Below are 144179 nucleotides of genomic sequence, written 5' to 3'. Positions count from 1 at the left end.
CAAGACAATTTATCTCGAGATCGCATGGATGTATCTGAAAATTCAGGCCTACGGTCCTTTAGAGCAGAGAAAAAAAACTATTAAAGATGATATTTTTAAAGAAAGAAGAAGAAGAAGAAGAAAGAAAATATTTCACTTCATCTTTATAATGCCTGTAGGATATAAATTCAAGTCTATTTTTTTAGCTCCGTAACCGTAAACGACTCGCAATGTTGAACGGTAGAAGTTAACGCCGCGATTTGCCTTCTTACTAGAGAGAAAAAACTAAACTAATTCGTTGCTCTTAGTGGGAATCGAACTCACAACTGTTGGGTTCACAATGGGACGCCACCACGAAGGCCTCAAATTTAATAAATTTTATTTTATACTAGAAATATTAATAAAATGTTTAATAACATTAATTGTAAAAATGAAAGAAACTTATTTTCTCTTTGATATATTTTAATATTTGCCTAATGACCGTATATTATTTACTTGCATTTTAAAAATTGCTAAAATAAACAGCTTTACAGTCAATGCAGCGCGCGTCTGTGGAATAAAACTAACTTTGAAAAGCTTTTAGCTAAATTATTAACTTTACCAAATAGCTCTTTTTATTTATTAAGTATTTGTGAATATTTAATATAGTTTTCTTTTTTTTTAAGCTTCTCACTGTATCCAGCAGGATAGGCAGAGGGAAAATGGGAACCAAGTGTTACTCCTTCCCGTTCCTATTAAAACATTTTCAATTCCCAGTTTTTTATAGCCTTGATTTTTTTGGTTTTTTTTAGTTATACAGGATGGAATTGTCAGCACCACTTTAAATGAAACCACAGTTTTAACTACTCTATAAAAGCCTAATATAATTCAGAAAAAAAAATAATTCCCAAAAATGTAAAAGTTATTTTTTCAAACAAAAAAAATAATAAAATTATCGTTTTAAAATTAAACGCCATTTGTAAAGTATAACATAAACACGCACAAATTTACCTGTCAAAGCGGCAACGTATGGAAAAAATAGTAAAATAAAAAAAAAATCCTGCGTACAAACTGTTCATGTACCTTGATTAATTTCTTTAGTTCTGGGTTTGAAATATTTTACCCTATATGCAGTTTCAGTAAAAGAAGCGCTGCCTCTTCCATCCTGTATATAATTTTTCATCATACGATAAAGATGATAGAAGCCAGTTCAATTAGGTTATAGATAACGATAAGATTGTTTTGATACAATACGAAAATAATTTTGCCCCAACCTATTATTTCAAAAGTACAATTATTACTGTACTTTTAAAATATACAAAAATATTTTAATGACATAATAATTGAAACAATTCATACCAACAACGCTAAAAATTATAAATTACTAACAAAAAATACTTCAATTGAGTAACATGACATTTAAACAAAATTATTATTTTAATTCTAATGCTCCTATTTTTCATAATAATAAAAAAGCAAAAAGTATATGATTCCGGCCAGGATCGAACTGGCGGCCTTCTGCGTGTAAAGCAGATGTGATAACCACTACACCACGGAACCACTGTGATGATTAACTGAAATTAACACTCACAACATAATTTTAAAATATATTATCACAAAATGATAGTACAAGTGTCATTGACCCTGATAGAGCAATATAAATAAATATAGGCTAGTAACAATCTTGCTCTACTTGTAATGACGTCATCGTCACGTACGTACATGCTGACGTCATTGCGGCCATAACACTTTTTAAGGAGTACAATTTGACTTTTTTTTCTTAATTTATTAGGGAAACATATAGGTATATAGAATTAAAAAAATATTTATTATTAATTTATATATTTTTAACTTTACCTGTATAAACCCTCCTACCTACTTTGTTTGATTAAAATATAATTAAAAATAAAAAATATATAAAAATATCATTGTTATCGGTGTACTCCGCACACAGCAGCGTAGGCAGAGGGTACCTAGCGTTACGACACTCCGTTCTCTACTTTCCGCCGAATCTTTCGAGACATTGGAGGAGTGGCGAAACTCAACGCCGACCTTGGTGCCAGAGCAAAGACATGAAAATATTAATAGATAATTATTCATTCGAGAACCGAACCGAACCCAAAACCATCGCGTTGCAGTAATACCTTCATGTCCTTAATTTTACGTAAAAAAAAGTGTAAAATGTTTAAATATAAGACTTCAATTTAAAGTTAAATAAAAAATTCACTTAGTGTATGAATATAAAAATATGTTTAAAACTTTAAAATTCAACGCCATTTATGTTGTTAGCCTCTCTGTAGGTCGATATTTACATATTTTCTATATCCTCTTCTATACTTCTACTCTAGAATTCAACATCTACTAAGCTTCAACTAAAATAAATAATGTTTACTTACATTTTAGTTTAAGAACTTTCAACTCGAACTATTTAAACTTTAATGAAGCAACACGTTACGTCGCAACTTCAACTTTGAAATTTTAAATTAAAGATTATTATCTCGCTGAATTTCACTTCATTTTTGCAAAAATACTGAAAATATTTTTCTAAATGTGTACAAGTATAATCAGCTTAGCAAATATGCGACGTCTGTATTAATATTATGAAACTGAAGAATTTATATAGTTGAGCGCGCTAATCCCAGAAAATACTGGTTCAAAAAGATTTTTTTTTTGTATTGGAAAGTGAATTTATCTTAAAAGATATGCCCTCATTTTTAATACTTTTGTAAAATTTTAAAACAGGAAATCGCGTTTTCGGACATATATACATACGATTAAAACTGAAAAGCTCCTTTTTAGAAGTCGGTTAAAATATCAAAACCTTCTCCTAAATGTAACAAATACTATTTCGAAAACCGCATCAAACCCCAAAAAAATATTTATAGATTTTTTGTTTATATAACTATATTTTATTTATATAATCTGTTAAAAAACCTGTTTATATAAAAAAAGAATATTTGAAAACATCCTAAACCTGACATTTAAGGCAAACTGAATAAAGATCATTAACACACTCAACGCAGATGTGTTACTTCCCAAAGGGAAACCCTTTTTAAAAGTGTCCTATCGTAATTTATCGAGTGCCGCCTCCGAAGGTATAGCGCCCAAATCATTCCGACATTAGAGAAACTGATATTTATAAGGAGAAATTCCAATACTCACACGTCTGTCACGTTATGAGCAAAGATATTTTTTCAGTTTTATTTTTATCTTCATGTTTTATTTCTTGGGAGGTTGGTCAGAGAGCACGGAGAGCTAAACCCTAACTGCTCTGCATATCTACTTTGCCTCATCCAATGTCATCAACCTCTCATTATACAAACCTTGGCCAAAAGTGTGACTCTAAACACGACTGGTCGTGGGTTCGATCCCCAATCGAGGCAACGAAAACGTTCCGCCACTCAACACGCAATGCCTCCAGAATTCGACGAAAAGTGGGGAACGACGTGTCCTTACACCAGGTTCCTTCTGCCTACCCTGCGGTGTGTACTAAAACTGTATGATTATTATAAATCCGAATAACACTTACACTCTTACACACTTACACTTAGCCCGCAATTATCGTAATTATTTCATTAACAGTGCTCGAGGGTTTCATCTGTCACGCTCATTACCCGATAGTTGTCACGGCAATTTAGGCAATAACTGCGTTTTCCTAATTGAAACAACCACAACGTTTATTATATTTTAACATTTACATTAGTATTGGTGGTCAGTAGTGGCAGGGATACAAGCGACTCTGACTGGAATTGCTACAGGTTGTGGGTTCGATTCCCACTCGAGGAATAGAAATATTTAATATTTTCATTTCTTCGCTTTGGTTTCGAGAAGCGCGGCGTTGAGTTACGCTACTCAACACGCAATGCCTTGATAATTCTATGGAAATTGAGGAACGTAGTGTTGAACTCCTAGATTTTCTTGGCTCACCTATGTATCCGGGACACAGTGTGAAGCTGAAAAAAAGAAAACGACAACATTTAAAATATTTTCCTAGTGTGTGTGTTTGTATGTGTCATATAGATATCTTAATTATTTCCATTTGACCACACAAGCAAACCCGCAGCTATAAACTAGTTTGAATATAAAACTTAAATTCCTATTTAAGAACTACGCAAGCACGTCCTACATGCAACGCGACTGCCGCCAGAGCAGCGACAAGTAACTTTTAATGACATCTCAGACGCAAACAATCCCGCACTTCACTCACGTCTCGGCTTCACTCAGATCAACTTTTAATGAAATTAACACGCTTCATACTTAGTTTTGAAATTAAATAATTTACCTATGTGTTATAATGTTAGGTTAGGTTAGAGGCCGTAGTGGCACAATGGTAATCTCTAACAATGACGATTTTGGATTCGATTAACATTCGGGATAATAATTAGTTTTATTTTACTCGCTATGGCAATGTTTTGATGAAAGGGTGAAAACAGAACTATTGTTTTTAGTCTCACGCCTGCTTTATAGCAGGGTAGGCATAAAAACACACACATCACACTCTGTTCTCCACTTTCTGCCAAATGTCGAGTATTGCGTGTTGAGAAACGGCATTCAACGTGAACCTTGTTACCAGAGCGAGGAAAATAATCCATTCTCCCAAGAGGAAATCGAACCCAAAACAGTCGCACTGAAAATCACACACTTGTTGACTCCTACTTAGCCTCGACGTCCTCAAATCAAATTCGTTTTCTTTCTATTAAAAGGTATTGTAGAAATTACTACTCTTATCTAGTTTCATGAATCTAAATAGACTAATTGAGAATTAATTAATTAATTTATTTGTACTAAAAGTCTTCCGTGGAATGAAAGGAGCCGTTCCAATTGTATATTTAAAATTGAATTTCGAATTACTTTGTCTCGAATTGAATTGAGGCCGTGGAGGCGCGGGGGCCGGCAGCCGGGCCGTGACGACGGTTGTAACTTCGATCTTGTTCGATCCCCACTTGGGGCAGAAATTTAGGCGGAGAGTGGGGAATAAAGTGTCCTAACACTTGGTTTACTCTGCCTACTCTGTTATACGGATATAGCGTGAACTATGAAAGAATGTTAATCTGAGTAGGCTAAGATAGTAAATTGACTTAAAACTATGTTCTTTCACTCTATATGAAATAGGTGATAGGAAGAAAGATATACCTAGTTATGTACTCATAAATACTTAAACACATAACACCAATTCCTCGTAAAATGGGCGGATAGTGAGACACAGGAACGTTTTAACGGGAACGAAGTGTCTTAACATTATGTTCCCAGGTTCCCTCTGTCTATCCTGCTATGTGTGGGATACTATGTTTTTATCTAGCTATGTAAACATAAGCCTGAAGCTGTTATTTTAACTTTTTTATTTATTTATACAAATATAAAAAAAATACATAAAATGAATGACAACTTAGTAATAAGACCTTTCAAAATATTTCAAAGCTGTAATTGAAATAATTATTATACAATAGCAAAAGTTACAGCTCTTGAGTTTTAACTTACAATAAATTTCCTATAGCTAAAAGGGAAAAACCAGTGGGGGGGTCCGTGATTTATCTCGTTCTGTTCTGCTGACGACGTCTTCTTTACAACAATTATTTTCCGACGCGACGCGCTGCTAGCGGATATATGAGGGAGATTTATTATTCACCAGCTTTTGTCCATGGCTTGCGTTCATTGTCATTTATATGGAATGAGTTGTCATCAAAGTTACACAATATTATGAGGAATATTGCTGTGTTAGCTGTTTATTTCTCGTTTGTTAGAGAAATCTATTCGATTTGGTCTATTTTGATTGGAAATTTGACTATTTTTTAACCGACTTCTGTAAGAAAAGGAGGTTATCAATTCGACTGTATTTTTTTTTTCTTGTTTTTTTTTATCGAGCAAAGCTATAGAATATATTATTAAAATAATGTAAGTTGTTAAGATGTTACACATTGTACAGAGATTTAATTCTTGTCACATACAATAACTAGTAAAAGTTAGTACTAGAACACAGTTATTATATAAAATAAGAATAAATAAATCAGCTTTTCCCTATATCCTGCACACAGCACAGTGTAGGCAGAAAGAACGTAGTGTTAAAACACTCCGTTTCTCATTTGCTGCCGAATTCTGGAGGCATGGGGTGTGAAATGGCGGGACTCGATGCCGCGATTAGCCTCGACATTAGAGCGAAGAAATGAAAATAGTTAATTATTCCTTGTTAATTCAACCCGTAACCATCGTGCTTACAGTCAAAACGACGAATTCCTAATCAAATGACGAAAGCGTGACAAGTTTTACTTAACTATGAAAAACAGTACTCCATACAATAGCAGTACAAGGTCCCGCACTCGAGCGGTTGTCACGTCGACATACTATCTAATACTGACTACATACTATACTTCAACACTGGTACAAGGTCCCGCTCCGAAGCGGTTGTCACGTCGCCTCTATCTAATACTGACGTCAACGCACTTCGCATACTTGATGATCGCCAAATTACTGTACACGTACAACCAGTGTTTATTAAGTACCTACAATTTACATGTAATTACCACATTACTACTATATTAATATTTAAGAACAGTTTTGTCGACTGGTTATGGGTTCGACCCTCACTCGAGGGTATATAATATTTATTTAAATTTATATTTTTAAATCTTCTCTCTGATGTCGAGGCAAAACGTGGCCTTGAGTTCCCCTCAACTCAACAGGCAATGGCTCCACATTTCTGTGACCATTAGGTTCTCTCTGCCCACCCTGCTGTATGCGGGATTCAACGTGACACTATAAAAAATATAATTTACTTTATTCATAAGGTTACAAAGACATGACACAATAGTGCATGCAATACATATATCTGGCACCAAACATAAAGACGTATTCACAAAAATGTTGGCAAACTGCAGTACTGTCTCGTCCCATTAATCAGAGTTCAGGGTTCAGACCCACTGATGCCAGGTCGTTGAACATACTATCTCATATGAAATAACTCATTTTGTATATCTATTGCTGTTTTACTAAGAACTTGGCTTGCTATATTCATATTGAAGAAGAATCACAGTATGGGGCTGTTAACATGACGGTTTTGGGTTCAATTCTCGTTTGGGGGAATGTATTGTTTTCTTAAAGTCAACTCTTTTAGTAACGAGCATTTTTTATAGCAACGAAAAAAAAACGGTTTATATATAAGTAGCAAAATATAAACTTAAGTTATGTTTTTATTAAAGACGTACTAAAAATAGTACAATTATAATAACGTCCTTGATATACTCATATGTACTTAAAGAGTGTGATGCATGGAAATATATAAGACAGCTTTTAATGTATGAAGAAATGCATTTTCTTAATATTTTTCTTGGAACAATACATTGAATATGTAAGGGATGACTCGTAGTTCAATTGATACACGTAACTTATGATATCGCATATGAATACTTTAATAGATGAAAAAAAAATCTATTGTAGCTTTTCAGTATATTAAACTACGTAGTTTTGCATTTTTTATAAGAAAAATCGTAAAGTCTGCAATAATAAAAGACCTATTAATATAAGGTTGTTTTTCTTGCACTTTTGATAAGACAAAACTATGCTAAATTCTATCTTAGTAAACTAAGAATAACTACCAGAATAATTGAGGCCAGTCGTGGTACGGGCGGGGCACAAGCGTGTGACTGTGAACGCGAGAAGTTGCGGGTTCGATTTCCACATTTCTTCGCTCTGGTGTTGAGGCAAAGCGCAGATTTGAGTTTCGTCACTCAACACGTAATACCCCCAGAGTTCAGAAAAAAATGGAGAGTGGAGTTTGTTAATACTAGGCTCTCTCTGCCTTCCCTTCTCTCTCTTTCATATAAAAATTAAAATCTACAAAATATCATGTGTATATTTAAATAATTTCCAAGCTCGTCACAGTGACCCGTATAAGATACATCATACTATATTAATCCGCAATTCTCTCTCGGGACTTTAGCCTAAAATCCCTACTGTAGTGAATAGTCCATTTTACGAGTACATAGTCCACGGTGGCAGGTAGACTGACTTTTATAATGTCGACTTGTATAGTAAAGTTTTATATTATAGAGATATGTAGTATTGTTTAAGCATATCTTGTAATATTATTTAAAGTACGGCGTTAAATTCCGCCACTCAACACGCAATGTCTAATAAAATCGACGGAAATTGAGAAAAGAAGTGTCTTAACAATGAGGAGAGACTTTTGCCTGCTCTATTAGGCAGAAAAAGGCGTGTAGCTATAAAATAAAAATATTTCAAACATACGCAGATACCAAGCTAGACACAGGTAAGTTTGGGAGCCTAGTAATAGGACACCTCGTTCCCATTAAGACACTTCCGTTCCCCACTTTCTGCTGAATTCTGTAGGCATTGCGTGCTACGTACCGGAACTGAACGCCGCGGTGTGTCTCGTTACCGGAGTAAGCGAGGAAATAACAAAATATTAAACATTGCATTTCCTCGGATGGGCATCGAAGCCACAACCTGTCGCATCTATAGAGGCAAGCTGCGCCGCCAGTGGCCTAATATTTAATTGTAAAATACAACTATACATTTAAACTATTTCGACAAGTTTAATAAAAAAACAATATATTTAAACATTTACTATTATATTTAACATTCAAAGTAAAGAAATGCAAGTAAAAAAATATGAAAAAGCTTATCTCGTATAAACGGCGTGTAGCGAGGCGGTTAGCGGCGGTGGGATATGCACCAAAATATTTACTTTAGCAATGTACCGCATTCCGTACTGAAAGTGCTCTCGAAACTTATCTTGTTCAGAGCTGGCTTACAACTTATAAAATTTTACCTTTTGGATTTGAATCCTACTTTTGGAAAAGTATATACAGTAAAAATAAAAAAATAAATCAGCTTCACGCTGTATCCCGCACACAGCATGGTAGGTAGAGGGAACCTAGTGTTAGGACACTATGTTTCCCACTTTTTGGGATTTCTAAAAGCTTTGCGTGTTGAGTGGCAGAACTCAACCCCACGCTTAGCCTCGACACTAGAGCGAAGAAATGGAAATATGAACGTAAATAAATATTTCTCTTCGTCGAGTGGGGATCGAACCCACGACCGTCGTGTTGCAGTCACACCCTTATATAGTAAAGATATTTTTTTTAGATTTATTCTGTATTTTTCATGTAGCTGTGCAGGAAAAGGAATTATAGTATGGAGGTAGCCCGTTCGACTCTCAGTAGAGCTTTTTAGGATATTGCGTGTAGAGTTGCTTTTCTTTTGTGACCCAAACGAGGTGATCAAAATATTTTTTTATCACCTCGTTTTTAGCACACTGTGCCACTGTAGTGTATAACGGCATTATAAAATGTTATAAATATAGAATAATTCAATAGACTTACAGAATATATAGAAGTTCAGTTCAGTTCAGTTCTTTATTTATGGCGCTTCGAGCGTGCCAGTTGAGCACTAATCACTTCGCCAATGTCACGTTGTATGGAGAACACACAAAGGTACGGTATATAGAAGTTTATAGTAGTTTAGTTGATATAACGATGACAACAAAAAAAATTTACCAAACTACCGTCATATTTAAAATATATTTAAATAATTCCATCTAATTTAGCAGCACCATCCAGTAATAAATACCAATATTTAATTAGACGATTTTTTTTAAATAAAAATTCTCACAAAGCTCGGCTCGTGAAAGCACCTTTTACGTCAAACGCAGCTTTTGCATGAAAGCGCTGTCTATAATTAAAAGTCATGGGCGTTATTACGTTAAAATATTAATTGAACATTAACCAATAAGTTACTTGTTTTGTTGGCGATAAAGTTGAAAATTGCGTGAACATATTCTGCTTTCGTTATCTGAAAATATATGGAAATGAAAACATTGATGTATATGAAATAAGCTTTTTTAATTTATTTTATTAGAACTTTTAAGTCTGATATCGTTTCTGAGTTAATATGTGAAAAAATTAAACTTGTTCCGTTACTTTTCAGTGGCTCCCATGAGGAAAAATTGAGACCTTTAGAATTATATTGTAGGGTAACACTAAAAGAAATTTAAAAATTAATAAAAAATACATCTTTTTTTTACAATTATTCTATACTGCATAAATATGTATAAAAAAACATTTTTTAGTAATGAAATGTTATAATATTCTATATAGTGCCTCGTAAGGGATTGCTTTTAGGGTTCCGTACTTCAAAAGGGAAAAAAACTGAACCCTTATAAGATCTCTTTGATGTCTGTCTTTCCGGCTGTCAAGACAATTTATCTCGAGATCGTATGGAGGTATCGAGTCGAAATTTATATGAAGGTCCTTTAAAGCACAGACGTGAAGCTTTTAAGTCAGCGCAATCGAAAGTTACCAGAACTAATGCATTGTTTTTTCTGCATTTTGTAGGAAATTCACCGTATAATCGAAATTTTTAGGGTATTTCCCCTAGACCTACAATTATGAAATTTGGCATGAAAAAATGAATTATAAATACAAAGAAAAGAAAAAATCGAAAAAAGGACATTTTATAATACAGACAAAAACAACTTTTACAAAGCTATTAGTAGTTATCGTTGATCTACTATTCGGGATATTGGATGTATTTGCTTTACTCGCTCTAGTAATACGACAAGCCGCGGCGTTAATTACTGATACTTAATGTCTCGAAAACCTGGTCAGGCACCAGGAACAGAAAGGTCAGGCAACAGAAAGTCTTAACTCCCTCCCTCTATCTATCCTGCTTTTATTTTATTTTTATTTTTTTTATTTTATTTAATAGGAAGCCAACGTTGTATACAATAATAATTCAAATACTAAAAACAAAAACAATCTTACGCGAGTACGACATTAATTGTATACCCCACTTACAGGTTAACTTGACATGCATGAAATAAAAAAGAAAAACAACAGAAAACAAACACAATACAAATCATTCTACACTAACATTACTTACACATCATATATATGTAGAAGCATCAGAAGGGGCCTCAAAGCGGTCTTGGCTATCACTATTCATTTGTGGGCGTTGTAGCAACATAGATGTTTAAATAAAAGTCACACTTATATTCTACAATGTCTTATTACTCGTTTACATAACAGTTTTACAATAAATCTCACAAGATTAACAAAATTACAATAGATTAGAAGCCAATAGGTTAATTGGTGAACATCTCACGCCGTAGCTGTCAACCAATGACATCCGCTATATCTCGTGGCTACACCTACTACCCTATTCGGGGTTACCCGCTCCATTTTAAATATTCTTCTAATATAATCCATTACATAAATCAATTAAAATCGAAATGCAATAATTGCGAAATTATAATTAAAACTAATAAATACCAATAACTAGGCTCAAACGACGAATACATAGCAGCGCGCCGTCATATATATATAAAATATAATAATTTATATAAAGTATAATAAAAATAAAAAACTTATAAGTGCTATAAAAGAAACAGAACACAAAAATTTTACAATGATTTTACCTATTAAAAAACATAACTAATAATTTCAAGTTAATAATATAATTGCTTTATACGGGATACAGCGTGAAGCTAATTATTTTTCATTATAAATTTATAATTAATAAATTAAATTAAACTATTCAACTGGTTTGTTAGTGATTTAAACACAATATCGAGGTTGTTTGAGCCTATTTAATGTTAGTGTAAATGATCGCCAACACCGCACTCCGCGTGTCCGCTTTCATACAATAACAGTTAAATAATTAATTAGAACTAATTATTACATAGTTTCTAGTTTCATTATAACGCGTATTCGACGAAATAATGAAATTTAATTTTAAATTATCTAAATATTATTCATGATTTTGGTTAGTCATTTGCTCATGTAAATGGCATATTATAAAACCAAATATAAAATATAAAATAACACAATTCAGGATATTTCCATTAATTAATTTATTTCTAAAAAGATGAAAATTATCATGGCGCAATGGCACAAGCATGTAACTGTAGATAAGACGATTGTGGGTTCGATTACCACTTAGGGAAAAGTTATCAATATTTTCATTTCTTCGTTATGGCAACATGGCAAAGCATCTCATTGGGTTCCACCACTCAACACGTAAAGACAGGAACCGGAGTGCCTCAAAACCAGGTTCCTTCCGCCTACCCTGCTATATGCGGGAAGCTGAAAAAATTTTTAATCATGACTTAACTCTTTTATAATCAATTTTCCCATCACGTACTACGGTTACGTAGATATATGTACGTATAAGGTCATATCTTGGAGAAAGACACTAAAACGTTATGAGATATGAAAGTGTATTGCCTACTGCCTACACAGAAGTGGTGATTCGTCAAATATTACTTAGCGAAGGAGTTCATCGATCATCGCGCCTCAAGGGCGGCGGTATTTCATTTGGGGTGTCGCGATGTGTCGACTTAATATTTAAACCAAATATGAATATAGGTAAATAGAGATTTATGCGTGTAATAATTGTTAATTTTTGAACATTTTTTTTGTAGGTTTACGCTGTATCCCGCATATAATCCTGCTATTTGCAGGTAGATAGGGAACCTAGTTAAGGCTATGCGTGATTCAATTTTCACCCAATCCTCAAAACATTGCGTGTTGAGTCGTAGTAGGATACAATAGAATAGATTTGACCTACACCTAATTAACGTGTGAAAAAGGTAAGCGAAAAAAATTATAAGATATATTTATGTATAATTCCCTGTTATAACAACTTATAATGTTGATATACCAGAATACTACACTAGATAGACTACCTGAAACTTTAAACGCTTAAAATTTAAAATCAAAATCTTTATGTAAACAGATTTTTACAAGTCATTTTTAAATCGTCAAATAAATATAAGGCTTCCACTGACCACAGAACTCAGATAAACCACATGAAATGCTACCAAAATAAATATATTATTAAAAAAGGATATTTTTTTATTGAAAAATAAATTAATAATATGTATACAAAGTTTCATTAATATCGGCTTAATAGTTTTGTAGAAACGACATAATATAGAATAGACAATCATTCACTTGTTTTCGTGAAGTGCGCGCGTCTGTCGATGAAGTCTTGAAGTTATTTATTTTAATAGAAAAAGTTTGTTTTCACAATATACTCTTGCGAAATCAATCAAGTTCAGTTCGAACTATAACTTTTCTGTGCACGATTTTTCTTCGAATGAGAAACATGAAATGAATACGAAACTATCTATTTATTTATGTCTTAAAACGTAGATAAACTTAAATTCTAGAGATAGGTGGTAGGCGACCCTGGGGTGCAGATTGAGCTGATGCACTTATTCTGTATCTTTTTTTAGCTTTTCGCTATAGCAGGGTAGGAACCTGGGAACCTAGTGTAAAGACGACGTTTCCATTGAGATACTTCCATTCCAAATTTTCCCTCGAAGTCTGGAGGCAATGCATGTTGAGTGGCTGAGCTCAACGCCGCATTCTGTTTCTGTATGTCAATATATTATCAATAGTGTCAATATATTTATTATTACTATTATTATAAATTATTATAATTGAAAATTTATATCCATGTAAAATCTTCAATGATTGTTTTACGTATATTAAGAATCTTCGCGGACGTCGTTGCAATAACAAGGGATGTTCTGGGGATGCCAAAAATAGAAACAAGCGAGCGGATAAAGAAAAATTGTGACGATCTTGCCAAAATATTGTACCTCGATTTTAGCAATTTATGTTAAATTGTTTTTATAGTGCTGTTATTTTTACTTTATTCTCTTTTTTTATATATATTATACAATATAGAAAATAAACTAAATAAGTTAGTAGTACAAAAAAAAATGTACTACGAGCGACTTCATTTACTTCGTATTAACACTAAATTGTATCTTTACCTACCTACTATCTAGATACCTATAATACCTAGGTAGTATATACCTCCTAGATGGTAAGTACCTACTTCTAGAACGTTCTGTACATTTATATACATGTAAAACTTGTTCATGCGATATGAAAATTAAGAAAATATCATAATTTTAGCATCAAATCTAATAAAAAAACTATACAATTTTTTTCGTATTTTTACATATAAATATTCTATATTCCAATATATTTCAAAAGTGTTTTTGAAACTTTAAAAAAATATACGTTTGACCGACAGAATTTCAATTACTAGATAAACCGCTTTGAAAACTAAAAACACTGCATGTAAATGTAACGTCACGGTACAATGCGCTTCCATTTGATAGGAACTTGCATATACTAACTTTTGTACTGTGAAAGTTAGAAATATGGAAAATTATCAAACTATATTTTATCACCTTTTACATAGAAGTCCATATTAATTACTTGTTTTTATAATTTTATGCTTTATCGTATAAACGGAGGGAACCTAATATTAAAACACTCTGTTCTCTATCTACACAATTCTGAAAAACGCCGCGAACTCAACACAAAAGCGAAGAAATGAAAATACTTATGAAATATTTAATTACCTTGATCAAGAATCGAACTCACAACCTGTGGCGTTTACAGTCACACTTCGTGCCCATATTACCAAAACAGCGATAAACACTGTATAAACAGTTTTTGTCATCATTTGGTGCTTAATAATGCTCATACTCTACTACAGTAGTCGCGTACAGAAAGACTAGTCAATGAAATGTAATGGATTTACCGGCGTAGTGTTGTTACCGCTACTGCTATGTAGGCCGCCCACTGACACGGTTTTAACAGAATGGATGTACACTCTGAATGTTTTAAAGTAATCGAAAACTCAATTTACGATGTCATTTAAATAATTTCATTTTAATGTCTTTTTTTTTGTTTGTCTCAGATTTTTAATAACATGATAATGGGTTCGATTCCTATGCAGAATGGGGACTTTAATCCATCCATGGTTTACACAAATTGATAATGTGAGTTCTAGTGAACTGATTTATCTTGATATTATGGTTTATTTTGATTTTTAAGATTATTGCAAGTGACGCAGAGGGAACCTAGTGTTAAGACACTCCGTTCCACACAATAAACGATTTAAAATCGCAAAATTATCCACTTGCATTTAATTCACTTAGTCACTGTTTGATAAGATGATATATCACAACATATAGAAGAGACGTCCGGAGCAGAGCGAGCGCTGCCCGCTTCGTAACGAGGGTCGAGGAGATCAATTTATAACTCGATATCCTCCCACACTCGTCGTAGATAGATTTGTCTAGTCATATGTTATTACTAGCGGACGCGCGCAGCTTCGCTTGCTTATTTAGGGGTGAATTCTGATAAGCCATGAAACACATGTTTAGTGAAGTATTTTTAAGTCTCAATTTTAAATTTTATAAAAATCGGTGCCGATTTAAAAAAAAATCCATACAAACTTTCAACCCCTATTTTACCCCTTTAGGGCTAAAATTTTTCAAAATCGCTTCTTAGTGGATGTCCAGATTACGAAAGTAAACATCTGTCCAAATTTCACGTTTCTACGCACAGCGGTTACGGCTGTGCGTGCGTCTTACCTCAGTCAGTGAGGACAAGTCCTTTTATATATATAGATAGATTACTATTTTCTAATTTAAAGGCAGATATTAATATAAACTCTTAAGACAGTGTCAAGAGCGTAGACATGGCGCAGGGGCACAAGCGTGTGACTGTAAATTAATAAGTGATAGATTCGATTCCATTAAATATTTAATATTTTCATTTAAAATTTTGGCAACCAGCCAAAATTTGACGGAAGGAAGGCAAGTAGTTTTGATTCTTTAGTGCTACTCCAAGCAAGAAAACAGTTAAAGCGGCCAATAAATCGATATCATGTAAAAAGAAGATGGAGAAATAGATTCCCATTCGATTCATACCAGTAAATATATCTCGCAGTACTCTGACAGTCAACTCCAGAATAAAACAATATCTAATCTATGGAATGCTTTTGAACACCGTATATTGCTTTGGATATGTCCTGAATAATGGATTCCTTTTATTTTCGTCACAACTGACGTTGACTTTTATTTTGGCAACGCGAGATAGAACGAATTCTTTCCATAGATTTTTAATAAATGAGAAAAGTAAGATAAGTTTAAGTTTTATCTTAAGAAAACAACACTCCCGAGTTGAATTATTTTCATTTTCTCGCTGAACTTTCAACAAGAAATAGATCGGTGTTTAGTTCCGCTACTCAGTGCCTCAAGGTCTCGACCATTTTGCGGGAAGTGAGGATCGAAGTGTCTTAATACAAAGTTCCCTATTTATCCTGCAACATACGGGATACAGCGTGAAAAAAAAAACATTGAAATATCCCTATTTTTCATCTGTCAAACACAAAACATTTAATACAATGCTAGACTCATTTTATCTAATGATCTTTTCAAATGTACGACATTAGCAACAAGTAAAATTAGTGCATAACTAATATCTAAAATCTATAATTTTCATACAATAATGTAAAATGAACAAATAATTTAATTTATTTGGCAGCCAGATAGGTGCAGTACGGTCAACAAGTTGTGGCTTCCCTGAAGTTAACTTTAGAAGGCATCTTGTTACTTTTAAACATAAAACATAACTTCACAGTGGCCACGACATGTTAACCGTACTGTAGGCAGGTACTCGAACGCCACTGTCGATAACATGCAAATTAAACTGGAGATTAACTACGAATGTCGATGTACTGTAACAGTTACATCAGTCAAATGTATGAACGTTTGATAATCTATTTATTGGACTGTTTGATTCCAACTATGACAAATTATATGGAATATTCATAGATAATATCTCTATTATTATTAACTTAGTGACTCTATTTGAATTGTTTTAGTATTGTTAAATATTATAATTATTATTTAGAAGTGTCAGAAAACTAAGTTCCCAGGTTCTCTCTGCCTATCTTGCTATTTACAGATTGAAACACAAATACTTATACTTGCCCTTAATTATATGAAAATAATTACATAGCTTATGTACCTACTTTAAGAAATAATGAAATTATATAATAACCAATTTTTACAATAACGATCAAAACAAAAGAAAAGAAAATGAGCAAAACATTTGTTCTCTCAGCGTGTTCCTACAGTTACACTAAGCACACTAATATAGAAGTATTGTAGTATAGAAGTACTGTAGTATAGAAGTACTGTAGTATAGAAGTACTATAGTATAGTAATATAGTACAACCCACTCTAGTACACTGTAAGTAGTTCCACAGGCATATAATCCAGTTACACGTGACATCGTTGCCGCCGCGCTATAATTCAATCTAGTTGTGCTTGCTGCTTTTTTATACGTTTACTTCATTTAGGTCGGTATTTGTTAGTAAGGTTTAATTCTGCTTAAGATAAAACACTGTTATAGTTTTTTTTTTTCTTATTTATTAGTGATTAATTAGCATTTCCTGCTGCCAGATTGTAAACGCTACAGGTTGGGGGTTCGATTCCTAGTCGAGGAAGTGAAATATTTTATATTTTCATTTCCCACATTCTATTCGCTTTGTCATCAAAATTTGACGGAAAATGGCAAGCCGATTATCTTAGCACTAGATTCCCTCTGCGTACCCTGCTACATGAGGTAAACAGCATGAAGCTGAAACAAAATATTAAAGCAGTTCTAAACACGCACATTCCCTCACATAAAAATGACAAATGGAATTCCAGTAAGACAATAAACTTACGTTGTTCTGGTTATTGCATATTCCATGCCGCTCGAGTGCTCGCCCACTCTGAATGTTGTGAGAAATGATAAATTGAAAATACTACACGCTCTTTCCTCCTCCATAAGGAACACAGGTATGTGGAGAATGAGGCTTATAACTTTATTTTATAGACCTAATTTTGTAGCTGTTACTAGCATAATAAAAATATATTTTCAAATATAGACGTTGTATTCATTGTAATGAGTTTTCCAAAAATTCATATCAAAAGCTAAAAAAAGCATTTATTTTAATAATATTAAAAAATAAATAATATAATTAATTTGTTTTGTATAACATAATTATTTACAATAACCAACGTACCAAAGACTTTAAGTATAACGTCATTTATACAAAGCTAACAAGAGACCTCGTTGAGCGTTGAACAAACGTCCCGAAGGAAATTAGTACGATATTGTGTATCGCCCTTATCTGATGCAGCTCTGCCTCGTTGTGTGCCCCGTACTTAATAACTTAATATACTTCCCTAGACTTAACATGAGGCTTCGCCCGCTTGATGTGATAGTAATAAGTAAAAATTACTGTGATATGTTCTTAGTGGTTATTCTGGCTCTAAGTACAGTAGATTAGATCGAAATAAATATCCGCTGCTTGCCGAAGTTTTTTAATCGATCTATGTAACACGAATATAGTAACTAATATAGGTAATATTTATACCTTTACAAGCGGCCCGACCGCGGCTTCGCCTGCGTGAACTACGTTATTATTAATTTCTGTCTCCATGAGTACCTACGTCCTATAAGTGACATCCATGCAAAATTTGACACTCCTAGCATTTGTAGTAACGAAGTTTCATACAAACTTTCAACCCCAGAAACAACCCCTTAGAAGTCGAATATTGCAAATTCCCGTCTTAGCGAGCATCTACGTCCTATAAATAACTCCTATGCAAAATTTGAGATTCCTAGCACATGTAGTTTCTAAGATTTCGTGATGAGTGAATGACCTTTCGATTTTATATATATAGATATTTTCACACAATATAGAAAAACTGCATTAACATTTCATATACCTATGCATGAGATGAGTGTGCAGCTTACTTTGCAAAGATTGCGATCACATTCTCCCAGAAATACCAAGGTTTTCCGTAATACAGTCATAGCTTTTGGCAACGTTTGTTCTTATTCTTTCAAATTCTAACGTTAATCCAAAATAAACTTTATATCCAAAAGCAATAAGATTTAAAATTGTGAAAATCGTTATAATGCAGTATAGTGCATCTGAAAGAGGCTGTCAGGCAATCGTTTGTATCGTGTACGTAATCGCACCAACAATAGAGGATTTATGCGATCAGATTATAGTCGCGATGGCAATTCAAAGTGTACTGCTTGGAGCACTACGCTATATTTGGTATCGAAGCTTTATATTATAGTTATCTATAAACGAAATCTTAAGTGATACTTAAAATAGAAATGTATAATATATATTCTGATTTTAAACAATATATATGTTGAAGCCAGTCATTAGTGTTAATTTCCGCCACTTTACAGCCAAAACCTCTAAAGTTGGGCGGAAAGTATCTTAACACTAGGTTACCTCAGGTTCCCTCTGCCTACTTTACTATGTGTGGGATACAAGCGTGAAGCAGGATTAATTTCGATTTTATATTTGATTTATTCAATACATTTATTCCAATAATAAATAAAACAATATGAACCTCTTAATATGGATGTTTAATGAAAACGTCTATTATTCCATTAGACTCTCTTAAGGAACAAAAACCTATATCTGGTCACGGATATTCAGCTCGTATCATTAACTCAAGGCCAGTAGAGATGTAGAGACGTCGTCACGCTCAAGGCCGCGCTATCTTTACAGCGAACGGCCCCCAGTTATTATTTACGACCTCTCGGAAGTAGGCTGATGTATGGCGAAATAAATATTATACGAAACAATTCGTGTAAACAAGGCTGATTTGGAGATTTGTGTATTATTATTTGGTATTCTTATAGAATACTAGCGATCTGATCGGCTTCGCCCGCTCTAAGTTTTTGTTATAATTTATCTAAAAAAAATTTTCACATTAATTATGTGTACTCGTATGTTATTTTGGTGTATAAGCTATATTACTGTTAAATTTCATCTAAATCCGTTCAGTAGTTTATGCGTGAAAGCGGATAAGCAACCAACCACCCTCAAGAACTTTCACATTTATAATATTAGTATCATAATTATATATAGTATGAAGAAACTACCGAACTACTAATAAACGTTAAAACGATAAACAGACAAACAGACAAAAATTCCAAAAATGCTGGAAATGGATTACAGAAACTACTTTTCTATAGATTTATTATAAGTATAGATTAATTATTTTATTAAATTTATTTACTGATAATATGAACTGAAAACCTAATATTCCATATAATTCCATAGTAACTAACATAGCAGAGCTCGACACGCGTACTGGCACTGTTAGTACCAGTAAATAAATGTTTAGCTCTTCTCCAAAGAATAAAATTACAGCTCACTAGAGAAAGCGGAACTCGGAAAGCGCTGGAAACTTTCACAGGAAATAAAACATGCGCTTGAAATGAAGTGAACGAGGTCGTTCGTAATTGTGTTACCTAGATACGTATGTACATACATACATACTACTCGTACTCGTTTTAACTTGTATTATGAAAATTTTTATGTCGACAAAAGAATCTTTGTACGTAAAGTTTTATTTCCTTTCCTCTAAATGTTAGCCTCGCGTGTTGGAACTAACAAGTAGAGCATCGATTACACTGACAGACGTGCTTCTATTATATTATATTTATGTTTATAAGTTAGGTTTTTTATTATTATGATTTTTACTATTAGTTAATTAAAACTTAAATTAAATTAGGATACTTCTATATATTTTTAGGTTATAAAATTAAATATAAATAAAACTTAAATATTTCTGATAAAACGCTATTAATTAATTAAATAAAAAATAAAAACTAAAATTAATTGCTAACGAAATTTTGATTGGAGAACGGTAATATCATAATTCTTACGGAATGTATTAATAATAGGTTCCTAGGTTCCCTGTTACTACCCTGTTATACGCGGGATACAGCGTGAAATTAATAAAAATCAAAAAATGGCTGGTAATAACAAAATTTTGATATTTAAGCCTCCTACTCTATTATAGTAACAACAAAGTTTAAATAGGTGTTTAATAGCAGCTAGCAGCGTAAATGGTGACCGTACACGTACATACATACATACATATATTAGTAACGTGGGCGGCTTTTAGAGATCTGCGGTGGCTGCGGTGGCTCTACGCGCTACGTACGACCGCTACGCCGCTACACCGCTACGGCGCTACGCCGGGATGTGACGTAGCTCCTGCGGTTAAAATACATTTGAAAGTATCACGTTTTGTATACTGTAAATAAAGATTATTTAGGTTTTTAGTAGATTATTATTTTTTACATATAATAAATGCCAGAGTAAGCCTTTTTCCTTCAAATTTTATAATACTAACAGAACATAATTAGTAAACTTACTGTGTTCTTAACCGATTTTATTAATAAATTAATAAACATAACAGATATAGTAAGTTATTATCAAAATCAAAAATACAGATGAATCAACAAAAATAAGTTTTTTTTTTTATTTGCAGCTATCACCGTAGTAGCGCGAGCTAGCTCTGAATTATATATTAGCGTGACCGGGTGAAGGCGGGTGGGGACGGGCGAGGACGGGCGGGGGCGGGCAACGGCGGGTGAAGACGGGCTGAGGCGGGTGAGGGGCAGGGTCGTGTTTGCACGGTTAATTGTTCTGGGCGCCCCCGAGCGGGATACTTGCACGTAGTATTCACGTAAAGACAACCCGCGAGAGAGATATTACAATGCTATAATAATATAGTATAATGCGAAATAAATAGATTGCCAATATTTGAGATGTATTACCACTAGGTTTTTTGTTTTTGATAGAATAAGACGAACGTTGACGGGTAAAAAAAAATTGTAAAGGAATTTTGTGACATTATTATTTGTCCGATTTAGTTTAAAATTCAACAAAATTTATATTGAAGAAGATTAAAATTGCAGTATAGTAATACAAAAGGCGTGATTGAATCATTTTAATTTATTTTTTTATTTAGTGTTGATTTTTTTTTATTATATAAATCCTGTGGGATTAAAAACTACGAGTATATCGGAAAAATCATTCTGACTTCGAATTGATGACGAAAAATTCTACCGTCACCTCACACGAATTATTTACTGCCGTAGAAAGGTTTTACTATAAAAAATATTTATTGGATACAAAAACAATTTGTCTTATTTTTATAACTTCACGCTGTATCACGTAAGTAGCAGGATAGGCTGAGGGGCTGGGGACCGCTAATTACATTAGACACTTCCGTTCCCCCTTTTCTCTCACCTCAACGCCGAGCGAGAAAATACAAAAAAATATTAAATATTTTATTATCTCGAGTGGAAATCGAACCTACAACTCCTCACGCTTACAGACGCACGCATGCGCCCCTGAACGACTGGCTCGAACGGTAAAAACATTAATCTTCTACGTAAATATTTGTAGGTTTTTGTAAACAACAAACAGCAAAAACAAACAATCCTGACATTTCAGTCTTGAACTTGATTCATTTTTATTAATATTTAAATTAAATTATATAAAACTTAATAGAAAAATATAAATTTACCTAAACCAGAGCTAGCCGCGACCTCGTCTTAGTTATAACATGCCTTATCTCGTCGTGAGATGTCGTGTCTACAGACACTTGTGTAAGCCGACGAGACACTTTAAATGAAAATGCTGTGCATTCTGCTCAAATTGGAAGAAGTGATATTTAATATTGTAGACATTGCTTTTTTCTATTATGAATAATATCACAGTGTTAGCAATAACAGCGGAGAAATGGTACTAGTCCTCTCTTATCTTAGTACTATTAAGATATGTATTATATTTTTAAAATACCTCAGTATTTACTTATTTCAATTGTATTAGAAACTACCGTGAATCCCTGCATGCTATTTCCATATACGCCTATTGCTAGCTAGGCAGAAGGAACCTGGGAACCAAGTACTAAAACATTCCGTTTTTGAAAACATTGTGTGTTGAGTTGAGTCCGAATTCAACGTCGCGCTCTTGTATCGTTACCATATCAAAAGAAAAATAAAAAATTAATATTTAATTTCTTCTTGTGGAAATCGAACACACAACCGAATCTGTCACCTTTACAATCAAAAAGAAACTTTTAAAATCATCATTTGTTATTACCGGTATTTCTAACCTCTATTTATGAGAAATACCGGTAAATGCAATATATAATAGTAGAAGCACGATAAGCACAGCTAGACAGCCAGAGCTAGCTCTGAGCGCTGCGAGGTTATATTAGCGGGTCGTCTCTCGAGAGCAGTTAGCGCGATGCAAACAGTTTATACCTCTCGTTCTATATTTTGTTTGAAACGTTGCTTGTTTTGTGTTGGAAATTGTAATTTTGCGGTTTCATTAAAAACTGTGGGAATTAGCAAATTAGTTAATGTCAGTAGGTTCGGAGTTGGTGATCGTGAAGTCTTATTTGGAAGTCTCTTTTGAAATGTCTATTTGTAGCAGTAAATTTTGTGTGGAAACTCGAGTTAAGTTAGGATTACATGATCCATCCAACGGAATGTGTTGTTGTTTTTGTTCTTTGATTATGGTATTACAAACGTGACAAACTGAATGTACCCCCAAATCCTGACAGGTCAGTTTATATGCTTGTCAAGAATGTTATAATTAATATATTTTTGCCAGATAAAAACAAAAACTGAAAAATATTTTTGATGTACATATTATATTCATAATTAGCTTCACGCATTATCCCGCATAGAACAGGGTAGACAGAGGGAACTTACTATTAAGACATTCCGTCCCCCATTCTCACCAGAATTCTGGAGGCATTGCGTGTTGAGTATCAGAACTCAACACCACGCTCTGCCTTAACACCAGAGCGAAGAAATTAAATATAAAATTATTTTAAAATTACCCAATTATTCTAAAAACAGCAAATACTTGAACAACTTCACACTATCAATTGATGTTTAACCTGTCCAATATGATTAAATTGATCCTATTCCGTCTAAATTGTATTAGGCTGGTCCAATATTGAATCTAAGTAGTAATCTAATCTATTCATGGAACATCCATTTAAGCTCATGAGAGAGAGGAGAGGAGGAACTAACTAAAGTGGATGTCGGTATTGAAGAGCAATTAAACACCACTTTATCTGGCGAAATTGTGCTGATTGCTTCCATTCATACATACGAATATAACTCCAAGTTGCTTGGAAAATCTATATCTGACCGCAGCCGGAGAGATGGGGAGAATTTTTAGTAGTATTAATTTGGTCACGTTTGTCTATTTTAAGCTTATTTTATTCATTTTTGTAGTTATTCTATTCTATTTTGTTTGTTTGACGATATTTGTGAAAATCAATATTTATGTAATATATGTAGAACATAAATTACATAAATATTAATATATATCATTCAATTGAAGTTTATGTTTAGTTATTAATAAATGTTGATTTATTTTAGCCGGACCAAACATTAGCCGCCTACACTATGAAGTTTTATATAAACAACTAACAGATGAAAATAATACCTATACTACTTCAATATACTACTTGAATTATACTACTTAAGTTTAAAATAGAATAACTTTATTTTTTTATAACATTTTTTTAAATAGAGAGGTTGCCCATAAGAACTTTGAAGGATAAATATTTTCATTAATAAGATATTTTTAGTAATTTAACGGAGTACCAAACTCCGATAAACAGTACGTATCTTATTTTTAATAAAAAAATCAAATTTAAAATTCATCTCGTAAGTAAACAAACGGATTTACTAATTTTCCTAGAGAAAATTCCAGGTACACAAGACTATTGTCTCAACTCTGTGCTAGAAGTACGATCTACAAATATTGGATAGAATCTCTATCGCTCGAAACTGTTTGTGTCGGTCGCAGGTATCTACAAGCTATAGGCACTCTGAGGAGGCTTAGAATGAGACCTCTTTATTTCCTCTTAAAAAACACGATGACAATAAGTTATTATTTGTATACAAGTGTTTAAACTTTGCTTTGACTTACGTAAATATAGTACTTTATTTGGTTGCGCGGCGTTCAGTTCCGCCACTCAATACGTAATGTCTCGTAAATTAGGCGGAAAGTATCTTGATAATAGGTTCCCTCTACCTATCCTACTATTACAGAATAAAGCGCACTGCGGGATACCATTAATTTTATGACTTCATTTATTTCTTTTATTTTCAAATGAAGTTAGAAAAAAAATCTGCTGAGTTTTTATTTCTTTTATTGCGTCATCTGTTCGAAGTAATTCTGAACATGACCTTGGTCATTGAAATTGTGTTTATACGTACGTGTCTCAAAAAGACCCCACATTATGTGAATTGTAATATTTATATTTTAACGACCCTTAACATTTTTAAGTTAAAATAATAACAATTTATCACTCACTAGACGAGGGTTTTTATTCTAAAAAAAGACGTACTCAATTTTTATGAAACTCTTCAAAAGAATTTAAATTTTTGAGTCGGATTGACCCCACAAACCAATACTATAATCTAAAATAAATTAAGAATATAAATATTTATTTATTGCACCAAGGCACCCCACAAAAAAAAACACTTTCTTCAATTATAGAATCCCAAAAAACATATATTTTCCATTCATCATCATGCCCTCGTACACGTGATATACAGGGTGCACTGTAAACCCACTTATTATCGTTTGCGTTCCGAGACGAATATATGAATACATAGAGTATGATCTTGCACAACTCTCGTCTACAAGTGCTTACTCATGCAGAGCATTGTCTGAGCGCTGGGAAATATTTGGGTGACCTACTTTATTTAGCGCACCTCTGAGAACAAATCTGACTGGAATACTACACTAGTTGAGGTGGATTTTTGTTATGGAACCTGGTAGGTACCGGTAGTGCTGGAATGTCAAGTTATTTAAGAAGTATTTTTTTAGTATTAAGCCTTATCTTGCTTATTGTATAGTAGGAAGAGAACGTAGTGTAAAAACTCTCTGTTTTCCGCTTCCCAAATTCTAGATATTGTGTTTGGCGGAAAGAAAAAAAAGCAAGCCTAGTATTAAAACACTCCACTCCCCACTTTCCGCCGAATTTGCTTTGCCTCGACACCAGAGCGAAGAAAACGAAAATAGTGGCCTGGCCTGGCCTCTAGTTATATGGTGCTTTTAAAATGTTTAAATAATATATACTCTAGTATGTACATACATATATAATATAAAATGTTCTGAATACATAACATCAACATGTTAATAAAGGGGCGCTATAAATAGAACCTGACCTACTTGTTTCCCCCTTAATTTATAATAAAAACTAGGCAACCAAGTAACACTGCGTCTTGCAAAAAAATCTTACACACTTTGGTATAAATATCTCACCTTATTTTATAAAATCTTCTATGAGCTTTTAGAATATCCTTGGACGGCGTTAAGGTTAGACATTCTGAGAATATTATATTTTTTTTAGCTTCTCGCTGTATCCCGCATCCCGCAGAAAAAATGGGGCACTCAATTCGCAATCGCAATGAAAGTGGGGATCGAAATGTCTTAGGAATAAGTTGCCTATGCCTTTTCTTAATAAATAAAAAAAATCGACGGATATAATTAGTAAAAAATATAAAAATTGTTGCGAATCTATCAAAATATTGTAAGAAGTTTAAACAATTCCTCTGATTAAAGTATTTCCCCTGGTATTGTGCCGCGGTGGCGCCTGTCGCCGCGGACGGGCCTGGAGATGAACTTGGGGCTGATGAGCAATTGTAAGTAAACTCAATCAGAGACGAGCAAAGTGCGCGGGTGAAGGAAGAGGGCGGAGAGAGAGCGATAGGCGATTCATTAAGTTACACATATATTAACATACATTTTGTGTTTTTGCATTAGCATTATAGAAATTTAGAAATTCTCAGTACAAATATTAATCTTTTAACAATTTTGAAGGCTCTTAGAGTGTAAAATATTGAAGTAGTGTCTAGTGTTAAGGCACTCCGTCTCCCATTTTCGCCAAATTCTGGAATAATGGGTACTGGAGTCTGGCGTATTGAGTGGCGGAACTCAACGTCTCTCTATACCTTGATACCGTCTTAGTCATGATATACTCGTATCTTCAATGAATTTTGCATACATAAAGACCATATTCACATATAAAACTTCAAAAATATGTAAGTTGAATTTCATATAAAAATTTGTTAAACTAGTCACCACTACCCGGATCGTCGTTTAACAAGATTGATGGCGCCGGCGAAGGCGCAGCCCGCGGGCGCTCCATCGGACAGCATCGCCTTGAGAAATGACCCGCGAATATATTATCTGCCTTTATCCGGGGGACGGGAATTGATAGCCAGGGTGTGGGGATTTTAAAATGACAAGACTGATAGAGATAGATCCGGGGGGAGTCTTGTGTGTTGCTTGCTACATGTTATACATACATATGTGCTCTACATCATAAAATAAAGATAGAGATATTATGTTATTTTATTTATTTTTCCTTTTGTATGTGCTCATTACAGCATTCTCTTCAATTTCTTTACTAATATTGTGTTGGTTTATAACTCTTTAAATATTATACCATTATAGAAAATGGGGTAATTTCATTCCCCACTCCACACTCCACTCAACACGCAATGCCTCCAGAATTCGGCAGAAAGTGGGGAACGGAATATCTTAACACTAGGTTCCCTCTGCCTACCCTGTGTGTTGTGTGCGGGATACGACGTGAAGCTGATTTTTTTTTCATTTCAAACATTTTTGGCGATCCATGAGTGGCTTTAAGAAATTGTATAAATATTTGAACTAACTTCATATAAAACACAGCAAAATTAACGCTTAAATGCTCGTATCTTTTAATTCTGTTGACTTAGAAACTTGATTTCTTAAATATCTTGAGACAAATAGTTTTGACAGACGGACAAAAAAGTGACCGTAATAAGGGTTCCGTTACCTTTCGTGGTACGGAACCCTAAAAATATTACGTAACATAAGTGTGTGTATTTGTACTAATAATGTCGATATTATGGTAATGTTTGCGGAAGAGTCTCAGTGTGCCAGCCGCGGTTGCCAACGGGAGCAACGCCCGCGCCGCTATTACTTAAATAGCTACGCTACTTACAGGGTGTTGTAATGTTGTGTAATATCGTAGCAAAGATTACATAAATTATATTAAAAAAAAAATGAGTTTAATATAGTAATAGATATTAACGTAATTAATTTAAATTAGTAAATAAAAAAAAACAATAAACTAATTTTGTAGTGCTTACAAAATAAAATCAAGTAATAAATAATAATTTAATAAACCACTTTTTCTGAAGAATACGGTCATATTTCTTAGAAGAAGTATATTAGACAGAGAAAAATTTAAAAAAATTTTAGGTGCCTGTATAAAATTTAGCCATAAGTTATTCCTTAAAATTTATTGAAATGCATATAACAAGAGCTACATGCATTTTTAGACAAAAATAAAAAATATATAACGAACGAGTACATAAATTTTTCACTCTCTCATAATAAAGGCTGGCTCGGCTCGTTTGACGGCATTGGGGGTAAAGCACAGTGTTTGACAGCGCGTCAGTACACGTCAGTACAATCTCGTCATGTCAGTAGTGTTAGTAGGTCGCCTGCATCCGACCGAAACATCCATCGGCTTTGAACGATGCGTGTGCTGGTACTAGCCGCCTCTGTCAATTTGTGTATATAAAATTATTTTTTAGTCAGTTTAAAAAAATAATAAAAAACACTTTTTTATCTTGATTTTTTTTATAAAATTACACAAAAATATCAAAGAATAGCTTTAATCCGCCATTAGTGAAGTTAATTTGACTTATATCTTTTGACTTATACTAATGGATCATCACTTAAATATTTCTTTTAAATATTTCATCTTCTGGGATGGGAATCTAACCTACAACCGTCACGTTTACAGCCACAGGCTTACACCACTGCGCCGAGGACCTCTATCTAATTAGTTTTATTTCAATAAATAATAATTTATTAGGTAGTTATTTGCACATATTTACAATTACTTATGCATTCTTTCCCTAATGAATTCCTTCATTATTGTATTTTTTGAATTCCTTGATTATTAATGAAAGTATGTTAAGCTTTATAAAACGTAAAAACTGGTGTTAAGTTTAGAGAACTTTCGTTGCAAGCTCCAAATGTTTTGTCTTAACAAAATTTTACAAGCAGTTTAGAACTGTTAGTTGCGGGAGAAGGATAAAAGTTTAACAAACAACAAACAGAAACTGCGCTAAAATAATATTAGATACAAAGAATTTTTTTTTTAATATAATATATGACATATTACTATAATAATAATAGTAGGTAACAGAAATCTTAAAACTAGGTTTCTAGATTCCTTTTGCCAACCCTGCTATGTGCGTGATACAGCGTGAAAAAAAATATAAGTAATAAGCAAAATTTTAAGGGATATTATGCCTTCCAATAAGTTGTTTTAGAACTAAGCAAATCTTTTACAATAATCAATTTCTGTCACAGAGTCTAAAATATGTAGGTACCAACATAACTAAACGGCCATTGTATGGAAAACTTAAAAGGACTCTAAAACATTTTTTCATTTTTTTCAAAAAATATTTTTTTTCTAAATACAATAAATAGGTCGAGTCAGCTTAATTAGTTTAACAAATACTACATTCATGACAAATAATTAAGTAATACTTCAAACTATAATGTGAACTAACAATAAAAACGTAATTAGTGATATAGTGACATTGTAATCTAATAAAAATTAAATTAGCTTCACGCTGTATCCCGCACACAGGAGAGACAGAGGGGAAAATCTAGTGTTAAGACACTCTGTTTCTCATTTTCCGCCAAATTTTGGAGGCAGTGCGTGTTGAGTAGCGGAACTGTACGCCGCTCTCTCAAAAAGCGAAGAAATGGAAAAAAATAATAATGTAATAAATAAATAAATATTTCATTTCTGGAGTGAGGATCGAATCCACAACCAGTCGCGTTTATAGTCATTTGTGCCTCTACGCCGGCCTCATTACTCATTGTAATCTAATGAAGCAGTAATTTAGTGACGCAAGTACTACGAAGTTCTGAGTCCACGCTGACCGCTAAGGAGGTAATCGAGTGAGCGAAGCGAGTTGTCGCTCGAGGACAGAATTTACGACCGTCGGTATCTCGGCCACGGCTCTCTTAGAGCTCGGAACTTTTAACGACGTCCAACGAGCCTATTGACTTGTTTACTTTAGTTGGACCTTTTGTTTTGTACACTAAATTATTAGGTATTATTTATTAAATATCTTTGTTTTACGACAAGTGGTGTTTAAATTTAAATAATGGCTAAATTAGATTTTAAGCAATTGTAATTTTCTTTTGGATTAACATTGGTAACACGTAAATCCACACTTGTGCAACTCTTTCAAAAATCGCATTTCGAGGTGTATGAATATTATAATACAAACAAATATAATATTTTCTATTCTACTCTATATCTATATTATTACGATAATCTAATTAAGCGACAACAAGCCTTAACGACATAAAACCCCGTAACTAACGTAGTTTAGCGCCGGCATGCCATCGAGGGACGAGAGGGACCGAAAGTAATTTCACAGGCGGGCGGCGGACCCTGGCGCCGTGCCGACGTCGGACGGAGATTTTACACCAAATTACTTTCCTTGATAAATCCTTTGTGACGATAATAAACCAGCTTCACACTCATTGAGTTTTACGTCAAATATTTCTCGACATTTCGCGACGTCGATGTACTTTACACTATCGGAATAGCATACTTGAAATGAAATTGAAGCGATAAATAAAACATGTTATAGGTTTATTACGAGTAAGTATGTTTCTTTTTAAATAAAATAAAATACAGATTCACGCTGTATCCCGCATACAGAAGGGTAGACAGAAGGAACATAGTGTCAGGACACTCCGTCCACTTTTTATGAAGAAATGAAAATATTAACATATACTAATTCATTCCCACGAGTGGGGATTAAACCCATAACCGTCATGTTACAGTCACACCCTAGTGACGCTGAGCCATGACGGCCTCACCGCCGACTGTATTATACGTACGTACGATGTAACTATATTATACGTATTTTTTTTTTTTTTTTTAATCCAAGCAAATGATGTTATACATAGGACTAAACTAGTATTAACCTTTGTACTTGAAATAAATATATAAAATTCTTTATATATGTATGAAAGTATATCTTGCAAGGATAAATAGCTACAGGTGCAGCTGGAAATACCAGATTTTCCAAATTACTCAATTTAATAGACGCCCTCCTCCCCCCTCCCACGTCAGGAGGATTTATGCTCTACTCCTTTCTCAGCTCGTCGACGTGAACAACTTGATAAAAAAACAACTAGAGCTGCAAGCTTCGTGCACTTTGCAGCTCTTTTAACTTAAAACGCTGATCGTGGTTTTAAAATGTCCCACGTTTTCATAACTGTGGCTTGAATAAGAAATAATAGCTTGAATGTTATTTATTATGTTTATACTTTAAGTATAATGGCAGACATTATTATTTTTTTGTTTTTTTTTTTTTTTTTGTGGGGCACAAGCGTGTGACTTTAAGAAAAAAATTGATAATACACTCGGGGTAGTATATTATTCTTATTTTTTTCATTTTGCTCTGTTACGAAGGCTAAACCGCGGTGAGTTCCTCGAAGTTGGGAACGGAGGTCTTAACACTAGGTTTCCTCTGCTGACTCTGGTTAAATTTCAGATTAGGGTTCCGTACGCTTTAAGGCAAAAAGGAACTCTTATAGATCAATTTGTTGTCCATATGTCTGCTAAGAGCCTTTATCGTATTCGTATCTAGATATTACCTAAGGGAACCTTTTAAGTAAGGCATCATTGTCTTCAAGACTTAATAAACGTGAAAAGGAAACAATGGTTCAAATTACGTTTAATATTAGAGAGTGATTTTGTTAAAGCGGATATCTCATCTGAACGCGAACTAATTCAGTATTGTACATGACAAAGAGACGTTTAGTCGCTCACCGCGGGAGGTTTTAATTAAATTTTCATTATTTTCATATTCTATGTGGACTTGTGTCATACTAAAGCCCACTAAGTTCCTTTTAGTTAACACGTCGACTGTTTGAGGTATCATAGTGAATTTTTGAGAACTTTCAGCTGGTTGCGTTGAGGTCTTTTCGGCCTCATATATACATAGTTAATAAGTGAAGTATTTATGAGGTCGAATTCGACCTCAAGCCTTTGGAAATAATAACCCTATTACGATAGTTTACATCGTTTAACTTTGACTCGAGTCTTGCCTAACTTTGATTATTTGGGAAATTATTATAATTATGGTATCAAATGTATGTAATTACTTAATTATTCTATAGCTATGTTTGATTTGTGAGTTCGATCCTTGAACGTATGGCTTAATAGAGCACTTGGGCGGTTTCTAAGAGGCGCAGGTTCAAATCTCTCTATGGGAAAACGTAGTTTATGATTTCTAAAAAATATTTTTTAATTTTTAAGTATTATTATTAAGGATTAACATTTTAAAATTGTTTAAATTATTCTGCAGCTACAAAATAAATATGCTCTAATAGAAAATTAAAGGATATTTTAATTTTTCATTGGATTCGAATTAATCAAAAACGTATAGCTCAATTGGCTAGCGCGTTTGAAGGGTTGTCAAGAGGCGCGATTCTATTGTGGATATGGAATGACAAAGTCAAAATGTTTTTTTAATGGTAAATGCAAATACCACGTGTTAGGAAAAACCTACTACGTAATTAATTATCATATTTTTTACTATTTTAATCTAAATCAATGTGAATTTATGTTTTATACTTTAACAGTATACGCATGTGGGCTATGACATATGGGCTATGACATGGCACCGATTTTCTTGAGTCAAGACTTAATATTCAATTTATTATGTTGACATACGCTACAAAACAATAACTAAAAATGATAGCACCACTCCGTTCTTACTGAATTAATTTAGTGCACCTACGAGTACGTTGCATGTTTACAAATGTATGAATAACATGTTATGAATAACAAATCAAATTAAATCAGCTTCACGCTGTAATCCGCACGCAGCAGGGTAGGCAGAGGGAACCTAGTGCTAAGTCACTCCGTTTTCCACTTTCTGCCGAATTCTGGAGACATTGCGTGTTGTGTGGCAGAACTCAACGCCATGCTTTGCCTCGACACCAGAACGAGGAAATGGAAATACAAACGTAAATAAATATTTTACTTCCTCGAATGAGGATCAAATCCACAACCGTCGCGTTAAAGTCACACCAATGAGTCGCTGAGCTACGACGGTCTCGATAATGAAAAACATGTTGTGCAATCCCCTACACGTTTATTATTATTTTTTGGGTCTTATTAACTTTCCCTACATTAATTAAAGTGGTTCCGAACTAATGGCCGGTATAACCAAATCCTCCATAGACGTGTGAAATCGACAAACTCTCTAAATATGCTGATATCTCTGTCAATTGAATAGTTTGACTAAAACCAAACTCGAAGTAGTTCGTCTGTTGCGGTCCCACATGAGGAAGTCCAGTATTTACCAACTAAATAGAACGAGCGACACCGCAGCGTAGTGCTCCGGAATATTTAACTTAAACATGCGACGCGACGCTTGAATGAACTAATTAGAAGTCAGAACCAGATTCAGTTATAAAAAGGTTAAAAGCTAAAAAAGCTTAATGACTAAATACAACATTTTAATTAAAAATAATATATTTAATATTTTTGTTTTTACGTATTTGGGTATTTTCTGACTGTACTAACTCACTCGTGATGGTTATGGTGTCGATTGGTACTTGGAAATTGCATAAATTTAAGATATTCTAGTTTCGTCTAGTCTAGTTAGACCAATTAAGTACTATAAAGGTTTTTGTTTCAGGTCTTTCAATTAAAAGTCCTAACGTCTCAAAATGAGTAGAAAGTAAATAATAGTTTTGTGATCTATCACTACCTTTTACCATGACAGGTCGTCGGTTTCCACTCGAGGAAATGAAATATTTAATATTATTTTTTCCTTGCCCTGGTAACGACGCAAAGCAGGGCGATGAGTTCTACTACTAAAGACGAATTGCCTGCAGAATTCGGCGGAAAGATGGGAACAGAGGTGTCTTATCGAGAACGGAGTGTCGTATCATTAGGTCGGGCGTGATACAATGTAAAGATAAAAAAAATATATTATTTATTTTCCTATATGAAAAAGGTAGGATAAAAATTATGTGAATAATTAAAATATTTTGCCACAGTGCGCGGTCGCGGGTGGCATTCTGTTAATTTAATCAACCATCGATGTATGTATATTACTTTTCAATGGGCACAACGTCCAGTTACCGTTATCTCGGCCGGTAACTTATAATGGGGGAATTCGATTTGAATGGAAATCCAACTAAGCGATGAGGACTGGAGGACCACTGTGAGGTCATACGTGATGTGGTAGCCAACCTGAAATAACTGATTATATAGTTTTGTTCGTAATATTTTGTAATATTTAATTATTATGAGACCAGTCGTGGAGTAGGGACACCAGCGTGTGACTGGCTGACCAGAATTTGGCAGAAAATGGGGAGCGGAGTGTCTTAGCACTAGACTGCCTCTGCCTACCCTGCTATCTGCGGGATACAGCAGGAAAAACATTGCTTACAAAATGCTCATTACTTTTAAGAAAGTTATTAGTTAACTAACCCTTATTGCTGAATCGAGTAGTAATTAAAATTTATTATCACTATATTACTAATATACTAAAAAACCAACATTAACATCTATTTTATTGACTTTATTTCACATTCACATGTGACTTCTTTACATCCAAGCACAGTACTAGTAGTTAGAGAGTGGAGCGAGGTCGTTCGTGTAATGTCGCATCGGATATTAAACGCTGTAGCGATAAAGAAGTTTAGTGTAGAATAAACTTTTATCCTCTTTCAAATACTCGTAAGGAACAGTAACGCTGACTGCCGCGTCCGGGCTCCGAGCTGCTGCCCCATGACGAGGACGATGATTTCTACATTTTATACTTCGAAACTCACCGAGATCCGCAGTGAACATTTCAATATATAGAATTGTGTGAATGTTTTTAGTTTTGTTAAAAATGTTATTTTTTCATTAAAACATCTTACTCCATTAAAATGTTTTTTCACACAGCTTTTCGTATAATATAACTTGACTGGTAATTTTAAAATATTACAGTTTGTTTACTTATAAAAAAAGCAAATATCACAATAAAATTTACATAAATATATTTTTTTAAAATATAATAACAAATATATAACTTTATTGTACAGCACACACACATTTAGTTTAAAATAACCTATGAGATAATTATATCGTTGTAAGGACTCGTAGCATACGTCCATTTCCTTGCTCCATCGCGCCGAGATGGTAAATATAGCAATAATACCTGACTTCCGTTATCCACATCAAGACGCCCGCCTTGTTCTCAACGTAATGTAACGAGCTCAACGAGGAAACGTCTCATTATCGAGTGAACTTCATACTAGCGTGTAGTTCGAAGTAAACATAATTAACGGATAGATTTAGTTTTAGAATGTATGAGATAATCAATAAAATAATAATATATGAGAGTGAGGCCAGTCATGGCGCAGGAATACAGTGTGTAAAGGCGACTGGTTGTGGGTTCGATCCCTGGAATCTGATCCGGGGAACGGAGTAGGTTCCCTTTGCCTACCCTTCTATACGCGGGATACAAGCCTGAAGCAGCAAAAATAATAATTTGATGAATTATAACAATTCAAAAAAAAAACGTTATTTAATTTCGTCTCGATTTCGTCAAATTTCTTTATTATTTTCACGGTAAATTTGCTATAATACTACCTTTAAGTAAGTAAAGCGATCACATCGCGATATGCGAGGAGCTCTCCCTCCATAATCCCATCTAACTAAATCAAAGTAGTTCTCGTCCGTCGACCCGTAACACCCAGAACACCCAGAACTTACTATGTCTACTGAATTAATTACTCCATCACGAGTTTCCCTTTCACCATATTCTATATTATGGTAATATTTGAATATTAAAGATTATTGTTTTAATGTATAAATTATTTCAAATCCCATCTTAAAGAACTATCTTTTGTATTTTCTTATGAAATATTCATATAACTATCATCATCATTTATATTGGGGCCAGTCGTGGCGCAGTGCCAGAAGTGTGTGACTGTACTCGCAACTGGTTATGGATTCGATTCCCACTCGAGAATATGAAATATTTCGTATTTTCATTTCTTGGCTCTCGTGTCGAGGCGAAGCGCGGTGTTGACTTCTGTCACTCAACACGGAATGCACCCAGGATTCGGGGGAAAATGGGAAACGGAGTGTCTTAACACTAGGTTACCTACACTACTGTGTAGTGTATACAATGTGAAGCTGATAAATTATTTTGACTTTCATCGCAAACAACCATTTGTATTTTCTTATGAAATATTTATATAACATTAGTATTTAATGAAAGGCAACGTCGTTAAATAAAATGTTCGTAATAAAATATCCTTAACGTACCGTGCATTTATAAAATCGTTTCTTTTATAAAATACATTTTATTTAGGACGAAAAAAGGAAGCGATTGTTGTAATAATATATTAAAGCAGGTACTAAAGGTCGTTGAGTAGGAGGGACAAATACTCCCACGCGCGGGTCCTCTAAATTAGATGATATGTTCAAAAGGATATAAAACACAAAGATTTTTATTATTTTTAACTTTATGATGTACCTCGCATATAGCTGGGTAACCAAGGGAAACCTGGGAACATAATGTTAAGACACTCCGTTCCTATTAAGACACTTCCCTTCCCCACTTCTAAATAGCCGAATTCTGGAGGCATTGCCTGTTGATTGACGGCACTCAACGCTACTAAACATTTCAATGATATTAAGATATTTTTTTGGAAAGACATATTTATTTTGTAAATTATTTTAGACTAAAAACAGGATTAAGATTAACATAGAAAATATTCGTTATTTTAAGTAAAAAAAAGCGTGTGAAAATACAAAACGTCATATAAGATGGTTCGAGCAGATATCGTTTGAAGTCAAAAGAAGGCAATTCGAGTCAGTTCAAAGAAGAAGCTGGAATTCTAAAGCGGCGGTGAACAAACATTGTCGCTTACATTTGGGCGTCTCCTGTAATATGTATGTGAGGGACGGAATGGAGGAACGTTTTATTTGAAGGTTACCTTACTTTACCTTTTACGTTACCCGTTACCTATAGCGGGGTGCGAAGGTAGTTTAAAAGAGGGCTCAGATGTTTATGTACACTTCAGTATTCAATTAAACTTATCTGAATCAATAAAGTTAATATTAATTGTGGCGTCGATATTCTCCATTTAACACGCAAAGCCCCAAAAGTTTGGCGTAAAGGGGGGAACTAAGTGTGAAAACATTCGTATTTATATAGCCTGAATTAATGTGCAATTTATTTAATAAATTTTGTCTGTCTCTGAAATCTGTATTGAGCAAACTTGATTTTGGATTACGGAGGTCACAGGTTGTTTTTTTCTGATTGTCTGATTTGTATATTTTTTCTTATTAAATTAATTTTAAAATAGATTATAAACGAAATTCACATATTAAATTAAAAATGCTTAAAACAGCATTTCTAAAAAAAAATTCTAAAACATAAAAAAACTATGCAGTATAAGAGTGTTTAAAGCCAAGCATAATTCAGTTGCGACCGCGTCTAATTGGGGACCAAACGCCACCCCGAATCCGTTAATTGTGTTATCCTTTAAGATACGAGGAAGCCACTTTACGAATTTTCCTTTGAAATATTGTCTGCAAATCTGGTTACCAACAATAACTGGATAATTAAATGTCTGGTTTGAATTTCACAGTTTAGACAGTAATTATTATACGACAAGAAGTAAGGTAGCGACGTTTTTTAGTTGAGGAAGAAAGATGATTCAGATTTTAATATGATTTTAGTGTGACTATAAACGTGACGGTTTTCATTGGGGGAAATGTTTTTTTTTTATTTTTTTATTTCCTCGTTCTGGCAACAAGGCAGATGTCGGCGTTAAGTTCCGCTACTAAACACGTAGTCCCTCGAGAATCAGGAAACATGAAAACAATATTAAATAATTTTACACAAGCAGAAATAAACTAAGGCATCCTCATTTTCAATAGTCAATCAAATATAAAGTTCAATAGCCAATGAAATAGGTCCCGAATATTCATGCATATTTAGAATTTCTAAAACAATACATCGGTACTGACCGCCCGCCCAGCACCGCAATGCATATCAATTGCCATTATTGTTACACCGAAAGACATATTGAATATTGTACTATACTTTAGAATTTCAAACCGGAATTGTAAAAGAATTTTACGACTTAAATTTTCTTTGATATTTCAATTTCTTTTTTGTGAGAAAAGTTGAGATCTTATTGCAATATGCATACGTATGACGTCGATGAATAATAAATATTTCAATACAGACAGAATAGCCAGTTTTAGAAATAAATCAATTATTAATGATGATTTGAAGAATTGGAACGAAAGGCACGAGTACTTTCATTACGTAAAGGATTTCTACAAGAATCGGTGCGGTTTCGAGTAACCGCTACAATACTACGAAAACCTTGAAAATAATTAAGTAGTACGCCTTAGTGCATAAATGTTTAGTTAGTGCTGGCAAGTATCTCAGTATCAATATGTACAAGAAAATACTATAAATATTCAAGCCAGGGTGTGCCAAGAGCCAAGATAGATTATGAGTTCGATTTCTACTGGAGGAAATGAAGTATTTAATATTTTCATTTCTTGATGCAACGCGCGTAGTTGAGTTCGGCCACTCAACACGTAATGTCTCCAGAATTTGACAGAAATTGTGGATTAACACTAAGCTCCTTGCTGCAACCAGGATACACCCTGAAGCTGAATTAATGAAGGAAATACCATAAATGTATATACAATATAAACAAATAACAGTGTCGACCTACATATAGAAGCATGGAGTATAGAAAGAGTTAAAAAGAATAGAAATTGAAAAACCCACCAACATTGTAAGTTCAGCCCGTCTGTACATTTAAATGCTCAAATATCAAAGGCAATTATAAAACAATCTTCTGTCAGTACGAGTGTGTACGTACACAGTGTTTGATCAAAGCGAGCTGGACGCCGCCCCCACTCGTTTTATTCTGGAACCGCCACACTGCACCCACCAGCGAACCTTCGCGTATGTTTGCTTTAGAATTTTTATTTGCTAATACTGTTTTCAAATGGAAAATACAGTACGGTCGGTGAGTAGTGGCTACTCTGAATTTATTTTTTCACTTATTTATCGCAATGTACACTCGAGAAGACAATAATCAAAAGTAAAACAAATCTTTAAATCAAATCTGTGTAGGCATCTGCAGCTTCAGGGCTGTCAAGACTCGTTGACCGTACTATATGTACTCTCCAAAAATAAAAGATATGAACGCTCCCAAATATTTTGAATGTTAAACGGCGGGTTTGTGCCAGTGTAATCTGTGTGTGCATCAACAGAGCGAGTAACAATAGAGCGTAGATAAAAACTGTTCCAAGCTGAACTAATGCATTGACAAGTTAGCTTCACGCTGTAACCCGCACACAGCAGCATAGGCAAAGGGAACCTAGTATAAGGTTCGTTACCTCCTTTCCCCATTTTCTATCGAATTCTGAAGACATTGCGTGTTGAGTGGCAGAACTTACCGCCGCGCTTGGCTCGACACCAGAGCGAAGAAATATAAATACAAATTTAAATATGTATTAAATCTTCTCGAGTGGGGAACCGAACCCACAACCGGTCGTGTTAACACACACTTGTGCCCCTGCGCCAAGACTGGCCTGATGCATTAATACAGACATAAATCCCCGCATCAAATCCCGCGGCCCGCGTTACGTCGTATCCGTCATCCTCAAAGTTCCCACACGAGCCATAAATTGGGGTGAGCTTCGAGAAAAGCACCACTATTATTTAATTTAATAAGGCTCTGGCCCTCCCCTTCCTCCCTTGTCCTCCTCCTTTCCCTCCCCCCACGCCGGCAGCTCCTCAGCCGCCATAAATACTCTCGTAACACGTTCCTTGCATATCATCGTGTTATAACATCATAAAACTTACTTTATCGCTTTGTTTTTTAGATCAGAACTATTCACAGCTTCTGGATGTTAAAACTTTTGCTTGTTAACTTCACGCTGTATGTTTTACACAGTGAAGTAGATTAAACGTGATAGGTGGTGGGTTCGATTTCCAAGGAATTGAAATATTTTCATTTCTTCGCTCTGGTGTCGAGGTAAAGATCAGGATTTGAGGTCCATCACTAAACACAGTATGCCTCTCGAATTCGGCGGAAAATGAGGGACGGAGTGTCTTAACACTAGGTTCCCTCTGCCTAACTTGCTGTGTGCGGGATACAGCATGAACCTAGAAAAATGAAGATATATAAATAAAATAGTTACCAATTTTTAAATAAATTTCATCGTACAAAGTGCTACATTCTGAGCATCAGTCCGCTCGTCTTATTAGGAGTGGATGCCAAAAGTTGTCTGGCACCGTCACTGACGGCGAGTGCAGCGACACTTGCCATATAATAAAACTATGGAGAATAAACTGTAGGTATTCGATTTATATAGAAAATGAATTTTACTTATAACATATTTTAAGTAGAAAACTTGAATGTCCGTGGCGGTTGTGCATTCGATTCCGACTCAAAGAATGAATTATATTCGTTTTCGCATGTGTCCCATAGAAAAAAATTGTATATTTTTGTAGCAAAGATGACTCATATTCTTTAGAAATATATTATCAAACCAGAAAACAAACCACATACAAGAACATTACGATTTCAATTTACATTTCTGATACTGATAAGAGAGACAAAATGAAAATAAATCTTACCTACATAAAATCTGTTTTTTAAATATAATTTATTACAACAATAAATGTGTGGCCAATTGGGGCGTAGGGTAAGAAGCGTGTAACTGTAACCGCGACAGGTTGTGAGTTCGATTCCCAGTCGAGGAAATTAAATATTTAATATTTAATTACTTCGCTCTGGTGTCGAGGTAAAACGCGTCGTTGAGTCCCGCCATTCGGCAGATAATGGAGAGCGGAGTGATCACTACACGGCTTCTTTCTACCCTGCTACATGCGGGATACGGCGTGAAAGTAAATTCTTAGATAAATTTATTTTTATAGTGCTGTACTAAAGTAAAAAGAAAACATATAGTTTGTACAATGCACTTGCAGCAACCAGTCGTGGACAAACATGGCGGGGACTAAATAAACATTCTCCTCCAGGAACTCGACCTACGTATGTACTCTTAGTGTCAATAAGACATCCTCGTCGAAGTATAACAGCTCTTACAATAATTATACGTTAGTTATTTCTTTGTTTACCTAAAAACTTTTAAAGGATCTCTTTCTTGTTCGTCTGTCGAGACCATTTATCTCAAGAATTGCATGAGGTTGCAAAAGGAACCTAAGAACCTAATGTTAAAACACTCCGTTCTCATTACCCGACTGATATCTAATAAATAAATTATTTTAATTGTACTATCAATTTGTTTTTTTCACAGAATTTTGGTTTAATATTTGTGTCATATAAATACATAATAGCAAGTAAGATATTTCTACTTATTAAGAAGATAGTGTACGAGTTCCGTTTAGTTGAGAATAACATACATAAATCAGTGCAAAGCTACAGGCTACAGCAGATAAGGCGAGGACTGCCGTGATACATTGCTGAGCTCATAGCGGAATATGGAAATAATAATATTTCATGTTCGCGAAGAAATTACTTGAAGAATCTTAATAGGTCGTGGCGGAGCGAGGCAGAGTAGGACTGTAACTTTGTAGTTGTGGGTTGGATTCCCATTCGGGGGAATGAATTATTATTAATAAATAATAATTCATTCCCCCGAATGGAGAGTATTAATTCTAGATTCCCGCTACCTACCCGTAACACTCAGTTACCCACTTTCGTTGGAAGAAATGAAAATATTAATAAATAATAATTCATTCCCACGAATAGTAATCGAACTCACAACCTTTGCGCTTAAAGTCACACACTGTGCCATCCTCGACTTGACGGCCTCGAACCTCGAAGGATCTAGACAATGAATAATATAAGAATACAAAAACTACATACTAAAATAATACCATATAAGAATAAGTAACAAGAGCTAACCTACCAGTCGGTAGGTGGAGATTTCAGTTGACCTTCAAAAGTCAGTGTCAATATTACTAGAAATAGAGAAGGTCACGTACAATACACGTAAATTTCCCGAGGGCATGTATACGTGTAAAAGGATAGAGTACATTATATGAAGCGACAAGTATATTTCGTGATCTTAGAACTTAACGATCTGGTGTCTTTGACATGATGATGTGAGGATCAAACAAAAACGACGAACTTTTATCATAGTAGGGAGAACCTAAAATATTTTGAAGGTCTAACCAATCTGCGAGTGAATGATTAAGTATTTTGGAAGTATAAATGCCGTTCAATCGATGTCAGACGTAGCGGTCTTTGAACGGCTGAACTTCACCATCGAATGAAGTTGTTTGTCTTTTTGTTAATAAAAAGCTGTCAATTCTGAAAAATTACTTTTAAATTAAAATATATTGTAGAGTACATTTAAAGGTCCCTCTCATTTGCATCGCAGGAGGCAGGAAATGTTCTAATGGACTCCCCGCTCCCACCAACACGGAGAGAAAAATATAATAAAGACTCAAAGGCACTGTGAGTTTCATGTAAAATGAGAAAAGTAATTTATAATTTGCACATAGAAATCATTAAATAATTCACAAAAAAGAATATTAATATTTATTTTTAGATTCAATTTCTTTCAGCTTCAATGGACTCCACTGGATCCCGCAGATAGCAGGGAGCCTAGTGTTAAGACACTATGTTTCCCCTTTTCCTCCAAAATCTCTCCAGCCTCCTCATGCCTCCGCATTGCGAGTTGAGTGGCGGAATTCATCACCGCCCTTTGCCTCGGCACCAGAGTGAGCAAAGTGAAACTCGTCAATATTTAGTTTCTCGAGAGGGAATCGAACTCACAACCTGTCGCGTTTATACTAAAGCGCTTGTGCCCTTGCACCACTGACCTCAAATGAATATAAATATGAAAACAGAAATACATTAAAATTGTAAAAACAAATTGAGAAGCATTTAAGCTACGACTGCAGCGCACAAATAAGGCTTTATTTCAAAAACTACATTCCGACCGACATCAGCTCGGCATTGCGAATTTATATTTGGTAAAAGAAAACAGATTCTTTGATAATAAATAGTAAAGCGGGCTCTCGGTCGTAGGACAAAGCGGACCACGCTCTGTCTCGTGTGGTGCCCTCGTTTACGTATGGAACGCTGTTAGTGGCTGCGAATGTACAAAATCTGATGAAGAACGACCCCCGGCCGCGGGGAGGTGAACTCGGATAAAACTCGCATTCTGTTGCATACTATATGGAAATGGTTTATTTTACACAGATTTTAAAATAAAGGCCGAATTTTAGATGCTTGTTGTCTGGTTCCGTTAAGTATTCTTTTTTTTCAGGTTCACGTTGTCCCACATGTAGAGGGAAATCATTCCGATTCCCATTTTCCATTGAATACTGGAGGCATAACATTTGCCCGATAGAATCAAAAGATCTAATATGTAGTTAAGAGAGTATGTAGGCATTCTCTCTTAACTACATATTAGACTAATAGTCCTCAAAATTTCAGCTTTCATAAAATGACGTGGGTCTGGCGGCTCTGGGATCTTGGGCTGCTAGAGAGATGCTAACCAGACAAAAAATTGTAACAAGCATGGAAGAATTTCGACGTAGCTTGATAAGTCAAAGGGCTTGTACAGCTTCCTGGAGACGCGGGTTTTTTATACGTTTTATAAAATAAGTATTTTTTTCTCAAGTATGGAGTAACACTTAAAAATGTTAAAAATAGTTATCAATACATTTTAAAAACTAAAATTATTTTAGTTATAGCACTTATTATTGTTATTTCTTAAGTTTAAAGTTCATCTGCTCACGTAACTCAGCGAGGAAGGAAGGAAGCTATACCGCGAGGCTATCTGGAAATTTTACGAGCAACTAAAGAACGGGCGCGGTCGAGACTACGAGTACTTTGTTATTCCGCATGAAATACCTAAACATTGTGCTGCACTGCCAATATTATATTGAAGAATAATAAAATTATTATATTGGATTTTTTACGTAACTTAAGAAGCTAGTTAAATTCAAATTTAAAATATCCTTTATTGAAATAGTCTATTATAAGCACTTTTGAATCGGTTCGGAAGGCAGTTCTGCTGGGAGGAACCTGCAAGAAACTCAACATTATTAAATGCTGCAAAAACTTCTTTTTTTTTCTTACATATCTATATATATAAAATCGAAAGGTCACTCACTCATCACGAAATCTCAGAAACTACAAGTGCTAGGAATCTCAAAGTTTGCAGAGGAGTTACTTATAGGACGTGGGTGCTCGCTAAGGAATTTGCAATATTCGACTTCTAAGGGGTTGTTTTTGGGGTCGAAAGTTTGTATGAAACTTCGTTACTACAAATGCTAGGAGTCTCAAATTTTGTAATAATAGACGTCACTAGGACGTAGTCATGGAGACAGAAATTAATAATAACATAGTGCACGCGGGTTTAACCGTGAGCGGGCCGGTAGTATCTTATATGTATGCATAGACACCGATATGCTACAATTTTATTATAAGTATTTATATGCTATTTTAAAAAATCAAGAATCTTTAAATGCAAGTATAAAAATATATAAAACTGTATTTACGTCACTCTCGTGAAGAAAGCGTTTTTCTAATTTTTCGGTGGAGGTATTTCTGGATTTAATATTTATTTAAATTCTAGTTCCACCGCGTCGCCATGTTTTATTCATATCGGTGTTATAGATTCGTCAATATTAAAAAGAACATAATTCTGTGAAGACTTCTCTGTGATTTTTATTATGCTACTTAAAAAAGAGTTAATGACATTTTTTTATTATTTACCTTTTATCGTTACGCCTGTCTGGTATGTTTTTTGGAAAGTAGATGCATAGGATGAAGTTATTTATTTACATTTCCTCGCTCTGGTAACAAGACAAAACGCGGAGTTAAGTTCCGCCAATCAACACATACTGTCTCCGACATTGGGCGGTGCGAATGTGCTCGTAGTAGCCGATACTATAATAACCATGAATAGAAATATACTGTATGCGCGACCAGCTACAGATTTTTTTTTTTTTTATTTTTTTTTTATTATTTTTTTTTATTTTATTTTATTTTAGATACAAATTCTCGATCTCAAATACATCATAATTAAGGATTCACCTGTTAAAAAATAAACTATTTCAGTTAAAAATAAAATGGCACAATATTTAACGATATTACTTAGAGGAGTTATCTCGTAAACGAAATCACCACCCTTAAAATTTATATCTTTTACGAACTCGAAGCACATACATAAAACAAAATACATTATAACGAAAACTCCAATATTTAATACGAACACTATATTATACAAGGTAACCTTAATATATATTTGTATATATGAAATATATACATTCCAACGAAAGGGAACCAAATCCACAACCGTCGCGTTACAATCCTCATACTAATATAGATACAATTATAAAAGTACCTGCGTCCACCCTGGCAGTACACGCGCAGACCAATCTACGGCCGCGCTCGTAAACTGTCGTCTGGACATTGTTGTTGAAGAAATATTACGATATGAGCAGTTAACAAACTCACAAATTACTTTTTTTACATAAAAATTACATTTTTTGGGGGAAATTTCGCATTTGTGGCAGGCAGGTGTGGGAATTGTGTAATCACATTTTTTTACTCCAAAAGTCATATGTCTGTGAACTTAGCAGAGCATTGTCCAGCAGATCAAAAAAAAAATGGAGTTCTCTTCGCATGCACCTGAGTTCTATAGTTCCTGATAGGTTTTATAAATAGTTCTGTCGTTTTTACCCCTGAAAAAGTTATGTAAAAAAATGATCTGCTAACTTCCCTTGGCAGATCATTTTTTTGCAAATAAAAATCGGGGCGAGATCTGCACTCATAGGGATGAATAAAATAGTTCCTGATAATTTTTAACAATAGTTCTGTTAATTTCACGAAGAAAAAAATTTTTAAACAGAAAAAAAGAACGTTCGTTTCGAAAATAGTTCGAAAGGTAAAGTAATTTTTAAAATTAATAAAATGATACTCAGACGCGAGAACTCTTTATTTTACAATAGAATATAGGTAGTTCTACGACATTTAGCCTGAAAGAAAACCAGAACTCTGAAAAAACTGCCAGCAGAGCATAGTTGATTGTATGAAATATTGAAAAATGTCCATTTCAACTCTTCATATGATACAGTACTAAATAATTTTCTATTTTAATGTGCTCAGACACGGGAACTCTTTGATTTCTACTAGAATATGAGCAGTTCTATTATAAAAAGCTAACTACAAAACCAGAACTCCTGTAAAAATGCCAGCAGAGCATAGTAGAAAATTCGATTTGTTTAAAAATATCAAATTAACTGGTTGCGACGAAAAATATTTCTTAAAAATATTAATATCATTCTCAGAAGCGAGAACTCTTTATTTTACAATAGAATATAGGTAGTTCTACGATACCTAGCCTAAAAGAAAACTAGAACTCTGAAAAAACTGCCAGCAGAGCATAGTTGAACATACGAAGTATAGAAAAATGACATTTTTAACTCTACATATGTAAAAGTACTAAATTATTTTTTTGAAAGTGTTCAGATACGGGAACTCTTAAGTTTCTATTAGAATATGAGTTGTTCTATTATAAAATGCCAATTATAAAACCGGAACTCCTGTAAAAATGCCAGCAGAGCATAGTCGAAAATTCGATTTGTTGAAAAATATCAAATTAACTTGTTGCGACGAAAAATATTTCTTAAAAATATTAATATCATTCTCAGAAGCGAGAACTCTTTATTTTACAATAGAATACAAGTAGTTCTACGATACCTAGCCTGAAAGAAAACTAGAACTCTGAAAAAACTGCCAGCAGAGCATAGTTGAACATACGAAGTATAGAAAAATGACATTTTTAACTCTACATATGTAAAAGTACTAAATTATTTTTTTGAAAGTGTTCAGATACGGGAACTCTTAAGTTTCTATTAGAATATGAGTTGTTCTATTATAAAATGCCAATTATAAAACCGGAACTCCTGTAAAAATGCCAGCAGAACATATCTGATTATTCAATTTGTCGAAAAATATCACATTAACTTGTTGCGAAGAAAAATATTTATTAAAAATATTAATATCTTGCTCAGAAGCGAGAACTCTTCATTTTTCAATAGAATATAAGTAGTTCTACGATATTTAGCCTGAAAGAAAACCAGAACTCTGAAAAAACTGCCAGCAGAGCATAGTAGATTGTATGAAATATTGAAAAATGTCCATTTCAACTCTTCATATGTGAAAGTACTAAATAATTTTCTATTTTAATGTGCTCAGTCACGGGAACTCTTTGATTTCTAACAGAATATGAGTAGTTCTATTATAAAAAGCCAATTATAAAACTAGAACTCCTGTAAAAATGCCAGCAGAGCATACCTGATTATTCAATTTGTCGAAAAATATCACATTAACTTGTTGCGAAGAAAAATATTTTTTTAAAAATATTAATATCTTGCTCAGAAGCGAGAACTCTTCATTTTTCAATAGAATATAAGTAGTTCTACGATATTTAGCCTGAAAGAAAACCAGAACTCTGAAAAAACTGCCAGCAGAGCATAGTAGATTGTATGAAATATTGAAAAATGTCCATTTCAACTCTTCATATGTGAAAGTACTAAATAATTTTCTATTTTAATGTGCTCAGACTCGGGAACTCTTTGATTTCTAACAGAATATGAGTAGTTCTATTATAAAAAGCCAATTATAAAACTAGAACTCCTGTAAAAATGCCAGCAGAGCATACCTGATTATTCAATTTGTCGAAAAATATCACATTAACTTGTTGCGAAGAAAAATATTTTTTAAAAATATTAATATCTTGCTCAGAAGCGAGAACTCTTCATTTTTCAATAGAATATAAGTAGTTCTACGATATTTAGCCTGAATGAAAACCAGAACTCTGAAAAAAATATTTTGTACTTTTACATATGAAGAGTTAAATTTGTAATTTTTCTACATTTCATTTGTTCAACTATGCTCTGCTGGCAGTTATTTCAGAGTTCTAGTTTTTTTTCAGGCTAAATATCATAGAACTACCTGTATTCTTTTGTAAAATAAAGAGTTCTTGCTTCTGAGAATGATATTAATATTTTGAAGAAATATTTTTCGTCGCAACAAGTTAATTTGATATTTTTCAACAAATCGAATTTTCAACTATGCTCTGCTGACATTTTTACAGGAGTTCCGGTTTTATAATTGGCATTGTATAATAGAACAACTTATATTCTGTTAGAAATCCAAGAGTTCCCGCGTCTGAGCACATTAAAATAGAAAATTATTTAGTACTTTTAGATATGAAGAGTTAAAATGGACATTTTTCAATATTTCATACAATCAACTATGCTCTGCTGGCAGTTTTTTCAGAGTTCTGGTTTTCTTTCAGGCTAAATATCGTAGAACTACTTATATTCTATTGAAAAATGAAGAGTTCTCGCTTCTGAGCAAGATATTAATATTTTTAAAAAATATTTTTCTTCGCAACAAGTTAATGTGATATTTTTCGACAAATTGAATAATCAGATATGCTCTGCTGGCATTTTTACAGGAGTTCTAGTTGTATAATTGGCTTTTTATAATAGAACTACTCATATTCTGTTAGAAATCAAAGAGTTCCTGAGTCTGAGCACATTAAAATAGAAAATTATTTAGTACTTTCACATATGAAGATTTGAAATGGACATTTTTCAATATTTCATACAATCTACTATGCTCTGCTGGCAGTTTTTTCAGAGTTCTGGTTTTCTTTCAGGCTAAATGTCGTAGAACTACTTATATTCTATTGAAAAATGAAGAGTTCTCGCTTCTGAGCAAGATATTAATATTTTTAAAAAAATATTTTTCTTCGCAACAAGTTAATGTGATATTTTTCGACAAATTGAATAATCAGGTTTGCTCTGCTGGCATTTTTACAGGAGTTCTAGTTTTATAATTGGCTTTTTATAATAGAACTACTCATATTCTGTTAGAAATCCAAGAGTTCCCGTGACTGAGCACATTAAAATAGAAAATTATTTAGTACTTTCACATATGAAGAGTTGAAATGGACATTTTTCAATATTTCATACAAACAACTATGCTCTGCTGGCAGTTTTTTCAGTGTTCTGGTTTTCTTTCAGGCTAAATATCGTAGAACTACTTATATTCTATTGAAAAATGAAGAGTTCTCGCTTCTGAGCAAGATATTAATATTTTTAAAAAAATATTTTTCTTCGCAACAAGTTAATGTGATATTTTTCGACAAATTGAATAATCAGGTATGCTCTGCTGGCATTTTTACAGGAGTTCTAGTTTTATAATTGGCTTTTTATAATAGAACTACTCATATTCTGTTAGAAATCAAAGAGTTCCCGAGTCTGAGCACATTAAAATAGAAAATTATTTAGTACTTTCACATATGAAGAGTTGAAATGGACATTTTTCAATATTTCATACAAACAACTATGCTCTGCTGGCAGTTTTTTCAGAGTTCTGGTTTTCTTTCAGGCTAAATGTCGTAGAACTACTTATATTCTATTGAAAAATGAAGAGTTCTCGCTTCTGAGCAAGATATTAATATTTTTAAAAAAATATTTTTCTTCGCAACAAGTTAATGTGATATTTTTCGACAAATTGAATAATCAGGTATGCTCTGCTGGCATTTTTACAGGAGTTCTAGTTTTATAATTGGCTTTTTATAATAGAACTACTCATATTCTGTTAGAAATCAAAGAGTTCCCGAGTCTGAGCACATTAAAATAGAAAATTATTTAGTACTTTCACATATGAAGAGTTGAAATGGACATTTTTCAATATTTCATACAAACAACTATGCTCTGCTGGCAGTTTTTTCAGAGTTCTGGTTTTCTTTCAGGCTAAATGTCGTAGAACTACTTATATTCTATTGAAAAATGAAGAGTTCTCGCTTCTGAGCAAGATATTAATATTTTTAAAAAAATATTTTTCTTCGCAACAAGTTAATGTGATATTTTTCGACAAATTGAATAATCAGGTTTGCTCTGCTGGCATTTTTACAGGAGTTCTAGTTTTATAATTGGCTTTTTATAATAGAACTACTCATATTCTGTTAGAAATCCAAGAGTTCCCGTGACTGAGCACATTAAAATAGAAAATTATATAGTACTTTCACATATGAAGAGTTGAAATGGACATTTTTCAATATTTCATACAAACAACTATGCTCTGCTGGCAGTTTTTTCAGTGTTCTGGTTTTCTTTCAGGCTAAATATCGTAGAACTACTTATATTCTATTGAAAAATGAAGAGTTCTCGCTTCTGAGCAAGATATTAATATTTTTAATAAATATTTTTCTTCGCAACAAGTTAATGTGATATTTTTCGACAAATTGAATAATCAGATATGTTCTGCTGGCATTTTTACAGGAGTTCCGGTTTCATAATTGGCATTTTATAATAGAACAACTCATATTCTAATAGAAACTTAAGAGTTCCCGTATCTGAACACTTTCAAAAAAATAATTTAGTACTTTTACATATGTAGAGTTAAAAATGTCATTTTTCTATACTTCGTATGTTCAACTATGCTCTGCTGGCAGTTTTTTCAGAGTTCTAGTTTTCTTTCAGGCTAGGTATCGTAGAACTACTTATATTCTATTGTAAAATAAAGAGTTCTCGCTTCTGAGAATGATATTAATATTTTTAAGAAATATTTTTCGTCGCAACAAGTTAATTTGATATTTTTCAACAAATCGAATTTTCGACTATGCTCTGCTGGCATTTTTACAGGAGTTCCGGTTTTATAATTGGCATTTTATAATAGAACAACTCATATTCTAATAGAAACTTAAGAGTTCCCGTATCTGAACACTTTCAAAAAAATAATTTAGTACTTTTACATATGTAGAGTTAAAAATGTCATTTTTCTATACTTCGTATGTTCAACTATGCTCTGCTGGCAGTTTTTTCAGAGTTCTAGTTTTCTTTTAGGCTAGGTATCGTAGAACTACCTATATTCTATTGTAAAATAAAGAGTTCTCGCTTCTGAGAATGATATTAATATTTTTAAGAAATATTTTTCCTCGCAACAAGTTAATTTGATATTTTTCAACAAATCGAATTTTCGACTATGCTCTGCTGGCATTTTTACAGGAGTTCCGGTTTTATAATTGGCATTTTATAATAGAACAACTCATATTCTAATAGAAACTTAAGAGTTCCCGTATCTGAACACTTTCAAAAAAATAATTTAGTACTTTTACATATGTAGAGTTAAAAATGTCATTTTTCTATACTTCGTATGTTCAACTATGCTCTGCTGGCAGTTTTTTCAGAGTTCTAGTTTTCTTTTAGGCTAGGTATCGTAGAACTACCTATATTCTATTGTAAAATAAAGAGTTCTCGCTTCTGAGAATGATATTAATATTTTTAAGAAATATTTTTCGTCGCAACCAGTTAATTTGATATTTTTAAACAAATCGAATTTTCTACTATGCTCTGCTGGCATTTTTACAGGAGTTCTGGTTTTGTAGTTAGCTTTTTATAATAGAACTGCTCATATTCTAGTAGAAATCAAAGAGTTCCCGTGTCTGAGCACATTAAAATAGAAAATTATTTAGTACTGTATCATATGAAGAGTTGAAATGGACATTTTTCAATATTTCATACAATCAACTATGCTCTGCTGGCAGTTTTTTCAGAGTTCTGGTTTTCTTTCAGGCTAAATGTCGTAGAACTACCTATATTCTATTGTAAAATAAAGAGTTCTCGCGTCTGAGTATCATTTTATTAATTTTAAAAATTACTTTACCTTTCGAACTATTTTCGAAACGAACGTTCTTTTTTTCTGTTTAAAAATTTTTTTCTTCGTGAAATTAACAGAACTATTGTTAAAAATTATCAGGAACTATTTTATTCATCCCTATGAGTGCAGATCTCGCCCCGATTTTTATTTGCAAAAAAATGATCTGCCAAGGGAAGTTAGCAGATCATTTTTTTACATAACTTTTTCAGGGGTAAAAACGACAGAACTATTTGTAAAACCTATCAGGAACTATAGAACTCAGGTGCATGCGAAGAGAACTCCATTTTTTTTTTGATCTGCTGGACAATGCTCTGCTAAGTTCACAGACATAAAAGTCATCCTATCGTACTTGTGAGGATGGACGTTTGTTCCACTTCCACGCAAAACTACTAAACGGATTTGGATTAAACTTTAAAGTAATATAGCTTATACAGCAAAATAACACATAGACTATAATTAACGTGAAGATTCTGTATAATTTAGCTATAATATAACAATAAGCTAAAACGGGCGAAGCCGCACGGAGATCCCTAAAAGTCACCATTTAGTAATATTTCCTTTGCCTATCATATATCGTCTAGCCTCAGCCTCTATCCTGGTGGAATACGCAGTGCGGAAAATGTGTACAGTGAAGCGTTGGGCACCGGAGATTATGTCCCGCATCCACCAGATAGACTGTCCTAAATGTGAAACATCGCCGTTCCTCACGCAAAATACCACTGTGATATACGGTCAGACATTGTATATGGAATTAATGGTTTAGTTCTCATAGCTAGAGACATTATAGGTTTTTTTTTTCGTTCAGCTTCACGCTCTATCCCGCATATTGCTATACAGAGAGAGCCTAGTGTAAAGACACTCCGTTCCGGACTTTCCGTCAATTTTTTGTCAAGTTTTACATATTAATAAATATGTAAAAGTTAATTCCCCCGAGTGGGAATCGAGCCCTACCTATACGTTTTCGGAAGCTTTGCAGAATCCAATAGTGAAAACCACATCTAAATCGGTTAAGCCGATTCTGAGATCAGCGATTACAAACGCACAGACAGACAGACAAAAAAATTAAAAATCATTGTTTTGGATTCTATTAAGTTCATAAAGGTTCCCTATAACATTTTTTTAAAATAAAACATCTAAATATAAAGGGTTAAATATCTTCTTAGAACAGACACCGACTCTCTTACGATTTTATTATAAGTATAGATAAGATATATATAAGCCTGTCATATAGGAAAATTGCTATTTTTATATTTCATTATTATTATAATATTTATTAACATTATTTAAGAAACACAAACTACAATGTTGCACATAGTAAATACACAGCTTTGCTTAAATCATTTTATTATTTCTAAAACTTAAATTATATTTATCTATATTCTACTTGATAGAGGCTGCGGCGACGACGGTAACTAATTAGAACATGGTACTAGTTCTAGGGAGGTCTGCAGGTGTTGAACAGTACACAGGTGAAAGAGACAAGTTTGCTTGGTCGACGTACTCTTAAATGGACCTAAAGGTCTTAGTGCTTCTCCTTTTCGCTTCATTAAAGGTGGCTTCAGCCTGAAAATGTGTTCAGCGTTTGAAGTTTATCAGCTTTTTTCTAATTATTGATCTTTTTTATCCAAGGTCCTTAATTATAATAGTCTAAAAATATTTTCAATCCAAACTCCAACATTTTCACACGAAAACAATCGTAGCCATTTCTGACTAAAGAAAATTTTATTAACAAATAAAATCCACCATCGCGTCGATCGCGCGGCGTCGGACGAACGTGATCCAGCACGATTTCAATTTAAAAGCGCGGAGTTTTATATTTAAAGCGGAACGAAACGGAGAGCAGTGCGAGCCACTGTTGAATACTATAGGTGTTTTTACGACACGGCGTGACAGCGGGACGAGCCGTCACGCCGCTGCGCCGGGACCCCTGAACGTGCATGGACTTGAAGAGATCTGTACTAATCGTTGATCAACTTGAAGATGGTACATCAAACTATCTATGTAAATGTATTAGCGTGACTTCAATATATTCGCGTCACGTTAACGCTATAGGCAACATCACCCGAATCTCGCTCCTACAGGGCTAAAATTTAAATTGTTATAATCAGGTTGTGGGTTCGATTCCCACTCGAAGTAATGAAATATTTAATATTTTTATTTCTTCTCTCTTATTTGCATATGAAATTTTGTATGTACGCTAATTTACACAAAAAAAATCACTCTGGTAACGACCCAAGGCGTGACATTGAGCTTCGCCACTCTTAATGGGAACGGACTTCCATGATGTTAATTATTTATAGTAGTGTAGGACTTAACATTAGATTTCTAGGTTCCCTATGCCTACTTTTCTATGTGCGGAGTAAAGCGTGAAGAGAAATTCATATTAATTTATATTTTCTATTGTCTGTGGCGCTACTGCCTACTCTATACACATATACTTGTCTCTGTAAATTACATCACAATTTTTTCCAATATACCTACGCTAATATTTATTTTCTATTCTTCAGTACATTATAGTTTCCCACATAAGCTAAATAAATTAATTATACTTATCAAATTCTTATTATACGCTACTTCTAGTTCTAGTTCTTCTAGCAGCAAGCATCAGCTTGAAATAAAGTAAGTAAATAAGAGGTCTGATTGCAATGTCTTTCAAATGTCATAGCTGGGAATATTGGGAACGGCATAAGGAACTATTTGTGAATCCGTTCCAAATCAATACCTGAGATTACGGGAAATAAATTCTTTCGGGAATACCAAATCTATCGAGTCCATTAAGACAGTAATGTTTAAAGTTACACTATATTATACACCTATATATCAAAATAATAATAAAATCGTATGAAAATATCGAAGATGTGTCGCCATTTGAGCTAAATTATTTCACAGATAACTGCGGCCCGCAGGCTAACAATGCGCAAAGAAAACGACGCCCCGCGCGTCTCTAAACATCCCGGGACGACTTTAGCACAGCTGACTGACTGTACAAATAAATTCTTGTTTAACTGTATTTTTATTTACTTTTTTTACATTCAGGCAAATACAATAAACTTAGTGGCAAAACACTCCGATTTCGAGACAGTAATTAATTCATATTGAGATATAACAATAGAATACCTGTAATTTACTAAAAATGTTTCCTGATATTGTAAGCAGGTACAATTTCATCAGTGCCGTGCGTGCTTCTGTCTTACGAATATAACGGATTAATACGAGATTACCTCTCATCATATATCCATTTAAAACTAATTACCCCCCACTCCCACAAGTCACACAACTTCAGGTAACTGCGATGTATTAGCTAGGGCTTACCTATATTCCTACATATATAATAGGGATAACGGGAATCGATACAGCTGGAGCGCTGTACGTGTGTGGTCTGACTAAAAATATCCACTTTGGTTTAGGGTATTTTTATATTTTTTGTTCACAAAGGTAGTAGTTTCAAGGTAACAAATAAAAATAATAAGAAAATTCTATTTACATAATTATATTGATATCAATTAGAAAAAATGTTTTGTATTATTGCTTTTTAAAAAATAATAAATGTTTTTTTTAATGTCTTCTTTTTTAAAATAAGGAATTTAACTGAATCATAATAATGTGTTCGAGACATCGCCCGCAACTTCGTGTTCATAGATTTATTGATCCTCGCCACAATATCCACTTCAGTATCATGTAATTTTGGTCGTAAAACGTAACATACTGTCTTCTGTTTCCGTAGGAGTTTATCCTCTTTTAGAAATCACACTCCCTAAGAACTGTACACTACCTGTATCTTTCCCTGGGGAGTGTAGAAGATTAGTAGGGCGAATTACTTACAATTCTTAGGAAGTTAAATGCTTTAATATATAGGTAGACAGAAGGAACCTAGGAAAAGACACTCCGTTCCCGATTTTTCTTTGAATTCACCACTGTGCTTTGCCTCGACACCAGAGCGAAGAAATGAAAATATCATATATTTAATTTCCTTTACAGTCACACGCTTGAGCCACTGAGCTACGATTGGTTTCGTAGAACATATTTATTCTGATCAAATTTCAACTTTATTTTTATTTAATATTAAATTATTTATTTTGCGTATTAAAAAAAAATATTTCAACATATTTTATTATCACCTTCATCATCCCTATAGTTCCACTCATAAGTTGAAACTATATCAAAACTTCCTAATAAATTGTATTGCAACAAACATTATATATATTTGGTAATTCGAGCATTCAATAACTTTAGGGAATAGAGGATTTGGTTGCAGTGTACAGTGTCTGCTAGTGTCACGGTGTCGCAGTGTCGCGGTGTCAGTGTACTCGGGTGACTGGCGGCGACTCGTGTGCTAGAGCCGTCGTTTAATACAATTGTGCCGGCGGGCGTTATTGCATTAGAGCGCGCGTTGTGTCGTGATCTAATTAGAGAGATGTGCTGCTTGTACCTACTTGTTACGCTCACGTGGATTACTCGTGTTTTTTATTAACTAAGTATATGTTCCTGTTTTATTATATAATATTATATTATAGGATTTAATGTTATATTTTATTTATAGTACTGGATATGGTCAAAACATTTCGCTGTCACTTGTTAATACTAACACCAAATTTGTCTACATTGTGAAAGCTTAAGTATTTTTTTTTGCATCACGCTATATCTGTGTAGGCAGAGATCACCTGGAAACCTAGTGTTAAGACACTATGTTTCTATTAAGACAATTCTGTTTACCATTTTCCACCTAATTCCGGAGGCATGCGTGTTGAGTGGTAGAACTCAACGCCGCGCTTTGAGGCAAACCTCGACAGAAGAGTGAAAAATGAAAATTAGTACCACAAGTAGAAATCGAACCCACAACTTGTAACACGCGTATTTCCCAGCACCACGACTGGCCTCAAAAAAAACTAATTATCTTACAAATCTCCCTACAAATTTCAAGGGAGAAAAGTTGAGAAGTTAAGAGTTCAAATGTACATATTGTGAAAAAAATATTAGCTGTGCCAAGTACACCATTCAACACACATACGTATAGTAAAGCGTATAGTGTAGCCTGTAGTGCGTCGTCTCGGTCTCGCCGCATACACTTAACCCGCCGCTCAAGCTGCAAGGGCTGGCATTCTTTTGTCTCCACCCTGGTTGTTTGTCTTGCAAATATCCTTATGATCCTTGTCCCGTATTCCCTCGAGTGTAATTGTAGGGAATATAACAAAAAAAAACGTAAAAATATAGTTTTTATAAACTGTTCCGTAGTTTCACATGTTCATTTGTTCATAAATGATTTTATGTTAATACTAGCGTCCCGCTCGCGGTTTCACCCGCGTGAACTATGTTATTATTAATTTCTGTCTCCATGACTACGTCCTAGTGACGTCTATGCAAAATTTGAGACTCCTAGCAATTGTAGTAACGAAATTTCATACAAACTTTCGACCCCAAAAACAACCCCTTAGAAATAGAATATTGCGAATTCCCGTCTTAGCGAGCACCTACGTCCTATAAGTAACTCCTATGCAAAATTTGAGATTTCTAGCACATGTAGTTTCTGAGATTTCGTGATGAGTGAGTGACCTTTCGATTTTATATATATAGATTTGTATTTGTAATAGATGAGTATGAGTTTTTTAGTGAATTGTAGTGAGAAACGGGTGAACGTGTTAGTGGTGGAACTCAACGCTGCGCTTTGCCTCTACACTTAAGCGAAGAAATGAAAATATTAAATATTTAATCTTCTCTAGTAAGAATCGAACCCATAACTTGACGCACTTTTGCCCCTGCGCTACGACATATAAGGGCTAGATTAGAAATTCATCGAATAATTTATGTGTATCCACGCGCAAGTGACCACCGGCTTTATGTTGCGAACCAAAAACTTTTAGCTACATTTTAAGAACGAATTTCAATAGCATATCTGGCAATCACGAGAGCACGAGATTTTTAGAAAGAGAAGAACGTGCGATTATAACCGCTACTAGTTGTGGATTCGATTCCCACTCGAGCAAATGGAATATTTAATATAATAATGTTCTAATTACTTCGCTATTATAAAGAGGTAAAGCGCGGCGTAGAGTTCCGCCATTCAACACGTAATGCCTTCAGAATTCGGTGGAAAGTGAGAAACGGTTTAACAGTAGGTTCCCTGTGCCTACTCTGCGGGATGTGCTCTTGTATTCCTATACAAGCTGAAGCTAAATAAACCCAAAAGTTAAACTCAAAAAACAACAAAACAATTGATCAATAGCTCGTGAAATGTAATTTAACGTTAGTTAAAATGAAAATAACTATTTTGAGTAAAGACTTTCTGGGTATTTTTAACCAAAATTGAGCTCGAAATACATTAAAATCCGTCGAGACCAAGACTTTTATTTAAAAATTTATCCCGACTCGTGTTCCTCCCTCTGATAATAATTACTCTCACACTCGCTAACATTTTAATAAATTTATTCGCCGATATAATGGAACTAAAGCGGGAACCTAAACAGTAAGTTACCTACTAAAAAGACAAACAGCAGGGTAGGCAGAGGGAACCTAGTATTAAGACACTCCGTTCCCCAATCCGCCGAATTCAGGAGCCACTGCGTGTTGAAAGGCGGAACTCAACGCCGCACTTTGCCTCGACACCAGAGAGAGAGATCAAATCCACAACCAGTCTGGCCTATTATACACTTGCTAACATTTCAACTGAAAACAGAGGTGTCTTACCTAAACACTAAGTTAACTACAAATAAAACAAATGAAATTTAGATGTTTGTATAATCTAAAACTCATATGTACATAGAAGCAGTCACGCCTCACATGTTATCAGCGGAGCCATATCTCGTACAGTTCAGGCAAGTTTTAATGATACTAGTTCGGCAGTTCGCGAGGTGGTGGAACTTTGTGTCGACAGCTGTGGAATATCTCTCTTCAATACAAACTTGCCACCTTACGTTACGTAGCTAGGTATCTACTTTGCTAACGACGCTAGCTGCTTTACTATCAAATCATGCAAACTGATATACGCGAAAAGAAATTCAGAACTGTATTTAAATTTAATAAACGAAATATTTACTTTTATAAATTTTCATGTAAATTTATTCATTTCTGATATATACGATAAGAAATGGAGAAAAGCATATTATGCTTTATAATCTCAAAAGTTACTTTTCTACTTTTTCTTGCATTGGTAGAAAGAAGGCAATAATATATGACTCTATATCTCTTTATTTTATTATTTAAAAATATTTTCTGATATTAAGTAGATCAATCAAAGTTTACATATGTAATTAGACAAAGTGTAGAAAACTATTTTCTAAATGGGAGTGGAGTATCGTCTTCTGGCCGTTACACTAAGTACAGTGTTTTTGTCATATTAAATATTTAATCCAATAATTAAAATGTTTTAATTTTGACAGTACAAAAGGAAAAGGTTGAAGCAAAGCGCGGCGTTAAGTTCCGCCAATCGACGAAATGCTTCTAAAAAATCTACGTAAAGTGCAAAGTGGAGTGTTTTAACTCTACGCTCTCTTTGCCTGCTGCAGCGTGATACAGCAGGATACAGCGTGATGACAGTGAAAAACAACAAGTATTATTCTTGTTTAAAATTAATAATTTCATAGTATATCAAATGTTCGTAGCTGTACCCGTATTTCGCGGAATCAGTGTGTACGTGGTGGACTAACGCCCTCCGCCGCTGGTACTCCTGCAGGTAGAAATCTACCTCATAAATACGAGGAACCCGCTGAGTTTGGAACTCCGCGCGTGTTGCGACTTCCAACGCGGTAGCAGTTCTCATTCGTATACTTTATGAGCTAGGGAACAAGAGAATTACTCTTAAATTATGTCCGTACTTCATATTGTTCATTTTTGTATTATTTACCTTATATGATAACCAAGCACGGTGCTACCTGCTGAAAGGTTATTCATGATTTTCTGGTTGTGGATTCGATTTTTGTTCGGGAAAATTAAATATTAAATAGTTTTATTTCCTCAAGTGGCGACCTGTCGTATAATTAGGTTCCCTTTACCTCCCCTAGAATATTCAAGATACAACTTGAACCTATAAATTTACGTATAAACCTAATATCATGATAGAAATACTTAAGAGACTCATCTAATATAAGCAACGTGAACTCGCCCGTGTCGATGGTAGAGCTGGGGATAAATCTAAGTTCCCGCTGTTGGTAAACTTCTGTAATCGCTTCCTTGACTCCACATAATCCCCCAGGAGTTTAATTGTAGCCCCACGGACTCCACTGACTCCTAATTACTTGCTATAGATATTTAGTAATTGAAACATGCTTAAAGTCCTCTTAAGTAAGTGAGTTGTTGAGTACCTACCGACCTGTAATCTACTGAAGCTTTCACTATTTTATTTCTTTTTGTTTCACGCTTCACGCTGTATCCCGCATGTGGCAGGGTAGAACGAACCTAAATTGAAGAGACTCCGTTACACTTTCCACTGAATTTTTCGAGGCATTAGATTTTTTGAACTCTCGACGTCGCTACCTTAGTCCATTGAAAGGCTGTAATTACTGCAATTAGCTGAAACTCGATTAGCGATAAGGCATCGATTAGTAATTATAGGAAATTACGGTTTTTTGCACCAAATTACTATGCCGACGTTCACTGAACATATTTTAGGTTTTGTATTAAATAAATAAAATAAAAGAAAATTAAAAACCTTTTGTTTCTTCCTTAGTAAATTTAATTTAGTTAGTTATTCTTTTTTATTACTTACATATTATATAGAAAAAAAGTTTCAGTATAAAACCATCAGTAAATTGCAACACATTTTTAGGTTTTTTTAAATTTATCACTCAGTGTGGTCAGTTTATTTAAAAAATACTATTTAAACTTAATTAACTATTTAAAAATTACTATGCAAAAAATTAACTAACTCAATAATATTCTTTAAACAATACTATTATGCTTTACATAGAAATATATTCAGCTTCATGCTGTATTTCCTACACAGCAGGGTAGGCAGAGGAAAGTTAGGGTTAAGTTCTCCACTTTCCGCCAAAGCATTCCGTGTCGAGTGGCAGAATTCAACACAGCACTTAGCCTTATTACCAGAGCGAAAAAAATAAAATATTAATAAATAATAACTCATTCCCACAAACGAAAATCGAACTCACAACCTTCGCAATTACAGTCCCACGGTAGGAATACGTAATAAGTAAAAATCTATCCGCAAAGTCGAGCTAGCTCGTAACATACCTGTAGTAGGTAGCTGGTATACTGTACAGGTATGTATGTAGGTATAGGTATTGTATAAAGGCGGTCACCCGTCCTTAATACCCATTAATTAGTCAGCTCAGTGAGTACCGCACGGTGCTGTCTACGCGAGCACTTTTCAATACCGCTACCCTTATTAATAAGTCTGCTACAATGTCTACTTATCTATGGAAGTTCTTAAGAAAATAATTGTGAAAAGGAAATAATTTCAGTATTTTAGAAGCAATATTGATAGTCTGTAGCAATTGCTTTTGGAAACTTGGATCATTTATTATAATAGCTATATTTATATTATAGTTTTACCCATTCAAGGCAATGAAATATTTATTTAAATTTATATTTTAATTTCTTTTCTCAGATCTGTGGAGTGTCTTCCGTCCTCCGTGTCCTACTTTCCATCGAATTCTGAAAGCATTGTATGTTGAATGGCGGTTTTCCTCAAGTGGGAATCAAACATGTCGCCCTTAAGACTAGCCTTAATTATTTCACAAAATACTAAAACCATTTCTATGAAATATTTATAAAACAATTAGCGAATACTAAATCTACCAGTTCAATATAATATTTAAGTACCGGTATTTATGTCAGAGTTCCGTCGTGCCTCGGCGGATGAATGGAACAACGGAGTGAATAGTTAGCTCGAGCTCGGGCACGGCGCTCTAACTCTCCTAACTTTTAACGAACTACTTCTCCGTCACAATTATTGGCTTATTTGAAAGTTATGAAAACATAATTTAACTATTATTTATATTTTATTAGCTGCAATTAACTCGTTTATCAATTATTTAATTTTGTACATAGTTTTGAGAATAATGGATAAAAAAATTTACTTTGACTAGCGAGGATGTCACGGTGAGAAAAAGACTACAAAATTTTTATTTTATTGTGAGATTTTAATTGATTTATATATGTATACTTTTTGGGTCAACAGACCCAATTATTCAATTGAATACAGTCAAAAGCATTAGATACAACGTTTAAGAAGTGCGTCGTGAATAGGTAAGCTAATTCAGTTTGGTAAATTTGAAATACGACAAATTTGTAACAAGATTAGGGCCGAGCAAAGCTTTTAATTAAATTGTGATCCTTTTCATATTGGCCGGCCCCTAATTGTTGCCGTCCGCTCGCGCCGCGTCGGTTGTCACCGGTTGCCGCTATACCGGTTGTCTACTAACCATGTTTCCTAACTTTATTTAAAATATATGACACATGTTTCAGATAACATTTTAGAAATAAAAACATTTTATCGTCGGTTTTTTTTTGTTTTCTTTCCGCTTAGATTGCAGTTTTCCCGTTAGTTAATAAAAAAATCAAATATCCAGAACGTTTTATTAACTAACGGATTTTTACTAATACTTTTTTATTTTGCCGCATACCCATAGGTTGACTGGAAAAATCTCTTTTAGAGATAAATTTACCAGTTGCCAACAATTTTACATTTTTTTATATTTCTTACTATGCAAATTGCAATAATCTCTATATACAGGGTGTCCCAGGAGTCAACGATAAAACGAAAACAGGTGATAGACCAAGTCGTGACAGTTATGAGAAAAATATAAAAAAAAATCTGTGTCATCTATTTTTCATATTATATTGATTTAAAAAAAATCGGAAAAACCGACACCCTGTGATGGTTTTTCAAGTCCTAAGACTACAAATATTACTCTTTTTTCATTTTTTTTCTGTAATGTAATCATGAGTAACCCTTCTATGAATTACGGTTTAAAATTGAAACATACCTGCATCGGTTTTCAATAAAATGCCGTGTTTTTGCCAAACATTAAATTCAAAATATTTAGTACACCCAACTTTAACCGATTGTACTATAAAAAAAATGTACTACACTGTTTTTGCAAGTAACTTTAAAAGTTGGCGCATTTAATCTGGATTCCGAAATGGTACGATACTTGCTGGATTACTTCTTTGTTGAAGAGAGAAAAATCGAAATACACGATAATCGGGATGACGTTCAACGTTTTGGTATCTTTTCCGATACATTCTAGCTGCAGCATTAGCATTACATAAGCACTCTCCATGAATGAAATGCATATTGGCAATGTATCAAAGACCGAGTATATGGTTTGCGAGATCGCGGACTCGAGCACTATCCTTATAAGTCGAAAAAGTTCAGGTATCTTAGATCCGTCATGCACGAGTCAGGAGGCATCGATCATGATCTCCATGGTCGGATAAGCGTTGCCTGGGCTAAGTGGCGGGAGGTCACTGGTGTGGTCTGTGATCGCAGGATACCGTCCAAACCTTTTCCGACTTAGGGGCTGGCCCAGGACTTATAAGGATAGTGCTCGAGTCCGGGCTCTCATAGGCCATATACTCGGTCTTTGACACATTGTCAATATGCATTTCATTCATGGAGAATGGTTATGTAATGCTAATGCTGCAGCTAGAATGTTACGGAAAAGATACCAAAATGTTGAACGTCATCCCGATTATCGTGTATTTCGATTTTTCTCTCTTCAACAAAGAAGTAATCCAGCAAGTATCGTACCATTTCGGAATCCAGATTAAATGCGCCAACTTTTAAAGTTACTTGCAAAAACAGTGTAGTACATTTTTTTTATAGTACAGTCGGTTAAAGTTGGGTGTACTAAATATTTTGAATTTAATGTTTGGCAAAAACACGGCATTTTATTGAAAACCGATGCAGGTATGTTTCAATTTTAAACCGTAATTCATAGAAGGGTTACTCATGATTACATTACAGAAAAAAAAATGAAAAAAGAGTAATATTTGTAGTCTTAGGACTTGAAAAACCATCACAGGGTGTCGGTTTTTCCGATTTTTTTTAAATCAATATAATATGAAAAATAGATGACACAGATTTTTTTTTATATTTTTCTCATAACTGTCACGACTTGGTCTATCACCTGTTTTCGTTTTATCGTTGACTCCTGGGACACCCTGTATATATATATAAAATCGAAAGGTCACTCACTCATCTCGAAACCTCAGAAACTACAAGTGCTACGAATCTGAAATTTTGCATAGGAGTTACTTATAGGACAAAGGTGCTCACAAGACGGGAATTTGCAATATTCGACTTCTAAGTGGTTGTTCCTGGGGTCGAAAGATTGTATGAAACTTCGTTACTACAAATGCTAGAAGTCTCAAATTTTACATAGACGTCACTAGGACGTAGTCATGGAGACAGCATTTAATAATAACATAGTTCACGCGGGTGTAACCGCGAGCGGGCCGCTAGTAGTATATATACGTAACATATATAAAAGTATATATATATGCTGTGCCTTAATCTGTAAGCAGGCCCAACGTTATCACCGACAGCAACCTGCCCCTTTTTCCTTTAAACGTGAAATGAGAACAATAAAGCATTTTTTCAAACTTTTTTTCAAGAAAAAATAATGGGTGACATTTTGCGTTCAGTGGAGAACCGAAACATGCCCGGGTCGAGTCTGTGCGATTATAATAGCGAGCTGCCCGCCGCCAGCCATTTCTTATCTAGAACGTCTTTTAATTTAACCTGTGCTTGTTCAACTTTGCGCGCTTTCTTTTGTCTGGAAATAAGGTTTGTGAAGCTAAAACATTTACTATTTCCTGACAGAAGCTGCTATTAAACAATATTTTAAGATCTTTAGATGTTAAAAGACAATTCTTCTTGTATTTAAGATTTGAACGTAATTTTTTTTGGGCTATTTTATCTTGTGTTGTTTTATGTGGGCTATTTTATAAGGAACAGCTACTAAAAAAATATTTTTATATATTTAGTTGTTAAGAGACAATTCTTCTTGTATTTCAGATTTGAACGCAGAAATTTTTTTGGACTATTTCAACTTGTTTTTTATTTGGACTTATTTAAAAGTATTTTAGGTCGGTTCGTTAAATGTTCACGAGTGAGCGCGCCGGGCCGCCTCTGTCACACAAATAAGGTGCCGGCGCTGTTAAGTCGCAATATCCGCCAAATAATCACTTCTACAACTTTGTACTACAAAGTGCCGTCTCGTATGCGCAACGACCAGCGTCTATTGGACATGATGCGAGAAAAGGAAGATTTATTAACGAGGTTTAGTTGAATTAAATAAATTATGGACTTGTTTGGTAAAATTTTGGTAAAGAGGCAAAACGCAGCGTTGAGATCCGCCACTTAACATGCCAGAATTCGGCAAAAAGTGGGGGACGGAGTGTCTTAACACTAAATACCCTCTGCCTACCCTGCTGTATGCGGTATAATAATAATAATAATAATAACTCTTTATTGTACACCCAAGAAAAGACACAAAAAATACAATAACATTATATAAATGTACAAAAGGCGGCCTTATTGCTTAATAGCAATTTCTGCCAGGCAACCTTAAGGCAGAGGACATAGCAAATTAAGATAGGGGTAGGGTGCAAAAAAAAATATAATTAAGGGTATAAAATAAATAAGAATATATTTACCATAAATAACACATACAAAGCATACGTAAATAAATATAGCCGTATCAATATATATACATACAAATACATACACATATACATATAAACTACATACATACATAGATAAAGATAAGAACTAAATGGTAAGAATAAAATGTGTAATGGCAGAGAGAAAAAAAAAAAGAAAAAGAACCTAAGTCTTAAAGTGACATAAAGTGTAACTTTAAACGACGCTTGAAGGTTAGAAATGTTTTGGCATTTCTGACCACTAAAGGAAGGGCGTTCCACAACCTACACGCTGTTACAGTAAATGAACTGCTGTAGAAGGAAGAAGTGTGAGAAGGTATTTTGAGGATAAGATTACGTTCAGAGCGAAGAGAGCGAGAATGTGTCTCGCCCAAAAACTCAAAACGTTCTTTAAGGTAAGGAGGCGAAATTGGATTGAACAGAATACAGTAAAGAAGATGAAGGATGTGAGTATTCCTGCGAAGGCGGATAGGGAGCCACTTGAGTTTTTTACGGAAATCAGAGATGTGATCAAATTTGCGTAGGCCAAATATGAACCGAATACATAAATTTTGAATACGCTCAAGTTTATTTAATTGCTCCTCTCTTAAGTCAAGATAGCAAGTGTCAGCATAATCAAGAATCGGTAGAAGGAGAGTATTTGCTAACGAAATCTTAGTAAGTATAGGAAGAAAATTACGCAAACGTCTAAGAGAACCTAAGGATGCAAATATCTTTCTGCTAACCTCACTTACCTGTGAATCCCAAGACATATTATTATCCAGAGTGATACCAAGATCTTTTACAGTTTTGCTGAATGGTATAATGTCACTATTAATAAGTACGGGTGGTAAAGTCGATACATCTATTTTTGAAATAAGTTTTGAACTACCAATTAAAATCAGTTGAGTTTTTTTTGAGTTAAGATGTAGACCAAATGACTTACTCCAAGAAGATATACTCTCCAAGCTATTGTTAATGTCCTTGATTGCGGTGGGTAAGTCCGATATATTAGCTTGATTGTATATCTGCAAATCGTCTGCATATAAATGGTAGAGAGAAGAAATAGTATCAGAAATAGTATTAATAAACATAGAAAATAGCAAAGGAGACAACACGCCACCCTGCGGAACACCAGCAACGACAGGAGTCCAATCAGAGTACGAATCTTGTATTCGCAAACGTTGCCGACGTCCGTACAGGTATTCACGAAGCCAGTTAATTGCATCAGGAGATATGTTAAGTGACTTTAAAGTAGCCAGCATGATATCAAAGTCAACGGAGCCAAAGGCATTGCTGAAGTCCAGCAACGCCAAGACTGTGACTTGTTGCCTATCCATGCCAGAACGAATGTCATCAGTAATTTTTACTAATGCCGTTGTCGTACTATGACCAGGACGGAAACCGGATTGCAAAGGGTTCATAAGGTTACGTTGGTAAAGGAACTGAGTGAGTTGGGTCTGAATTAAGCGCTCAAGGACTTTGGATAGGAAAGGAAGAATAGAAATAGGACGGTAATCAGAGAAATCAACAGGATTAGGTTTTTTGGGTAAAGGAATTATTTGTGCATCTTTCCATATTGAAGGAAATTGCTTTGAGCATATAGAGTGATTAAATATACATGTAATTACAGGTAATAAGATATCGAGGATGAGACTGATCATTTTGCGACTAATGCCGTCAGCACCGACAGCATCAGATTTAGTGGCTAAAATTGTCTTCTTAACATCACTTTCTGCAAATAAACTAAAGAAAAAACTAGGAACACCTGGAGTGGATAAAGCATTAAGATGGTTAATAGTAGATAATTTTGTTGCGTTATTAATAACACAGGAAGAAGAGAAATGTCTATTAAGTTCATTTAAATTGATATTCTTGGGATTTATAAATTGTTTCGCTTTTCCAACTCCGATAGATTTTAAAAAATTCCAAACTTTATATGAGTCTTTTTCCTCTATTACAGATTTGTGTATATGGCGTCGTTGGTTATCTCTACACATCATATTACAGCGGTTGCGAGCTTTATTGTAATTTTGCCGATTGGTATCATTAGGATTTTCTTTGAATTTCATTTTAGCAGTATTCTTTTTATGTTGCAGCTTTTTAATTTTGTCTGTTAGCCAAGGAGCAGGATAATGTTTTATTCGTACGGGACGCAATGGAGCATGATGATCATATAATTTTAATATGTGCGAATTGAAAAGAGCCAGCTGATCATCAGCTTCAGTACAGATTAGTACACTCGACCAATCGATTGCAGCCGCGTCCTCACGCAAGCAATTTAAATCTATACCACCAAAATTACGTTGCAGAAGGATTCTTGATTTAGCTTTAGGGGGCCTAATTTTATAAGATAAATATATGAGATCATGGTAAGAGAATGCTAAGGCAGGATATTGGCCATGTTTTTCAACATGGTCAATAGAAGAAACAATCATAAGATCAAGTAATGAGGGAACGCAGTTAGGGAAGTTATGAGTAGCGGATAGGGGGAGTAGATGTAAGTTAGCACCATCGACTATAGATTTTAAGCGGGACGAACGATGATTTTTCTTCAACATACAAGTATTAAAGTCGCCCATTATAATAGTGTGATCGTAGGAAGGTTTATAGTTTTCTAGCAGGGTTTCAAATGATAAAAAGTAATCGACCGCAAGGTTAGGGTTATAGTAAACACCAAGAAGAATCTTAGTATGAGTAAAGCAGACTTCAATAAGGAGATGTTCTGGACCAGAGCTTGGGTCACTTTTGGAAAAGTCTACTAAGCTATAAGGAATGTGTGTGCGTAGATAAATGGCAACGCCACCTCCTACTCGACCTATACGATCGTTACGGATCAAATGAAACCCGGGTAGTAAATAAGAAGCCGAAGGGAGGCATGGTTTTAACCATGTCTCTGATACTAGAATAGCATGTACATTATTATTGTTGAAAGAAGATAAGAAATCTGGGAAGTGTGCAGGAATACTTTGCGAGTTCAAATGAATAATGTTAAAATTTTTCAGTACGTCTGAGAAATTTGAATCTAATGTTTCACTTAGCGTGGGGATACTTAGAAAGCTGTCATTACTGCTTAATCCATCAGAAATAGCCGAAAAGGAAAGGAAAGAATCGTTGGAAGTATTAATGTTGATTGCCATTATAAGTATGAGGGAAATATATAAATAATAAATAAGTTATATAAAATAAATAAATAAATATAAATAAATAATAAATAACAAAATATGAATAAAAATAAAATAAGATAAAAATAATAATAATTAAAAAAAAAAAATACAAATGTAAAAAGTATAACGATAACCCGTTTTAGCTTCTAAATTTGCTAAACCACCCGCTAGTTGGAAAGAGAAACCAAGAAAGAAAAATAAAAACAAAACAAATAAAAAAAGTAAAAATTAAATAAAAACAATATAAACATTTCCATGTGTACCATGAACACAAAGAAATATGATTAGTAAGAACAAAACTTATATATAAAAAAAAATACTTAATAAATAATTTAAAAAATAAATAAATAAAAATAATGTATGACAGAAAAAAAAAACAAGCACAATTATAAATTAATGACTATTACAAAAGAAGAAATATAATAAAAAAATAAACACTAATGAGAAAATTCTTATTATACTAAAATATATATATAAAATTCTTATTATTATGGTATACAGTGTGAAGCTGATTTATTTGATTTTAAAATGAAGGTATAGTCTAATTTCCCTATACTGTCTTTTGTATTTGTTAGTAAAAAAGTTCGTAGCTACGTACACGCTACACGCTACACGTATACGTGTATTATGATAAGCGTGCTACGAACCGGCTACGAGGTAGCGCTACGAAGCAGCTTCAGTCGCTGATGTTCATTTTCTAGGTATCCTCCTTATAATAAATCAGAAGAAAATATACATCTTGTTTTTAAACGATTTCATTAAATTCTATTAGTTAATTTATATATCTATTTACTAATTGAAATTCGTTATTTTTGAAATAGTAGCATAGCTACGAGTACCTTCAATTTATTACTATTTTTAAAGAAAGTTTATTTTTGTATATATTTCTTTTTATATATATTTTATTTTTCTTGAGTTTAGCAAAGGCGTTAAGCCGTTTTTGAAATCGGTTAAAATTTAAAAATAAAAATTTTAAGATCTTCATCAGCCCTTCAAGTAATTTATATTGTTGTTCAGTTCATTTATTAATCGTTACATAATATATACCAGTTAATATGTGCAAGTATAAAGACACTACCATTAGAAGTTGAGGAATTCTTTATATCACTTTAGCTTCTCCTTAGCTAACAATTGTCCTCTAACCCCTAATCGTTGAGAAATTGAGTTTTCTATCTTCATCATCATCTATATGAAACATATGATAAGTGCCAACAAAAAAAAATAGTTAACGAATATAAAAAATAAAAAAAATCTTAAAATTGAATATGCTAGCAAGACCTCTCTGATGTGCAAGTAGGAGAGAGCTCACTGTACAAACAACACAATGTGGATGCGGCGTGTGTTGAATATTCAAGCGAGGAGCGCGGCCACGCGTGTCAAGTTCACCTCGCGCCCTCCCCGCCCTCTCCGCCCTCTCTGCCCTCTCCTCCCTCTCCGCCCTCGCTGCCTCGACAGCCGCTCTCTCGACACTGCTTCATGACTCTCGACTGGATTATTACTGTTTCATCGGACACGGTTCCTATTGACCTTCGTTATTTTTAAAATTTTAATTTAGAGCGAACACGTTTTTTTATTATCTACCTACTTTTTATTTTTATTCATTATATGACCTTGCAAAGAAACAAATTTCCTTTAACTATATTGAACCATAACTACTAAACGTATAAGAGGCCGTTATAGCTCAGTGACACAAGCGTGTGACTGTAAACGCTACGGTTGTAGGTTCCCACTTAGAGGAATGAACAGGTATTTATTAATATTTTCATTTTCTCGCTCCAGTAGCAAAGGCAATGCGCGGGGTTAAATTCCGCCACTCGACATGGAATGCCTCATCTGGTGGAACGTAAATTAACAAGTATGTATTGTATTGTAAATAAATCCAATACAACCAAAGTTGGTGAGGGTATGAGGTCGAAGACGGGCGAGGGCGGGCGAGGGCGGAGGGCGAGGGCTGTTTACGCGCCACCGGAACTTCGCAACGCCGCTCGCCACCGTTAATTGAATTTATTGTTCGATGTACCTTTCATATGGAAATCAGGACATGCACGATTGTAAATTGTACATCATATCTAAAGGATTTACATCATAAAGAAGTACGTACGTATACGTAACATATAAATATATATTAGTCAAACTGTTAACCCTCTTTTTGCTTAGTTATAGTCGGGTAAATAAATAGTTATTTACCCGTTTTTTTTTTATAAAAAAAATAACAAAAAATAACTCTTGCTAAGACCAATGGTTCAAACTCCAATAGCTATGTTTATATATTTAAAACACTTTATCTATATGTTATTTTCTGTTTCATACTACAATTTATACTTATTAATCATTTCGTTTATAAACGACTTTATTATAAGTATAGATTTTCATTTTCTCGCTTTAGTAACAAGGCAAAGCGCGGTGTTGAGTGCCACCACTCGACATGCCTATATAATTCAGCGCGGAAAATTAGAGGTGAGCGTCTTATCACAAGGTTCCCAGGTTCCCTCTGTCTACCCAGCTATGTGCGAAATAGCAATAATAGCAATAACATGGTGAAGCTAAAAAAAAATGCAATCTTTAACTTGAAAATGTAATACGATATTTTATAAAATAAATTGAAATTGAATTGCCCACGTTCGAGTCGAAAGAGTCAGACATCGACGCGTATTCTCAATTTTCCAGCGAGCAACAACAGCGAGTCTCCGGAGAGACGCTCAGCATACATTTTCTCACAGACGCGGTCATCGTAACCCGCAGGTTCCCACCCTCTCCCCTCCCCCGCACCCGCGCCGCACACACCCCGCGCGCCCCTTCTCCACCTCCACGCCGCCTCCCACCAGCTCCGAGCCCCGACAAACCTTGTAATTACGATAACAACTTGCAAACTCCCAAAGTTCAACACTTTCTAAATAAACATTCATTTTTAAGATTTACGCTTTCCGCTACAAAAGAAATACAAATTAATCTCAACCAAGCCGTAAATTTTTTACTAAACTTTTAAAAGAATAATTAAAAATTATTTTATTATTCCAAAATTAATACGAAAATGTTTCCCACCGTGTTTCCCACCTGTGGGGCACACTCAGTTTTTTCCAATTTTTCTCGTATTAGTGATGAGGTTAAAAAATACAAAATAAAAGTCAATTTAATTGTAATCTATTTAATTTATATATTAGCGATCCATAACTTAGAGAAACGAGGGACGGGATAGCTTATTAAAACATTATAGAATATACACATCAAAAACAATAACAACCAAATCAAAATCCTCACCTGCACAAGCGCGCCGAGCGAGCGCCGCGCGGCGCCCCCACGGGCGCCGGGAACCTCTCTGTACACTTATTTACACTATATATACTTATGTGACACTTTGTATAGTTTTTTAATTATTCGATATATAAAGTAAAATACAGGAAAGAACAGGATCGCCATCGTTTTAAGTAATTCGAATATGCTAAGATAATTTCGTCGGCAGTGACGTTTTCGAAAATTGGCAATCTCGAGCGTGAACACGTGAGGCGAACGATCACAATTACTCTCTCACCGGACCGACACATTCTCCTATTAAATTCGACTATAGACGAGGAGCGTCCGCGCGCACTGCACCGCGAGCCCGGCGCTCCGTCACACCGTGGTCTCGCGGTCCACGTGGATGTACTCGACGGAGCGCTCGCGGCGTCAGGAGGAGGCGGCGGACGAGGCGCGTGATGCGTCGTACAGCAGCTCCTCCGTGAGGCGCCGGCCCGCCGCCAGCGCGCCCAGCAGCCGCTTGGCGCGCCTCCGCCGCCGCCGCACCGCCAGCGCCGCCAGCAGCACCAGCGCAGCCACCGCGCCAGCTGCGCCAGCCGCGCCCGCCGCCGCCGGCGCTCCCAATGCCGCCAGCAGCCGCGCGCCCGCGCCGCACGCACCCGCCTCGTCGCCACCGCCCGGGCAATCCTCACCGCCGTCGCACCACAGCGCGCCCGCCATGCATGCGCCCAACGACACACACTCGTGCGCGCACGCGGACCCGTTGCCCAGCGCGCCCACCGCGCCCGCCGCGCGCCACACCTCCATCCACGAGAACCGCGCCGCGCCCGCCTCGCGCGCCGCCCACACCACTAGCAGCGCCGCCTCGCGCCCGGCGCCGCGCGCCCACCACTCCTCTGTGAACACTTGCACCGCACGGGACTCCTCTCCTCCCGGACATACCGCCTTCACGAGCCTAAACAATTATGAATAACTCTTACTTAATAAATTATCTTCTCTTGATTAGTTAAATACTTGAAAAAGTCATGGAATTTCTTGCAAATAATCAATAGTAAGTATGGTTTCATAGAAATTATTATGCGTCCTTTCCCTAACACATTAGCTCCAATTTGCTACACCCGAGCATTTATCTCTTGCGCTAAACTCTGCCGGCCAAAAAGCTAAAGCTAAAGACGGATGATAATCAAAATTTCCTTATGGAATAATCAGCTCGCGACATTCTGTCATGCGGACTTAATATTGTCATTACTATTTATTAGTAGTATTTACAACCTACCTCGATGAGTGAGCTTCGTAGACTAGAATCCTGTTTACAGTGTGACACAGCGGTGCATCAGAGGTCGGAGCGGACGCCGGCAGCTCTTCACCCCATATTCGCAGAAATACAGAGCGGTTACCGCGAGCTTGTAGCAAGAAAGGAGTCTCGCCACATTCTGACATTTTGTTGCCACTAAATTGAGTAGAAGGTTATGTCAATTATATGAACATCCAAATGAATCTTGCTGATTTAACCCACATTATAAATAGGAAGCTTACCTGTACGGGTACACAAGATGAACGCGATGTCCGGGAGGTGGCAGACGTCGACGTCCGGCACAGTTGTTAGAGGCGTGTGCACGACTCCATTCACCGTGAAAATGGACATGACGGTGATCTTCGCTGGGAGCCAGCGTGACCGCTACTAGTTCAAGTTCCAAAGCAGGTCCACCAGACGACATCGTCAAAGGAGCGCTAGTGTTGTCACATACACATCCTACTGGTACCTACAAATGTGGGAGGTCAGTTAAAATTGACAGTACGAGTATAAAACAATGTAAGTATCAATATTGTTTATTGTTTTTTTTTATTATTTAGCTAGAAATATAATTTTGTGCTGTTTAGTTTGTATTTAAGTCTGTACATACAGCTAGAAATAGTTTTTAAAGTCAATGTTTGTTTTCTTCACAATTTTATCAGAATATAAATCTTACCCTATAACCGGGCCAAGGCGATTCATAAATTCGTAAATGTGGCACACGTAAGGGAGTTTCATCATCATCAAAATCAAGCGGTGCCTCACTGGGATGTTGGTCGAGAGGGTCAACAGGGTCGGGAACACACGCGGTGCGTCCTGTGAGCGGGTCGAGGCGGGTGGCACATCGCGGCTCTCGACCGAACGCTGCACCCAACAGGCGAAGCTCAATACGTGCACTCTCTACTTGCAGGCGATACACGCAGCGCAGTCGTCGCGCACCCCCGCGGCCGAACCACAATGCATTGCGAGGAGAAGAAAATATTCCGGGTGTCGTCAGCCTCCGGGCGCACTCCGCCGGCTCCACTCGTACACGAGTTTCTGATATTGGTAGGAGGGCACCTTCGAGCCTCGCGTCAATAAATTCGTAATGCATTGAAAATGCAAGTGGATGAGTGGCAGTGCCGGGTAGTGTAGTAGCAGCGAGAGAAAGTAACGGTGCTGCCGAGACGTAGCCGTCCGGAGGTGCGCAGGGACGCGGTGACCGGGTCGCATTGGCCAGAGCCGCCCGGGCACATAGGGAAGGCGTGGAGTCGCAGTAGCGCCCTAAAAGGGCAGCAGCTTCGTCTGCACCACCGCCGTCCCATATGCGGAGCTCTACGGCACAGGCCCCGCTTGCGCCAGCTGCTCTCACAAAATCAGGCAACTGGCGCGGTATCGCCGTGATTGCCACTTCCTCCTCACGTTCGTTACTTTCGGAACGTCGAGCCTCCACTAACGAATATTGCGTAAAACTTGAGAAGTACATCCACACTAAATCACCTAAGAAAACAAAAAACATTAAAGATTACTACTAAGCTTAGTAAAGAGCTTTAAACAATTGTCAATATTTTTTAAAAGAGACTTACCAGGGCGTCCGTGAAAAGTCCAAGTACAGGTGGTGTTTGGAGGTAGCGTATGAGTAGGCGCGTGCAATCGACCTCGGCGACCTCTCACATTTACAGTTGTTACGTTGAATTCTTCTTCAGAAGATGAAGCTTTTACGTGAAACTCGCAGCGACGTGCTTCTCTATGAGCAATTATAGGTAACTTATATAAAGGTACTACCTATTTATTACAAATTTCTTTATTTTTTTTAACTTATAACGCACACTTTTATATTTTTCACTTATTATATGACTTACCTTGCGTAATCCAATGAGTCTGAATCAGCAAATATGACGTCGACATCTAGCTCGAACCCTCTCAGAGGTGCATGAGGCGTGGTGGCTCGTGGCGGTGCACTAAATGGCGAGGAGTGGAAGGCTACAAGCATCTCGGGTCCGCGTGAGGTGACGGGAGGCAGCCAGTCCCCACCGCAGTACTCCACCAGCACGGGGTCATCGGTGGACGCACCATCGTAAAAGATGAGACGGTCCCGTTCGCCAGTGCACTCCCGCCACGCACGCACTGCACGACCTGTTTTATTTAAGCTGCAACCACACTTACATATATATAGAAGTGTTCTGAATTTGCAAAGGAAATCGAAGCAATCCCATCACATTAGGTTCAAAAAGCTCGAAAACCCTATTCATATTTATAGGTGATAGATATTTCGGACCGCATCGTGGCACATTGGCAGCTTCCGACTGTAAATACGCTGGTTATGGATTCGATTTTGACTCAGAGATTCCTCTGAGTGAAAATATTAAAATATTTAATATTTTCATTTCCCCGCTCTGGTCCTCGCTCTCGCTCTGGTAAACTGCAAGTGAGGCGTTCAGTTCATTGAGTTCAAATATGCCATGCTTCGAGAATGCAACGGAAAGTGGAAAACGGAAGTATCTGAATGTCTGATGGGAGAGTCTTAACTTTAAGTTCCTTCTGCCTAACCTGCTACAAGCGAGATACAGCGTGAAGCTAAAAAAACGTATTCATAACCAAAATGCTTAGAGCAAAATATTCATTCAGCTGTTGTTTAGCTTAATAAATATTTTTATCTCATTTATCAAATGTTAAAACAAACAATATAAAGCATTACTGACCTTGCCATCGATATAGAGCGCTTTATTTGCATTTTGTGCGAGTACTCCTGACGCACAGAGATCATCGCATGTTTGCACGTGGGGATATCTTTCTGTCGTAAACTCCAATAGCACGTGACATTTCTATAGAATGAGAAAATGGTTATGGACATACCGTACGTAGTATATAAGTTCAAATTACTTTCTGTTAAACTTGGTTTGTCTTACCTCGGATACATGCCGGGGTAGTTGGGGCTCTGCAAGCGACATGATTTACGATGACACTCCTCGTAGGTACGCGTGCAGTAAGTGCCAGGCGACACCGCACCGCGCTCCAGTGGAGTTTCCAAAGCACCAAATCTATTCGAATTTTAGGAATATCACATTAGCATTCCAGCATTAGATGTAACATCAAACGTGTGTCTTGCTTATTTTGAATTTTAGTTGATTGAAACTGGAGTAAATAGCATATCATTGGTTTTCCAGAGCAGTAGGTAACTAAAAGTAGCTTCTGGACATAAGATGGCTATGAAATTCTCACCTCACAATGGCATCACGTTGAGCGAGGAACTTGTACCGTAAACGGAACCCGAAGGGTTCCCCGAGGCGCGCGCGGAACAGCTTGACGGAGACGGTGACTGTGGCGGTCTCGCTGTAGTAGAGCGCGACGCCCTCGGCCGCACCGCACCACGAGCCGCCCGTGAAGGGCCTGCCCAGCTCCGACAGCTGCATGTACCCGTCAGGACAGCCGTCCAGCGCGCCCGCCTCGTAGCGCCCCACGCGGAACTCGTCGAAGGCCAGCTGCACGAGGTCGCCGTGCGCGCCGCCGCCCGCCGTGAAGGTCAGGTGGCACAGAAAGGGCGCGCGCGGCGACCCACGCAGCGCCAGCGCGTACGCGACGCCCGCTCGCCCGTAGTACGTGCGGTTGCACACGGAGCAGCCCGGCGGCTCGTCGCTGCCGTCCGCGCACTGCGCCTCGCCGTCGCAATACGCGTCCAGGCGCACGCACGCGCCGCTGCGGCACGCGAACTCCGCCACGCCGCAGCCGCCGGCGGCGCCGCGCGCCCACAACCCCACGAGTGCCAGCACCGTCAGCGCCAGCAGGCCCCAGTGCTCTCTGCCGCCGGCCATGGCGCCCACGAGGTACCACACCGCGCGCACTACGCGAGATACATTTCGAACGTCCTAATCTTCCACTTCGTACACATTCTAATAACACACAACAACACTCATGTCAACAGTGCTATCGTGAGCCCCGAGTCAACGGTCGCGGTGTGCACATGTCTCGGGGCAGAGAGCGGTGCAGGTGCTGGCGACGCAGCAGCAGTCGGAGGTGGCCGCGGGAGCAGTCGTCGGCGCGCTCGTCGGCGGCATGGTCGGTGAGCGCGCGGAGTGCGGTCGCGCGGCGCGGGGCGACTGACGGACGGCGGCGCGGGCGGGCGGCGTGACGTAACGCCGCGGCACACTGCAGCGCGACCGCCGCCGCCGCTCGCCGCGCGGCACGCAGGCGCGGGCGGGCTAGCGGTCGGGGCGGGCGGGCGGCGGCGGCGGCAGAGAGCGCGCGCTGTCGCTGGTGGCGCCTAGCGCGCACGATTGATCGCAGGAGCCGCTCGGTGCGCCGACACCTTCACCGTCCGTAAAGAGCTCCCAAACCAATTGTTAAATACTAAGCTAATTGTTTTCCTGCCGCTTTGTGATTTCTGCTTACTTATATGAATAATAAGATTTTAATATCTAAAACCTAAAACCATTTTTGCGATTTACCTTACAAATACATATCAATATTTTTACGCAAAATAGAAGAATTAACAGTCGGGATTTTTCAACGAATTCGATCGTTCAAAACGCGTCCCAAAAAAATTAAAGTAGTTCCGATTTCCGACTATTAATCCTTCTGTCTGTCGATTATAAAAATATATTAATGTTTTTTTTTTAACTTAATGCTATGCTTTATCCTATATCCTGCACATGGCAGGGCAGATGGAACCTGGAAACCTAGTGTTAAGATTTCTTTCCCTTTCCCTAACCGTTACGTAGTTTCCGCCGAATTCTAGAGATGTACAATTATTATTATCTTTGTATAATACAGTAATAATTTTAAAAATATTTCCGTTGCAACAGCTGCTGCCATCTAGTCTTTCAATTACAATCTTTTCATAATAAATATTCAAAATTATTAATGTAATGTAACAATTATTCATTCTTCTGTTTTATTGTACATTGTTATTTCTTTATTTATAAGTATTAAAACTTTAAAATATAATATTAGTTGATACTTAAAGGACTGCCATCTGTCCACCGGTGATGTGTATAACATTACCGTACGATAAAACGTATGCTTAGTAAAATCTATGGTGCAGGTATTTCAGGGTTGCACACAGTACGACTTTGAATGTGTTTTTTAATTATAACAATATAGTACTATTTCTTTCATCTTTTATATATCTGATACATTATATTTTCTATAGAAGAGTAAATAGTATTTTTTTTATAATACAAATCCAAAGACAACATAAATAAAATTATTTAATGCCATCTAGTAACAACATGTGAAATTAGTGATCTTCAGTTCACGAGAGTAGAGCTGAGGTTTTATTTATGTATTTCTAGAAGTGAGGCCAGTCGTGGTGCAGGGGCTCAAAGTGGAACTGTACAATCGATTGGTTGTGGGTTCGATCCCCACTCGAGGAAATCAAATATTTATTTAAATTTATATTTACATTTCTTCTCTCTGGTGTCGAGGCAAAGCGTTGAGTTCCGCCCCTCAACACGTAATGCCTCCAGAATTCGACGGAAAGTGGGGAACAGAGTGTCTTAACACTACGTTCCCTCTGCCTACCCTGCTGTGTGTGGGATACAGCGTGAAGCTGATTGATTGAATAAGTCATTTATAAATTTTACTACAATGATTGTAAATAAAAAAAATACTAAAATAGTAACTAATTATATGATTTAGTATTAACATAATAAAATTGTCGGATATTAAATTTCCACAATTAACAAAATGAATTACAAAATGTTTGTCCATTGCACTTGCGATCACTAAAACAAAATTTTGCTAAACATTACAAGATCACATAATCCCCAAATTTAGAAAATCGATTATTTATCAGTCGATACATCATTGTTAAAATGTCAGAATCGATAACATATTCAGGAGCTAATAAAGTTAGATTAGATATATAGGGGAATTAATAAGGACGTGTTCATAATTATTATCTTTAAGTGTTCACACTCTCTTGACATGTTCCGAGTGGTGGAGTGGTCGTTGCTTCTGGTTGCGGTGGTCACGGTGGGTGCTCGCGTTGTAACAGACGATGATGACTTCCATCCAGAAGTCACTCCTCGCAATTTCATCCCAAGATCGAATGCAGCAGAAAATTCTGCACAGTATTGGATCGATGAGGCTCAAAAGTCTATCAAATCTCGTCGAAGCTTCATAAATTCTAAAGGAAAAGCTCGCAATGTTGTAATGTTTCTTGGAGATGGAATGTCTGTACCCACTCTGGCTGCTGCAAGAATATTACTTGGACAACGCAATAATCAAACTGGTGAAGAGACACAGCTTTCTTTCGAAAAGTTTCCTTCACTTGGGCTTGCAAAGGTAAACAAAATTATTTAATTCAAAATTTTCTTTCCCGCAAACAGCAGGGTAGACAGAGGGAACCAAGTGTCGATCTTAATGACGAAAGTTTATTGTCACTTTCAAATATTTCAATGGAGTACTATTTTCAGACGTACTGCGTTAACGCCCAGATACCAGACTCGGCGTGTACCGCTACAGCCTACTTATGCGGAGTGAAGGGCAACTCCGGCACCATCGGGGTGACCGCCGCCGTCCCGCGACGAGACTGCGCGGCCTCCTTGCAACCTGATAACACTGTCGAGTCTATTGCTTCGTGGGCACTCGCTGATGGACGTGATGCTGGTTAGTATGCGTATCTGGCTGATTCTATTGTGCTGAGTTCACAATATCAAAACCAGAAATATTGTATATTGATTGGAGGATACTTAATGCCGCGCTTTTCTTTATTAAATCGAAAAGATTAAAATAATTTTAAATGTAATCATTCATATGCTCTACTCATATGAATTTTCTTAAATGTATGGTTTAATTTAAAAAGATAACCAATCAAATGCCACAATGCAATAGTGCGATGTTTGAAGGTTCATTGCTTACTGATGACTGTCATATCTCGAATACAAATAGAATGAGGAGTACAGAATGTCTTGACACTATGCTGTCTCTCACCAGAGTTGCTATGTTCGAGGCAAACATGAAGCTAAAAAAAATATTTTTGCAGGTATAGTAACCACAACGCGTGTCACACACGCATCACCGGCGGGCGCTTACGCCAAGACATCCAGCAGGAGCTGGGAAAATGATGCTCTCATATTACAAGACTCACACGACCCACTACTGTGTAGAGATATTGCACATCAGCTGGTGCATCACGCTCCTGGAAACCAATTTAAGGTATTTAATTTAACTGATTTAAACAAAACAAACATCCTTAGAATATTTGAAATTTCAAATATTACCGTCTATAGAACCAAAAGCCGCACTTCGTCTAATATTTTAAGCATTTCTTTCTAAGAATATTTTTTAGTAATTAAATCAATTTTATGCATTTTGTTTAGGTGATTTTGGGTGGAGGCAGACGAGAATTTAGAAACACAACAGTAAGAGATGAAGAAAACACAGCTGGCACACGATCTGACGGCCGCGACCTCATAGAGGAGTGGCAACAAGACAAGAGTACGCGCAACGTATCATATAAATATATATGGAACCGCGAGCAATTGCATAATGTCAATATTAATGAAACTGAATATCTCCTGGGACTCTTCGAAGGAACTCATATGCAATACAATTTACAAGCAGATCCAACTACTGAGCCCACATTAACAGAACTCACAGAAACTGCTATTCGTATGTTGAGTAGAAATGAGAAGGGATTTTTCTTATTTGTGGAAGGTGGCAGGATAGATCATGGCCATCACGCGAACAGAGTTCACCTCGCATTGGATGAGACTATAGAGATGAGCTCAGCAATAGCGCGCGCGAAGGAACTACTCTCTGATGAAGACTCTTTAATAGTGGTGACAGCAGACCACGCACACGTCATGTCCTTCAACGGTTACACTCAACGCGGTGGAGACATATTGGGACCGTCCGACAGCCGCGACAGTCACAACCAGCCGTATATGACCGCTTCGTATACGAATGGTCCAGGGTTCAGAAGTCACGTTGATGGTCAACGCACAGATGTCACACAAGAATCAAATTATGGTAAAGGGATATTAAGCTATATTACATTAGAGATACTTACTCATTTTAGAAAATATTTAAATTAAAAGTTAAATTTAATCACCCATTAGGGAGCGTAGAATTATTTCTTTTTTGCTTTCATTTTATATGGAATTCTCTCAAAACTATTTATTGTCTTAGAATGCTCTAACTATGCGTTAATATATTTTTACAGGAATACTAAGATCAAAACTTAAAAAATATTACGTAAAATTTAAATATGGCTTAGATCATTAACTAAATTGGGACCAAAACCAACAATTAATTATAATTATACCATAAATAATATTATGTACCATCCCCAGGCACGGTGTCATTCCGAGCGCACGTAGACGTCCCCCTCGCGTCGGAGACGCACGGCGCTGACGATGTGGCGGTGTTCGCGTCCGGACCACACCACGCCATGTTCTCTGGACTCTACGAACAGAGCCAGATACCGCATCTCATGGCATATGCAGCTTGCATAGGACCTGGAATGCATGCCTGCAACAGTGCTAGTGCAATGCAATATACATTTATTGTTAGTTTTCTGGCTTTCGTCTTACAACTGTTGTTACGGTGAACTGATAATGAAAATCAATTTAATGATTAATTTAGTTATTTTATCAACTAATTAATACACGTGATAAAATAATAAATTAAGTGATTACGACATCTTGCCGATTCATGCAAATTGGTAACATATTTTTTTTTATTTCTCATTAAATAAAAAAAATTAAACAGTTGTTAGATAAAACAAAAAAACATATAATGATTTTTTTGAAGTGTTTAATCTAGTCTATAGAACCAAGAAAAAAACCATTTTTCTTGTACAAGAAAATGTATACAACAGATGTATTTTATTTTTTTACTTTTTTAAATTAATGTAATAATTTAAAAATGTATTTAGGAAAATCTACCTTGCAATAAACGAACTAATAAATTCTAGTTAATCTTCTTCTCGTTAATACTGAAATAAATAGGTGGCAACACAGATATCCGAACACAATTAACATATTTTATCGGAAACTTATCCGCCAGTCGTGAAAGGAGTCGTAAATTAGATTAATTTTGTAAATAACAATACGATGAGATTACTTAGATAATATAACTATGATAATATATATTGATTTATAATCTGTATAACAAATAATTATATTTTAAGTAAGATGTATTTTATTTATTCATTTTTTTAGCTTTAAGCTGTTTTCCACACACTGCAGAGTAGGTAGAAGGAACCTAGGAATCGAGTGATAAAACACTCCGTTCCTATTAAGACACTTGCCTTAACTGAAATTTGAAGGCATTGCATCTTGTGTAGCGAAACTCAACGCCGGGTTTTGCCTCATTACCAAAGCGAGGAAATAAAAATATGAAATATTTCATTTTTTTTAATAGGTACCACCCACCAGACCAGATAGGTCACACCTACTGCTTGAAAATAATTGAAAAAAAAAGAAACTTTGCTTTAAAATAAAATATGTTTTTTCTCAATTGGACTAATATCAATATTGATAATGACTATATAAATAATTTAATGCCTCTGAAAATCATAAACAAAAAACAAGTAGTGCTATACCTATATTTATGTAAAATAATAAATACCTATCGTTATCCAAGTGTAATCCAATATAGCCTTGAAATCTACGTAGTTACATTAAGTGCATATTTATACTGGCTTGTACCCGCTGCTTCCCCTCAGAGTTGTGTAAGCTACGTGCCAATTTGAGGTTAAGGAACCTAGTGTTAAGAAACTCTGTTCTCTAGGTGGAATTCTTGAGCTATTATGTGGTGAGTGGCGAAACTCAACGCCACGCTTTGCCTCGTTGCCAGAGCTAGTAAAATGAAAATATTAAATATTTAATTCTCCCAAAACCTCAATATAAGTAATTATCATATGATATATGGCCTACTTCGGTAAATGGACTATAAAATAGAACAAGAAAATTGAAATCGAACCAGTAAGTAGTTCCTGAGATACAACCAAACAACTCTTCTGCCTTAAAATATTAGTGTAGAATATACATACATACGTATGTAGATAATTGTAGGTTAGAGTAATTAATTCCTTAAATCTTATCAAACGATATTCCAAAGATCAACGGACATTCAATAAAAAGTGTTATCTTAATCCATCTAAGTGTTATAAATTAATATTGACGCTTTGGAAAAGAATATTATTATTTTAGTTTTCTAATAAACATGATTAAATAATCAGTTTTACCCTGTATCCCGAACACAGCAGGGAACTTAGTGTTAAGACACTCCCTTCCTCACACACACTTTGCCATTACGCCACGACTGGCCTCAACTCTAATAAACTTGCTTTCATTTATTTTTAACATTCATATTCTATAATACATGAACAAAAATAACTTCATCGAAAGAATCTTTTAAAATAATATAAAAAATCTTTAATTTTTTATTTTATAACAAGACATAATTTTATTACGCACATTCTATAGATAAGTAACTTAATACACGTTTCATCCAAATCTGCAACTAGATAAAGTATTATATTCATAAATACATGTAACAAACACGCTCTTAGCATTCGTGACAATGTGCTCGAAGCGGGTGTTGGCTTTCGTGACGGTTTTGCTGATAGGCACAGCCTCAGCGGCGTCCACAGCTGACCCTTACCATCCTGCTTCTCCGCTTGAACCAAGAATTCAAAAGTCCAAGCCTCTCCGAGCTTCATCCGCTGAGAACACCATAAACTATTGGTATCAAGATGCTCAGGCTGCGATCGATGAAAAAATTGACCAAGGCTTTGGAGGTGATGCACGTAAAGCTCGCAATGTGGTGATGTTCCTCGGTGATGGCATGTCCGTGCCAACGCTAGCGGCCGCGCGCACTCTGTTGGGACAGCGCAGTGGTCAGACCGGGGAGGAGGCGCAGCTTTCTTTTGAAGCTTTCCCTACGGCTGGACTTGCTAAGGTAAGTGACTTATTTTTTTTCACGCTGCTTACTTCACACTGTATTCCACACGTAGCAGGGTGCGCAGAGGTAACCTGGGTAAGTTCAGACACTTCCATTCTCTATTTAGCGTCGAATTCTGGAGACATTGTGTGTTGAGTATGGGAGTATCGCAGCTATAAATTTAAAAAATATAAAGAATCGTGAATTTAAAAATACATTATATTATACCTCACACAGACATACTGTGTAAATGCCCAAATCGCGGACTCGGCGTGCACCTCGACCGCCTACTTGACCGGTGTGAAGGCCAACTCCGGTACTATCGGAGTGACCGCGGAGGTGCCGCGCTGGAACTGCGAAGCTTCCGTACCCAAGAGCAGGCATACGGAATCGATTGCTGCATGGGCACTTGCTGATGGACGCGATGCTGGTTAGTATTTCCTATACTACACATATTTTTGTACACATATTTTACATATAAATTTTTCCAATTACATTTCAATTTTTAGATTCATTAATATATACACTATACAGTAATATGTTAGCAGAATCTCCTTTTGTGGATTAATATTGTGGAGGTGAAATTTCTTGCGTGAATCATATTTAAAAACATAATTAAAGTAAGTTTTCATTCTTTATTACTTCATTACTTCAGGTGTCGTAACAACAACTCGAGTAACCCACGCGTCGCCGGCCGGTGCGTACGCGCACGTCGCGAACCGTAACTGGGAGAACGACGCGGAAGTGCTAATTGACTCGGGGGATCCCAGCGTATGTCCAGACATAGCCCACCAGCTAGTCCATTCTTATCCTGGAAATCAATTTAAGGTAAGTTGTTGGGAATTCAATCGAATTAGGAAACTTAGGAAAACAAAAAGATGATTTTTTGTTTTATATTCTCTTAATAAAATAAATATTCTTCTCTTCTCTTAATTAAATAAATAATTCTCTTTCTAAAATAGCTTGAAATAAAAACTCCCTATAACATTTTTATTAATTTTATTTTGTCTTGTTTTTATTTATAGGTTATATTAGGAGGTGGTCGACGAGAATTTTTACCTGTCAATAATGTTGAAGACCCGGGCAAAAGAACAGATGGCAAAAATTTAATAGAAGAATGGAAAGCCGACAAAGCTGCTCGCAACGCTTCCTATCAATACATTCAAAACAAACAAGAACTTCTTCAAGTCAATGAAAATCTTCCCGATTATCTTTTAGGGTTGTTCGAATCGGATCACCTCAAATATCACTTGGAGAGCAATGTAACTAATGACCCTACTTTAGCAGATTTAACTGAAACAGCCATAAACATTTTAAAACGAAATGAAAATGGTTTCTTCTTGTTCGTCGAAGGGGGTCGCATCGATCATGCTCATCACGAAAATTTCGTGCACCTCGCACTAGACGAGACGATAGAAATGCACAAAGCTGTCGCTCGAGCTTCTGAACTTCTTTCTAAAGAGGATTCTCTGATCGTGGTGACCGCTGACCACGCTCATGTAATGGCATTTAATGGATATACCCAAAGAGGTGGAGATATCCTCGGCGTCTCGGACAGTAAGGACAGCAGCAGTGTTAACTACATGACTCTCTCGTATACAAACGGTCCTGGCTTCCGCCCGCAAGTTGACGGCGTGAGGCCGGATGTCTCTCAGGAGGCTAATTATCGTAAGTATTAGTTATATCTATTTATAATATTTTTTGTGATACTTAGTATGAAAAAAATGTCTTCCAACTAAAAGTTTGCTGTAATATTTTTTATTTAAAACCGATTCAATATTTCTTATATTTATACGTAAGAAATTTGAAACAAATAAATATTATTTCATTTACATTTGGAAAAGAAATAAGCGTTAAAAAATATTTATCAAAAACAACATGTTCATTTGACAAATCCTTCCACTCCATAGGGCAAACAAACTGGCGCGCCCATGTCGATGTACCACTTGGCTCAGAGACCCACGGCGGTGACGACGTGGCGGTATTCGCTTCCGGTCCCCATCATCAGATGTTCACCGGTCTTTATGAACAGAGCCACATTCCACACCGCATGGCATATGCAGCGTGCATCGGACCCGGGGCCCATGCATGCAACCATGCTGGACACTTAGAAAAACATTCGTTTATAATGATTGTGCCATTATTGTTTATGTTTAGACATTTATTAGGTTTTTGATAGGTTTTATTAGTTAAGTATTTATTTTTAAGTATTTATATTTATAAAATTAGTCAAAATCATTACAATATGTATATAGAAGTAGTGAACCAAGAAAATGATAGAGATCAAAGTACAGTTTTAACAAAAGAGGTATAAGATAAATAATGCAATTACCATTTCTATTTTTTTGTGAAAAGAAAACAACTAATAATAAATAACTGTGCTACTTGATACTATTTATATATGTAATATAAAAGATCTTGTCAAAAAAATTGTAACTTAGAAATTGTATTTAGTTATTGTAAATAAAATTATTTTTTAACTAAACAAGATTATTTATTTATTATATCAACGTTCCACCGACATCCTTCCTAAAATCTTGTAGAATAAGAATATTGTTCGCAGTTTTCAAATTAGTTAGTCTAAAAATCATTATTTTTACAATATTGATTTTTCTTACATAGATGTTTCCCCAGTTACTGTGTTCATTCAGTTCCGAGTATAAAAAGTCACATTATAATCTTTTAGTTAGAGAAATGTACACCAAATCAACTACATTTACCTACATATTATATTATACGCATACATTTATCAGTGGAGGCGCGGATTTAGACTACACGCAAAACTTTATCTATAGTCCCTTGATTATATGAAAAAAATTACCTAATATATAACCAGTAAGTACTTATGTTACATATTCTGATAAAGACAGCTAATAGATAATGTGTATTTCAATATAAACAACATACAATAGGCACGTATGTACGTATTTTTTTTATTAGATTAATAAAATAACAAACTGTCTTATTAATATTTATGCCATGTCTGGAAGCTAGTTTTGATTGTGAGTTCATTCTTCTAAAAAATTACAATACACAGTAATGTTTTTTAGCTAAATATGCCTTCAGGATTTCTTTTCAAATTTATATTTAGAGGCTTATTATTTTATTGATAATGGATTTCATTTATACGATTATATGAGACTCGTAAATGAACGGAAACGATAAAAATAATAAATAAGTAAATATACTAGTTTTGTTTAAATTATATACATACAATAAAATAAAGGTAGGTTAGATTAGATAATAGATTATGATCAGATTAGAGCATCCTCGCTTAAACCATGAAAGTATATCATATTACTAAAAATTTATTTTGAGTATAAACATCAGAACAACAGAGATAATTTTTCACCATAATAAAAGAAATATGTAAATCAATGAGCCGGCCAGTCGGTTGCACACGCGATTACTATGAGTTGGATCTCGTATGAGGAGACTTATAATAAAACTACTCGAAGCCCACAGCTTCGTTTGCATTGATTATAAAATGTTAGCACCGATTTCACTTTTCCTGTGATAGTACAGCTACACGCCGGATTCCAGCATTCTACACCACTAGTCTTGGCTGTTAGTGGTTTGTAATCAATAATATGTAGACTATTGTTATATATCCGGGTTGATAAAAGAAAACAGAAACACCTCGTAAGGTTTCTCCAACCGACACATACATATATATTATTAAATAAATAAAACATAAAAAGAAGAGGACATATTTTGATACTAGAAATAAATATGAAAAATATTTTTTATATTACTTTCAGATATTTTACACACGAAAAAAACATGCTACTATCATTACAATAAACAGTACCAGATAATCTTTCCTCCACGCGAGTCCCACGGCGGCCACAGCACTATCGATCCTCGATCCTATCGAATCCATATCATCTGTCTAAACTATTTACATGAGTTTTACGCGAAGATAAGATTTAGTTATTAAAGATATTAATCGCACAAATTGTTTTATAAGCTGTTGACAAGGAAATTGCTTACCATATTTGGATTACTTGATAAATAATAAAAAAATCAGTTCTACGCTCTATCCTGCACAAAGAAAGGTAGGCAGGGGGAACCTAATGTTCCCTAACCTAGTGAACCCTGCTCGTAGCGAGATACAGCGATTAGCGAGAAACTTAAAAAAACTCCTAAGTAAACCAGATTTTATTTCTTATTTATCAAAACTAGCAGAAACTTATTAAACTAATCAGATCAAAGATAACGATTGGACTTTACACGCATTTGATATACCTAAGCAAATTAATTAAATAACAAAGTATGAGATTATGAAATAAACCCAGATAATACGTCAAATAACAATGATATTAATAAATTTACAATAATTATTCCAAATTATCACGTATCTCCACATCTTCAACGCGAGCTTAAAACGTGAACTGCAAGATTATGAAATTATTTGATAGTTTACTACATACTTATAACTTATAATCATATGTTTTATTAAATATAATATAATTAATTTATATAAATAATAAATTAATTATATGATAAATTAATTTATCATTTTTTTTATGTTAAAATATTATAAATCAATGAAAACCGCGCGTCTGTCCATTCATTGTTACTTATAATTAAAATATTTATTAATTATTAATAAAGAAATAGTTGTTATTATGATTTTTGCGTGGATGATATAAAAATATATTTATATTTTTTTCCCATATTATTTATTTTTTGAGTTACACCTGTTTTACATCATTAAATATGTTTAATAATTAGAATAAAACATGACTAGCGCCATCTAGTGGTACGTTTAGTATTGTTAAAAGTTATTACTTTTGTAGAATAGTATTATAACAATTGTAAAAATATCTATATATATTTTAATAAAAAAAAATATTATTATTAAAATACAAACATATTTTAAAGAACTAAATATAATTTTATATTCTACAATTTAAATCAAATTGTATTTTTGAACGTATCAAGGTTGATCTGGCAACACTGTTACGCGGCCATGTTCTTTTTGCTTCTGACATTTACGTGATTCGCGTGTTTTACTAGGTTAGTTGTGTTTTATTTAATAAATAAGTGATATTAATGACAATTAGTACATTAAATTGGGTTTCTAACTAGTTGAATATATTTAATTTCAGTGTACAAAATGCAGAACGACGCCGGTGAATTTGTTGACTTGTACTGCCCGAGAAAATGGTGAGTACAACGTGTTAGGTTAGCTATGGTTAAAGCATATTTAAAAAAATGAATTCTTATACTGCCTGTATCTGAAAATAATTACAATCGCTTAGTTAGTTCATATATATCTGTAAATAATTACCATCGCTTAGTTACTAATAATAACAATATAATTTAGAATGCTTGTCAGTATTAATAAATACTAGATGAAACTATATAATATGACTCTGAAACTGTATAATATTACTCGTCCTTTAAAATTCAATCCCAAATTAACTTAAAATGCAAATATTATTACAATTTTACATATATGTAAAAAAAAAAACAAAAATACTACATAAATCATTAACAGCTTGTCCTCGTCCACTGCTGGACTTCGCCTCTTCTCTAACGCGCCAGTGAGTTTGATCTTCAGCACTGAATCCTAGTTGGATGCATTCATTTAGTAATAACAACTGATGACATAAATGTCAATTTTCCCCTTATAGTCATGTCAGACAATAATAAGTATTAAATCTACCTGCAGCTCGGCCAGCAACCGCCTCATCCATGCTAAGGACCATGCTTCCGTGCAGCTGGTGATTGCTGATGTGGACCCTGCAACTGGCCGTGCGGCTGACTCCAGCAAGATGTATGTGGTCTGCGGAGCCATCAGACGCATGGGAGAGTCCGACGACTGCATTGTTAGACTCACTAAGAAAGATGTAATATTGACTAAGTGAGTATACTTTGTTGATTTTATATGTTTCTTCTTAGGTCTGAACCATTATATGTTATATTGATAATAAATACTTATTTGAATATGTTCTTATGTTGTTACAAATAACAATAAAGCACGGGAAAAGGATACTATTAAATGTTAATTAAATTAATATTATAATAATTTTTATCAATATCTTATTTACCTTTACCATTTCATTCCTTTTAACTTCGACTTTATAACCTTTCCCATAATACTGCTATTTATGATTGTAAAAAGAACCTTGTGTCTAGATATTCTGCTCTCAGCTTTTCACCAAAGTTCTAGATAATGAGTGGTCTCGATCAATGCTTTTTTTTATCAATTTAGTATATAAAAAATGCAAAATGTTTATAAAAACTAAAATGTTGAATTTGTTTCAGGAACTACTGATGTAGTGGTGTAAGAAGCTTATTTTATAAGAAAAACAATAAAAAAAATTAAAAACTGTGTTTTGTTTTAATTTATTTTGCAGTTAATTACAATTTTAACATTTCATTTATAACAGTTTTTCAACATTCAGTCATTTGAAGTATCTGTAAATAAAAAGAGACTTAATAAAAATTGTAGCGGCAGACATAAAAGGTTGTGTAATTCTTAAATTTCATTAATGGTATGAAAAAAATTAAGAACTATTATTATACAAAGAAAAAGTAATTAAAATTACATAAAAAGTAATATTGAAACATCAATATTTAAATCTATTTTATTAAATATTTTTAAATTTTCTTTTTCACTAATTACAAAACAGAACTTTTGGACTCAATTAGTGGAGTGTGTTATTATTTGAAACATTTAATTTGAAATAACTTTTAACGTCCGTTTAATATAATACAAGTTATAATGACATAATTTATAAGAGTTCATATTCTCTTCTTTGAAAGAAATTAACATTCAAATTGAATAATAAAATGCAGTAAATATGTGATAGTTACGTATAAAGACCAATGATTTATATATGGAAAAAAAACTTAGAAATACTGACATTCAAGGCCGTCACGGTACACTGTCCGACTGTCAACACGACGGATGTGAGTTCGATCTCGTTCAATTAGTTTGAAAATAAAATATTATTTTTTTTACCATCTGTACCTAGACAAAGCGAGGCGATGGGTACCGCCACTGAACGCGCAATGTCTCGACAATTCGGCGCTGCGTGCTACGAAGTGTCTTAAAAATAAATTTCCTCTGCGTACCCTGCTATATGCAAGACAAAACTAACATTATCGTCGTCCGCCGCAGCCGGGGCGTCCACCGGGCGGCGGGCGGCATATAGTCTTCTTCTTGCAGGCGGCGGCCGACGCCCACCACGCCGCGCACCACCACACCCACCACAACATCCACCACTGCAATGCGTATCAAATATAAACCAATAGAAGAAATTTAGTTGCTCTAGGGTGTCTATGTTTACCTACTACATTTTTATGGGAAATTTTTGAACGTTTGATTTTTTCTGCGTCTTCTTGAATAACGAAAGAAAGAATAAACGCATGTTGATTAGTTTTTTTATTTTAAAAAATATACTAATTCTGAAAAACAATGTTGAGTTAATATTATGGCGACATAAAACAAACTAAATAAATACGACGGCACGTTAATAAATAATTAATAAACAAATATGATTGAACAACTTACCATCTTGTTTACTTCGGAATAATATTAGTATTTCAAATTGGGGATCACCAATACTTGGGCTTGCAGCCTCCAGGACAGCGAGGGGGGCGGCACGAAGACTTCCGCTTACAGGCGAGCGCGCTAGCCACCTACAAAGAATTATAGGAAATAGATGACCTTGTAAATATTACAAATTAGATAAATAGATAGTTTAATAATGAGGATAACTATTATTCAAACAATCAATCATAATTGTTTTAAGGTAATGACACCACTGCACACTGTACCCTAAGAATATGACTCCTTATAGACAATGGTTGTGGATTTGATTCTCACTCTGCTAACATTTTCATCGTTTGGTCATAGATTTATATTTGAAAAGCCAAATATCGAGTATTTTTCACTGCATTGTTGAGAGCACCGTTGAATGTGGAAAATTAAAGAAAATCACAGATTAAAATTTAATTGATATTGGTAACACTGTTAATTGATTACCTGGATTGCTTCCCTGTGTATTTTATATCTGGATAATGGCCAAGATTTGATTATTATTAGCTTAGGCAAAAAAAAAACACTTTTGTCTCCGTGGAACCTACTTCTGAAGTTAAAAGTACCTACGACATACCTGCAATAGAAGGCAAAGAAACCACCAAAGACCAAGATCTCTCTTCATATTTAACAAACGTCGTTCAGCGTATATTTCAGTTTGAGTTTGTTCGAACTACATGTTGTTTTTATTGTATTTATAATTAACGGTTAATTTTGTGGTTGACATTTTTGAAAATTTTTTGATAGGAATCTTCTTTTGTTCTTCTGTCAGCAGATTTTTTCAGAAGTTTTCTCTTCTGCCAGTTGCTGTAGAAGATAAAAAAAATATTGATTTTAAAATCAGTTGTACTTGAGGATATCTCAATAGAGAGGCCTACCTATATGAAAATTTCTAAAAAATGTTTAAAAAGTTGAGTAGGTAATCTGAAAAGATGCCTATAATTTTTATTTTTTATTTTCCCCGAACGTATTTTTTTTCCTTTACATTTATCAATCTTTTGTTAAATATACTAATTTTGAGGACGGCAAATTTACAGACTAACATGCACTCATTTTGTATTAAATGACAAATAAAATAAGCTTCTAACGTTTTTATTTACAATAAAACTATTCGACTTTTACTTTGTTTCAGGAATCACTGATGTAGTTTTAACTATTAAAAGCTACTTTCGCAAAAGTAACGTTATTTAGAAGTAGGTATATCATTATTAACAATCTAAATTAATTATTTTATATACATCTAAGGGTTATTTATTTTCAAAATAAAACAAATACACCATTTTTATTAAACGTTTAATACATAGTCAACGTAGAACATAATGATCAAGAACTAATTCCAAACAATTGTTGCTTCAAGAACCTCCCTACCACCCTCCAGTAGCCGCGGCAGAGGGCACAGATGGACATGCTTGTCTTGCTGTTAATCTTATCATCTCTGTTATCACCTCTGTTGCCACCGTTATCTTCACCTACATGTTTTGACGGTTGAGTGCTGTGTCGCTCGCTGCCGTGACGAGTCCTCGCGTGGAGAGTTTGAAGACGCTTGGCTTGAGCGTATAGCTGGAAAATTTAAAATGCTATGTCTATCTCTGTTCTAAATGTTTTTCTGTATAATTCTGTATTCTTCAGCGAGTTTCAATTGTTACAAATAAATACCTACGATTGTTAAATGAGTCATAGATAAAACGAATCAATAATTTTCATTCTCTTTTAAATTGCAATTTAATATTAAAATATCGGTTAACGGATAAGTGCGGACGTACGGATAATAATAAGCCTTTATTTCTATGACTTGATAATACAAAAAATACAAAATTAAAACTATAACAAATATATGTTCAAGACATAGCCCCTTTTCGGATATAGGCCTCCTCCAAATTTTTCCATACTGTTCTGTCTTGTGCCGTCTGTACCCATTCTTTTCCAGCAATTTTCTGAATGTCGTCTACCCATCGGTCTTTAGGTTTTCCTGATCTTCTTTTACCACTTGGGCCCTTCCATTACGAGTTCCGTAGCGAGTACGTATACCTATATTAATTATTATATGATTATGCATTTTCCGACTCACATGTAGAGGATCGTCGAGGTCGAAAGCTAAGGGCGCCCCGCCACCAGAGTCACTCCAATTATCCGCTATACTGAGAAAAAATAAGTTGAATTACTTAAGAATGTTCTTTAAAAACCGTATATTTCACGATATGAAACAATATTTTTAGAAATCGTATAAAAACTTAACGTAACAAGATTCGAACCCGAGCCTCTTCGATTCAATACTGATAGCTACCTTTTAATTTTATATTACGACATAAAACAGTATATTATTATTCATTCAGCTTCACGCTGTACCCCGCACACAGCAGGGTAGGCAAATGCACTGTTAACACACTCCGTTCCCCATTTTCCACCAAATTCTGGAGGCATTGCGTGTTGAGTTGCGAAACTCAACCCCGCTCTTTGCCTCGTCACCAGAACGAAGAACAGAAGATATATATTTAAATAAATATTTCATTTCCTCAATTGAGGATCGAACCCACAACCAGTCGCGAAGCAAATTTTAATTATATAAAAATACCTTCCTTCGCCATTTTGTTTCTCCAAAGGCTCAATGTTAACTCCAGGCGCGTGCGTCACCGCCAAATGCTTATTGTTTGAACACCGTCCTCTCTCTGAATGAAAACGATTACTCACTCGGCTCGAATGCATTACCTTAAGAAGAGTAAATATTAGTAAAAAAAAAAAAATTTAGATGTTTTAGTTCTCGTATAAAACAATATGACAAAATATAACTTTCCGTCCAGCAATGTTGTTTCAGCTTCACGTATCCCGCGTGTAGCAGAGTAGGCAGAGAGAGCTAGTGTTAACTCCGCCGAATTCTGGAGACATGTGTTGGGTGGCGTTACTCAACGCCGCGCTTTGTCTCTACACCAGAGCAAAGAAAATGAAAATATTAAATATTTCATTTCAATGGAAATCGAACCAACAACCAGTCACATTTACAGTCGCACACTTGTGGCGTTTGGCACCACGACTGGTGCATGAATAAATAAAAGGAATATTCAACGTATAGGTACATAGGCTTTGCTTAGTATCTATACCTGTATAACAGGTGTGTTAATCCGTTTCAAATCCTCAGTGGCAACTTTCTTATCACAGACAGACACAGACCCCGACGAGAGTGGTGGTCTTGCGGGAGCTCGCGCTGCCGGAGCCGGAGACGCTCGACGCGCCACGAACAGATGGTTCAGCTCGTCGAGCTTACCCATTATCAGATTGTAGGTTTTGCAGGATTCAGACTTTTAAGAAGATCTTAAGTTAATATTGATGATTGGTGTTATTATGGATTTGGATTGTGATATCTTTATTCGGTAAATGTTTAGGTACATTTAAAACTTCATATTTTAGTTTACTTTGTCTGATTGATTAGACAGCGTACGTTGTTAGGTTTCGCAATAACAAGCAAAGCAATGTCTTGAAAAAATATACAAACAGGAGGATATAGTTTCTGAGCAAATTGTTAATTTATGCCTACTCTGCATGACATAAGTGATGCTTAAAAATAATTATAATTTTCTTAAGATTTTCGGAAAAACTTGTTGCAAATAAAAAAGAAAATAGAGTTGCAAAATACAAACCCTATGTTTATCTTTCCGTCGTATATCCTGGAAACTGGAACTACTGGATGTGTTGTCACTAGAGTCCGACGTCGCCGGTCGACGTTTTCCTTTTTGGGGCAAATTCTTTGGAGCGCTAACTTTGGGATTCGTATTGCTATCATAATTTTCTACTTTATTCATATTTTGTGAAGGATAATTGAGTTTATGATCAACATTTAGGACTAATTGTGGCATATATCCGCTTGGTGTGTTCATAGCATCTTGTGCGTCATTTTGTATTACTTGCGGCTGTACTAGTTTTTCGCAAATGGCCGCCACTCGAGCGATCTGCTCCTGTTGTTCTCGCAGCGCTCTCTCGCACGATGCCCTGAAGTCACGCTCTGAGGAGTTGGATGTCGCCTTGCGACGAGACTCAGGATATTTGTCTACAATTCGTCTGAAAAACGTTACTTACTTATATAACTATTATAACAGTTCTAATAAAAGTTCTTTCCTTGTGATAAAATTTGGAACTCCTCATGAGTGACACATATAACTTGAAAAATCAGACAGTGAGGAATTGATTTAAATTATTTAACATTGTGTAACTTTATCTTTGACTAAAATGATGTGCTAAACTGTGCGTCCGAAAAATATTATTTAGGAATAAAATTTTTAAATTAATGGATTTCTCCACCAGCCATCCTTCAATTTAAAGAGAGAATGCAGATTCTGATCTTTTTACTTAATCTTGTTGTAAATGAATCTTTAAATACACATATAACATAAGAAACTCTATCAATTACTTAAATATGCTATGTCTAATAGGTAATAGTTCAACCTATGCAACTTGTGTGTCTTCCCATAAGTGTCCTCTGACAATCCCGAGTCGTGCGAGAACCGCTTGTTGTAGTGCTGCGCACGCGGGGTGTGGGTCTTTGGGGCGGATATGGAGGGGCGGCCGCTACTGGACGACGTGACCGACCCCCAGGGGACGAGGTCCGCCCCGCCCGCGTCCACTACCAGCCTCTCGCTGGTGTTGTAAAATTATTAAACTGTTATTGCGTATGTATTTATTATGATTACAATAAAATGAAAATGAAAGAGGTCAGTTGAGGTGCAGGAGCATAAGTGTGTAACTGTAAACGCGACTGGTTGACTCTACACGCAATGCCTCCAGAATTCAGCGAAAAATGGGGAACGGAGTGTCTTAACACAAAGTTCCCGCTGCTTACCCTGCTCTACTGCACGGAATATACCGTGAAACTGATTTTTAATTTTATAGTCTCTAAATAGTGATATATAAATAATGTACTTAGTATCTACCGTGTGTATGCGTGGTGGTGCGTGTGTCGCGAGGGCCGTACGGAGGCGCGCATGTAGCGGTCGAGGTCGATGATGTCGGCGCCCGCCACGCCTGGGCCCACTCTCGGCCCCGCACCCGCAGCCCCGCCCGCCACGCACGACGCGCTCGAGACCGACATCGCGTCTGTGCATACTTCGGATACTAAATAACTTCAATTTTTGCTTATTTTTCAAGAATTTTGACTAGTGTTGACATTAACTTGTTCAATGACATCCAGCTTATTCACAATAACATATTGTCATATTTTTTCTAAGGAAAATATTTTTCAAAAATAAATTTCCTGAAGAAACTTCCTAATTGCAGCAGAGGCGTAAAATTTCTGCAATATATAGTACCTACATATCACGCAGAACGGTTATTGTTCATGGACACCAGTCAAGCATGCCAAATTGTCTTACAAATTACAATAATAAAAAGAATAATGAATGATACTCTAATATTTATTAATAGAACTTAATATATCATTAAATTCTAATGATTCATACCTGTACAGTATTGGAAACCGTCCGGGAGGCCGCATCACTCACAACCTTGACAGAACCATGGTGACAGTACATTTGTCATTACAGAACAATGAAATAGTTTTTTTTTAAATGTCAATTATCTTTTTATTCCCTGACGTGGAACGGTGGACTATATGGCTGTAAGCGCCACGGTTGTGGGTTCTATTCCCACTCTTTGGAATTGAATGAATTAATAATTATTTTCATTTTCTCAGTCGATTGAGTAATGAGACAAAGCGCGTCGTTGAGTTTCGCCATTGAACAAGCAATGTCTCGTAAGTCCGGCGGTGCGTGAACAGAGTATCTTAACACTAGGTTCTACCTAGCCTGTCTAATACAACGTGAAGTTAAGAACGAATTTTATACTTTTGTGAGTTTAAAATATTGGCGAAAGCTCAACAGTACATGATTTATTAGATTCCTAAATATAAACATTATTTTTTCCAACTATACCATAGTTATTTTTTTGGTAACGTTTAATAACAAAGATGACAAAAATGTGCCTTGCTTTCTTTGATAAAAAATTATGGTTATTCTAAATTTTTCATTAATTTGTGATTAAAATTAAAAAAAACAAGGAATAATAATATGTACGCCTCTTTTTAATTTTCGCCATTTTTATTATAAAAGAAATCAAACCTTTTACCAATAATATTACACACAACCAATTAACATTTAGAATGGACCATATAAGAAAATATGATCGAAAATAAAACGACAATATTAGTGGCGGCAAGTTATTTTATTATTAATTTATTATTTATACATAATGCTAACAATTTGATGTTGTCTAAATATAGTGTAACGGACGAACACACAGAAAGACTCTTACATATTTATAAATAATAATATATGTATAATTCTTCAATATTGGATGTGTTCCCATTGTGCAAAAACAGCAGGCATTGAGACCTAATGTTAAGAAAATCCATTCTCCAGAGACCAAATTCGCGACATTACGAAACGTAACGCCACGATTTTACAAAGTGTTAAACTGTAAAAGATATAATAATGAAACAGAAGATTTCTGGATTTCTAATACTCTGAATATATTGTTTTATATATGTCATTATAAAAGAAAATAAAATATTAATTTGTTTTATAATAACAAAGTAGAATAATTATAATTTTAGGATTTTCATTGATATAACAATAAACATAACATTCCAGAAATAATTAATAAAATAATTTGAAAAGATCACATTTATTACTTTATATCTATTAATATTTTACACTATGGAATATATTAGCCGCTATTTTACTGAGGTAGTTGGCTTTCTCATAAAAAATTGAGTAAAAGCCTCTCTTTCTAATTTTAATCAATTCATATATCTATCTCACTCTTTCATTATACTTGAATATGAAAATTCTAAAAAATATAAAGAAGAGTAATAAAAACAATTTTAATTTATATATTATATTTTAGTTATATATGAAATTAAAATTAAAAATCTGTCTGTATGCTCGTCCGCGAAAATCTGCTAACTTATATTTAGATTGGACTACGACATTTGATCAGCGTTTAATAATAATTCATTGCAATAAAAAAGAATTAAAAAAGCATTACTATTTACTATGAGATTTTAAGGAGTTGTATGATCTATGATCTTTGCTTTTCCTGTATAAAAGAAAATAAAAAACATTACATACTAATTTAAAGTATAAACAATTTTTATAAGTACCGAAAAAAATCGTAATTCATACAATTAAATTTAATAAAAAGAGTAGAATTTTCAATTAATTAAAAATCATTTTATACAGGCTGATCTTAAAATATTATTTAAAAAAATCAATACAAATATTTACAAAATTAAAATATGATAATAATAATAACAATATGTTATATTTTATTTTATTATAATAGTTATTATAACAGGTATTTTATTGGTGCTACTTAATATATATAGCATAGCCTCAACTGATCACAAAATGGTCGATGAAACAAATGTTTGACGGATTATTGATTATATTTAAATAGACAGATCAATTTAATTATTATTTTTAAGTGTTATTCATACACCAGAGAAAGAAAAATAGTAAGAAATATATAAAAAAAGAGAACCATTTATGTTATATTTTATCTATACATTCATATCGTGCAAGGTCAAAATTCTTTAATTTTTATTATTACTTATTTGATTTAGACGTGATTACATTAATTAGAATTCTCAATAAATGACATTTTGTATAGAATTAGGAAGAAATTTTTTTCAAGTTATAAAAAAAATAAAAATATGTTCATATGTAGAGAATATGGTTCAGCTAATATAACTTAAAAAAAAACCATCATCAGATTAACCCCTCACATAATTAATAGTGAGGTTAATTTTAATAAAAATAAATAATCGAACATTTGTTAAATCGGCGTCAAACAAATTTCCTTCGAATTTAGCCTTTAATACATAATAAAGAAAGCTTATAATAGTCTGCACTTCACTTGTATAATGTATATATCACACTGTTGGCCCAATATTGGCCAAATTTCATTGGTCCAAGGTTCTTTATGAAGCTGTAACGGCCCAACACACTGCACTTACTGCAATTAAAATTTTACTATGTTTTTATTATATATAAGTATACAGTTAATTATTGTATGATAATGATTATTAATATTATTTACGAGCTATGAGTGTAATATATTTTTTGTGTTAAGTAACTGAACTCAAAAATTTTTATTTGACTCATTCAACTCAAATTTACATTTGAATGTATTTTGAATTTTAATTTCATACAATAATAATCACATTTAGCAAATTTATTTAAAAAAAGTTATGTTTAGTTTATATTTCATTACAAATTTTAACACATTTTATTTTAGAAATACTATTTTACAATTATTTGGTTAATTAATTGCAAGAGATTCTGCTTGTTTATCGCTATAAAGCAATAATTTAGATGCTTTTTTTTTAAATAAACACAATTGTTATTTTACTTATTATTATTTTTTGTATAGGGGTCAATCATCATTTAATTCATATGTATAGCATACTGTCTCTGGATAGTGTAAGGTCGATACTGGGTTCAGTTCTCGGCCTCAGCGTTATGTCACTGACTGTTTGCAAGCTCATCCATGCGACACCTGCAGTGAGACAAAAGAAAATTAGATACATAGCTTTTTTTAAAATAATATAATAGTAATTATATTTGATTATCTATTAAACAATTATTTCTATTCAAGTATACATTTTTGAGTATGTTACAAATTAAAATGAAATTTAATATTTCTTACTGCTTCACGGCGTATCCCGCAAATAACGGGGTGGGCAGAGAGAAACTAGTGATAAACATTTCGTTGCCGATCAATTTGCGAGACATTGCGTGTTGAGTGGCGGAGCTCAACGTCGCGCTTTTCAATATTATAGTTAAATATTCACATATTTTAAGACAGCCGTGGCTCAGGGGCACCAGCGTGTGACTGTAAACGCTACAGATACACTCGAGGAAATGAGTTAAGTCGTCGTGTCGTTAAGTTTCGCCACTCAACATGCAATGCCTCCAGAATTCGAAGTTTCTTAACATTAGGTTTCCAGGTTCCCTATGCTTATCCTGCTATAAAAAAATCAATTACCTGACGGCCATCTCCGCGACCTCAAGACTAGGGTAGTCGAGCTCCTTCACTAGACACAGCACTGCTGACAGTAGATTGGAGTTCTGGAATCCATTACACAATTATGATGTAACTTAATAAAATATAAACACTATAATAATGTACATAACAAATTCCACTTAATACTATGTCTAAGTAATCTACATCTTTAGTCTGAAAATGTATAATTATATTAGTATACACCGTATAACTCACCCTGGTGACGGGCCTGCGCGTGAAGCCCCTGTGCTCGGCCATCACGGCGGACGGCACCGCGCCACGCTCTCCCGCGCCACCGCCCCACTCCCTCTCGCCGCGGACCGAGTACGTCTCACTTCTGGAATTCATGTGATGTTTATTATTATATGATTCAGTGGATAGTTTACTGACGCTATTTTTTCTTGACTTTTTTAGCATCATGCTGTATCCGGCAAATAGCAGGGTACGCAGAGGAAACTTGGAAACTCGGTGTTAAGATACTCCGTGGCCATTAAGACATTACGTGTTGGATGGCGAAACTCAATGCCGCGCTTTGTCTAGTTACAAAAGCGAGAAAATGAAAATATTAAATATTTCATTCGGAGCCGCATGGAAATCGAACCCACAACCTGTCCTACTTACGGTCACACGCTTCTGTTCCTGCTTCAGAACACGATTCCTCGAGTGGACCCGATTCCCATTGATTCCTCGATCCCACGAAATGTTTAATATATTCCCTTCTTAACTCTGGTATCGTGGCAAACCGCAGCATTGAGTACCACCACTTAACACGCAATGCTTCCAGAATTCAACGGAAAATGAGGAAGACGGAATGTCTTATTCCTCTACCATCACGCTGTGTCCCGCATATACCAGGGATGGTAGAGGACGCTAAAAAAAATAATTAAACATATGTGCAACTAGCCTGTCCCCGCGGTCGCTGTAGTGGTCGTGCGGCGACGTGAGCGCGGCGTGCCCGCTGTGACGCCACTCGCCGTTGCCGCTGTACGCGTAGTCCTACACAAAAGAATTATATTGTAAAAGCATTGTTTCATAAAAGAAGTAAAGACTCGATGTAATCGAGTTATAGGTGCCATAAGTATAAACCTGTTTCTATTATTAATATTATGTACATCACCGATTTGGTAAAATCAATAATATTTTTCTTAACTTTATTATATATTTAAAATAAATATATAAATTTTTAATTTTTAAATTTATTTTTAAATTTTTAATTTTTTAAACATATTCAAAAATGTATTAAAATACTATTGTCGGTATATCATTTTATATTTTCTTTTTAATTAGTAAATAATACCTTGACGCTGTGAGCAGACACCGAGTGCCGCAACGAGGCCGCATCCGGCGACCGCGGACCCCCTCGAGGCTGAAAATTAGTATTATAAATAACTAAATTATATACATAATACTGACAGTAAATAAAAAAAACACAAAAAAAGGTTAAGTATTGCTTAAATTCAATATAATAAATACAGTTTCTTTCTTCCAAACCTAAGTAATAATATATATTTAATATTAAAACATGACAATGCTAAAATATATAGGATTTACATGCAAATGCTGTTATTGATGAAATCAAAACTTGCCACAAAAACAAAATACATACTCGTATGAAACACATAATATGGATGTACTGTAAATGAAGTTATTCTTTTTATACAGTGTCAGTTCCTATAAATTAATTAAATAAAGATAACATAGCATAATGTCTTAACATTTGGTTCCCAGGTTTTCTCTGCCTACCCTACTGTACAGTACTGTATGTGCAGGATACAGCGTGAAATTAATAAAAAATAAATATATTTTTTATTTCAAATGGAATGGGAAATAATCACACTTCCGAAAGGGAAATAATTAATTCTGCAACTCACACAGTGTCCCGAGTGTCTCATTTTAATTCTCCTTTATTATAGAAAAAGGGAATTAGATAATTTGAATTTGGGAAAGACATGAAACTGCCTTTTTATATACTGACGAATATATAATAGTAAGTCTCTCACTTCGTACTGGGATGTGCTCATCGCGGACACAGGGTTGAGCGCCGTGTGCTCGTAGCGGTCTTCGGGGTCAGGGGAGGCGCGACGAGGGGAAGCCGGACACTTTAACATCAAAGATTATACTATGAATAGTATTCGATAGTATTCCTGACTGGGGTAAATAGAAATGTAAAAAAGACTATTTTCACTTTGGTAACAAGACATTTGATAGCTAGTCTTTTTCTAGTCTTTTTATTTACTTTACTAAAAATAACCTCTTCTGAGGCCAGTCGTGCCGCATAAGCGTATGATTGTAAGCGCGACAAGTTATGGGTTCGATTCCCAATCGAGAAAATGAAATATTCGGTAACGAGGTGAAGCGTGGGGTTGAGTTCCACAATTCAACACGCATTAACACAAGATATGTCATTACAAGTATTAGACAAGTAAACAGTTAATCTAAGATTACTTACGTGTGCTTTTATAAGCACATGTAAGTAATCCTGTCAGTCTTATCAATAATATAGTAGTGCTAGTAAGTGAACAGGTAAGGTAAGGTCGTCAAGTTTTGTCAGTGATAGGTAAGGTAAGTGTTCAGGTAAAGGCCAGGTAAGGTGCTTTACCTGCGCGGGCGGAGAGCGCGGCGGCGGCGCGTCAGGCGCGGGTTCGGCCTCCGCGGAGCTGTCGCTGCCGTGCGCCCACTGCGCGTTTCGCGTTAGTCACACACAAACAAACATACACACATACCATTTAGTATTATTATACATATAATCTAACAGACGTATATATTTTAATGATAATGTCGAAATATAATAAAGATGCTCTTGCTATATTAAATTGTAGATATTCTTTGTCTGTGCAATTGATTATTTTTATAAACAAAAGTTGCCACTTTATCATATTTAAAATGAAATGACGTTATAATATGTGGATTATTGCTATTAGTAGACAAAATGCAATACAAATGAATGTATATAAAAAATAATGAAATCAATTTTTCATGGATCAATAAAATGTAGAAAAAAAATTGTAGACCAATTGTAACGACTATATTGATAGACCCTCAGCTCAGCTCAAAGATGACTTTATAAATTATTCTATTTTACAGAATAAAAAACATCAGCATCCCGCACATTGCAGGGTAGGCAGAGGGAACATAGTGTTAAGACACTCCGTTCCCCACTTCTCGCCGTATTTTTCAAGGCATTGCTTATTGAGCGAACTCAACGCCGCTCTTTGCAAGACACCAGAGCGAAGAATGGATAATATAAATTTAAATATTACATTTTTTTTCATAAAAAAAAATCATTTCCTCGAGTGGAATCGAACCCACAACCAGTCGCGTCAACAGTCACACACTCATGCCTTTACGCCACGACTGGCCTCGTAGGTAGTGACTATTATAGTGCACTTTATATTAGGTTCTCTATATAGACCATAACCAATTCTCACGATACTCTTTGTCTAACAAGTAAATTAGGTAGAATTGGTGAAAAAAAAAATATTATGACCAATAGCCCCATTTATGAAATATATTTAAATATAAAGATGATGAAACGTTTACACAACAACAACCTGAACAAACACATATATTATTGTCAATGAATACTTAATATTTATTAAAGGTAAGTAGCGTCATACATAACACATGCCTAAGTCAAATAGTAATAATCTTAGTGTTATCATTCTCTTTACAATACTTTCGCGTCTTCGTATTAATTTAAGCCATATATATTTCTTACTTAGGTGGTACTTATTCCTGGTTCGCTTCACTCACTAAGGTAGAGACTTTATATTACAGTACATACGACGACTAGAACTTAGTGACCCAACTCTCTTACCTGGTCGTGCCTCTGCGCGTGCGCGTGGTGTGTGACAGGCGCGGGCGCGTGCGGGGGCGGGTGTGTGGGCGCGCGGTAGTACTGCTCTTCGCGCTCGGGACTTGATTCACACGACCGCTGTCGCCGATACTGGCCGTAGGACTCCTGCTGGAAATATGACAAATCAATAGGTAATTTTCTCTTAATCACTAGCAATTCGAAAGCAGCTTCACCCGCTTATACTAAACTTATTGTTATAGTCTAATTTACATAAATTATGGACGATGTGGTATTTTGATGTACATAATATAAGCTATGTTACTGTTAAGTTTCAACTATATCCGTTTCGTAATTTTTACGTGAAAATGGAACATACATCCATCCTTACAAATTCTTATAATATAAATGATGCAATGAGACCGTCAGGATAATGACTTCCAAGAGTCTGTCTGTAAAATGTGGTACTTGTGGGTTCGAATGATTTCCATTTCCCCGCTCTGGTGTGTGGCGTAGAGTTACATAAATATGTTATGTCTTAGCACCAGACTATTTCGGCTTACTCTGGTACATGGGGGCAAGGATGCTTATGTGCTGGCTAAATTGAGGAGATTCGAACTCACAACCTGTTGCGTTTCCAATCACTCGCTTGGCCTCACTTTTATGTTAAGAGAACATAATATTTTAAATGTTCAATTTTTTTATTTTTATTAATTATCGTAAAATTTCGACGACGAAGAGGATTATTTTTTTAAGATTTTACCTTAAAATCTCAATTTACAACACCACGCAACCACCAACGCCAACTCCATTACAAAATTTCCATCAGCGACTAACTTACGAGTGAGCAGTTCTACCGTAACACACCTACATACCTACATTGCGTATCGTACAACTAGACATTTGCAATATTACACAATTGCATGTATTAGATGCAACATGTTAACACTTTAATATTACATATTGAATATACATTTAGAACAATTAACACAGAGCAAAATGGCCTTAAGTTAAGTAGGGCCTGCAAACTGTTATAACAAAATATATGCGTTTGGGTACAACATTAAAATATATATATTTTTTGCAGAGTACTCAGAAGGGAACATAGTGTTAAAACACTCTTTTTTCCACTAAACTCGTATCTCACTAAACACTAAATTCTCTCTCTCTCTCTTCTCTTCAATTTATGTTCATTATTCTAATTATTTTAGGCGAAATACGGCTTCAAGATCCACATCGCAACTTCACGGGAGTTCTCTTCAGTGGTCATACAAGAGACTCATGAACACAATCAAAACAATTCAATAAAATATATTGAACAAGAGAATAAAAACAATAAAACCAGCTGAAAGTATATCCACAAACGTCAAGTTAGTGTAGCACGATATAGTACGAAGTATGGACTCACTTGTTGCGGATATCCTTCGTCGTCAGAGTCGGGTATGTGCACGCCTTTACGCATCGCCTCCTGCACCTGGAAGTAGAAAAAACATAATATACAGAATTATACTCATAGAAACATTATCGTATTTCGTATAAACTAACTTTTAACAGCCCCTGAGATCTTAAAAAGTGTCATGTTTCATCTTCATAACGAAAAAAAGGTAAAACAATTACAGATTTTTATGTAAATTACGAAAAAATTGTGATTTTCAAATACATTTTGCAAAAGAAAAAAAGAGCTACTAGTATCTTTTTACAACATTACATTTCACGTTTTGCATTCTAAGCAAACAAATTTGCGAGATACAACTAGTCTATTATAAAGTTTATTACGTCGTTTTCTACTAAGGCGTGTAGCGCACGCGCACTACCAGTATGTATTTACTTATAACCTGACTAGATTTCTATACGTGTCCTAGGAATTCCGCTAGCTAAACACTCAAGGTTGACCACATACTAGAAATACTAGAATATATCTAATATTTTATATCACTATAGAAGAACATTTATGACACTAAAAGGATTATGACATTATAAAAAAGGAGTGAATCAACATTTTTTAAACAAATAAACATTAACATTAAAAAAAGTTTCAATAATTTGAATAGCTGATAGTCCTTACGTTGCCATCTCATTCAAAGGCCGAGTCGCGACTTATTGTTACTGTCATTATAGTGCATTATGTTGCAATTTAAAACGTTCGAGTGAATATCTTTTGTGTGATAGCTTCTTTGTAAAGACCAGTCGCTATAGAAAATATCTCTTAAAATACTTACGGACGGACAGACATAAAATACCAATGCCATTTAATATTCAACTTTCATTAATATGCAGCATTCTAGATTATAGATTTCACACTCAAACAATTAAAAAGTACATCGGTGTTTTTTGTACCTGTGGTACCGAAGAAACGAAGATTTTTATACACTCCCCCAAGTGGGAATCGAACCCACAAGCGCGTCTTAAACGATTCACAAAAAAACACTAGCTTTTGTCCTTAAACCTTTGTCAAAGTAAAAGTCATTGTCACGAGTATTGAATATTAAATGATTCATACAAAACTTATATATATTCGTATGTATTTATGACTAATTTTTGTTTAGTAGGCACTCACGTCTTCAGGATGTACGACGACATTGTCCAATTTCTCGAGATTCGGCAGATTTCTTAACACGGTCATCCGGTACCTGTAATGGATAATCACAAATAAAAAAAAACACTATAAATATGTATTAATTAAAATAATTAATTATATGCATTAGGATATAAAATTAGTTTAATTAATTAAGGATATACAAACACATTTAGTTTTAAGTTACATAAGTAGATATTCAAATATTTATTATATCATCACTATATAGAGACTGATTACTGATAGTGACCAAATATTATGATCACGACATAGACATCTGTCAACGTTTTCAAAACTACAACACAATACTCGCAGTACTAAAATGAAAATAGCAAATAGGTAAGGTAGGGCGGGGCTAGTTGAGCAATTTTTCACTTGAACGGATATAGCTCTTCAATGATAAATCTCAATGAGTTCTTAAGCGGCTTGATGGATTTGTAATTTATCCCTTATCAAAAGTGTCCATAGTAATTCTTTTGTAAGATGTCGAATTTAAGAGCTACAGCCATTGATATGCAGGAAGTCAAGTATGCTCAATGTACCCCACTGGTGAGGTAAGTTGAGCAAGGGTATGGGGCAAATTGAGCACTAAGAATGTCTAACCAAAACATGGGTTCAATGTTGACTAGAGATGAAGTAAAATATGTGTTTGACAATCAGCTCTTTATTTATCGTCTTTTAGTGACAGAACAACAACACTTAAAGTAATTTTGAACAATTAAACAAAACTAGATTCAACAAAACATAAAGTATCTTAAGATTAACTTCAGCATTAGATTCAGTCTTTTTGTTTAGACTTGAATATCTTAAAAAAATATATTAATAAGATCTTAACAACTTAATCGTCGTTGTCACTGTTGCAATTGACACAAACGAAAGTAAGACCAGCACCTGGAACACAATTTGTATGTGCCCATTCCCTGCAAGCTTGACATTGGATCCAATTTTCTCCTGGTAAACTTTCAGCATAGCCTTCGCAACAAATCAGACAGGAATAATCATCGTCATCACTTTCCTCACTTGACTGGAGTATTTTTTTACAGACACCCTTCTTCCTTTTCTTATCCATGTTCTCCTTTGGCTTCTTAACTTTCTTTGTGGTTTTATTTTGCTGTTCTTCTAAAGCGTTTTTTTCGGGAGTGTCTGTTAGTATTGCAGCTTTTCTCTTTCTTCTGTTAGTTTTAGCTGCTTTTCTAGGGCCAGCCTTTGGGTATGGTCGTACAATTTCCGGGGAAAATGCTTGTTTTAGATCAAACGTCTCTTTTTCCCTGTTGCTCGGACCAGGTTCGGGTTCAGCTTGACTGGTGGAAGCAGAAGGATTGGGATTACATTCAGTGCTGGACATCACAGCTTGCTCTGGATCTTTTTCTGGCTCGATAGTTGTTTCTGCTTCAGGACGATCGGTTACAAATGATGGTGAAAACTCATCCTCGCCAAAAATGTTTTCATTATATGGGAAGATGCCTGTCTTTCGGAAACCGTTAACAATATTTATACTTGTCTGAGCAAACGGCAACGAATCAGCGACTATTTTGGGTATATCATAGATAGTAAGGGTTTTCCCCGGGTTGTTACGTAGCCATGCATCTTGAGCAGCAGCGCAATACTTTTTGAACGGTCCAAAGACTGACACATCCAACGGTTGTAATTTGTGGCTACAATGCGGTGGAAAGGACAACATTACAACTCCGTTTTCTTTGGCCAAAGTTAGTGTCTTCACGTTCAAGTGGAGTGATTATCCAGCACTAATAAAACAGGGCGCTCAATGGATGGTTTCACATATTTTATAAGATGTTGCATAAACTGATGAAATTCTTCGTCTGTAACCCATCCACTGGCATTTCCTGCTCCTATACATTCAGGGGGACCACCGTTAAGAAAGTGTGTCTTAAACTGTTTCCTCGGAAATACAAACATAGGAGGTACAGCATTTCCAAGAGCAGATACAGCAGTTACTACTGTAACGTTAGTCCCTCGTTCCCCAGAAGTCATTGCACCGACGTTCCGCTTACCCTTGGCAGCTACAATTTTATTTGGCTTCAGCACAGTGGATACTCCTGTCTCATCTACATTCCAAATGTCTGCTGCAGTAAATCCATGTCTATCCATTACAACCGCTAATTTCTCAAAAAAAAACTTTAACATTCTGCGCATTAAATGATGTTGCCCTACCAAGGCTAGTGGGTTCTGGTTTTCGGATGGATAGCTCGGCATTTCGTTTTAAAAACATCGTAAGCCATTCTTTTCCGGCCATCTTATTTGCAGTCCAGCTGGGTGGAATTTCAATGCCAAATTTAGCAGCACATTCATAGGCAAGGCGACGGACGTCTTTTGGAGAATATCCATAGAAGATTGATGCCATTTGTAGCAAGTATTTTTTCAGAGAGTCTTCCTGTGTAGGATAAAATACTTGCCTCGGTGTTGCATAGCCCATAGATGAATCACCACCTTCATTTAATTTTTTCAAAAATCTTGTTAAAGTCATCCGTTTGATGCCGAATTCTTTAGCAGCGGCATTAACACTTTTTTCTTCATCGTTGACAGCCTTTACAGCATTTTTTAAATCTTCAGTAGTGTAAGAACATCTTGTAGTCTTCCTCTTGTAAGTCCGCATCCTAATAAACATAAAACATTCATTACTTTAGTTGAGTCGTGGGGTAAGTTGAGCAAATAGTTAAATAGCTCAACTAACCCCAACCCGGAATTTTGAAACAAAAGCGAGGTTATAAAAAAGTCTTAAGAATTATACTCAGAACAACTCCACATATCAAAAGTACAATAATTCTCAGAAAGATTAACACTTACCTGATTGAAAACAAATGACAATTGACTAATACAGACGAAAACTTGCGATAAACGACGTTTTTACTTTTTGGTCACAAAAAAAACAAAACGCACGAGCGCTTCAATCGCTCGTTCAGCCGCTACTAGCGATCGCGTGCTGATTACCTCTCCCGCGACTCCTTCTTTCCGCCATAAGATGTCTATGCGTAAGGTGAATAGTTTACGAGATATTTTGATTGCCCAACTTGCCCCTATGCTCAACTAGCCCCGCCCTACCCTACATATTTTTTCATATTTTTATTAATACATCATACAGTTTTTTGAGAGACTAGACCAACAGAACAGAAATAAAAAAACATTTTTTCAACTTCAACTTTTCAAATTCAACCAGACTAATTCGAACACACATATATCGCATTCAGTTGCACAATCTCAAAGTTCGTTACAGCGGCGTTAATAAGCTATTATAAACAATAATTGTATACAAAAATACAAATTAAATCTTCACATATGCATTTTAACTGTTAAGAATTAGAAATGTTATTAAGCCATATTATACTTTCACATTCACAAACATTAAAAAGCAACTTGCATCTTGAATACAATAAAATCTCTCAATGACGAGTCACTCGGAGGAATGAAGTATATAATATTTTCATTTTCTCGCTATGGTAACGTTAAGAATTTGGCGGAAAGTGGGGAACAGAAGTGTCCTAATGGAGAACTGAGTGTCCTAACACTAGGTTTACTCTGCCTATCCTTCTATATACGGGATACAGTGTGAAACAAAAAAAATATATATTTATGTTTATATACTAACTCAGGATGCAGGGTACATGGGTTCTCATCCAGCCACAGGCTGGTGAGGTCCGGCAGGTGGCGCAAGTGGCGTATCTCCGCGAGGTCCCTGATCTCGTTCTTGCGCACGTACAGCTCACGAAGGCGCCGGCACCCGGCGAAGTCGACCAGCGACCGGATCTTGTTGATGCTGGAAGAGAAATACATGTACTTGGTAAGTATAGAGACGAAACATTTTAATCCAGTCTGACCGTAATCGCGATGGTTTTAGGTTCGATTTCCATTTCTTTATTCTGGTAACAATACAAAGCTCAGCGTTGAGTTTCGCCATTAAAAAAATGATTAAAAATTAGGCGGATATGTGAGAAACTGTGTTTAAACACTAGTTTTCCTACTCTGAAGATGTAATTGTGCCATAAACGCCATATTAGCAGTTTAAATCAACTCTACTAATGTTTAAATTTAGATATTAGTCTTCCAAGTTTAATAAAAGAAAAGAACTAAGTGATTTATCTATTAGTTATCTTTGCAAATAACAAAGTAGTATGAAAATAAATTCTTATACATTATGGAAAATAAATCCATATAAGGTATAAGGCAGTAGGACGTTAAGGCGTCATTCAATTCACTAAATAAGGTAAAATCGTCGTTTTCAATCCAAACAATCTAAGCAAAAAAAACCATTAACAGTTCCCTCCATTCTCTTAAAACACAGTAGAGAATATAAAAAACGATCATTAAGTAGTAAAAAGTTCGCACATTAGTACCGGCCGGCGACCTTTCAATTCAACCCTTTTAAGTATAATTTCATAGTTAGTTGCGGCGGGCTCTATAAGCATATTACAATAGAGCTCTAGAACTTCCTGCGCAGATGCCTTTACAATTATACGTTAAGAGTTAAATCTGTGTGTAATACACACATTAACGCAATTATTTTAAAGTTTTATTTAGGTACCTGTGTTAAAATCAGTTAACTTAAACCTAAGTTCTGATCGCATTATACTGTTACTACACTACTATACATGTTTTTTTAATATTTATCCCGTACATAGCGGGATAGGCAGAAGGAACCTAGTGTTAAGACACTCCGTTCCGCACTTTCCGCCGAATTCTGGAGGAACTCTAAAATCCGCCGAAACCGTTCCGCCATGTTGTGTTTTTAAATGTACTTGTAATATTTAATAACTAGCCTACTAGTTCACTATACTCTATAGTTACTAGCCTGCGGTTAAGCTGTGTTGCACAATCCTTATAAATAATGATAAAAAACACGCTGTTATATTTCCGGCAACAAACAGAATTAGTGAAGCGAAAACTTTACTATAATCGAACAAAACGTAATAAAGATTATAATAACTTTTAGTTCATTTTCTTTGTTCATTTACAACAGACTACATTTATTTTCAAATTAAGTAGATACATATTGTAACGGCCAACTGTGGCCAGTGATTGGTTAATCTCGGCGGCGTCGCTCGCTGATTGGGCAACACGGTGAAACGCTCCGATTGGACATGACCTTGGTCAACCGTGTTCTTTTTTTAAAATATTTATTTAAAAACTAGAGAATCTGTGTTTTTCTTAAATATTCGTGGCGTTATTCTTCTAGCTACAGTTACTTTACAATCAAGTTTTACCTTCTCTAAAAGCTTTTCGCTGTATTCCGCACATAGCAGGGTAGGCAGAGGGAACATGGGAGCCTAGTGTTAAGACACTCCACGTTCCCATTAAGACCCTACATTCGACATTCGTTCTCTACTTGCCGCCAATTACCGAAAGCATGCGTTGAGTGGCTATGCCTTGTTACTAAAGCGAAAAAAAATGAAAATATTAAAGATTTTAATTCCTCGACAAGTTTGTACCCCTGCACCACTAAGTTGATAATTACTTCTATAATATATTTCAACATACATACATATATAAAAATATCAGCATCACATTGCATTTACAAAGAGCAACAACTACTACTTTCATCTTAAGAACAGTGAAAGGCGCAAATTACATGTTCTGTTCTAACCACGAGGTAGCAGCTAACACTCTAAAAGTCATCTAATTTCTCGTTGATCGTTACTAATTGTAGTTAGGACTTATCTAAGCTTATTATTTAAAAGAGGCCGTGCGCCATGTTAAATATTTAAAGAAAATAATCTTTAAATTATTTCCATTTCTCCGCGTTTAATAGAATCAAAGAGCGGCGTTCAGTTCCGCAACTCAACACGCAATGGCTCGAAATTTGGCGGTGCGCGAAGAATGCAGTGTCTTAAAACTGGGTTCCCGTACCTAAGTTCTGTCCGTCCGTGTGGTCCGTGCTCGCTATGGTTGGCTTTTAAGGTGGAGATAGTAATGTATTTTAAAGGCAGCTTATATCTAATATACTTAGGTACTATAGTCCTATTCCAGACGCAGACAGAAAGGTCGTGACCTGCACCGAGCGCGAGTGCTGACGTCCACACCAGATGTTACCCATCTCATTTCTAATATAAATTTACGCGTTGTTACATTTCTACATTCAATTAACAACTTCAACATCGTTGATCAATATGAGCAAACCTTTAAGCTAGAGCTAATCTCAAAAATTATTTACTTCAGGCCATGAGCGCGTTTTCGTCTCCCAAAAATGTATTTTGATTAAGATTAACTAAAAACAACCAAAAGTCTTAAAAAAATTACCTGTAGAGATTTTCAGTTCTTCCCAAAACGAAAAAAAATTTTATTAACAAATTTATTTTCCACTATATTTATTTTTTTGTATTGTATTGAAATAACTAAGTTATTTTTAGACACTATAAGGAACGAAAGGAAGTATGAGAGTCTTTAAAAAGCGTGCACTTTGTGCTATAAATTATTTATTAAGTGTGACTTTTTAGGCCTTGACTTTTCACGGGTTAACTTCTTATATTCCTATCCTTTATTTACTTTCATAATTTTCTCAATTTAAAGTAGGATATATGAGACACATACATATATCTAAATCGCAGACAGACCTCAAGCTAATTTAACTTGAAATCGACAATTTCCTCTTTACTTCGATCTCAAATCCTCCCCAATACCGTCATTGCCCTCGGGGGTCGTTTCCTTCCATTAAACGCGAGCAGACAGTTCGCGACCTGCCGCCTGTCGGGAACATCGAGACTATTTATTTACTATACAACATATACAATACTATCAAAATAAATATTTACTATGAAAAGCAATCTTCGAGCAGTTGAGATATATTCGTACCTGCCCTATGGACTAGGACTAGAATTATATTGTCGAGTGGGGGTCGAACCTACAAGCAGTAGAGTTTACCATTATGGTAGATGTAATTTAATGCCATCGAGAAATCTAAGAGCGACCACAAGAGATAACGTATGGATACGCTTAAACCGCGACCTCGTGGTCAACTGTCATACCACATTAGATCTAGTAATTAATACTTATTAGTGTTTAATATAACAGAATATCTTGAATATTATAAAAGTAAGAATAACTATGAATACTTTTTATAAATGATTCACTATATACAAAAAGAAAGCAAGATATTTTTAAATAGAGTTACATATATTCAAATTGCAATGATGTCCCCGAGGCCATAGTGAAGCCTTTGTGCCGCGTGAGTACAAACGTGTGACTGTAAACCCGACGGTTGTGGGTTCGATTTTCACTCGAGAAATGGAACATTTAATGTTTTTTTGTTCGTTGTAGTAATAAGGCAAAGTGCTGCGTTGAGTTTCGCCACTCAACACGCAATGCCTATATATTATAGCTAAAAAAGGTGTTCTATTATAGCACAATTTGTAAAAAACAAAACAAAAATTACATATATGTGACGACAAATAGAAAGCAGAAAACATAGTGTTTTACAACGAATATTCCTCTGCCTTACACCTTGTGCGGAGAAAAAAAATAATATTGGAAAATCATCATAAATTCTATATTACCGCTAACACTATAATCACCGCACCACGACACTTTACGGCGGCGGCGACGTCGGCAGCGTGCGAACTGCGAACTGACCTCGTTACCTAGTGTCTAGTGACTACTGACGACGCAACGGTACCGTTGCGAACACTTGACGTAATTATGAAAAAAAATTCTTTTATTTTAATCTATATTAATAATTAAGTAGATGTGGTTGTTCACTTCGATTTGGCTTAATTGAACAGGGGACTCTCTTATTTTGGTATGTCGGCAAAGGTAATCTTGCAATATTTTTTTTAGGTTCATTCTGCATCCCACATAGAGCATGAAGGAAAGCTAGTGAAAACTCTAGCTCCGTTCCCCACAAGTTCCGAAACATTACGTGTTGAGTGGTGATACTCAATGTGGCGCTTTATCCAATATTTATATATATATTTTTCAGCTGCTGGCAGGCTGCGCAAATGGAATCTGGAAACCTAGTGTCTAATCTGGAAATCTACATAAGACAATCGGTTTCCATGAAAGCTTTCGTTTCCCACTTTCCGCCGATTTCTAGAGGCATTGCGTGTAAACTGGCGGAACTTAACGCCACGCTTTACCATTGCATTAATAGAGCGAAGGAATGAAAATATTAAATATTTTATTTCCTCCAGCGAGAATCGAATCCACGACCTGTTACGTTTACGCCCGCTTGTGCCCCTGCACCACTACTGATCTAAACATTAATATTTTACCCTAAAAAATGTAAAAAGCTGTATATCACATAAGATTAACTACCAGAATAACTTATGTGTGTTTAAATAGTGAAGACTATATACAAATTTCTTAGTAAAACAGTGAAACACTGCATTGCGACGACTCACCACGCCACACCACGGACAGAGTCGCGGTCACGAACCTGTAGATATCCGCCGCCGTCAGTCACCCCCCTATCTTAGATAACACTAATTATATGCTAAACCTATAGTAAATACAGCTTACTAAGTTACTAAATAATACAACGAAGAGTATTATTATCGTTCATTCACAGACTATGTCAAAACTGCTTGCCAATAGTCTATTTGAATAAAAAATATTATGAATTTAAATTTGAATTATCATGTAGGTATAAATATAATAAGAATAAGATTTGCATAGTAATACAAACCTCCACCAAAACGAAATAGTTGCTTTACACATAGTAAATATAACAAAATTATTTTATGTTTACAAAACGATTCACTATTTACCCCAGTAAAGAAAACGACTCCAATCTTTATTTCTTAAAAACAACTCTAGGTACATAAAAACAGAAGATTTATAAAGCAAAAAGAAGTGGTAAGAGATGTAGGGGAGACCATGGTTGGCCTTGGACTATACACTACCAATAATTCTAAAAGAAATCACATATGACAGTGGACGAGGCAAAAGAGGGTATGCTGAGACCATTTAATACTCCGTTCTCTCCGGCTTTCCCGCTGGGGACAAAGCATGAAGCTATAAGAAAATAACTAAAACTAAACTAACAACAATACACAATTTCGCGTACAATCGCGTGATCAAATATAATTACCAAACGTATAACTAACTAACTAACTCACTAACTAACACGAGCGTATAACAACCGAAATCGCACCACAAATATTGATAGCCAATAAAGCGCTAACTGATTAGTCACAAGCGACGACTCGTACTCGTACTCACACTCGCCTCGAGACCGAGACGTGCGCGTGCGCATAATGGCCGGCTAATTGTTGGAGAAATGGAAAGGTGTGTTGACCTCTCTCTCTCTCTAGTTAAACTAATAGATGATGAATTAAAGTTTTATATTATTACTTTCAGTGGTTTATGGTATACACTTTCACTTTTTTTTTTCATAGATATAACACGTTTAGTGGAGCCTCAAAGAATCAAATTAACAAATCAGATTGGGGGCGAAAAGTTTAGTGTTTTAATTTCATTTTCTTGTATACCAACGCAGTTAAATCCTAAAATAATTCCATATAATCGTTCCAACGAATAACAAAAACAAACATAAATTATTAATTAATGAATACTATTAGCATTATTCTTTGAACTTTATCAATATACTACGAAGTTTACTGCACGGCGCTACGTGTCCCGAGACGTATACGTGACGTTTCATAGAACATACACAAAATCGAAATGTCGAAATCGAGCAAATTGGATTACACTCTTAGAAAACTATTAAAACAGTTCTTATTTTTAACTAGCGCGCACCTGGATAATAAGGCGGAGAGAGAGAGGAATGGAGTATCTTAATGTTCGTTCGTTCCGTTCCCTCTGCCTACCCTGCTGTGTGCAGGACAAAGCGCGAACTTAAAAATAAGTTTAAAAAAATGCAGGCATTACAAAAAAATACATATGTATATTAATATAAGTTAAGAAGCAAATACAAATATATCCGTTTATAGATGACAGTATAAATGATTCATTCAATATAATTAAGACATGAAAGCATGTCCGATAGCATCACTAAACTAATAATGACTCTATATGAGTATATCAACATATTACATTAAATTTATTTCATTTAACCTATAAACATAGGAGAGAAAAATAAGAGAAAATTGACTTTTAAGTTAAGGGCTATAATCCCCTTAACCCTCTTAATATAAGAGTTAAGTGAAAGAATTTTGTCCATCACCATTTTAAATAAGAATCCAGAAAAGTTTTTATGTGCTTCCCTAATCCTAGTTTCTAATATTTTTTGTATATAGTAGAACCATATATATGTAAAACCAATATCCTATACTGCGTCGTCACTACCTAAAACACTAATTTCTTGAAACCATTTACGTCATATTTTATACCCCATTGTTGACATCATAGACGTTTGACTTGACGACATTTCAATTCCTATTATAATTACAATCAGCTCACAATCGGCTCATATTCACAGATCAAGTACATTGTTATAGTGTCGTCTACTGTAGATTACTAAGCGTCACGCAATCGCTGTGGGAATGTTACTGATATCAAAAGCTAATTCGTATGACATTGAAAATTTTTTCTTTTTCACAGTTTCGTAAAATGTGGTGTTAGATTGCTTCATATACAGAAGAGTGTAGGGTATATTTATTTCCAAATACTGATTTATTTTATTTAATTTATTTTATATTGGGAAACAAACAGCATTTACAATACTTAAACATATTACATATCTATATTACATTTGCCAATAAAGTTTCCACTTTTACATAAAACATGGAGTGAATATAAAAGAAAAATAAACTTTTTACATACATTACTAAATAAAAATTAATAAAAAAAGTGGAAAAATGATTAAAATATTCGTTCGAGAGGAAATAGAATCCACGACGGTCGCGTTTACATTCACACGCTACCGTTTACCGTCCCACTGGGCCACGACAGCCTCAAAGACAGAAAAGTTTAAGTAAACAATTACCTGAACGCTAACACCTCAACGTTAGGCATCCGCCGCAGGAGACTGACATCGCCGAGCTCCGCGCCCCTGTAACAAACAAACATATTATATTAGTATTTATTTAGTAAACATAACGAGAAGAACATACCAAATAAATATACTTCTTTAAAAAAAATAAGAATATTTCTAGTATTTTTGGATTAAATCATTTTGAAAATAAGTATTAAGTGAAAGTACTGTAAGAGTTAAAAAAGCGGAACTCAACACCGTTCTTTACCTCGACACCAGGGCCACAAAATGAAAATAGGTATAATAAATAAGAACAAATAAAAAATATAAAATATATATTATCATTTAATATGCAAGAAGACGAGATGTTCTACTAGCGTAGGATTTTTAATTTTGGCCCCGAACAATGCTTTTCATAGATATACCACAAGTTTGATATATGCCTACAATGTAACGATTCTGTTTAGAAGAAAAAGATCTATATATACGAAATTTTACTTTTCTTCTTATTTTTTTTGGGTTCACACTGTATCCCTCACACAACAAGGTAGGCAGAGGGAACCTAATGTTAAGACACTTCGTTCTCCATTTTCAAAATATAGGTAGTTATAACAAATATAGTTCTGTTGGAGACAATGCTTGTAGAGTTGCGTAACTAGACGCCGCGCTTTGTCTACTAAGCGATATATTTTAAAATATTAATAACATTACATTAGTAGAGAAGAATCTCCAGTAGTTAAAACACCATTGCCGTGCCCTATGTGACATAACAGCGGGCGCGCGGTGCATACAAAAGACGCGAGCACGCGCGCGGCGACCTTGCGATACAATACAATAAAATAAATATTTCATTTATCATTTATGCAATATATACTAGATTCTTTTAATTTCTTTATGGTATGGGTTTCATTTATTTTTAGGCTATAGGCCTATAGAATAGCATATATGCTATTAACGTTAAAGAAGCGTTGACGTTTCCAGATTTAAAAAGAATTAAATTTCTAAATTTACATTTGAAGTTTAGTCTTTCTAGATTTTGATATCCTATCGGATAAAGATACGAGTAGAAAGAAAAACATATCTCTCCATTCCTAGATCATTCCCTAGTATATAATATTTATTATTTCCCTAGTAGTAATTGCGTTTTGAGTCATGGAACTCAATGTCAAGCTGTCTTTTTTTATTTGAGCGGAAAAATAATTATTTGAGTAAAAACCGAATCCACGACCCTTACGGTTACAATTAAAAGCTGTGCCGTTGCCCCACAACTGCCCCAAATATTAACAGACGTGTAAATACAAATCCCAGATGAGAATATCCAACTTATATACCCTTAAAGAGGTTATTTTCATTCCAAGCAGCGACATATCCGCCTGAAAAGTTTCTATAACTACAAGCAAACTTCCATCTCTGCTGTTTCAGGTCCGGGAACCGTGACACACATACGACCCACGCCAAATATTATATGTAAATATAGATATGGACAAATGTCACAGGCGTTCGCTCACCCGCTTGTTGTATCATAGGTTTTTTATATGTATTGTTTTAATAATAATCTTTAGAAATTAGATTTGTAAATGCAAAACTAATAAATAATTGTGAATGTAAATAATTGATTTAAAAAAAAACTTCCGCCTCGTTTCTTGCGCCGTTTCTTGTGAGGTCTGAGGCAGTAACTTTAGTGCATGAGCATAGGTAGAGGAGTAGCTGGGTGGGTTGTGCCCATCCCAGAATAAACTGGTGCCCACTCCAAAAATTTTATAACAAAATTTGCCCCGAAAAACGTCCATCCCCCCCATTAAGACATTTTCGTTACCTAATTTCCGCAGAATTCTGGAGACTGGTCTCAAAATCTCGATAATGTTCACATCAACATTAACTCATCATTACATAAACTTACAACAACACAACTAATCATCGAAAGAGAAAAAAAAGCACGAGAAAGTTATTCATATCCATCAACACTATTTATACTAAACAATGCGGTAACGAGTGCGGGTTCAATGCTCGGTCATAGAAATCGAGAGTGTTTGCCAAAATGGCATCCCGGAAGCTTTCCGAGACGCCGACCAGTCTCTTAGTGGATATGCCTCTAAAAATATGCTGATGAGAGAGATATATTTTTGGCGTTTATGCCAAATGTTTAGAAATTGGCATGACTTTTAACGGTATTTATAGTGGAGTCTACTTGGCTTAGTACTTTTTTGTTTCAGTTTCTCGTCAGTTCAGGGTTCAGTGTTCTTGTGCTAATTATAATATTATTAAAATATAGACGTTGTTATTGTGGGTTCGAATCCAAATTTGTTGTAATTGATGAAATTATTTTAATTACCTCGATCTGGTAAGAGTTGTGTTAGAGGACGGCATTCACTTACACAATTCCTGCAATTTCGTGAATTAAAAAAAAAGTAGAGAACGGAATTTATTTAAACTAGATTCTCCTTTTTTTAACCGTGATAAGTAATCTTCACAAGGCGATAATAAACTAAGTATTTGCTCGTTTCTATTATAAAGCAAACAAAGCCACGGTTTTTGCTAAAGGTGTGCTTACAAACATATGTACATATTTTAACATGAAACAATATCGAAGGTTTTATGAAGTGAAGCATAGAGACCTTATATGAGTATGTACATACATACGTATTTCCTCGTTCCGCGTTCAATCGCTCGTGAATGATGAAAAGGTTTATGATTTAAATCCAATAATGTCAATAATTTATACAATTCCCTAAAAAGTAGTTACACAAAGTATACTCTTATAATGATAACAAATATATTATTATATTAATTAATATTACAGCTTCGGCTTACTTACAATAAATCGACGAAAATAATCTTCACAGACACGTCTTAATACAATATAACGACAATAAACTTTGATAGATCTAATTGGCGACAAAGTGGACAAACGAAGATAGCCTATACCCAGTCCACAGAAAAGCAGGAAATGGACCAAGGTAAATAAAAACTGCTTACAGTATAAAATTAAAAAAGGAATAAATAAATTAAGTGGACAAACGAAGATAGCCTATACCCAGTCCACAGAAAAGCAGGAAATGGACCAAGGTAAATAAAAACTGCTTACAGTATAAAATTAAAAAAGGAATAAATTAATTAAATTGCACTGGTGGGTAAACCAATACCTACATTAAGCTCCTGACGTTTGTTTGTATCTAATAACTAAAACAACCCCACTCACAACGCACCTCGGTTGTAAACAGAAGGGAGTTACCTTCCACAGAAGGGAGTGCCACGGGGTACCGGCACCTACTGTCTACACACCCTATTGTTTACTTCTTTACTTAACAACTAATCGCTAATGTACTGCATTAGATTAGTCATGTTGTGAATCATTCTTGGAAGAAGTTTTAATTCCAGTTCTCCATACAAAAAAGAAAAAAAAAGATGGGAAGTATTCAACAACCTGGTGACAAAAGGAACCTTGGTTACCAAACACTAAAAGTTTGTATTTTAAATGTATTTCCTTTTCATTTTCTGAAACGATGTGTTCTCTAGAAAACACGTATACAACGAAATATGTTAAAGATGAATCATAGAAAGAAACTAGGTCAACGTATCGACCCATTTTTGTTAAATTGTTTTGCTACTAATGACTAGTTGGCCGCATCGCCGAATGCTCGTCGACCCCACCTGACACACCACCGTGCACAAACATATATAATATATTTTTTTTAATATTTTATCTATATATTTAAAAAAATATTTGATTGCGCTAAGGCATTGCGCATGAACAATGAATTATTTGCATTTCTCCGTCCTGGTAAGATAATTGCGGTGTTATAGCCAATAGTAGAATGGGGGCCGGAGTGTCTATATCTACCATATTAAATTATATTATTAATATAGTACATAATATATTTAAGGCAGCTCATAAATTAAATAATAAATATAGAAGAAGAAACTTCCTAAGTAGCCATGGATTCATTGAGTTTGGCCACAGACAATACCTCCAGAATTCCAAGCAAATGGGCAACGTAGTGTCTTAACTCTAGGATCCCAGGTTCCCTATGCCTACCCCGCTATGTGCACGATACAGCGTGAAGAAAAAAAAATAACCTCTTGTATTTTAGGTGGAGTCTATAACAAATGTCCTATTGAGTGTGAGAGTTGCGTGCCACACGCAAGTCTTATAACAACCGCCGCCAATCAAGTAAATAACCATTGATACTTCTGAACTAAATGTAAATAAATCTAACGACGACATTGATATATTTGATTTTAATTGATTTTCATTGAGCGATTTGTGAAGGGAGCTTTATTTAGTCTCGGAATTTAAGGGTTACCAGTTAAGGAACCTGATGTAAAGGACACTCCTTTGCCCACTTTCCGTACATTTTTCCAGACATTGCTTGCTGAGAGGCGAAACTCAACGCCGCGCTGTCGATAACAGAGCGGGAAAATGAAATTAATTAATATAAGACAGTTAAGCGTCACTGTTTATTAAATATTTAAAACGCGCGGAGCGCGTTCGCCAAGTTCTTTTACAAACAGAACTGGCGAGCAGCACCGTGTGTTATTTTACATGAACCATTTGAAGCCACTTTTTACCTATTCGTAACTCAAAAACTATTCCACCTAAACCTGTAATATTTGGCTTAAATATTTAGAACCCCTACCTGTATACATGCATTAAATTTCATAAACACAGTTCAAACAGTTATTTAGATAATGACGTCCAAAAATCGTTAATTTTTAGGGGGGTGACTGACCTATAGACCTTAATGTTAACCAAGTTCCAGATGACCTAGACTGGTGAAATTTAGCATTCGGTTAAGTAATTGGGTGTATGTAAATGGAAAAATCCGAAACTAGTATTTTTTAAATATTTTATAATACACTAGCGGCCCGCTCGCGGTTTCACCCGCATGAACTGTTATTATTAATTTCTGTCTCCATAACTACACGTCCTAGTGACGTCTATGCAAAATTTGAAACTCCTAGCATTTGTAGTAACGAAGTTTCATACAAACTTTCGACCCCAAAAACAACCCTTTAGAAATCGAATATTGCAAATTCCCGTCTTAGCGAGCACCTACGTCCTATAAGTAACTCCTATGTAAAATTTGAGATTCCTAGCACTTGTAGTTTCTGAGATTTCGTGATGAGTGAGTGACCTTTCGATTTTATATATATAGATAGGTCATATTATACATATACCTACGTAACGAACAGAAACAAAGTTGACCTTAATACTGGCACTCAATCAATACGTCCCCGACGTGTGGACAAAACCTATTGAATCGATCTATGTTACTTAGAAATACATTATTGAATGACATTTACAAAAAAAAAGGTAACCAACGGCTTCACTCTGTATCCCGCACATAGCAATGTAGGCAGAGGGAACAAAGAAATCCAGCGTTCCAACTATAAAAACACTTCCGCTTCTCACTTTTAGCTGAATTCGTGGCGGAACCTAACGCCGTCGCTTCGTTACCAGAGCGAGGGAATAAAAACATTAATTATTTCAACAATAGTTTTATTAGATAGATAGATAGATAAAACTCTTTATTGCATACAAAAAGAAAAAAAACATTTTACAAAAGAAAATAAATACTATTTGATGTTCAAACACCCTGTATACGCCTGCATATAAGTAATACTGAAATCAATACTTTTATCCTTGAAATATTCCTCGTATAACATGTAAATTGCTGTATAATAGTGCTCGGGCGCCGCGTCGTCTAATCCAGGAGTGGCTGCATACCCCCCACGGCCACCGGCCGCCTGACCTTCACTTTACTAAACAATACTGCAATATGACTAATTTCTCTATTTACCTAAACTATGACTTCTTTTTGTATTACCTACTAATTTCTTAGAACAAACTTAAGTTATTAATCCTTTTTTGCAAAGTAATCAGTCAAAATAATAATATTCAAAATTTATGTTATATAAAAGGCTCATTACACAAACGAGCCTCCTCCTTCCTCACGAGCGTCCATCACGTTCGTACTTTTTGACGCCCGGTGTGGAAACTGTAAAGACCATCCCAGTTCAACAGCAGTATAGCCAAGTCGAAAAAAATCACTTTTGTATTGACAATCAATACAAAGAGTCAGCATTGTCATTTCTGTGCCACTGGTTTAAAAGAGAGGATAAAAATAGAACTTGCTTTAGCATTTTTAATACAACTTGGGCATTATAACCGTAATAAAAAAAACGTTCACAGTAATTTCTTCCAAAAAGTATACTTTCACGAGTATTTTAATATCCTAAAAACCAATATTTAAATATTAATCACGCTGTATCCCGCACACAGCAGGGTAAGCTATATTTAAAAACGTACCACACAAATCAGTAAATTTTGTTTTGTAATTGTGATCTATTGTCATAATTTTACCTCAATATACCAACCAAGTAATGTAATTTACTATAACGGCAACAACAAATAACAATGAACAAATAGGTTAAAGCGAAAATCAAATAATCTCTGGCGCCTGGATTCCTCAATGCAGTGCGGCACGCGAAATTGATTGACCTACCAATATCTAAATATAGCAGCTGTAGCTTTATCACGCATAGCAAGCAGGGTAGGCAGAGGGAACTTAGTGTTAAGACACTCCTCTCCGCACCCACCGTTCAACTTTTAATACATAGCGTGATGAGTGGCGGATCTCAACATCACACCATTTAGACGTATGAAATAAGAAATATTTAAAAAATATTATAGTAAACTAGTCGGCGCCCGCAATTTTAGGATGTAAAATGGAAGATTCCGTATATTTCCCCTAGGAATTACGAGAATTCTTCTCTGAGTGGTCCACACTACACTCCTTAACCAGCATCTTGGTGACATGCCAAACTTGGATGTTTAAGTCCAGTAGTTTGGTCTGTGCCTACGATGTCTGTTAATCATTCAGTAACAGAAGAGTTTTATAAATATAACCACCGACTTAATATTAATATACTTACACCAATATGAGTTTTAACTAAAGTCTAAAGTTTGTTAAAGTCTAAAAACATAATTAATGTGCAATTAACTCAAATTGACCATTTTAGTCATTAAATGTATGTATGTATATTAAAGGCTCCCTAAACACTTAAAAAGACGTCTAAAGCCAGTGAAAAACACGTGGAGCTTTCAACTATTTACCTACATAAAAAATTAAACGAGGCCAACGGTTAGTTTGTTAAAAAGCTCAGTTCAAACTTTGGAATCAAAGGTGAAAACGAAAGGCATTAATGACTTAAATATATTTTTGAAACTAGAAACTCAAACGCCGTCTATTAATAAATAAATTAAATTAAATCAGTATACATTAATAATCGGGGAATAGAATTATTTCCATTTATCTCCCTTCAGTAACAAGATACCGTAACGTTCACTTCCACCGGTTAACACGCAATTCTGATATTCTTGACAATTACGCGATGTAATGAACGTTAATATCTTAACACTCGACTCCCTCTGCCCACCGTGCTAAGCGGAGAAAAGCGTGCATCTATGTTTTTATGTCAAGGTTATATCAATTGACATAATAAATAATATTTACATATATGTATGTAAAGCATGTTTAAAAGGCTACACTAAGACACAATACAATCCCGCAGCTCTCGCAAATGTGAACAAGATATCAGTTACAGCTAGCATTTGGCGCGACGCCAACTATACATATACTTACAAGCAGTTGCACTATTTTTTAAAGAATTTCTCTTAAGTGGCTTCTTAGATATATATACATATTTTTTATTATACGTAAAAAACTATATTTTTTTTTGGGTAATTATTATCAATTGTAATTTTTATAACTTAATTACTAAATACTTTTGCGCCGGTAACTTCGTTGATTAAAGTTCAATCCTAATTATAATTACAGTAATGCTATTTTCTTGACTACCTGCCTAATCTAATCATTCTGCATAGCGCAGAATTTTTTTTAAAAACTTATGTATTAGCCTCATAACATATATGTATAACGTTTTATTATAAAATAATTTTAAATATTTCATTCAAAATATATTTTTAGCTTCAAGCCGTAAACCGCACGTAACATGGTAGGCAGAGGGAACCTGGGAAATTAGTGTCATCCATATTTACCAAAAATACAATATTCATAAATCCATCAATAGTAGGTAGGATCAAAACCAAAATTCAACAATTTCCTACCATTTACCAAATTGGATACAAAATTACATAAACATGAGGGCAACTCCGGCCTATTTGTAATTTAAAACAGATATTTGTATGATAATGGATAGATCTATTTAACCGTAGTGAACGAGTCGTGGTCCTGACACACGACTGTTGGAACAGCTATTGGTAGGTAAAGGTATAGCATTAGTATGCAGTTTGCTTTGATTGAGTAGACGGACCTTTTTGACGAATTTACAAAATAATATGTAAATTATTGAGACCTATATATATGCTAAGTAGGCCAATAGCAGACAATTTTGATAAAAGCAGGATTTGTTCCTTTTCTTTCTTCTTTCCCGATGTTCATTCTTTATGTAAGACCTATCTACTAAACTTAATACTACGAAGCTACTTCCTGCTTTTGCGGCGTTGGGTTTCACCACTCAACACTTCCACACGTCGGCGGAAAGTGGGTAACTGAGTGTCTTAAAACTAGGTTCCCAATTCCATAGTTCCCTATATAATCAAACAATGCGCATACGCATAGTATTGACATTGCGGGTTCGAGGTCGCCCGAAGCGGGCGGAGGGCCGAGCTCAAGGGGGACGGACGTGGCCCATTTACGGATGAGGTCATTGTCTTGGAGCTGAGAAGCTTCGTAAGATGTAATCTGTAGGTACCTGCGGAAGCTGCCACTTTGTCATGTTGATTAATATAATCAGGATATATTTGTAAATATATGTGATTTTGCTTCCTGTCTATATTTAAAAACTTTTAATTTCTATATGGATATTATTTATTATATGATGTAATACAACCATCTTATACTATTAGAATAAAAATTACATTTATAAATGTAGCCAATAATTTCTTTATTGTGAGCATAATTTTTTATTTAGTCGAATTTGATTTAAGCCTCAAGCTTTTAAAATTTAATATCACTATAGAAAAAAATGAAAACGGATGATGGGCAGCTTCTACATAACTTCGGCCAATTCTAGTAGTTACGAACTAAAGTCTAAAAATAGCCCAAAGTAATATTTCCATAAATAGTGTTGTGTTATTGTGTAAGGCGTAGTGATGAGGTCACAAATTGGGGTGACTCAAGTTTCAAGGTAACAGCGTATCTGTGACAGAGGCTCCATAATGAATACCATCATTATTCTACTCCTACTTATATAAAACACTTGTTGACTTAACTATATTAGTTTCAAAACATTGCTATGACGCTTGTGGGACCGCCCTTTGAGCTTAGATACGTGAAATAGGCGAAAAATTAACAACGAGAAAATTACTGGTCACAAATCGGTTATGTCCTTCCTGTAAATGGCTATGCAACTTCGCCAACTGTTATAAGTAGGAAACCATAATGATGGTGATCAGTCACTTCGTTTTCTAATCTTTTTCCCCATTAGCCCAACGAGTCCGTTTATGCAAAACACATTATTCACATATTTCCTAGGAGCCATATATTTTTAGACTTATACCTTTATTAACTGTGGGGAACGAAGTTTCTTAACACTAGGTTCCCTCTGCCTCCCCAACTGTACGAGGGATACAGCATGAAGTTGATTTTTGATAATATACAAAACATCTACTAATCACATAAATCAAAATTACTCTAGCAGTACTATATATCACAATACTACTGCAGTATAGTCACCGATCGGTGTAGACTCGCTTCGCAGCCCACCATTAGGGGGACGGACAAAACCCTTCATTTCCGGGTCACCGGCGCTTATTGATTGAGCTACTTTTTACCTCAATTGTAATGTATTATAATGAAAATTACTTCAATTGTTAAGTAAATCTAATTAAAGAATAATTGATAAAAATCTTTATTATTAGAGTTTGCATAAAGTGGATATTTCTATTCAAATATTATATTTTTCAATAGGTTTATTTTTCCTTGTCTGGCACCAACTAATCAATTTTATACAAAAAAATAGTCATCAAATTCATTTGAAACGGGCTGAGTAATAACGTAAGAAATAACCAAAAAGAAAATAATAATTGAGAAATTTCTTCATGTGAATACTATTTGGCCCTAAATATAAGCTTTTATGTGGTATAGCTTATGTGAGGAATACTTATTCTCATCGTGGGAAAGACAACGACCGCCAACTATGGTCAGAGGGTCGACTCAATGGTAGGTAAGACAGTGTTTAATATCGAACGTTATCAATAAAATTGATTGTTTACTCTAAGATCAGCTATAAAATTCAAAAGGCATTTACGAAGTATAAAATACAACTTTTAGACTCAATCGGGAACTGTTCTGTTCCAAATTTCTTGCTGCAATTTAAATAGACAAACACCACTGAAACACCACGTTCATACATATATCTACAGACTAAAAAACCCAATAATTAATACAGACTAATTTTCAAGGCGACGTTCCGCATTAACACACCGTATTTGGGAGTTACTTACACTCACAAACATACATACATACATATTCCTCGTGAGTAATCAAACTTGTATGGGCAAAGCTCCACTGTACTTGTTTTATCGGCAATTATTATTTACATTTATTACCACGTCCTGTCTGTCTCACGGTCAAGTTCGTTTTTTTTATATATACCTATTTATATTTTTTTCTTTATAATTTTTAGACATTATAAGATCTAGTTATGATTTAATAATAGTTTATAAATAGTACATATTAAATTCACCTTCTTTGCCATCGGTAACAAAAGTGGGCAAGACAACTTTGAATTAACTTTAATTTTTTATGGTTACAAGTTTCAACCAACTTGTGAGATTTTAGTAAGTTTCATTTTTAAACAAACAATTCGTGTATATTTATATAAAACGAAGTGTCTTAACACTAGGATCCCAATATCTAACGTAAAGCCAAGCAAAAAAAGTAAATAAACCTTTGATAACGAGTCTCTAGTATGTTAAAGATACGACAACACTCTTACATAACACTGACGATGCTCTACGTAATTTGGCACACTAAAGTTCTGTGACTCATAGTAATGACGACGTAAGAAAATAACTAATAGATTAACTTTTTTAAAAAAATATTGAACATTGTGCGAGGCAGGCGATAAAACGCAGTGACATATCACTCTTTTCTTCACATTTCGACAATTTCAAGGGCATTTCGTGTCAGGTGGCGGGACTAAGCTGTATGATTGTATGGTAAAAGAATAGAAAAAAAGGCAAAGAAAAAAAAATAAGTGTCAACGATTATTAATAACAATTATCAATTATTACTAAAGATTGTTACTATATTGAACTTTAATATGAATAATTAAAATCCATTGAAATAAATATACCATTTAAGTTTTGAGATTTCGTTATCCACTTCATACTATATGTAATAAAAATATTGGAAATAATTATAATAAACAAATTAAAACGCCTACACACTTACTAAGAATAGAATATTACCTTCAAATTAAAGTCGTCAGTCGGTAGACTCCACCCACGTGTGTTCCTGCCTCATAAAATGAGTGTAACTTATGACGACGTTTATTAATTAACTTCATCATATTTCCTGATATATTGTTGAAATAATCAGGGAAAACGAAATTATACCATATAAATTTAATAATAAGAGTAATGTATATCGCCGCAAAAGACCGTGCAAAGTGGAGTAGGTTGAGTAGGAAGGCAGACCCTGGCAATAACCAGGATTAATTCCAGGATGAAGAAGAAGAAGAAGAAGAGTAATGTATATTATATTTTAAGTCAGAATCAGCCAACATTTTACATGAATTTTTAAATCAATATTTAAATGGTTTATGTAATAAATATTTGTGAGTAATAGTTAATGTAAATACCACATAAAACAGGATAGGCACAGGAAACTGTGTTAGTGTTAAGACACTTCGTTCTCCTGTATAATATGTAAGATTCAGGTGTCAGAATATGCATATGATAATTCTGAGCAAAAGTAACTATCATAACCGACTTGGTATAGAATTATCAATAAAATAAAAAACAATAAAAAAAATAACATCCATTGAGCTTTAAGTGGAATCGTCTCAGCAGAAGTAGTAGGCTCGTATTGGACTAATAACAGTGACCTTTCGATGTTAAATTTATTCCACTTGACTCAAGTGCTTTGCGAAGGCCTAATTGAATAAAGTATACTTGAAATTAAATTCCTTTAGAACATATGTTACAGTGTATGGTGGGTGTCACGTCTAATTCTACATGAAACAAAGTAGGTAGGTATATACAAGATTTAAGTTGTTGAAGTGCCTTGGCAAAAACTACTTTTATATTATATATGCCATTTTGGTATCTCATTTAAATGTTTAATTTTTAAGGCTTTCAATACCAATAAGGGAATAGACCAAGGTTTATCATTCAGTAGTTTTGTGAGATGCGGCGGAGATGTATAACATTATACATTTACTTATAGAATTTAGCACACGGGTTTTAAAGTCATTTTATTAGACCTTAGAATTTATATTTAAGTACACCATTGTACTTAAATATTATTCAAGTTCAATAATATCAGATATATGCATTTCAAAATTATAACCATAACACAAGGTATTCATCACATGTTCATTTGTTTCTAAATACGTAGCGATGTTTACGTTTGCATGCACTGAGCATTCCGGTTCCTGAGAAATACATAATCAATCTGTCATCGGTACCATCATTATTTTTATCTTTACCCATTGCTCACGTAATGCGAGAAAAAAAAATCACTCAGTTCTTAAAATTTCATTCCCATTTGAGTGATATTAATTGGCAAGTTACTAAAGCAGGAAAATGTATTTCCTTTGCGCGGGGATCAAACCCACAACCAACGTATCGGACTCTGTTTTAGCTATACGCTGTTCCCCGCATATAGCAGTGTAGGTAGGTAGTGATAATCTTGTGTCAAGTCTCTACTTTTCTCATTTTCCCTCCAATTCGAGAGAAATCAAATAGGGAAGGAACTTTCCATCATTTTAATATTCAGATGCAATCCCTCTGTACCATAGCGGCCTAACACTTTTAAAATAAAACAAAATCCGAATATATTAGAAAGGACCAATACTAAAATATCAATCATTTCGCAAGTAGTTTGAAAGTCAACGACCTATTTTATTTCCTCGCCTTGCGTGACACATTTATATTAAGTAAGTGACAAAATTACTGAATTTTATTAGTTAAGCAACCAAATTTATGGCAGTGACACAATTATTAAATTAGTAGAGACTAAAGTTAACTAAAGCGTAATAATTGAGGAAATTAAATATTTATTTAAAAGTATCTTTTCATTTTTTCGTTCTGGTGTGGAAGCAAAGCGCGGCGTTGAGTTCCGCCAATCAAGAAAAAAGAAGATAAAGCGTGAAGCTGATTTTCACAAGTAAATCATCATATTTTATCATTATAAAATTAGGAGCGGAGTTATTTCTCCAATTTTCGCCTATACTACCCAAGAAGACCGACGAAACAATGTTATTCGTCGTACAAATATATAATTAATTAGTATAGATAAATTTATAAACTGTCAACTTACCAGCGTTTAATCAAGTAGTAATACCAAAAAAGGAATCAGAACGTATAGAATCTGGTTTATAATTGCTGTCCTTGAACGCGAGCAAGAACTATCGGAGTAGTATTAAATATTTAAGTAATACCTACATAAAACCATCGCAGAGTAGTTGACAAATGTCTCAGTGCACACGGTGGTCGTAAGTTTGATTACTAATTGTAGACAATTTCTAAATATATCTTAGCCCGTAGGAGCTTTGTTCTACTTTTTTACTTAAATATTTTTTTCTTTTTTTGTTATGTATGCAGTGTGGACAAGTGAAACGATAACTGGTGAATAAAGCACTGCTTTATTGAACCTTTACAATCTTTTTATTGGTGGACACAGTAAGTCACACAAGCACGAACGTAATTATTTCTACTAACAACTATTTTCAGCCCATTCGTCCTTGTTTACTTATATTCACACCCTCGTGGAAAATTTGGTAAAGGACGTCCTTTTGTCGGCAACGTATTATCCTTAACGGAGCAGCCACTAGCCAAAAAGAACAGAGTAGGTACCTAACGCTACGGTCTCTCTATACCTCTTTCGCCTCGTCGATTGTTAACAATCTCTTACACGCATACACGATTACACGCCCTCCGGAGGGTCCTCATGCTTTACGTGACTTTCCTCCAATATCATCGAAAATGTCTTCTGGAAGATCGATAGAGGTATTAAAATACAAGAAAAGTCTAGGATGATAAAATGTGATGTTGAGTTCTAGTATTTACAATAGAAATCAGAACAATTAATTATTACCTTACATACTCTATATATACAGTAAATATAAAATAATCAAACCTCGTATATAAAAAGGATATCTGATAACCTTAAAAGCCTGTGCTATCTATGGTTTTCAGACTCCTCAGAGTCTCAGGTGGGTACAAATCGATATTGAAACATACTTCACGTCTACAAGACATATTGGGGCATAAAGTAGGAGCAACGTACAAATAAAATAGAGTTATCCTGAAATATGTATGTATTTTACGATGATTCAATAAGAAAGGTATAGTAGAATCCTAGAAGTTAATTTATTACTTTATTACAATAGCAATTTCTGCCCGCAACTTTGCTCGTGTCATTTTCGATTTCATGAGATATTTTGAACTTACTTGAATCTTCGAATATCAATAACAATACTTTTTACTAAGAGTTTCTCTTAGTTTTCATTCGCAATTTATAAAAAAATAACCATCTCTGGTTGGTTGGTGGTTGAACTCTGGCTATGCAACCAGCCAGTATACCAACATCTTTATAACAATAGTAATGAATTAGACAATAATGTCACTCCCACACAAAAAAACGTGTCGATTAATGAGAAACAAACCATATAACTTTTATAAGATGTGTTTTAAGTAAAATTAAATGTATTTATAAATTACACTTGAGGCCAAAAAATTATTAATAAAAAAAATATTTATAATTTTAAGTAAGTATACTTTTTTTCTTAGCTTTACACTATATTTGGTATAGGCAGGAGACAGAAGAATGTTACGACTATCTTTTTTCCATTTTCCGCTCAACTTTCAAGAAATATGTTTTGTTATCAGTGTGGGGAAATGAAAATATTTCATTCAAGTCACGGACGCCATAGCGCAGCGCCATTAAGAACTCAATACTATTAATTGTAGGATTATAGCTTCCAAAAAGGCTATCCAACTAAAATTCATCACGTGGCCTTAAAACAATAAGAACACGCTATTATTAAGCTGAGAATGGAGAAAAATGTGATGTTTTTCTGCTTAACCCAGAACATGCACAAAAAAAAACAAAATTACAATATTTTGCAAGATATCTATTATATCGTGGCAAAGCTGTGCAGTATTAGTACACTACAGCAGTAGCGTAGGCGTTGTATGACTCATACGACTCATACAAGAAACAATATTAATTACCTACATATTAATTCATGCTCGTAGTCATATTGGATATTTTAAATACCTTTGTCTTGTTTAAGTTTTTCATTAATACGTGTCGACAAGAATTATTGTTGCCTTGCCTAGTTACTTTTTTAGTTTCACGCTATATCCCGTACATGGCAGAATAAGCAGAAAGAATCTGGAGACCTAGTGTTAAAACACTCCGTTCCTCTTAAGAGACTTCCGTTCGCCACATTCTGCCAAATTCTCGAGGCGTGTTCAATGGCGGAACACAACGCCGCACTTTGCCTCGTTATCAGAAACGTTATTTTTTTCGTGTTAATAACGTTGCATAGACGCGTGTATATCACGTCACTATAAATATAACATGCACTGAGATAACGCTTGCGTATTGTTTACATTGCGATAATATTGCTTATTTATATTGTTTAAAAACTTATATAATTCCATACACATTGCAGTGGTTCACTTCAAAGTCTACTGAAAATGTCCTCATTTTACATATAAAACTTCAGAAGTGGAAGTGAAAAAAGTGCAGAATTGATTATCAGAAAATTTATATGGTATTTCTGAAACTTAATGTGCCTTACAAAAAAAAACAACAAGAACATATTTGGTATCTCATAACAAATATAGACAAAAATGTATACTATCAAAGTTATTGGTTTTATAGCTTTAATTTATATGGAAGTGAAAGAAGATTCACAACATAATATAATTTGTAAATATCTCATTCAACTTCAACTTACATAAGAATATCAAATTAAAAGTTATTATCATAATTATAATGGATGAAACAAGCAACTTTCTAATACTTATTTAGCTTTATAAAGTATTAAAAAACTATTGAGAAAATAATTTCCATTTCACTTTATAAAAAAACTATTGAGGACATCTGGTTTGGTTTGATTTAATGATATTTACAATAAAAGCAGCTCCACATTGTAACCCCAAGGAAAATAGTATTAAGACAATAGTGTCTTAATATAGGGGATATAGTGTTTTAATATATTAATATGGGGAATAGTCCCCATTCACATGCCAATCTTCAAGATATTGTGTGTTGAGTGGTGGAACTAAACACCCCTCTTGATATACTAGAGAAGTAAAGTAAAAGTATATAAAAATAATATTTTATTTTAATTTATGACCATTCAATTGTAATAAAATATATAAAATATAATTAAAATAAATATATTTCTACTAATAAATTAAGTTTTAATATAAGAAATAATTCAAACAACAAAAGAGGCATAGTTGCTTAACTCTGTAAGTCAAGTATGCCATTGTTCATGTCTTGTGAACTAGCTGTTCAAACAAATCTATTTACAGTTACTTATACACTATTTTGTAATTTACTTAGAATTTGAAAGGTTAGAGAAAAAATATTATAACAGACTACTTATATTTATGATGTTTATGTTAGTTTTGCCTAGTTTGTATATTTTATTTAAAATATATTACTCTTTCATCGAAATGTATTTTAATTTTTATTATTACTGTTTTATTGATTCAAATATCAGAACCAACAGTTAATACATCATTAATGAACAATAAGTTTCAAGGGTCAACAAAGATAATTCAACATAGCTAATGTCGTAAACGATTATTTACATCATCACAACCTTACGAAAGTTGTTCAAACAGCAAAACTAATGTAATACAGTCATTCTTATATCCGTTTTTGGTCAAGTGTTTTCTCAGTCACAATTTAAGATGGGGAAAAGCAGTAAGCAGGGTGAACGAACGCTAGGTTAGAGGCGGAACGATACTTAGTCCCAGCTTGGGGTACCCTGAATTACTTAATGCTTTTTACAGCTTCACGCTGTATAACGCACATAATGGGTAGAGCAGAGGAAATCTTGTGTTAAGACACTTCGCTACCCTCTTTTCGCAGAACTTTTGAAGATGTTGAGTAGTGGAACTCAACGCCGCGCCTTGTTTCATTACCGGAGTAGAATTCACAGCCGTCGCGTTTACAGTCACTTACGGCGTTGTGCCACTGCGGCACGACTGCCTAATGCTTATTTACTCTTCCGTAAACTTACCAGCAGTTGAGTTTCTTTATGGCAGACAGGTCGGACTGTTTAGATCTAGCGATCACCATCTCCTCCGTGAGTCGAGCCATCACACCACACAGTGCACTGCACGACAATATAACAAATAACAATGAGAACTAATTATTATCACAGGATTATATCGGAGAGAGGTCGCGGCCGCTCATCTTATACACTACAAGTGAATACCGACAACCGTCAACACGCGACGGCGCGTGGAAAAAACTGAAAAGTGAAAAGAAAACAAAAGCGCTCGAAGAGTGAGACGACCATGTCGTTTTGTATCAGATAATTGTACCGTAATAAATTTGCAGTTGTTAAATAAATTGTGATTATAACATTTTATTTCTTGTTGTATTTCTTGTAATATAATAGTTAACGTTACAAATAACACACACGTTGTTACTTTACTTATATAAAATAATAAATGATGTATTAATTTTTGTGCTAAATGAATGGCTAAAATATTTATTTTTACGATTCTAAATATATTTTAAAAAATATTTAAGTTTTAACTAACTACCTTCTTGTTATGAAAGAAAGGATGGGTTCCTTTCTTGGCTAGCTCAAAAATATGGCCTTTGAAATTGAGAGGATAGATTGACAAGTCTAATGTGCTAAGTTAGGCTGGCTAACTAGCTGACTGACTGACTCCCCAAGTTAGGCAATAGATTTATCTATATTTCAGAGTACTAGAATAATTAAAATTCTTTTTAAACTTTTTATGTAAATGCATCATTGCAGAATTTTTAAATGACGATATTTACTGTGTTTTAAGATACGGTATCCTTTTTTTTTATATTGACATTGACAAATATTGTCACCGATGACATTGAATTTGACATTTTCACAACTGAGTTGAGTTGCATTTTTACAGTACATTATGCTATTTTAAAACATAAATATTTCTTTTTCTATTAAAAATGGATTCAAATGATGTGTTGGAAGACAAGGACAGTGGTCCCGAGGTGCAGTTAAATCTGCCCGGCTCGGTGATCAGCCGAATCGAAGAATTAATGGGAGGAACTGAACAGTTTGATAGCGATGAAGTTAGTTAAAACATTTCCATATCTTTTTTTATGTTCTTAGTTACTTATTTTACATAACTAAATTGACTTTTAATTTAACAAATAAACACTTAATAATATGTCGTCAGTACTATGTTCTACACAGAAATAATAAAATTATTCCTATTTTGTTGTAGTTCGACGCAGTAGCCTACATAAATAGAGTATTTCCAACTGAGCAATCTCTATCGGGCGTTGAATCAGCGGCAGCTCGATGTGAATTTCGTTTAGCAAGTGTACAACATGATATAAGACGGCTGGTCCGAGCTCAGCATGACCAGAGGGTTGCTGGACACCAGGCTCTTTTAGATGCTCAGCAGTGTATAACTGAATTGGCTTTACAGGTATTTCAAGTATTATTTACATTAAGAATAATTTTTTTTGCATACTTAAGTATACTTGTGTAAGTGTTCAACTTACACAACTATTATATAGCAATATTTTTTCCCAAAATAATGTCCATTACAAAATGATTAATTTATATCTTACAGGTCGCAGATATAAACAAAAAAGCAGAAAGAAGTGAAAGTATGGTAAGAGAGATAACTGCGGAGATAAAGCAACTGGACTGCGCCAAGTGGAATCTAACTGCTGCAATTACAGCATTAAACCACTTACACATGTTGGCTGGAGGTGCAGCATCTTTGAGAACTTTGGCTGAGAAAAGACAGTATAAGGAACTAGTGTTGCCATTGCAGGCTATTATGGAGGTAAGAATTAATTGACACAGCAGAAATTTTGAGATTTCTGTAAAATCTATATCAATTAAACAAGCATTTTACACTATCTAAGAATATTAAAGGATAAAAAAATTCATTAAGCTCATTTAAGTTTAATGCAGAATAGGTGCCATTATATTATTATAATGTAACCTCAATATTGGAAAGAACAACAGTTAAGATTCTTGCCGACTTTACACAGCAGAACAGCCTTTGAACTGGTGGTAGCTTTATGCAAGGATTCATAAGTGCTTGCAGAAATGTATTAGAATGAAACATATTTTGAAATTGAGTTTTACCCAATAACGATCCAGAATATTCTACAGTAATCTGTTATTTATATAAGCATCATAATCCAACATAGCAGGAAATGTAGAGAAAATTATTATCAAGTGGAGATCAAACTACTTTGTTTATGGTACAGTTCTGAACAAAATAAATTCTTAAAGTTAACACAAAAGTTGTGCCATTACATTTACACTTAACGGTTTCTCACTGTGTCCAAATAAGGCCTTTATATATACTCAGCTTCACACTGTATCCCATACATATCAGAGATCAGAGTACAGAGTGTTACTGACACTCTGTTACCCATTTTCCGCCGAATTTTCAAGGCATTGCATAATATTGAATGGCGGCAATCAAGGCCGCTCTTTGTCTTGTTACCAAAGCAAGAAAATATTAAATAATTCATTACACGGGTCTTCCACTGCGCCACGACGACTTTAATATATTTTTTTATTGTTTTTAATTTAAAAAAAAAAACACTTTGTTTTCCTCCGCAGGTTTTGGACCAACTAGAGATGTACCGCGACATCCGCGAACTGAACACACTACGTGAGGAAGTGCACTCAATACGAGCGCAACTTGCCACTCAAATACTCGCCGACTTTAAAGAGGCTCTTACTGGTGAGATATTTTATATAACATTGTTTTATAATGAAACAAGCAATTGCAACTGAACAACAAAACTGAACTTCTCAATTTATCACACGTAGACTAAAGTTATGCGAAAATTAAGCAGTACTACTGAATGAGTTTTTAAATATATCTATGTTTTTTTTACATATTTTTATTTAAAAATAATTTTCATATTTATACTAAATGGTTAAAAATCTTACATTTAGGTAGTAGTAAAAGTAACATATCTCCTCGTACGCTAAGTGAAGCGTGCGCGGTGGTCGACGCATTAGAGCCCAAAGTGAAACAAGATCTGATCAAGTGGCTCATTTCTCTGCAGTTACAGGTTAGTGTTTGTTAGTTGATAGTGTTATGTGCTTGACCATATTATTTATAGCGTCACGCTGTTTCTCGCATTTAGCAGAATAGGCAGATGAAACCTAGCGTTAAAACACTACATCCTCCACTTTTCGCCTATTTGTATTCCACTGAGTGAGATTTTAACCTATAGCTGTCCCGTCTACTGTCACTCGCCTGCGCCATGACGGCCATATATGATTTTTTTAAGATTAGAAAATTTAAACATAATATGAAAGTCATTATAATTTAATAATTAATACTACTACTTTTCACACGTCAATGCTGTTTATCAGTCAATGACATAATTGATTGTGTTGTAGTTTCGAGCTGTGTGTAAAAACTAGTCTTATATGCTAAAATTTCCCTCAACCAGGAATACGAACACCTATTCTCCTCTTCTGAGGAACAAGCGTGGGTGTCACATGTTGAGCGTCGCTACGCATGGCTTAAGAAACATTTACTAAGGTTCGAGGACTCCCTTGCACTCACGTTCCCGCCGTCTTGGAGGTTGAGTGAGAGGATTGCGCTGAGGTTTTGTAAGGTAGGTTAATATTTAAGGTTAGATTTAAATGAATTATTTATCTTTTATATCAAATATAAATTTGAAATAATTCATAACTTAATTAAACTAAAAGCTCTTAAAGTACATAATCTTTTAGATAAACGATAATTGGAAATTAAGTTATATGAAGATATAAGAACAAAAATCATTCCATTGAAAAATTAATCTATATATATAAAAGGACTTGTCCTCACTGACTGAGGTAAGACGCACGCACAGCCGTATCCGCTGATGGTAGAAACGTGGAATTTGGACAGATGTTTACTTTCGTAATCTGGACATCCACTAAGAAGGGATTTTGAAAAATTTTAATCCTAAAGGCGTGAAATAGGGGTTGAAAGTTTGTATGGAAAAAAAATTAAATCGGCACCGATTCTTATAAAATTTGAAATTTAGACTCTTAAAAGTATTTAATTGAACACGTGTTTCATGGTTTTCTAGAATTCTTCCCCTAAGGGTGCAAATAAGGGGTTGAAAGTTTGTATGGAAAAATTCTTAAATCGCCACCGATTTTTAAAAACATTTAAATTTAGACTCTTAAAAATATTTCATAGAACACATGTTTCATGGTTTATTAGAATTCACCCCTCAACACGCAAGCGAAGCTGCGCGCGTCCGCTAGTTTAATATAAATCATTTGTTCCATATATCTAGATAACTAGACAAAACCTAAGTGAGATAATGCAAGCGCGTCGCAACGAGGTGGACGTGAAGTTGTTGCTGTACGCCATACAGAAGACTTACAACTTCGAGCTTTTACTACATAAGCGATTTGTTGGTGAGTTATACATACACAGACAAACAGACATTCTGGAGGCATTGCTTGTTGAGTGGCCGAACTCAAGGCCGAATAACAATCGGACGGCGGATGGAAATAAACACATAAGCAGATAAATGTCATATGATATTAAATACATTTTTCGCTTTGGTACCGAGGCAAAGCGCGGCGTTGAGTTTCGCCACACAACACGCAATGGCTCCAGAACACGGTTGAAAGTGGGATTTGCATTAATGGGAACGGATTGTCTTAACGCTAGGTTCCCAGGTTCCCTCTGCTTATCCGGCTATGTACAGGATACATTGTGAAGCTAAAAAAACCACATTCTAACATATGAGTCACATTTTTGATGCACAAGGATGTAACCATACCACATGTCTCTCTCACTATAATTTAACTAACAGTTATGTATGAACCTGAGACATTCTTAGTGTTCGTGTAACTCTAATGTCGCAGTGGCAGCGGTTTATATTGAAACGGTAAGGTCATGGAATATTTTCTATAGCCTTCCTCGATAAATAGACTTGATTTTACCTTCGAATCAATAATTCTTAAGATGAACTCTTCAACCAATAATTCTTTAACCAAACACTTAAACACTCTTTACGTTTGAAACATTAGTATAAAAGTATTTGTACATGAGTAATGTTGTATAACATGTTTACGTTTATTTTAGGAACAGAGTTAGGTGCAGAAAGCACTGATGGTACAACGGAAAAGCTACCATCTTTGGATGACGATGAAAAGGAGGTAGGTGCAGTTGTTATAATACTTTCGATTGTCACTCGGGAAAAATAAGTATTCAATATTTTTATTTTTTCGTTCTGGTGTCCAGACAGAGAGCGGCGTTGAGTACCGCCACTAAACATGCAATGCCTCCAAGATTCAGTGAAAAATCGGGAAAGGATATGTCTTAATGGGAATGAAGCATTTTAATACTAGGTTCCCTATGGCTAATCTATGTGATGAATATAGCGTAAAGCTAAAAAAGAATAACAACAAAAAATTGCATTATGCACATCTTCTCTATATAAACTATAACTGTATTAAATCAATCCTCGTAATTTTCTTAAAAAGGGGCACAAAGATTTTATTCATATATCTATAAATAATCTATCTATATAATGTATGTGTTATTTGTTCAGTTAGACGTGTCAGGGACGGGGACGAGCCCGTCCCCGTGGGTGGGGGTCATCGGCGCGTGCTTCGAGCCGCACCTGTCGCTCTACATCACCAGCCTCGACACCAACCTGCGCGCGCTCATGGACAGGTTTATACAGGTACTATGTGGTTGGTTTTATGTGGATATATACCTGTGTATACAGATAGTAGTTTTATTCATATGTTCATTCAAGTAGTAATATTATATGGACAAGGTAATAATAGGATTAGGGAGAGGTACATAGGTCATATATCTATATGATTATTCTAATATTAGATAAATAAAAAGTTTGTTTGATTGATAGTAACAAAATGTGTGTGCGTGCGTGCGTTTGTGCGTCCGTGCGTGCATGTGTGCGTGTGTGTACGTTAATTTATGTTTTGTGGTTAACGAGCAGGACGCTAAAACCCTGGAGCCGGGCGGCGGCGTGGGCAGCGGCGCGGGCGCCGTCATGTCAAGCTGCGCGGACCTCTTCCTCTTCTACAAGAAGTGCTTGGCGCAGTGCGCCACGTTGTCCACCGGGGAGGCCATGCTCGGTAAGATTGTTGATTATAATAGTTCATTATTTTATATTTAGAGTTTTGATTACTTTATAAAATAATTTTTCATTCTGAATACAATTATTAAGTTCTTGCTTGTTTGTACTTTATTTACATGTTACTTTATACAAAATTATTTATAAATTTACATCTGAAATAAGCATAAAGCTTGTTTTATTCAATGCCAAGAACTAATGGTTTTTTTTGTGTTGGATAGTTTGCTTTTCGAGTAAGACATACAGGCTAGGTTATATTATTCTACGTAAATTTAACTCATTGTTCCTGCAATCAAAGTACTATGAATATGTCATGTGATAAACACAATGAATTGTTATTTCCACTCGACCCTGTAGACGGCTGCGCACATTTTATTTTAGGATTTGTCTTAATTTTAATAACTTTCCTACGGAGTGAACCATCAACAAAAGTTCAGAAAACCTAACTTCACCGTACTATATACATATATAGTACGGTGAAGTTAGGTTTAATATATAATATAATGTATATATACAATATATTTATAATATAATGTATATGTATAATATAATATCCGTTTACTCCACAGAGTTAGCCGGCGTATTCGGCAAGTACCTCCGCGAGTACGCGAGCACGGTGCTCGCTACGGCGCTGCCCCGCTCGGGGGGCTCGGGCGGCGGCGGCGCGGGGGCGGGTGGCGGTGGGGTGGGGTCGTTGTCCTTGGTGTCCAACCTACACTCACTGCATACGCTGTTGAGGGATGACGCTGCACCCAGGTGACGTATACGTAGTAGACGCACACGCACACGCACACTCACATATATAACATGTATGCACAATTGTACATGTTGTGGTTGTATAGTAGAATTGATGATTTTCGTCGGGCAATGATATATGGACGTTGACTAGATGTATAATAACATATGATCAAGCAATGACGCGACTTTTTATCAAATGGTTGAACTTATTTTAAGATATTGTCACTTCTGAAAATTTAAGTTGAAAAAATAAATTAAGTTCTTTAAAGTCCTAAAACTTTTACTTTATTTTTAATCCTATTCAAATAAATCAATTGGGAAAATATTATGTAAAAATAAAAATAAACAAACACTTTTCTATCTCAACAGATACACAAAACAAGAAATAGCAAAAATCACAAGCGTAATAACAACCTCTGAGTACTGTCTCGAAACAACTGTTCATCTCGAACAGAAATTAAAAGAAAAAATCTCCCCTAATCTATCAGACAAGATAGACCTGGCTCCAGAACAGGACCTGTTCCATAAGATGATCAGCAACTGCATCCAACTCCTCGTCCAAGATTTGGAGATGGCTTGCGAACCAGCTCTACAAACTATGACCAAAATATCTTGGTTGAACTTCGACAACGTTGGTGACCAAAGTTCTTATGTCACACAAATTATTATGCACTTAAAAAATACGGTACCAAATTTAAGAGATAATTTGGCGTCTTCACGAAAATATTTCACCCATTTCTGTATAAGATTTGCTAATTCATTTATACCCAAGTTTATTCAGAATATATATAAATGTAAACCTATTTCGACTGTCGGTTCGGAACAATTATTGTTGGATACTCATATGTTAAAAACAGCTTTATTAGAACTACCCTCCATAGGTTCAGATGTGAAAAGACAAGCGCCTTCAACATACACTAAAGTAGTAATAAAATTAATGACGAAAGCCGAAATGATTTTGAAATTGGTAATGGCGCCTCTCGACGGTAATTTAGAGGGTTTTGTCTCGCAATTTGTGCAATTATTACCGGAAAGTACTTTGGCTGAATTCCATAAGGTCTTGGATATGAAAGGGGCGAAGTTGTCAAAAGCACAGCTTAGTTCTTTAGATGTGTTATTTAAAGAAATTACTAAAACCGCTCATAATGATATTAATAAATAAAAAATAAATCAGCCTTACGTTGAATCCAGCATATAGCTGAGTAGGCAGAAAAAATCTAGAGTTAAGACACTCCATTCCCCACTTTCTGCAGTATAAATAATATTTTATTGTGTGTTATAGTATTGGATACATTTAATCCAGCCAGTGTTTGTTTGATGCTTTGCTTATTTGTTATCTAATTATTAGTGTTGCTAGGTTTATAAATTAAAAAAAAAGTAAAAATGCTATATGAAAGCAAGTGGATATATTTTTGTTTATATTTTTTTAAACTAAAGAAAAAAGAATAGTTTATTATTTTTTAGTATGATTATAAATGTTACATGTTTTTATTTATAAGCCTGATAACACTAAATCAATAACAGCTATTTAAAAGTATAATTGAGAATAATTAAGTATTAAGAATAATATTATTATAATAAATAAATTATACAACATGATTGATAGATATTTGATCTCTTACAAGTATTTAAAAAAAAAAACAGTTTTATTTTATAATATTATGCTATAAGCGGAAACGATCTTCGACTACTATGAGTTTAAATTTTGTCAATACATGTGTCATTGTTTATTTTTCGACTGTATCTATTACCTTCACTCCTTTCTAATGTCTTGATAAAGTGTTAAGCTATTACGCTACAGGGTAGGCAAAGAGAACTTAGAGATAAGACACTCCGTTTTCCACGTTTCGCTCGTTTCGAACCAGTCGTTGAGTGCTGAAACTGAATATGTGAAGATGTATTTATAAATAATGTAATTAAAATATTCAGAGATTTTTATATAAATTTTAGTTAATAAATCAACATTCCACGTTTTATATCGTTTGTGCAATAAGTTATGCGATATTTTTATATATTGGAAATATTTATTGATAAATAAAAATTGATAATAATTACATATTTGTTTTATTAATCTAATATCACAGGAAGGTGTGTCTACCCAAGTTAAAAAACCGGACAAGCGCGAGTCGGGCTCGCCCACCGATGGTTCCGTCCGAAAATTTCAGGTCTCGAGCTTTTTTTGAAATTTAAGCTTAGCTTAGCCAGAACCCTTTTATCTTAACTTGAACTAGTGGCTTTAATTTCAAGTTTTGCTGCGTTTTTTGCGATATAAACGGCCA

The 144179-nt window shown here is 35.0% G+C and overlaps 8 protein-coding genes and 1 non-coding gene across 17 annotated transcripts; 4 read left to right on the top strand and 5 right to left on the bottom strand.

Annotated features, from left to right (window-relative positions):
* Positions 1-1445: 1445 nt before the first annotated feature.
* TRNAV-UAC (transfer RNA valine (anticodon UAC)) lies at positions 1446-1518 on the bottom strand. The gene has a single exon. It is a non-coding gene; the product is annotated as a tRNA-Val (tRNA).
* A 62650-nt stretch (positions 1519-64168) lies between these two features.
* Positions 64169-67712, bottom strand: LOC146537425 (uncharacterized). Its single transcript, XM_085188201.1, has 4 exons — positions 66077-67712; positions 65886-65995; positions 65689-65804; positions 64169-64262 (listed from the first exon to the last, which is right to left on the bottom strand). Exons 1-4 carry the CDS (start codon positions 67710-67712, stop codon positions 64169-64171), a joined length of 1956 nt encoding a protein of 651 aa, XP_085044327.1.
* Positions 67713-71426: 3714 nt separating this feature from the next.
* Positions 71427-76929, bottom strand: LOC146537424 (uncharacterized). Its single transcript, XM_085187678.1, has 9 exons — positions 76027-76929; positions 75714-75845; positions 75507-75629; positions 74667-74954; positions 74391-74551; positions 73502-74304; positions 73068-73294; positions 72808-72981; positions 71427-72486 (listed from the first exon to the last, which is right to left on the bottom strand). Exons 1-9 carry the CDS (start codon positions 76614-76616, stop codon positions 71961-71963), a joined length of 3024 nt encoding a protein of 1007 aa, XP_085043804.1. The 5' UTR covers positions 76617-76929; the 3' UTR covers positions 71427-71960.
* A 1631-nt stretch (positions 76930-78560) lies between these two features.
* On the top strand, positions 78561-81941 carry LOC146537423 (membrane-bound alkaline phosphatase-like). Its single transcript, XM_085187679.1, has 5 exons — positions 78561-79089; positions 79221-79413; positions 79790-79962; positions 80127-80778; positions 81102-81941. The coding sequence occupies exons 1-5, from the start codon at positions 78730-78732 to the stop codon at positions 81356-81358; spliced, it is 1635 nt and encodes a 544-aa protein (XP_085043805.1). The 5' UTR covers positions 78561-78729; the 3' UTR covers positions 81359-81941.
* A 1505-nt stretch (positions 81942-83446) lies between these two features.
* Positions 83447-86182, top strand: LOC146537422 (membrane-bound alkaline phosphatase-like). Its single transcript, XM_085187680.1, has 5 exons — positions 83447-83715; positions 83935-84127; positions 84353-84525; positions 84723-85365; positions 85608-86182. The coding sequence occupies exons 1-5, from the start codon at positions 83584-83586 to the stop codon at positions 85871-85873; spliced, it is 1407 nt and encodes a 468-aa protein (XP_085043806.1). The 5' UTR covers positions 83447-83583; the 3' UTR covers positions 85874-86182.
* A 2436-nt stretch (positions 86183-88618) lies between these two features.
* On the top strand, positions 88619-90040 carry RpS21 (ribosomal protein S21). 2 transcript variants are annotated; one of them, XM_085188009.1, is made up of 4 exons: positions 88619-88719; positions 88812-88869; positions 89378-89569; positions 89974-90040. In XM_085188009.1, the coding sequence occupies exons 2-4, from the start codon at positions 88820-88822 to the stop codon at positions 89981-89983; spliced, it is 252 nt and encodes an 83-aa protein (XP_085044135.1). In that variant the 5' UTR covers positions 88619-88719; positions 88812-88819; the 3' UTR covers positions 89984-90040. The 2 variants fall into 2 exon arrangements, with proteins under 2 accessions (XP_085044135.1, XP_085044136.1); XM_085188010.1 differs by lacking the exon at positions 89974-90040 and having other exon boundaries at positions 89378-89573.
* A 772-nt stretch (positions 90041-90812) lies between these two features.
* On the bottom strand, positions 90813-96362 carry LOC146537420 (uncharacterized). 3 transcript variants are annotated; one of them, XM_085188006.1, is made up of 10 exons: positions 96172-96362; positions 95687-95878; positions 94885-95302; positions 94348-94545; positions 93825-93958; positions 93321-93390; positions 92726-92812; positions 91830-92059; positions 91226-91353; positions 90813-90936 (listed from the first exon to the last, which is right to left on the bottom strand). In XM_085188006.1, the coding sequence occupies exons 1-8, from the start codon at positions 96327-96329 to the stop codon at positions 92021-92023; spliced, it is 1296 nt and encodes a 431-aa protein (XP_085044132.1). In that variant the 5' UTR covers positions 96330-96362; the 3' UTR covers positions 90813-90936; positions 91226-91353; positions 91830-92020. The 3 variants fall into 3 exon arrangements, with proteins under 3 accessions (XP_085044132.1, XP_085044131.1, XP_085044133.1); XM_085188005.1 differs by lacking the exons at positions 90813-90936; positions 91226-91353; positions 91830-92059 and having other exon boundaries at positions 92530-92812; XM_085188007.1 differs by lacking the exons at positions 90813-90936; positions 91226-91353; positions 91830-92059; positions 94348-94545 and having other exon boundaries at positions 92530-92812.
* Positions 96363-99080: 2718 nt separating this feature from the next.
* On the bottom strand, positions 99081-135331 carry LOC146537419 (uncharacterized). 6 transcript variants are annotated; one of them, XR_014878130.1, is made up of 14 exons: positions 135071-135330; positions 117560-117625; positions 110273-110440; positions 106651-106723; positions 105502-105567; positions 104118-104264; positions 102900-102977; positions 102301-102399; positions 101598-101666; positions 101205-101296; positions 100517-100637; positions 100283-100365; positions 99647-99793; positions 99081-99250 (listed from the first exon to the last, which is right to left on the bottom strand). XR_014878130.1 is itself a non-coding variant. In XM_085188136.1 (13 exons), the coding sequence occupies exons 1-13, from the start codon at positions 135148-135150 to the stop codon at positions 99760-99762; spliced, it is 1173 nt and encodes a 390-aa protein (XP_085044262.1). In that variant the 5' UTR covers positions 135151-135331; the 3' UTR covers positions 99545-99759. The 6 variants fall into 6 exon arrangements, 4 of the variants coding, with proteins under 4 accessions (XP_085044262.1, XP_085044261.1, XP_085044263.1 ...); XR_014878129.1 differs by having other exon boundaries at positions 99704-99793; positions 135071-135329; XM_085188136.1 differs by lacking the exon at positions 99081-99250 and having other exon boundaries at positions 99545-99793; positions 104118-104261; positions 135071-135331.
* Positions 135332-135907: 576 nt separating this feature from the next.
* Positions 135908-143954, top strand: Vps53 (vacuolar protein sorting 53). The gene is made up of 12 exons (XM_085188011.1): positions 135908-136128; positions 136284-136490; positions 136638-136856; positions 137651-137774; positions 137993-138111; positions 138499-138666; positions 139342-139465; positions 140142-140215; positions 140611-140745; positions 141025-141163; positions 141732-141918; positions 142270-143954. Exons 1-12 carry the CDS (start codon positions 136003-136005, stop codon positions 143060-143062), a joined length of 2415 nt encoding a protein of 804 aa, XP_085044137.1. The 5' UTR covers positions 135908-136002; the 3' UTR covers positions 143063-143954.
* The last annotated feature ends 225 nt before the right edge of the window (positions 143955-144179 follow it).

This window comes from Heliconius melpomene, chromosome 7 (assembly GCF_056956725.1).
Source record: "Heliconius melpomene rosina isolate 202511_hmr_F chromosome 7, ASM5695672v1, whole genome shotgun sequence".
Classification (NCBI taxonomy): Eukaryota; Metazoa; Arthropoda; class Insecta; order Lepidoptera; family Nymphalidae; genus Heliconius; species Heliconius melpomene.
Note: the sequence above shows the minus strand (reverse complement) of the source record. Positions and strands in the feature narration are given on the sequence as shown.

Bases quoted from the DNA above. Each gene is read 5' to 3' on its own strand.
- LOC146537419 (XM_085188135.1), bottom strand. From the start codon at position 135,150: ATGGCTCGACTCACGGAGGAGATGGTGATCGCTAGATCTAAACAGTCC. The intron at 101,667-102,300 runs GTGAGAGACTTA...ACTAATTTTCAG, and splicing joins TGAGCACATCCCAGTACGAA to CCTCGAGGGGGTCCGCGGTC. The intron at 100,638-101,204 runs GCTAGTTGCACA...CATGAATTCCAG, and splicing joins TACAGCGACCGCGGGGACAG to AAGTGAGACGTACTCGGTCC.
- LOC146537424 (XM_085187678.1), bottom strand. From the start codon at position 76,616: ATGGCCGGCGGCAGAGAGCACTGGGGCCTGCTGGCGCTGACGGTGCTG. The intron at 74,552-74,666 runs GTAAGTCATATA...AATTGCTCATAG, and splicing joins GACTCATTGGATTACGCAAG to AGAAGCACGTCGCTGCGAGT. The intron at 73,295-73,501 runs GTAAGATTTATA...CCACATTTGTAG, and splicing joins CGCCTTGGCCCGGTTATAGG to GTACCAGTAGGATGTGTATG.
- Vps53 (XM_085188011.1), top strand. From the start codon at position 136,003: ATGGATTCAAATGATGTGTTGGAAGACAAGGACAGTGGTCCCGAGGTG. The intron at 136,491-136,637 runs GTATTTCAAGTA...TATATCTTACAG, and splicing joins TAACTGAATTGGCTTTACAG to GTCGCAGATATAAACAAAAA. The intron at 140,746-141,024 runs GTACTATGTGGT...GTTAACGAGCAG, and splicing joins TCATGGACAGGTTTATACAG to GACGCTAAAACCCTGGAGCC.
- LOC146537423 (XM_085187679.1), top strand. From the start codon at position 78,730: ATGTTCCGAGTGGTGGAGTGGTCGTTGCTTCTGGTTGCGGTGGTCACG. The intron at 79,090-79,220 runs GTAAACAAAATT...TACTATTTTCAG, and splicing joins CTTCACTTGGGCTTGCAAAG to ACGTACTGCGTTAACGCCCA. The intron at 79,414-79,789 runs GTTAGTATGCGT...ATATTTTTGCAG, and splicing joins CGCTGATGGACGTGATGCTG to GTATAGTAACCACAACGCGT.
- RpS21 (XM_085188009.1), top strand. From the start codon at position 88,820: ATGCAGAACGACGCCGGTGAATTTGTTGACTTGTACTGCCCGAGAAAA. The intron at 88,870-89,377 runs GTGAGTACAACG...ATCTACCTGCAG, and splicing joins TTGTACTGCCCGAGAAAATG to CTCGGCCAGCAACCGCCTCA.
- LOC146537422 (XM_085187680.1), top strand. From the start codon at position 83,584: ATGTTCCTCGGTGATGGCATGTCCGTGCCAACGCTAGCGGCCGCGCGC. The intron at 84,128-84,352 runs GTTAGTATTTCC...TCATTACTTCAG, and splicing joins TGCTGATGGACGCGATGCTG to GTGTCGTAACAACAACTCGA. The intron at 84,526-84,722 runs GTAAGTTGTTGG...TTTTATTTATAG, and splicing joins ATCCTGGAAATCAATTTAAG to GTTATATTAGGAGGTGGTCG.
- LOC146537425 (XM_085188201.1), bottom strand. From the start codon at position 67,712: ATGGGCGACTTTAATACTTGTATGTTGAAGAAAAATCATCGTTCGTCC. The intron at 65,996-66,076 runs GTAAGTCATTTG...TTTCAAAAATAG, and splicing joins GGAGAGTATATCTTCTTGGA to ATGTATCGACTTTACCACCC. The intron at 64,263-65,688 runs GTTCATATTTGG...CCTTATTTCCAG, and splicing joins ATTCAAAATTTATGTATTCG to ACAAAAGAAAGCGCGCAAAG.
- LOC146537420 (XM_085188005.1), bottom strand. From the start codon at position 96,329: ATGTCGGTCTCGAGCGCGTCGTGCGTGGCGGGCGGGGCTGCGGGTGCG. The intron at 93,959-94,347 runs GTATAGATACTA...ACTCTTCTTAAG, and splicing joins TTAACACACCTGTTATACAG to GTAATGCATTCGAGCCGAGT. The intron at 93,391-93,824 runs GTATTTTTATAT...ATTTTTTCTCAG, and splicing joins AAACAAAATGGCGAAGGAAG to TATAGCGGATAATTGGAGTG.